The 144,179-nt window shown below is 39.6% G+C and overlaps 1 protein-coding gene and 1 long non-coding RNA gene across 3 annotated transcripts; one reads left to right on the forward strand and one right to left on the reverse strand.

Moving 5' to 3' along the window:
* Positions 1 to 46,193: 46,193 nt before the first annotated feature.
* On the reverse strand, positions 46,194 to 96,321 carry LOC133568401 (uncharacterized). The gene is made up of 4 exons (XR_009809597.1): positions 96,284 to 96,321; positions 88,004 to 88,091; positions 76,699 to 76,795; positions 46,194 to 46,535 (listed from the first exon to the last, which is right to left on the reverse strand). It is a non-coding gene; the product is annotated as an uncharacterized LOC133568401 (long non-coding RNA).
* On the forward strand, positions 96,096 to 113,342 carry LOC133568399 (aquaporin-4-like). 2 transcript variants are annotated; one of them, XM_061920290.1, is made up of 7 exons: positions 96,096 to 96,312; positions 98,366 to 98,433; positions 100,253 to 100,418; positions 103,692 to 104,085; positions 105,836 to 106,000; positions 107,755 to 107,835; positions 109,474 to 113,342. In XM_061920290.1, exons 3-7 carry the CDS (start codon positions 100,321 to 100,323, stop codon positions 109,714 to 109,716), a joined length of 981 nt encoding a protein of 326 aa, XP_061776274.1. In that variant the 5' UTR covers positions 96,096 to 96,312; positions 98,366 to 98,433; positions 100,253 to 100,320; the 3' UTR covers positions 109,717 to 113,342. The 2 variants fall into 2 exon arrangements, with proteins under 2 accessions (XP_061776274.1, XP_061776275.1); XM_061920291.1 differs by having other exon boundaries at positions 100,299 to 100,418.
* The last annotated feature ends 30,837 nt before the right edge of the window (positions 113,343 to 144,179 follow it).

The following is a 144,179-nucleotide window of genomic DNA, read 5'->3' on the forward strand; positions in this document are numbered from 1 at the left end:
ATGCCTCACTATCTCTACTCACAATATGTCAAAACACACTCCAACTTCAAAAGCACCATTCATGCAAATGGGAGGTAATTACACAAAAATTATAACCTGTCTGAGAGGGAGGCTCCAAATGAGTGTGACTGGGATGGAAACAAGTGCTCTTCATACAATCAACACATTCATCTGTGTACAGCACACTTAACCCAGTACTTTGTATCTGATACCGCGCCTCATTGTGGAGCTGGGATGAAGTAAAAGGATGGGCATTTCCATAATCTGACATGAACACTGCCTTTGACCTTGTGTTACTTAATACCCAGCACGACTCAACACTTGAAAGAAGTCTTATCTCCGTTTTGATGAAGTTCAGAGAAGGGGAAGCGGATTCATCCCTTTCCCTTGTGGAGATACCGAAGGTTAACATCTACTCACTCAATATTTTATGTATGTTTCTTCATTTGATGTCAATGATAGTATCCTTTTTGAACTCAGACTTGTGTTTTACATTTTGTATAGGGTGTGGACTTTCCCACAATGCCCTCTTAGGCCAGTCTTAAACGTTCAATTAAAGACCAATAATAGTTGGGCTGTATGTCAAAAGTTTACATACATTTGTAAAGGACATAATGTCATGGCTGTCTTCAGTTTCCAATACTTTCTACAACTCTTAATTTTTTTGTGATAGAGTGATTGGAGCACATTCGTTGTTGGTAACAAAAACATTCATGAAGTTTTCTTCTTTTATGAATTTGTTATGGGTCTACTGAAAATGTGACCAAATCTGCTGGGTCACAAATATACATACAGCAATGTTAATATTTGGTTACATGTTCTTTGGCGGGCAGCACGGTGGTACAGGGGTTAGTGCGTCTGCCTTACAATACGAAGGTCCTGATTCTGAATCGCACAACGTGAGAATCGCGATTCAAATTCAAATCGATTTTATCCCACACCCCGATTATTTTCTCTAAATGTTCCCCCCTCTGAGTCAAAATAATTGCCCAGGCCTGGGATAGAACCAACCATAGGAATTGCAAGTGTGCTAATTAGAAGTGTAATGGTAAGCAATAATCACAGTCATGCAGCTTTAAGGTCATGGTTTGGTTCATTTTTGTAACCGAAGGGAACATGAAACTGCTTAGCTTGTTGAAAAAACTACGTAAATAAGTTTTAAAATTGTCCAATAAATACTATTTTCCAATAAAAAATATAAATACTGTAAATTCCGGAATATAAGCCTCTAGCTATTCCTATGCTTTGTAACCTGCGGCTTACAAAATGGTGCGGTTAATTTATGGATTTTTCTTCGCTGACGGGTATAATACAAATAGTTTTCAGAAAAGATATGCAAACTGAAATGGTGTTTTATTGTTTGTGCTATGGTGAATGTCGACAGTCTTTCCTGCTGTTTAAAGTTTTGAACCGGAAATACAAGTGTCATTCCCGTCTTCTAATTGTTCATAGGGTTTCTACTTGTATGTATTCTTGATTCATCGTTGTAAGCTTTACAATATATTTTTAAAAATTCTTACGTAATAAACTTTCCTATGTGTGATGTCTGTTGGAATGTTTTTTTCATGCATATTTGTACATGCTATCGCAATGTAAGGAAGCTAACATGTCAATGAGTGCCTGTGTTAGAATTATTAACTTACAAGGGCATTCTGTTTGTAAAGTTGTAGTTTCAAAAATCCCTCAGTAAAGTCACAACAAGTCATTGTAGACTTATTGGTTTAGCTGATTGGAGAGTTGGCTTCCGCAGCTCATGGATCCATGATGATGACTTCTGTTGTTTGATCAGCTGTTTTACTGCTGTGTTACAGGAAATTGGAAATTAAAGTATGCAAATAAACATTTACAAAATCTTTCTGTATAAATAAGAAATTTCACAATGTACATATATGCGGCTTTAAGTCAGGCGCGGCTAATATATGGATTTTTTCCCCCACTTCTAAAATTTAGTGGGTGCGTCTTATATGCCAGTGCATTCAGTGCACTGGCATATAAGAAGTTTTTGTGAGGTAAACAGCTTCAACAAAAAAAGCTTGAACAATCATAATTACGTTTTTATCTGCTTTTTGTCATGCTTTAATTTGCAAGTATAATTGGAGTAACAAGCATTTCCGCCGCTGGTGCTAATTGTCCACAGCCCACAGCCAGATATCAAATCAATCAATCAAAGTTTACTTATATAGCCCAAAAGCACAAGTGTCTCAAAGGGCTGCACGAGCCACAACGATATCGTGTGTCGATATCAGATATCGACACGACCCATTCCCTCCAATCATTGTAACTGAGAACATTGGAGAAGGACAACATCCAACAAATCAGAAACACATACCATTAAAAACATGTCCTTTGTAGCGGACTTGGCCAAGCAGCCTGACAGATTTTGCGCCAAAACAACATCCACACAGCGGACATTAATCCGAGGAAATATTTAGAAGCTGCTGAATGGTCTGCCCATCGTGTTTAGGCTTGTTGTTTTCTCCTGGCTCTACATGCTGTACATGTCAACTTTGGGACAACCTGTCCCCAAAGTAAATGGTAGGGTTGTACAGTATACCGGTACTGGTATGGTATTGCGGTACTAATGAATCAAAAACCGTACTACACTGTTTGAAAAGTACCGGTCCCGGGCATGACATCCTCACATCATCATCAATCAATCAATGATTATTTATACAGCCCTAAATCACTAGTGTCTCAAAGGGCTGCACAAACCACAACACAAACCACAACGACAGCCTCGGTAGAGCCCACATAAGGGCAAGGAAAACTCACACCCAGTGGGACATCGGTGAAAATGATGACTATGAGAAACCTTGGAGAGGACCGCATATGTGGGGCCGCCCTGTCCCCCTCCCTCTAGGGGAACCGAAAGTAATGGATGTCGAGCGGGTCTAACATGATGCTGTGAAAGTTCAATCCATAGTGGATCCAACACAACCGTGAGAGTCCAGTCCAAAGTGGATCCAACACAGCAGAGAGAGTCCCTTCCACCATGGAGTCAGCAGGAAACCACCCCAAGCGGAGGCGGATCAGCAGCGCAGAGATGTCCCAGCGCAGAGATGTCCCAGCCGATACACAGGCGAGCGGTCCATCCTGGGTCCCGACTCTGGACGAGCGGTCCATCCTGGGTCCCTACTCAGGACAGCCAGCACCTCGTCCATGGCCAACGGACCGGACAAAGGAGAAAAAGAAAAGAAACGGCAGATCAACTGGTCTAAAAAGGGAGTCTATTCAAAGGCTAGAGTATACAAATGAGTTTTAAGATGAGACCTAAATGCTTCTACTGAGGTGGCATCTCGAACTGTTACCGGGAGGGTAGTCCAGAGTACTGGAGCCCGAACGGAAAATGCTCAATAGCCCGCTGACTTTTTTTGGGCTCTGGGAATCAGTAATAAGCCGGAGTCTTTTGAAAGCAGATTTCTTGCCGGGAAAAATGGTACAATGCAATCGGCAAGATAGGCTGGAGCTAAACCGTGTAGTATTTTATAGTAGTATCATAACATTGCTGGATTTATGAGCAGAGGAGCATGTTCTGCAGCACGCAGAGAAGCATGTTCGGCAGCACATAATCACAGAGTACTTACAAGCAGACAGTGTAGACAGAAAAGGGAGAATGGACACATTTTGGCCTAAAAATTAATGATAAAAGTGAAGCTATAACACTGAAACGCCATCAGGAAGAGGTGCTTTCAGGGCATGGCTAGCTAGCTAGCAGTGAACATCCATCCGCAGTCAACAGTGTTTTAGGTACTTCTAGATCACTAATCCTCGCCTCCATGGCGACAAATAAAGTAAGTTTCTTACAAGTATCATCCCTGCAGGACGAGGAATATCTAAACATGCATCACTACACACTGTAAGATGATACAATAGCTCACCGGCATCATCGCTAACAAAATCTAGCACGCCTGAATGCCATGAGTGGATTTACACTGTAATAATACCAAGTGCAAAAGTGTATCTTGTCGATACTACTATGATTACATAGATATTTTTTATCGCCAAAAAATTGTATTTCCTTTTAAAAAAAAAATCATATTACGTTTATAAACTCAGGAAATAATTCCCTGGACACATGAGAACTTTGAATATAACCAATGTATGATCCTGTAACTACTTGGTATCGGCTCGATATCTAAATTTGTTGTTCCATATAAAACTAATGTAAGGTATCAAATAACAGAAGAATAAGTGAATATTACATTTTAACAGAAGTGTAGATAGAACATGTCGAAAGGGAAAATAAACAGATATTAACAGTAAATGAACAAGTGGATTAATAATTAATTTTTACAGTTTGTCCTTTATAATTTTGACAAAATAACAGAATGAGAAGTGACAATATGTTACTGCATATGTCAGCAGACTAATTAGGAGCCTTTGTTTGCATACTTACTACTAAAAGACGAGTTGTCTATAGCAGAGGTCACCAACCTTTTTGAAACCAAGAGCTACTTTTTGGGTACTGATTAATGCCAAGGGCTACCAGTTTGATACACACTTAAATAAATGCCACAAATAGCCAATTTGCTCAACTTAACTTTAATATATATACAGTATACAGTATATATATATATATATATATATATATATATATATATTTATATACAGTATATATATATATATATATATATATATATATGTATTAGGGCTGGGCAACGATTAAAAATTTTAATCGAAGTTAATCGCACTATTTCTCAGATTAATCGCGATTAACTGCATTGTATACGCAAAGCCCAATAATGAATTCAAAAGTAGTGTAAGTGCACCTTTATTGGAATATTCTCCCACATGAACAAAAGCGCCAAAACATTTGTTGTGCAAACACAATTTAAATTAGTCCTTGTTAAACAGTAGCAGTTAAATAGCATATTTTATGAAAATCAACTCAAAAAATGTAAATACAAACATTTGAGCTTATTGCCACTGCCAGGGTATTTAAGTTATCCTGTTTGCTATGGAAAATAAATATAATCTACATACAACTCTCTGAGCCACAATCATAACATCTGAACAGGCGATTTCTGAGGTAACAGCTGAATTTTTTTTTTATCAGGGATCTTATGTTTAAAAAACCTATATTATAGGTAGTGGGCTGTTTTAGGGAATTTTTGATCAATCTATCTGTAGTAGCAATATTAATAATGTTGTGTTTATTCTGCGTAGTGCACTTAAAATAATTAAGACCATATCTAGGAATTGATATGATGGGAATTTTCCGATTGTTTGCCTGGTGCTTTGATAAATTGAACGCATCATATACATGGTACTATATTGTGATGTTATGAGCCAGGGAAAAAAAGAACTACCCTACCCAGCATGCAACAGGAGTGACGAGCATGCGCAGTAGCCCGGTAAAGGTTATGTGTCACCATGTATCACAACATCTTGTATGTTGTGATATGCACGTTCTGAAAGCAAACGTTAAGAACTCAGCCAACACTCCTCGTCTGCATTATTGATAAATAGACAGACAACATATATACTCCGCTACTTCACAGGCCGCTGGATGTAGCCGGCAAAGCATTCCCATGCTAGCTGGCCGGTCTAGCAAGCACGCGTCATTCAGTCCAAAACGGCCCGATCTATCCACATTCAGAATTGTCTGGCGGTTGTAAGTGATCCCGGAGAGACCACGCTGTAAGCCAGCCATGAAATTTGCAGAATTGTCCGGTATTTTTGCCAAATGTTCCATCTTTACCAAGAGCTCCTCGACGCCGAAGCACGGCCGGGCGACACCATCTTGTTAAGAAAAGGCGTTAAAAAAATAAAAGCATGTAAACAACATACGCAAATTCGCGTTAAAATAATTGTCGGCGTTTATAGATTGATGAATTAACTTGTAATTAACGCATTAATTTGCCCACCCCTAATATATATATATATATATATATATATATATGTATATATATATATGTATATATATTTATATATATATATACATATATATATATATATATATATATATATATATATATATATATATATATATACATATATATTGGGTATCTCTGTCTGTCATTCTGTCGTACATATTTTTTCCTTTTACAGGACGTTTTTTGTTGAGAATAAATGATAAGAAAGAAACACTTAATTGAACGGTTAAAAGAGGAGAAAACACGAAAAAAAAAACATTTTATTTTGAAACATAGTTTATCCTCAATTTCGACTCTTTAAAATTAAAAATTCAACCGAAAGAAAGAAGAGAACAACTAGCTGATTTGAATATTTTTGAAAAAATTAAAAAAAGAATTTCTGGAACATCATTAGTATTTTTTCCTGATTAAGATTAATTTTAGAATTTTGATGACATGTTTTAAAAAGGTTAAAATCCAATCTACACTTTGTTAGAATATGTAACAAATTGGACCAAGCTATAGTTCTAACAAAGACTTCATTATTTCTTCTAGATTTTCCAGAACCTAAATTTTAAAAGAAATTCAAAAGACTTTGAAATAAAATTTAAATTTGATTCTACAGATTTTGTAGATTTGCCAGAATTTTTTTATTTTTTATTTTAATCACAATAAGTTTGAAGCAATATTTCACAAATATTCTTCATCGAAAAAACAGAAGCTAAAATGAAGAATTAAATCCAAATGTATTTATTATTCTTTACAACAAAAAAAAATATTTGAACATTGATTTAAATTGTCAGGAAAGAAGAGGAAGGAATATAAAAGGTAAACAGGTATATGTGTTTAAAAATCCTACAATCATTTTTAAGGTTGGATTATTTCTCCAAAAATGTTTTTCTGAAAGTTATAGGAAGCAAAGTAAAAAAAAATAAATGAATTTATTTAAACAAGTGAAGACAATGTTTTTAAAATATGTTCTTGGATTTTCAAATTCTATTGAGTTTTACCTCTCTTAGAATTAAAAATGTTGAGCAAAGCGAGACCAGCTTGCTGGTAAATAAATCAAATTTAAAAAATAGCGGCAGCTCACTGGTAAGTGCTGCTATTTGAGCTATTTTTAGAACAGGCCAGCGGGCTACTCATCTGGTCCTTACGGGCTACCTGGTGACCACGGGCACCGCGTTGGTGACCCCTGGTCTATAGTATGTTCACTATTTTATTTAAGGACAAAATTGTTCTTCGATTGCAATAAAAACATATGTTTAATGTACTGTAATATTTTTTGTTAAAATAAAGCCAATAATGCCATTTTATTTAGAAAAGCATCAAAAGGTATCAAAAAGTATGGAAATACATTTTGGTACCAGTACCAAAATGTTGTACAATATTATTACATATTACAAGGTTTTTGATTGTTCACATACTTCACTAGTAATATGAATTGTTCCCAAGGAGACTTTAAGTATGTTCAAACTCTGGCTTCTCCTTGGCACTGTTTGCTATCAACGACTCAAGCTATGGCTGCACAGGGTTTGTTTACGAAGCAGATACACTTTGTCTCTCACACAGTGTACCATGTAGGAACTCATTACGCCTGTGTACTGTACAAATACATCTGACTTTAAACGCATGTGCCATTCACCCCTTGTTATCTGTTTGTCCTTGGAATACATAACAAAGATTACTTTCAGAAGCAGCTCGAGCATAAAGCATTCAACCATGTGGCTCTAGCCAAGCATGGGGCCAATTATAACAGTGCAGGGTGTTTTCAAAACATCATTGTTTTCTTGGTATCTGGTGTTGAACATATCTCAACTGCAGTTTGAACTGTGAACCTGACATTTGAGGGAGAATCACCTCTGAACCTGATCTAGAACCTTAAGCAGTTGCATTTGGAAGCCCTGGGAAAAAGAACCACCAAACCTGCTTGTTATACATACTTCGATTATTCATTTGAAGTAATAGTTATGCTGATGAATTATTAATCAATCCATAATGGGGGATATATTGATTTAAATAGTGAACCAAATTATCAGAATTCTCCAGATCATCTTTATGTATTTTTTTTTTTAAGCAGGGAAACACTTGTGCTGATTACGTATTAGACACTCTTGAACAGAAATCATTTTGAGAAAATCACACATCCTCCATGCGGCAGACCAGAAATCAGCAGTCGCTGATAAGGACAAACAGTGTTCCACTTTATTGCATCACGTTATGATAAGCTTCATTAGTCTGAAGCTCAAAAATGTTCACAATGTTTTAATGACCACTTAAAAAAATCAAGACATTCCTTTCCAACCTCACCATATTTCATTCCTTCCATAACATTGTTAAAATAAAAGTCAGAGTTCTGGCTTTTTTAGTTAAAAACTAAACACGTTTTAACGTTAATGAAGGGTAACTGAATAACTAATTACTCTCATTTCTTAGCTATGTACTTTTATTCACTTTTGCCTTTATGAATTTCCATACTGGTATGTCATCCATCCATCCATTTTTTCTACTGCTTGTCCCTTCTGGGGTCAGATGTGTGATAATCAAGCTCGGATTCGGTGTCATATTTTACTTTTTACTATTCATACACCAACGGTGTGGCGCAGTGGGAGAGTTGCCGTGCACAACCCGAGGGTCCCTGGTTCAAATCCCACCTAGTACCAACCTCGTCACGTCCGTTGTGTCCTGAGTAAGACACTTCACCCTTGCTCCTGGTGGGTGCTGGTTGGCGCCTTGCATGGCAGCTCCCTCCCTCCATCAGTGTGTGAATGTGTGTGTGAATGGGTAAATGTGGAAGTAGTGTCAAAGCGCTTTGAGTACCTTGAAGGTAGAAAAGCGCTATACAAGTACAACCCATTTATCATTTATCATTTATAACCAAAAACCACCATCACTATTTAGTTCTCCAAAAATATAGTGTGTTAAATGTTGCCGACATTCAAAGATTTGCATCAATGTGAATGGCCCATCGAATCCTAAATAACACTGCACTAGCGCCACTTAAGCACTTTGTCCAGTTTACATCTGCTGTGACAACTAGAAACACACGAGCCTCCACCAGGGGGCAGTGTAGCGTACCCAGATGTAAAAACTTTTTTGTACAATCAGCCTTTTCATATAAAGCGATAAAGGAATGGAACGACCTCACAATAAACTTGAAAAGTCAAACAGATTATTTTTCATTCACTGTTGAACTTAAAAAAGTGGCTTATGAGCAATCAAAGTTGCTTACACGATCACTGAGGTGGGCACTCTCTTTGACAAACATGTCATGTATTATAATTATGCATTAGAACATTTTGTTGTAAACTGTGAGGTGTGTCTGTTAAAGTCATGGTTGTTTTTACAAATGATGACAGATGTGAACAAGAGCATGTATTGTCTGTGTTATGATGTAAAGGAGAGGTGTGGTTGTATTTTACAAACCCTGTTTCTGTATGATTTGGGAAATTGTTTTAGATGTAAATATAAACGGAATACAATGATTTGCAAATCATTTTCAATCCATATTCAGTTGAATATGCTACTTAGACAACATATTCGATGTTCAATCTGATAAACCTTTTTTTTTTTTTGCAAATAATCATTAACTTTAAAATTTGATGCCAGCAACACGTGACAAAGAAGTTGTGAAAGGTGGCAATAAATACTGATAAAGTTGAGGAATCCTCATCAAACACTTATATGGAACATCCCACAGGTGTGCAGGCTAATTGAGAACAGGTGGGTGCCATGATTGGGTATAAAAGCAGGTTCCATGAAATGCTAAGTAATTCACAAACAAGGATGGGGCGATTTGTAAGCAAATTGTCGAACAGTTTTAGAACATTTCTCAACGAGGTATTGCAAGGAATTTAGGGATTTTACCATCTACGGTCCGTAAAATCATCAAAAAGTTTAGAGAATCTGGAGAAATCATTGCACGTAAGCGATGATATTACAGACTTTTGATCCCTGAGGCGGTGTATCAAAAACCGACATCAATCTCTAAAGGATATCACAACATGGGCTCAGGAACACTTGAGAAAACCACTGTCATTAAATACAGTTCGTCACTACATCTGTAAGTGCAAGTTAAAGATCTACTATGCAAAGCCAAACCCATTTACCAACAACCCCATGAAACGCCGCTGGCTTCGTTGGGCCCGAGCTCACCTAAAATGGACTGATGCAAAGTGGAAAAGTTTTCTGTGGTCTGACGAGTCCACATTTCAAATTATATTTGGAAACAGAGGACGTGGTGTCCTCCAGAACAAAGAGGAAAATAACCATCCGGATCGTTCTAGACACAAAGTTCAAAAGCCAGCATCTGTGATGGTATGGGGGTGTATTAGGGCCCAAGGCATGGGTAACTTACACATCTGTGAAGGGATCATTAATGCTGAATGGTCCATACAGGTTTTGGAGCAACATATGTTGTCATCCAAGCAACGTTATCATGGACGCCACTGCTTATTTCAACAAGACAATGCCAATCCACTTGTTACAACAGCGTGGCTTCGTGGTAAAAGAGTGCGGGTACTTTCCTGGCCCGCCTGCGGTCCAGACCTGTCTCCCATCAAAAATGTGTGGAGCCTTATGAAGCCTAAAATACAACAGCGGAGACCCCGGACTGTTGAACGACTGAAGCTCTACCTAAAACAAGAATGGGAAATAATTCCACTTTCAAAGCTTTGACAATTAGTTTCCTCAGTTCCCAAACGTTTATTGAGTGTTGTTAAAAAAAAAAAGTGATGTAACACAGTGGTGAACATGCCCTTTCCCAACTACTTTGGCACGTGTTGCAGCCATGATATTCTAAGTTAATTATTATTTGTAAAAAAAAATAAAGTTTATGAGTTTGAACATCAAATATCTTGTCTTTGTAGTGCATTCAATTGAATATGGGTTGAAAAGGATTTGCAAATCATTGTATTCCGTTTGTATTTACATCTTACACAATTTCCCAACTCATATGGAAACGGGGTTTGTATAATTATGTGTCATTGATAGGGCATTCTATGACTTTTCTTAATTTGATTACTTGCTATAGTATAATTTTAATGTTATTATTGTATTGCATGATTTTTGTATTTCTTTAATTTAGGTAACCAAGGACAGCAGATGGAAATGAGCTATTTAGCTATAATCTGGTGCAGAACATATCTGTCTTTGATCTTAATGTCCCTGTGCATTGTCCTTTCAAATAAAGGCTAAACTAAAAACTAAAACTAAATAATGAGGTAATCAGCATGATCTTGACAGGCAAAGGAGTGCGGGCCTAAGAAAGAAGTAATCAAATTAGGTTGCAGATATGTTCATGTTCATTAATATTTCAGGAGTTACTGGACGAAGCCCTCTCCAAGGTCTTTTGATTGCATCATCTTACATTAGTAGCCTACCAACTGCAGCATCGCAGTCTTCACACGGTTCAGTGTTCTTAACCAGACACTTTAGAAACACAGAGTAATATCAGTCCTTTGGAGCTGAAGGCATTTTTGAAAAACTATCAATTAAAAAGAGTAGTGCATTTTAAAACAAACATAAATTGAACCACTATGATGTAACAGCGAAAGGGATGGACCAGATCTGGGCAAATTATGGCCTGGGGTCCGCATGCGGCCTGTTGAGCTTTTCAAACTGGCCCGCCAGACATTCCCAAATATTTTATTTTTTATATCTTTAAGATGGAAACTGTAGCTGCCATTATGATGCGCAGTGATGCTTTCAAATGACCCTAAGTCTTGAACTATACAAAGTATTTCAATGGTTGGAATCTGCGCTTTTGCATGATATAATAGTTACTATGGTAATCTAATTAATTACTATGGTAATCTAATTAGTTACTATGGTAATCTAAGTCACAGCAGCTCAGACATGGCACAAAGCAGTGTGGGTGGGGAGCGTTCCCACAGAGGCCAGCCTGATATACAGGTGTCAGGGACAGACGCGGAAGGAGATTTTTACAACAAAGTTCTAAAGCTTAGTGATATATGTTAGATGGATTATACTTGTATAGCGCTTTTCTACCTTTAAGGTACTCAAAGCACTTTGACACTATTTCCACATTCACACATTCACACACTGATGGCGGGAGGGAGCTGCTATGCAAGGCCCTAACCGCCACCCATCAGGAGCAATGGTGAAGTGTCTTGCTCAAAGACACCACGGACATGACTCGGTTGGTAATAGGAGGGGATCGAACTAGGAACCCTCAAGTTTCTGGCACGGCCTCTCTCCCAACCACGCCACGCCGTTTCCTGATATATCAGATGTATCAAATTGTAGGTGGGGAGATTTTTACACTTTGCTGTGTTTGTTGCATTTTTTTTGGATTGTAAAATATGACGATCAAGAGGGGGTGTGGCGTTCACATGTTGTCAATATTCAGTGTTTTATCGCTCCTAGTTAATATTGTAAATCAATCCATCCATCCATTTCCTACCGCTTATTCCCTTCGGGGTCGCTGGAGCCTATCTCAGCTACAATTGGGCGTGGAATGCAGGGTACACCCTGGACAAGTTGCCACCTCATCGAAGGGCCAACACAGATTGACAGACAACATTCACACTCACATTAACACACTAGGGCCAATTTAGTGTTGCCAATCAACCTATCCCCAGGTGCATGTCTTTGGAGGTGGGAGGAAGCCGGAGTACCCGGAGGGAATCCACGCAGTCACGGGGACAACATGCAAACTCCACACAGGAAGATCCCGAGCCTGGGATTGAACTCAGGACCTTCGTATTGTAAGGCAGACGCATTGACCCCTCTTCCACCGTGCTGCCCTATTTAAATCCCACATTCTTTATTTCATGTAAATTCTGGGTGTCTCATTCAGTAAAAAAAAATAAAAATCAAAAAATCCATTTGTAAACCCTAGCATGTAAATAGACCCCCCCCCCCCCCCTTTTTTTTGTCCTGTCCAGCTTCTCAGGAAATATCATATAGTTGATGTAGATGCCCATATCGGCTGTTCAGGTTTACTTTACAAAAGAGAAGTGTAAGATACTTCTCTTGTTGTCTTATTTGAATGTGACTTTATTAAATGTATTTATATTATCATTTGGTGCAGCCGGGCCGGAGGGGATAGAAAAAGGAAAAAAAGGAAGACAGAGGGGGAAAATGTGGGGATAAGTGGGGGATTAGACAGAGAGACAAAAACAACAACAGCAAATACAACAATAACAACAACAACAATAGAATAACACCAGCACATACATAATATGTACAAATATGATCGTAAAAGTTATAGCAAATAAGCAGTTAGTGAAATAAATAATATAGTAATGACAATGAGCATTTTTACACTAAAACTGGAGCAATACAAATACCAATAGAAAAAGCGCTATTGATCAAGAACAAAACCAATAGTTTACCTCTATTATCAACAATAAAGTTGTTCAAATGCAACGATACGTATACATAATGATAGCTAGAAAGATAATAAAAAAATAAATAAATAAATGAAAAAAATAAAAAATAAAAAAAGAAGGAATACCGAAAGATGAAAGGGAAGAGAGAGAGGCAACCTATATTAATCTTGTAGATTGTTATAGTAACAATGGTTTAAGCTCTGTCAATATGCCTTGTGTTACCCAGTTTACCCTAGGGCAAAAGCGTTGATATATGTTTGATGAAACATGATTATGTGCATGAGTGTATGTAAGTATATGTACTTGTATATGAACACAATGTGTATATGAATGTTTGTACAGTAAATGTATACGTACAGTATATGTATGTTTGTTTGTACAGTGAATGTATATGTACAGTATATGTATGTTTGTACCGTGAATGTGCGCGTGGATGGACGGACTTGGAGTATGTAGGTATGTAATGTATTTGTGTATGTATGTGGGAGCGTAGGTACCAATGTATGGACGTTTGAATGTATGAGTAACGGTGTGTGTTGTGTTAGTATATATGTGTGTTTGTATGTACAATATATTTCAATCAATCAATCAATCAATGTTTACTTATATAGCCCTAAATCACTAGTGTCTCAAAGGGCTGCACAAACCACCACGACATCCTCGGTAGGCCCACATAAGGGCAAGGAAAACTCACACCCAGTGGGACATCGGTGACAATAATGACCCAGTGGGACGTCGGTGACAATGATGACTATGAGAACCTTAGAGAGGAGGAAAGCATATTTGACCCCTAGTGTGCGTGGGAGCCAGAGTGCGGACCCAGCCGCCCAGAGAGCCCAGCCCAGAGAGCCCAACCCAAACAGCAGGTGTGCCGCCCAGGGAACCAGGGACCACCCGCCCCACACAGCCAGGCCGGCCAGCGGCGGGAACCCCAGAGCCCGGCCCATCGGGCCGCCCGGAAGAGCCGGCAGCAGGCCGCAGACAGACGCGCCCGGCAGAGGACAGGGCACGAGAGAAGCAGCGGACGGCCAGACCCCAACCCAGCGAGAGAGAACCCCCCACACGGGCAGAAAGACGGGACGCCCCGCCCGGAGGAACCCAGAGACTCTCCGCAGCCGGACGGGAAGACCGCCCCCGCCCCACCAGCACCCGGGCCCCCCCGACCCCACCCCCACCCCCGGAGAGCACGGTGCGGCCCACACCAGGCCACCCCACCCGAGCCGGCCGCCACAGGACCACCCAGCGCAGGGCCGCGGGGACCAACCACCCCACCCGCAGGGACCCCAACGATGGAGATGGAACAACCAGCAACCGGCCTGTCGAAGTCCCCCCCTGAGGGAGGGGAGAAAAGAGAAAAAAAAAATTAAAATAAAACAAAACGAAACAAACAAAAAAAAAAATTATAATAATAATAATTTAAATTATATATATATATATACATACATATATATATACACTTACATACATATATATATATATATATACATATACATACACACACATATACATACAAATACACACATACATAGACATACATACATACACATATACACACATAAATACACACACATATACATATATGTATATATACACATACATACACACATACACACACACATACATACATATGCATACATACACATATATACATACACATACATACACACATATACACATATATATACATACATGCACACATACACATATATACATACATACATACACACATATACACATATATATACATACATGCACACATACACATATATACATACATACATACATACATACATATACACACATACCTCCGCATACATATATACACCAAAAAAAAAAATTAAATAAGATCAGACAGGCTGACACACAACAACACTACCCCAGCAGCTGGCCGACTCGCAGCAACTCGGAATACCCTGCTGCACCAGGCTACCACAATGGATGAGGGGACTAGACCCAGCCGGCCCCAACCAAGAAGGATACCTGGAAGGGATGGACGGCGGGACCCAGGGGCCCCAGACATGCAGCCCGGACATGCAGTCGCCTGAAGCGCCGACCCCGATTGACCAGCATGCCCAGAGCATATCCCCAGAAATATACATACACATATATACATATATATACATACACATGTACATACACACACACATACATATACAACTACATACATCTGCATATATACATACACACACGCGTGTGTATGTATGTATTCATACATTCAGATACCGGCATACATTTTATATAGCTATATATATATATATATATATATATATATATATATATATATATATAGCTATATATATATATATATATATATATATATATATATATATATATATATATGTACATTTATATATATATATATATATATATATATATATATGTATATATATAGCTATATATATACATACACATATACATATATACACACATACACATTCATACACACAGATACACACATAGGGTTCGGTCCTTGGCCCTGAACTCTTCAGCATCTACATGCTGCCGCTAGGTGACATCATACGCAAATACGGTATTAGCTTTCACTGTTATGCTGATGACACCCAACTCTACATGCCCCTAAAGCTGACCAACACGCCGGATTGTAGTCAGCTGGAGGCGTGTCTTAATGAAATTAAACAATGGATGTCCGCTAACTTTTTGCAACTCAACGCCAAAAAAACGGAAATGCTGATTATCGGTCCTGCTAGACACCGAACTCTATTTAATAATACAACTCTAACATTTGACAACCAAACAATTAAACAAGGCGACACGGTAAAGAATCTGGGTATTATCTTCGACCCAACTCTCTCCTTTGAGGCACACATTAAAAGCGTTACTAAAACGGCCTTCTTTCATCTCCGTAACATCGCTAAAATTCGCTCCATTCTGTCCACTAAAGATGCTGAGATCATTATCCATGCGTTTGTTACGTCTCGCCTCGACTACTGTAACGTATTATTTTCGGGTCTCCCCATGTCTAGCATTAAAAGATTACAGTTGGTACAAAATGCGGCTGCTAGACTTTTGACAAGAACAAGAAAGTTTGATCACATTACGCCTGTACTGGCTCACCTGCACTGGCTTCCTGTGCACTTAAGATGTGACTTTAAGGTTTTACTACTTACGTATAAAATACTACACGGTCTAGCTCCAGCCTATCTTGCCGATTGTATTGCACCATATGTCCCGGCAAGAAATCTGCGTTCAAAGGACTCCGGCTTATTAGTGATTCCCAAAGCCCAAAAAAAGTCTGCGGGCTATAGAGCATTTTCCGTTCGGGCTCCAGTACTCTGGAATACCCTCCCGGTAACAGTTCGCGATGCCACCTCAGTAGAAGCATTTAAGTCTCACCTTAAAACTCATTTGTATACTCTAGCCTTTAAATAGACTCCCTTTTTAGACCAGTTGATCTGCCGTTTCTTTTCTTTTTCTTCTATGTCCCACTCTCCTGTGTGGAGGGGGTCCGCTCCGATCCGGTGGCCATGTACTGCTCGCCTGTGTATCGGCTGGGGACATCTCTGCGCTGCTGGTCCGCCTACGCTTGGGATGGTTTCCTGCTGGCTCCGCTGTGAACGGGACTCTCGCTGCTGTGTCTTGGATCCTCTTTGGACTGGACTCTCGCGACTGTGTTGTATCCATTGTGGATTGAACTTTCACAGTATCATGTTAGATCCGCTCGACATCCATTGCTTTCCTCCTCTCTAAGGTTCTCATAGTCATCATTGTCACTGACGTCCCACTGGGTCATTATTGTCACCGATGTCCCACTGGGTGTGAGTTTTCCTTGCCCTTATGTGGGCCTACCGAGGATGTCGTGGTGGTTTGTGCAGCCCTTTGAGACACTAGTGATTTAGGGCTATATAAGTAAACATTGATTGATTGATTGATTGATATACATACACTTATATATGCACAAACATACACACATACATACACGTGTATACATACATAAAAACATAAATATTAACATACATAAATATATACATACATATACACGCATACACATACATACATATGTATACATACCCACACATGCACATACGCACATACATATACACATCTATGAGCACACACATACTTGTAACCATACATGCACACCAATATACTGACATACACACATTTGCATCCATCCATACACACATACACACGCACACACGCACAAAGATCTATACGACAACAAATTCATACACATGTCGGAGGGACAGCAATGAAGTCCAGGCATCCACTGTCCACTGAGAACTAGCCAAACCCCCAAGCCCCACAGGTCCGGCCGCGTACCCACGCCACCCAGGGACAACCCCCCACAAACCCGGCACAGACAACGGTGTGAAACCGCGCGCGCAAGGGCGGTGCAGCAGGGCGCAAGGGCACCCCAGGCCCAAACCCGACAATCAAATCAACACGACAATAAACAAGTATGAAGCCAGCTGGTCCGTCAGCCCCGACAACCACCACGAGTGCCCGCTACCACTAGTCACAACATCAGCCACCCCCCTGCACCGGACCCAGCAGCCTTTTAGACCAGTTGATCTACCATCTCTTTTCTGTACAAACCCTGTTTCCATATGAGTTGGGAAATTGTGTTGGATGTAAATATCAACGGAATACAATGATTTGCAAATCCTTTTCAACCCATATTCAGTTGAATATGCTACAAAGACAACATATTTGATGTTCAAACTGAAAAAAAATTTTTTTTGCAAATAATCAATAACTTTAGAATTTGATGCCAGCAACACGTGACAAAGAAGTTGGGAAAGGTGGCAATAAATACTGATAAATTTGAGAAATGCTCATCAAACACTTATTTGGAACATACCACAGGTGTGCAGGCTAATTGGGAACAGTTGGGTACCATGATTGGGTATAAAAGCAGCTTCCATGAAACGCTAAGTAATTCACAAACAAGGATGGGGCGAGGTTCACCAATGTGTAAGCAAATTGTCAGACAGTTTTAGAACAACATTTCTTAATGAGCTATTGCAAGGAATTTAAGGATTTTACCATCTACGGTCCGTAAAATCATCAAAAGGTTCAAAGAATCTGGAGAAATCACTGCACGTAAGCGATGATATTACGGACCTTTGATCCGTCAGGCGGTACTGCATCAAAAACCAACCTCAGTGTGTAAAGGATATCAGGAACACTTCATAAAACCACTGTAAGTAACTACAGTTGGTTGCTACATCTGTAAGTGCAAGTTATAACTCTGCTATGCAAAGCAAAACCCATTTATCAAGAACACCAAGGAACGTCGCTAGCTTCGCTGGGCCCGAGCTCATCTAAGATGGACTGATGCAAAGTGGAAAAGTGTTCTGTGGTCTGACGAGTCCACATTTCAAATTATGTTTGTAAACTGTGGACGTGGTGTCTTCCGGAACAAAGAGCAAAATAACCATCCGGATTGTTATCAGCGCAAAGTTCAAAAGCCAGCATCTGTGATGGTATGGGGGTGTATTAGTGCCCAATGCATGGGTAACTTGCACATCTGTGAAGGCACCATTAATGATAAATGATCCATACAGGTTTTGGAGCAACATATGTTGTCATCCAAGCAACATTATCATGGACGCCCCTGCTTATTTCAGCAAGACAATGCCAAGCCACGTGTTACAACAGCGTGGCTTCATAAAAAAAGAGTGCGGGTACTTTCCTGGCCCGCCTGCAGTCCAGACCTGTCCCCCATCGTAAATGTGTGGCGTATTAGGAAGCGTAAAACACGACAGCGGAGACCCCGGAGTGTTGAACGACTAAAGCTCTACATAAAAAAAGAATGAGAAAGAATTCCACTTTCAAAGCGTCAACAATTAGTTTCCTCAGTTCCCAAACGTTTATTGAGTGTTGTTAAAAGAAAAGGTGATGTAACACAGTGGTAAACATGCCCTTTCCCAACTACTTTGGCCCATGTTGCAGCCATGAAATTCTTAGTTAAATATTATTTGCAAAACAAATAAAGTTTTTGAGTTTGAACATCAACTATCTTCTCTTTGTAGTGCATTCAACTGAATATGGGTTGAAAATGATTTGCAAATCATTGTATTTATCAGTTTGAACATCAAATATGTTGTCTTTGAAGCATATTCAACTGAATATGGGTTGAAAATGATTTGCAAATCATTGTATTCCGTTTATATTTACATCTAACACAATTTCCCATCTCATATGGAAACGGGGTTTGTATTAGTGTTCCTAAAAATTGACTTACTGCCCCCCAGACACATTTTTTTCTCTAAATTTGGTCCCCGAATCAAAATAATTGCCCAGGCCTGGGCTAGACAGCGTTGATGGTAAAGTAATGCAGAGCCCAGCGTCAAAAGTAGCATCACATAGCTTATCCTCTTGTGCATAGTTTAGACTGCGCTGAGCCATGATAGCAGCTGTGATCTTTATGCAGAACTGCTGTCACTGTTGGGAACTCCTGTGGCACAAACCGATGTTTGTCTGGAACATCCCACAGATATAGCGAGACACTTTATGGCAGGGGAACAAATGCCTTGGGAAATGTGTTTTTTTACGACAGAGAAAATCGTGGCAAGGTCTAAAATGGCAGCTTCCAGCGCCAAAGTTACAGGATGTGTGTAAAGAGGCCCCATTTGTCTAAGGTAAGCACAGAACTACATATTTTTTACGACACAAACTGCTGATTAAACATGTTCAACCATGTCAACAAGGCCTTTGAGAAGGTGACTTATGTACTGCAATGTGTTGTCTAAGTACCTTATTACTGTATTTTCTGGACCATAGGGCGCACCGGATTATAAGGCACATTAAAGGAATCATATTATGATTAGTTTCTAAATTTAAAACATACCATGGTGGTGGTCTACATAACATGTAATGGTGGTTCTTTGGTCAAAATGTTGCATGGATTATGTTTTACTGACAAACTTTCACGTCGCTTTCTGACAGTCGCTTCAGGATGCTGTTTTGTGGGCGGTCTTATTTACGTTGCTCACCTTCTACAATGTCTTCTCCCCGTCATCTTTGTTGTAGCGGTGTAGCGTGCAAGGACGGGAGTGGAAGAAGTGTCAAAAGGTGGAGCTAACTGTTTTAATGACATTCAGACTTTACTTCAATTAATAACGGAGCAGCATCTCCTCATCCGTGGCTCACTAGTCCAACAACGTCGGAAATGTGTCCCGTGAAAACAACATCCGACCACAACTCTCTTAATGACAAAAATTCCATGGATGAATTATGTAAACTCACTACATTGGTAGTTTTTAGCGTTTCCATAGCGAGATATAAGTTAGAACTTTATGTTACTTTATATTAGAAATGGCAACAGCAGATGATGAATGTCCCATAACAAGAAGATAGAGAAAAAGAAGAAGCTTATCGATTACGGTGTTGGCACTGACTACAGTGGCAGACGTGCACAAATTTTCAGGACTTATGCAGATCTCAAATACACATCAGCAGGTACCAGAAGGTAAGAAACGTTGCTTTTGCATAATATTGTGAAACAAAACGCCAGATAATATGTCTGCTAATGACTGCCATTTTGCAATCCTTTTACACACACACCATGGATTATAATAACCTGAGGGTTGCAGGTTCGCTTCCAACCTATGGACATCAAAGTCGCTGCCGTTGTGTCCTTGGGCAGGACACTTCACCCTTTGCCCCCGGTGCCGCTCACACCGGTGAAGGAATGATGACTGAATGATTGGTGGTGGTCGGAGGGGCCGTAGGCGCAAACTGGCAGCCACTCTTCCGTCAGTCTACCCCAGGGCAGCTGTGGCTACAGATGTAGCTTACCACCACCAGGTGTGAATGAATGATGGGTTCCCACTTCTCTGTGAGTGCTTTGAGTATATAACAATAGAAAAGCGCGATATAAATCTAATCCATTATTATTATTATTATTATTATCATAATACTTGTACCGTATTTCCTTGAATAGCCGCCGGGGCGCTAATTAATTTAAAACCTCATCTCCCTCCTGCGCTTATTCAAAGCATGCGGTTAAAGTAGGCGCTAATAATTTCAAAACCTCTTCTCACCCCTGCGCTTACCAATGGCATGCAGTAAAAAACTGAGTGTGATTAAAAAAAAATAATAATAAAATAAAAATTCTGCGTCTGCGGCCCGGTGGTTGGGGACCACTGCTCTACAGCATGTCATTGTGCTCACTTTTACACAATGCTGTCTGCGTGCCGGCCGGACGTATGCATTTCGCTGCTACTTATGAGAGATTGCAATGCATACTTGGTCAACAGCCATACCTTTTACACTGATGTTTGTGATGTGGACGGCTTTGGGGCTCTTACTAGTGTGCGCCACACTCTGTGAACCCTCACCAAGCACATTTCTGGAGAGCATTGGCTCTGTGGCACATTCTAAACGCAGCATAGGGATTACCCATAATGCCGTGTATCCGTGATGCTGGCTATTATACACGTGTCCCCAACCCCGACCACCTCAACCAACGCACGGAGGGGAGTGGGAGAAGGGGGCAGGGTTTGGTGCCAGCGGGTTATTAGACGGTGTAGCTGGGAGTCGTGGATGCATTGCATTGTGGGTAGGTGTTGTGTTGCGTTTGTAGTGTGTTGCAGGGCGTATGTTCTCCAGAAGTGTTTTTGTCATCGTTTAATGTGGGTTTACAAAGTGTGGCGCGTGTTGGTGTGAGTGTTGAAGTTGTTTTGTATCGCAACCATTAGAGTGATCTGTGTGGCTGTGGAACAAGACCCCTGGTTTACACACTTTAAAAACTAAAACTCCTCCATCATCTTGAGATGACAGCAGGAGAAGGGTCACTCCTAAAGTCACAAATTTAAGTAAGTAAGCGTGCGCTCATCAATATGGGGAGTGAGTATTGCCCGGCCGCAATTCAAGGTAAGCGCTTATTACATGCCCGGCGGCTAATCAAGGAAACACGGTAACTCCGACTATGGTGACTGTAATGGGCAGACAAGCCATCAAGCGGTGCGGCTTCAAAGTCATTGTGGAGAGACGCACCAGACGAGCCGACAGCGAGCTGAGAGGAGCAGCGGTCCTGACGAAGATGGAGGCCAGGAGGCGGGGCATTCAGCAGAAGTAGTACAAGGAACCACCTGAGAAGACTGACCATGAGCGAGACGAACGAGGCCCACACCAGACGCAACCAACGGGCACCGAAAGGTGTACCGCGACAACAAGCAGGAAGAGCCCGCGGACTGAAAAGTGGCACGACAGAAAGGCAAGAAGAGATGATGAGTATTGAAACAATAAATCAGAATCAAACCTGCTATGAGGCGTCTTGTGTCAAGTGTCAGAGCAAACCACGCACGGATGGCTGGAAGTCCGTCACAGTCATACTAAAAGATTTTGACAGATTTTTGAGTACCGTGTGTAATGTTCTGGAACATTTAAAGTTTTGGTGTTGTTTACTGGCGTCATATTGTAGTCTACACGTATCTCTTACGTGTGACTACCATCTCTTGGTCACATTTATCATTACACTATGTACCAAATAAAATTGCTTTGAGGTCGGAAAGCACAACCAGAATTATTCCGTACTTAAGGCGCACTGTCGATTTTTGAGAAAATGAAAGGATTTTAAGTGCGCCTTATAGTCCGAAAAATATGGTACATATATAACAGATCATTTAATATTTTTTTAAGTTTATAATTTAATGCAGGGATCCACAAACTACGGCCCGCGGGATGGATACGGCCCACCAGCGTCCAAAATTCGGCCCGCGGGAAGTCACAAGTTAAAAAAAATAAATCATTTAATTTTATTTTTTATTTTTTTTTTTTTTTAAATCTGTCCTTTCCAATCCATTTTTCTCTTGTCACTCTCGGGGTCTCCTAGGCAAATCATATTGTCAAAAAATGCATTTTCTCATCGACAATGTGACATCATTAGCCGCAAGTGCGCGATCTTTCAGTCAATTAGTGCGCGAGAAATATATACATACATACATACATATATTATTGTAGCCACATGGTGTTTAACGTTTTGAAGACTAGTGTATGCATGTTGATAAATAAATACATTATATACATATATATATATATATATATATATATATATATATATATATATATATACATATATATACACATATATATATATATACTGTATATACAATGCGGCCCCCCGAGTCAAAAAGTTTGGGGACCCCTGATTTATTGCCTCAAGTGAGTAAACACTACATAGACATAAAAGTGATATGGGTGTATCCTTTTGGTCTTTAGTTGTTGGTCAACTTGGTTTGAGTCTAGAAACGTACCAGTTTTGTCGAGTGATTTAACGCAATGCCTACCAAGCATTTTTTCTGTAGTGTTGTTTTTTTAGGACGCTCGCAGGCATTCTCAGCGGCTAATTTGGTTGACATTTCAGCACAGGTGTCTGTGGGTGAGCAGCGTAAGAGGATGGAGCAGAATCAGTTGATTGCCGTAGTGAGAGAAGAGAAAAAAGATGGCAGAGCATGTGACGGCCTGATTGATTGATATTCTGCAGTCGGAGCTTGTGGAGTGACAGCACAAAGACAGGTTGGTATTTAGAAAGCTGCAGGTCGAGGACTGTAAGCACCACCACGATGAGTGGCTTAAAGTCTTGCATTGAGATTGTTGCTCTAACATGAAATTTGTTTTGTTATCAGAATCCCAAGTTAGGTTGTTGGGGAGGGTATTCAGAAAACCACCATGAAATTGGGGCTTTCTTGTACAGTCGTACTTCAATTTACAACCTAAATTGGTTCTATGCTGGAGCTCTTAACAAATCGACCTTTTCCATTGAAATTTGTGCATGCACCCCCAAAACAGCACAATTTTAACATGCTTTATGAAAAGAAAAAAACTTTAAGATAAGAAATATTGTATGAAAAACAATACAAAAGAATGTACTACTCATGTCTACAGTAGTTTTATGAAGTAATGTAACAATAATGTACAGCATTCATTAGGGGTGTAATGGTACACAAAAATTTCGGTTCGGTACATACCTCAGTTTAGAGGTCACGGTTCGGTTCAACAAAATACACATTTTTTGGTTATTTATGTACCAAATTTCTAAACAATGGCTTTATCCTTTTAACATTGGGAACACTATAATAATTCTGCCCACGTTAATCCACAATAAACTGCTTCAAATTGTTGCTCAGATTAAATACAATGACAAAACTTTTCTTCTATATATCAAAAGTGCAACATTAAACAGTTTCAAGTCAATTCATCATGTTTAATTTATTACAGCATTTGGGAAGCCTTATTTTTTATTATGTAAATGTGATATTTTTGTCAACATGTGATAGCAGGGACCATGCAATTCAAAACTAGACTGCTACATTACTAATGATTCATGTAACTATTGCTGAAAAAATAGTACAATAGCAATAGGAGAGAATCGAGAGACTATAACAGAAAGACAGGGCTTTGCTGCCCCTAACACAAATGCGCGCGCACACACACACACACACACACACACACACACACACACACATACACACACACACACACACACACACAGAGCAAAATGAGCTAACGTTACGCTAAAAGCTAATTAGCTTTCACCTTAAGCCAGGACTGCGAGCGAGCTGAGCTGCAGTGTAAGTTTCTAGAAGGTCAACGGGCTCATAGTGATGTACTAGTAGTTGACTGGGAGGTGTTTTTTTTATAATTTGGGGAGAGAACCCTGCCGTATGCTCACCTGCTAAACACCTATCTGCTCGACGCTGAAGCATTTACTACATGCGCTCTGAATAAGAACTGCTGATTGGCTGTTACCGCTCTGAATATGCACTGCTAATTGGCTGTTATTGCTTTGTATGTAACCAATCAGATGGTTGTGTGGGTGGGACAATGCTGGGTGCTGAGACAGAGGCAGAAGAAGCAAAGCAGCTTGTTAAGACTTTAGCTTAGAAACTCGTTCTGTACACCCCCGTGCCGAACCGAAACCCCCGTACGAAATGGTTCAATACAAATACATGTACCGTTACACCCCTAGCATGTATGAGTGAAATGAGTTTAATTCGGTCATATAATCAATCATTTTGTGTGATCAATTTAACAGAGCAGATTATACATATTCACAATTATACACATACACAAAAAGTAATAGGCTGAAGCCACGGCTTATATTTGCCTATCCTATAAATTCACTGAAAATTCAAATTAGATTTCCTGGAACATCAACGTTCCAAAAATCAATGGGTAGAAAGTAATCATTTCTATATTTTATTTTCCATTAGTTTCCATTATTTGTTCTTACTTTACATATTTCAAAAATCACTAGCCCCGTAAATTATAGTTTTCTCCTCTTAATTTAAATAACCTAAGAATACAAGCTGGGAGGCCATTGTTCTTTACTTGAAACACAATTTATATTGTTTTTAAAAACACTATCTAAAAATGTTAACACATTACAACTTATGAATAATGGGTTGTTAGGTTCATAGTAGCACGCTTTGTGTATTATTCTATTACCAAGGAGAGTGGACTTCTACGGGATCTCCTTCCTGTTGATTCCCGGTCAAACGCTATAATCAGCTTTTCCATACTTTCATGGATAAATGTCCACCAATTAGATATTATTTTAATATTCTTGGCTCGGATCATACTCATTCTGCTTCAGTATGGTGCAGGCTCGCAATGATACGCAGAAATTGGTTTCGCAAGTTGGCAACACTTTCTCAGCCCTGTCCTTCCCACATAATTTTTCTTTTTTTGAACACACTTAATTATAGTACATCACACACTTTCATATAATTTCTCTTCACATCATGTCCGAAAAGGAGTAAGAAGAAGGAATACTTATTTAATCCAACCCCCTTTCCCATTTCAGAGCGTTTACAAATACATTATGTATGTTCATTTGTTTCTAACTGCAAGCATAACAATTAGCTGAGAGAGAGAAAGCTCTTGTCTCAAAATATTCTTAAATCAGGACACTCTAAAATTGAGGTACCACCATACTTGTGTTGTAGTAATCACTTCAATTGTAAAGTCTTAAGTCTTATCCTCTTTTTCAGTTATTTCTGTACCTGAAGATAAAACTTTCTAAATCAGCTTGAACCACTGTGTAACTTCTGCAGACCATTAAATGACCATTTGTCAGGTGCACAACTGTTCTCCAAAATGAATTGTCCAGAAGTTGGACATGTTTATTGGAGTATGACAAAGGACGTTTTTCCATCAAAGTAAAGAACCTTTAAAAAAAGTACTTGTAAAAATGAGCAAAACTTTTTCTCCAATAAAACAAGCCTTTCAAACACCTGTCATTTCTGTTTTGTCATGAATTAACACATTTTCACATAGCGCCAATTGTATCTTCTCAGCTGAACAGAGAATTAAATAACAGGGTACCTCAATACCAAATAAATTAACTAGGCTTTGGTTATCATTTGCTAATTCTCCCAAAAGACCAGACAAAAACAAGTACTCTAAAGACAGGACTCGTTAAAGTCAAAAGCTTAAAGTGCTAATGATTGTCTCACACACACAATAGGTGTGGTGAAATTATTCTTTGCATATGACCCATCCCCACAGGGGAGCAGTGAGCAGCAGCGGTGGCCGCGCCTGGGAATCATTTGGTGATTTAACCCCCAATTCCAACCCTTGATACTGAGTGCCAAGCAGGGAGGTAATGGGTCCCATTTTTATAGTCATTGGTATGACTCGCTCTAACCACAAGGCCACTGAGTTAAGCAGTAAGTGGTCATTAAAGTTGACCTTTCAAGCAATACAGGTTGACCATTTTAGAAAATATAAACTGACAAAAGGAGAATGCGACACACAAAAAGGAAAACAAAGAATCTCAAGCAGCCTTTGTGAGTGTAATTTGGAAAATGCGGCGATAAAGCAGTAGCTACCTTTTTACACGGACACTTTAGTTCTAATATTACAGCGGTCGAATATTGCAGAGAAAGCTTTCATAAACTATCTCATAGGTAATTTTCCAGAATAAATCTAATTATGACAGTTGTCTGAAAGAGAAACTGCAATTCAAACACTGTAAACGTGTACCTAACATCAAATAAGACCCTAATAACCATAATCAGATTATCATCTGTAACTTGATTTTAGCCACAAATTGCAGAAACATGAGCACTTTGGCTAACTCTTGTGACTTAGTTTGCCAACTCAACAATCAGATCAAGGACTGGGTGGATGGTCAGATAGATAGGTACAGCCTAAACAAACAGAAAGTAGTAAAAACTGGTTCTCAGCTTTTTGCCAACCCAGGAAAAAGTACAGCAAAGTAAGATTAAAAAGAAGCATAGGAGGATTTGACTTTCTAACTAAGGGCTTAAAGCACATATTATCAGAAGAAGAAGGAAGCAGATAGGGAGCTTGCCATGTTATAAAAAAAAAAAGGACCTGCAGGGCAATAAAGAATCCCACAATCCCATCACCACAACGATCACATTTTGTAGTTTTTGGAAAAGGAACTTCAATGAGGACATTGAACAGAAGCTTGGGGAAGAGATTAGTTACCGAAAAACACCTATTAACTCTGATTGACACCACAAATTCCAAGACCCATCTGTGATTTACTCTGTAATTAAGAAAGAAAATGGTTCGCGCTTGGAAATGTCATTTGGGAGCCTCTAAAGTGTCTTACTGGGATTTGTTTGCTAACAATTTAAGTCTGCATACGACATTAAATGGGCTTTATCTAAATGTCACTGCGTCATTGAGGATTGCCAACTGTATTGATCCCAAAATCTTACTGTTTCTTCAAGGTCCTTCATTTATCCTCAGCAACCCTTAAAGCCTCCACATCTCTACCACCCACAGCTTAGTCCCAATCTTTGCAGCCTCTTCCATTTTTCTGTATTTAGGGGGGCTTCATTTCCTTCCTTAATGCTTTCTAACCCTGCCACAGTCTCCAGGCAACTCAAAGGCTGTCGAGCTTGTTAAAGTCCATATCCCCTGAAGGGTTCCCTTTTTTTCCCTCTACTCTTTCTGAACCCCCGTGTTTCTGGTGAAGATCAAGTCATATCAGCCCGCTGAGCACCGGGAGAATAATTAGAGCGGTATTAGTATTATGAGCCCTCTTCAAATTGCCTATTTGTGGTTCTCATTAACAATTTAGGAATTTCCTCGATTGCTATGATATGGAGCTAGGTACGATTTAATAAGCTTTGCTTTTTCTACTCCTTTATCGGATATGTCTAAATGTGTAGATGTGAATATACTGTACTCCAAAATAAATAAAACCGACCAACCAATTACTGTATTTTCCGGACCATAGGGTGCACCGGAATACAAGACACATTGCCGATGAGCCTTCTTTTATACAAAAGGTGCACCGGATTATAAGGTACATTAAAGGGGTCATATTATGATTTTTATTCTAAATGTAAAACACTTCCTTGTGGTCTACATAGCATGTAATAGTGTTTTTTGGTCAAAATATTGCAAATATTATGTTTTACAGACTATCTTCTTCTGACAGTCACTTAAAGATGTGCCGTTTTTTTTAATAATCTCTTATTTACATAGCACACCTACGGCAGCGTCTTCTTCCCGTCATCTTTGTTGTAGCGGTGTAGCATGCAAGGACGGAAGTGGAAGTGTCAAAAGATGGAGCTAACTGTTTTAAAGAATTTCAGACTTTACTTCAATCAAGAACGGAGCTGCATCTTCTCATCCTTGGCTCACCAGTGCAACAACGCCGATAATATGTCCTGTGAAAAACCGTCCGACCGGAACTCTCTAATAACTAAAGTTGAATTATGTAAACTCACTACACTGGTAGTTTTTAGCGCTTCCATAGCGAGGTATAAGTTAAAACTTTACATTACTTTATACAAACCCCGTTTCCATATGAGTTTGGAAATTGTGTTAGATGTAGATATAAACGGAATACAATGATTTGCAAATAATTTTCAACCCATATTCAGTTGAATAAGCTACAAGGACAACATATTCGATGTTCAAACTGATAAACATATATTTTTTAAAAATAATCATTAACTTTAGAATTTGATGCCAACAACACGTGACAAAGACGTTGGGAAAGGTGGCAATAAATACTGATAAAGTTGAGGAACGCTCATCAAACACTTATTTGGAACATCCCACAGGTGCGCAGGCTAATTGGGAACAGGTGGGTGCCATGATTGGGTATAAAAGCAGCTTCCGCTAAATGCTCAGTCATTCAGAAGCAAGTATTGGGAAAACAGTAACCACTTTGTGAACAAATGCATGAGCAAATAGTCAAACAGTTTAAAAACAACATTTCTCAGCGGGCTATTGCAAGAAATTTAGGAATTTCACAATCTACGGTCCGTAATACCATCAAAAGGTTCAGAGGATCTGGAGAAATCACTGCACGTAAGCGATGATATAACAGACCTTTGATCCCTTAGGCGGTACTGCATCAAAAACCGAAGGATATCACCACATGGGCTCAGGGACACTTCAGAAAACCACTGTCAGTAACTACAGTTTGTCGTTACATCTGTAAGTGCAAGTTAAAACTACTATGCAAAGCCAAAGCCATTTATCAACGACACCCAGAAACGCCGCCCACTTCGCTGGGCCTGAGCTCAGCTAAGATGGACTGATGCAAAGTGGAAAAGTGTCCTGTGGTCTAACGAGTCCACATTTCAAATTGATTTTTGGAAACGGTGAACGTCGTGTCCTCCGGACCAAAGAGGAAAACAACCATCAGGACTGTTCTAGGTGCAAAGTTGAAACGCCAGCATCTGTGATGGTATGGGGGTGCATTAGTACCCAAGGCATGGGTAACTTACACATCTGTGAAGGCACCATTAATGCTAAAAGATACATACAGGTTTTGGAGCAACATATGTTGCCATCCAAGCAACGTTATCATGGACGCCCCTGCTTATTTCAGCAAGACAATGCCAAGTCACTTGTTACAACAGCGTAGCTTCATAGTAAAAAAGTGCGGGTACTAGACTGGCTTGCCTGCAGTCCAGACCTGTCTCCCATGGAAAATGTGTGGCGCATTATAATAAATAAATGCTAAATGGGTTGTACTTGTATAGCGCTTTTCTACCTTCAAGGTACTCCAAGCGCTTTGACACTACTTCACCATTTACCCATTCACACACACACTCACACACTGATGGAGGGAGCTGCCATGTAAGGCGCTAACCAGCTCCCATAAGGAGCAAGGGTGTCTTGCTCAGGACACAACAGACGTGACGAGGTTGGTACTAGGTGGGGATTAAACCAGGGAACCTCGGGTAGCGCACGGCCACTCTCCCAGTGCGCCACGCTGTCCGAATTATGAAGCCTAAAATACCACATCGGAGATCCCTGACTGTTGAACCACTTAAGCTGTACATAAAACCAGAATGGAAAGAATTCCACCTGAAGAGCTTCAAAAATGTGTCTCCTTAGTTCCCAAAGGTTTATTGAGTGTTGTTAACACAGTGGTGAACATGTCCTTTCCCAACTACTTTGGCACGTGTTGCAGCCATGAAATTGTAAGTTAATTATTATTTGCAAAAAAAAATAAATAAAGTTTATGAGTTTGAACATCAAATATCTTGTCTTTGTAGTGCATTCAATTGAATATGGGTTGTAAAGGATTTGCAAGTGATTGTATTCCGTTTTTATTTACAACCAACACAATTTCCCAACTCATATAGAAACGGGTTTTGTATTAGAATTGGCAACAGCAGAGGATAAATGTCCCATAACAAGAATATAGTGAAAAAGAAGAAACTTATCGAGTATAGCATCGCCACAGACTACGTGCACAAATTTTCAGGACTTATGCAGGTCTCAAATACACATCAGAAAGTACCAGAAGATATGAATAGATGGTTTTGCATAATATTGTGAAACAAAACACCAGATAATATGTCAGCTAATGGGTGCCATTTTGCGGTCCTTATACACACACCATAGTAATACTTGTATCTGACTACGCTAGCAGTAATGGGCCGACAATCCATCAAGCGGTGCAGCTTCAAAGTCATACTAAAACATTGACAGATTTTTGAGTGCTGTGTGCAACGTTCTTTTGTCACGTGTGGGTCGCATCTTACTGCGGGGTCGTTCTCCCGGGATGCAGCGGGACAACTCCGGACCAAAGCATGAGGTATGATATGGTTTATTCCTCCTAAATCATCCAACTTACAAAATGCAGGCAAACAACAAAGGCAAGCGTGCCTAAAACACGGGAAGCTAAGGCAAAAACTTAGCGCAGGAAACATAGAAGCTAACACTTAGCATGAACTAGAGACAAGACAAAACTCACGCAAAAGGTGCATGTAGCAAACAATGACGCCAGGCCGACTGACTGGCAAAGGCAAGCCTAAATAATGCATCTGATTAGTGCTCGGGAAGCAGGTGAACGGGTGAACACTAATCAGAGATAGGTGGAAATAATAAGTAACCATGGTAACAAACAAGGGTGTACAAAAACAGGAACTAAAGGAGTCTAAAACTAACAGAACATAACAAATACATGATCCAGACCACTGATCATGACATTTATATTCTGAATGGAACATTTAAAGTTTTGGTGATGTTTACTGTCAGTCTACACGTATTTCTTTTGTATGACTGCCATCTACTGGTCACACTTATGATTACAACATGTATCAAATAAAATTGCTTTGAAGTCGGTAAGCACAACCAGAATTATTCTGTACATTAGGCGCACAAGGTTAAAAGGTGCACTGTTAAATTGAGAAAATGAAAGGATTTTAAGTGCGCCTTAGTCTTTATTTGCCTGTAAAATGCCAACTGACACCGAAAGCCCCACACATCGCAGTCTAAAGTTTAAAAAGTTATTTATCCATATCCAACAACTTAATTGAAAAACATTGCTTTACATAAACTTGGGCTAGTGGCCTGGAATGGGTGAGATTATTGTTTTCTTACGAGCGGTTCTATCTGTGCTGGAAATCATACTTTTTTAACCCAACCATCCATCCAGGTTCTTCCACTTATCCGAGGTTGGGTCGCGGGGGCAGCAGTCTAAGCAGAGGGAAGCCAAGACTTTCCTCTCCCCAGCCACTTTGTCGAGGCATTCCCAGGCCAGCCGGGAGACATAGTGTTCCCAACAAGTCCTGGGTCTTTCCTGTGGCCTCCTACCGGTCGGACGTGACCTGAACACCTCTCTAGGGAGGCGTTCGGGTGGCATCCCGACCAGATGCAAGAACCACCTCTGGATGTGGAGGAGCAGCGGCTTTATTTTGAGCTCCTCCCAAATGACAGAGCTTCTCAACCTATCTCTGAGGGAGAGCCCCGCCACCCGGTGGAGGAAACTAATTTCGGCCGCATGTACCCGTGGTCTTGCCCTTTCGGTTATAACACAAAGCTCATGACCATAGGTGAGGATGGGAACGTAGATCGATCGGTAAATTGAGAGCTTTGCCCTCCGGCTCTGCTCCTTTACCACATCGGATCGATACAGCGTCCGCATTACTGAAGACGCCGCACCGATCCGCCTGTCGATCTCACATCCACTCTTCCCTCACTCGTGAACAAGACTCTGAGGTGCTTGAACTCCTCCACTTTAGGGCAGGGTCTCCTTTCCTAACCCTGAAATGGCACTCCACCCTTTTCCGGGCGAGAACCATGGACTCGGACTTGGAGGTGCTGGTTCTCATCCTAGTCGCGTGACACTCGGCTCCTCTCTGAGCTGCCACCTTATCGTGGTAGAGGAGTTTGCGTGTCCCAATGATCCTAGGAGCTATGTTTTTCGTGGACTTCCATGCCCCCTTGAAGGGTCTCCCAAGACAAACAGGTCCTAGGTGAGGGTTCTATGGAATTACAAAAACCAAGACTCCGATTCCTCTCGCCTAATAGGGGTGATGGAAGGATGGTCAGCGCCTGAGAACTGCGGCCTACCACCATGACCCGCACTCCCTTCCCTCTGTTGCTAAATATCTGGAGATGTATGTTGTAGTATGTATATGTGTTTTGCTATGGAGTTTTTTTCCCCACTCCAGACTGGGCCCCCAAAGGAGTACAGTCTAGATTGTATTTTTTTTTCACATCCTTCCCCAGGGTTTTACTTGTTTCCCATCTTTCATGGTGCGCCTTGTGGTGACCTATCAGTGTTCCTGTTCTGTAACCCTGTAAACAGTTTGTTTGTCTAATCTTTAACGGGTTTGTGCTAAAAACAAAGTTTTGTTGAACTTGTGCAATGACAAGACCAACCTACATACCTACCTACCTAAGAAAAAGATTCAAAGATTTTTATTGTCTGTGTATTCTTACAACAACATTTTGGTGGCAACTATTCCGAACAGGACAGTACAGTACAATTGAGACAGTACACAATAAATAATATAAAGGGGAACTGCACTTTTTGGGGAATTTTGCCTATATTAAATAAATGCAAGCAATGGAGCCTACAGGAGTCGATCCACACTGCCTATAAAAACCCTTCAAAAAACATCCAAACACCTACATTAAGGTTTTCTATAAATGCTGTAAGTATATATGCAATGTAGTAACAGGCACATTTATAACATATTTAATATTTACGTTAGGTCAGGAAAAAACACAGAGGCTGTATCATCCCTACAAGCCTATTTCGCAGGTTTCCAAGCTCGTCATGGGATTTTTATAAATAAAAATAAAGGGAATAAAAATCCCCTGACGAGCAGGGAAACCTACGAAACAGGCTTGTAGGGATGATATAGCCAATGTGTTTATTCCTAACCTAACGCACTGTATAACGGATAAACCACAGAATCCTTGACTATATTTAATACTTACGCATTTTGCCCATTTTTTAAGCATAAGCTAGAACATTTGTTCACTTCCTGTCTGTCTCATTTTGTTAACACAATTCACATCAATGAGTAAACAACAGATCTCTTAATATTTAGGTCAGTTATGGTTTCCAATTGAAATGAATATCTTATTTTCCAAAAAGTTCAAGATGCTTATCAATATTATTCATCATTATACTTTTTTTTCAAAAACTTGTAGTTTGAACAAGTTCTTAAAGTAGATTGCATTAGTACATTGTTTGACTTCCTTGCTTTAACCCAGTGGTTCTCAACCTTTTTTCAATGATCTTATGACACACGCTCAGTCTTCCCTGCCTTCATCTGCGGGAGCACTCGGCGGCTCCACTCTGAGTGCGTCCACACGCGCCACACCCAGACACGCCCCCTCGCGCGCAGCGCGGACCGCTCACACACACAGCTGGAGACGATCACCAATCAAGACACCTGGCAGTGATTACGGACGACAGGATAAAGATTCCCGCCGCTGAACCCTCGTCGTTGGAACGTTGCTATTGCTTGCAGTAAGCCTCACGTATCTGACTCTCACCAGCGATTTATTCCTGTGCTCGTTTTCCTCCTGCCTTGTTTGTGATCTCCTTCGTCTCTCCTTCCTTCCACAGCCCCTGTCTCCATTTCCTGCTGCCATCCTCTCTGGAACCCTGATTTGCTCTCCTGGATCCCTGACTCATTACCTGGACTTTGGACGCTCTCTCCTGCCCCACGACCACGCTCGGACACCGGATTGCTTTTGCCTTCTCCCTCTGATTTTGGACGCCACCATCCAACACGCACGACAACATTGTTTACGGTATTTCCATATGTTAATTCCAGCACATAGTTCACTCAAACACATAGTAGCATACACATCCCACGTAATCATGAATTACTCAATAAATATTGAGTTGGACTTCCACTGTTGTGCCGTCTCCTTCCACCCGTCTTCGCCTTAACAGATGTACCCCCTGTGAACATTGTTTTAATTCAAGTACCCTCTAATCAGAACATAGCATTTTTGGTTGAAAAAAAGAGATAAAGAAGTAAAATACAGCACCATGTCATCAGTTTCTGATTTATTAAATTGTATAACAGTGCAAAATATTGCTCATTTGTAGTGGTCTTTCTTAAACTATATGGGAAAAAAAGTTATAAAAATTACTAAAAGCTTGTTGAAAAATAAACAAATGATTCAATTGTAAAAAGGATTTCTACATATAGAAGTAATCAACTTAAAGTGCCCTCTTTGGGGATTGTAATAGCGATCAATCTGGATTTATGAACTTAATTCTAAACATTTCTTCACAAAAAGAAATCTTTAATATCAATATTTATGGAACATGTCCACAAAAAATCTAGTTATCAACACTTAATATTTGTTGCATTTCTTTTCACAGTTTATGAACTTACATTCTTATTTTGTTGCAGTATTATTCAATAAATGTATTTTATAAGAGACTTTTGAATTGTTGCTATTTTTAGAATCCATCCATCCATTTCCTACCGCTTATTCCCTTTTTGGGGTCGCGGGGGGGGGGGGGGCTGGCGCCTATCTCAGCTACAATCGGGCGGAAGGCGGGGTACACCCTGGACAAGTCGCTACCTCATCGCAGGGCCAACACAGATAGACAACATTCACACTCACATTCACACACTAGGGCCAATTTAGTGTTGCCAATCAACCTATCCCCAGGTGCATGTCTTTGGAAGTGGGAGGAAGCCGGAGTACCCGGAGGGAACCCACGCGTTCACGGGGAGAACATGCAAACTCCACACAGAAAGATCCCGAGCCTGGATTTGAACCCAGGACTGCAGGAACTTCGTATTGTGAGGCAGACGCACTAACCCCTTCACGGTGGCATTGTATTTGTCACATACTGGACAAAAATCACTCCATATTCTATATTGCTTACTATTGTTAACATATTTGTTTTATGGAATGGGTTAAAGCAGTGGTTCTCAAATGGGGGTACTTGAAGGTATGCCAAGGGGTACGTGAGATTTTTCAAAAATATTCTAAAAATACGATGCAAAAATAGCAATTGAAGGATGATGTAATGGATTTTGTAAAACATTACTTGTATTTGGTATATGTGTGTATATTATACAATTTTCTTTTGAAGATTGACAGTTATTGTACAATTAATTGTAATTTTTTTGCTAATTATTCTGTATAACTGTATGACTGTGCTATGGTATCTTAAAGCTAGGGTGCCTAAGTCTTATTATTTAACTAAAACAAATCTAATTGGTGTCATACAGTATATCCTAACAGTAATCATTTCTGAAAAATATTGCCCGCATGCATGCTAAATGTGCCTTATAATTAACTATTTCAATAAATAACACCCCAGAAGACAAATTAATTTGTCTTTCTGGCAGTCAATCCCTCCATATTCAACCACAATACTTTTAGAGAAAGGAGGGGTAAGCAGAGCTTACAAAGGCGCTTCGTCATTGGCTGACACAACATACAGTGAAGCGCGTGCACGGTGTGAACTCGTTTTCAGTAAATTATGGTTGCCGAACATTCACCTGGAAAGATCGGAGTACCTGCGCTTGCCTTTAGAGTACGTACTGCTAAAAACATAAGAAGAAATCAGAGGAAGAAAAGAAAGACGCTGTATGTCTAAAAATTAGGGGTGGGCAAATTAATGCGTTAATTACGAGTTAACTCATCAATCTATTAACGCCGACAATTATTTTATCGCGCATTTGCGTATGTTTACATGCTTTTATTTTGTTAACGCCTTTTCTTATAAAGATGGCGGCGCCCGGACGGGCTTCGGCGTGGAGGGGCTGTTGGTAAAGATGGAACATTTGGCAAAAATACCGGACAATTCTGCAAATTTCATGGCTGTCTTACAGCGTGGTCACTCCGGGATCACTTACGACCGCCAGACAATTCTGGATGTGGATAGATTGGGCCGTTTTGGACTGAATGACGCGTGCTTGCTAGACCGGCTAGCTAGCATGGGAATACTTTGCCGGCTACATCCAGCGGCCTGTGAAGCAGCGGAGTATATGTGTTGTCTGTCTATTTATGAATAATGCAGACGAGGAGTGTTAGCTGAGTTCTTAACGTTTGCTTTCAGAGCGTGCATATCACAACATACAAGATGCCGTCATGGCGACACAACCTATACCGGGCTACCACGCATGCTCGTCACTCCTGTTGCATGCTGGGTAGGGTAGTTCTTTTTTTCACTGGCTCATAACATCACAATATAGTACCAGGTATATGATGCGTTCAGTTTATCAAAGCACCAAGCAAACAATCGGAAAATTCCCATCATATCAATTCCTAGATATGGTCATGATTGTTTTAAGTGCACTACGCATAATAAACACAACATTATTAATATTGATACTACGGATAATTTAATCAAAAATTCCCTAAAACAGCCCACTACCTATAATATAGGTTTTTTAAACATAAGATCCCTGATAAAAATTTTTTTACTGCTGTTACCTCAGAAATTGCCTGTTCGGATGTTATGATTGTGGTTCAGAGATTTGTATGTAGATTATATTTATTTTCCATAACAAACAGGATAACTTAAATACCCTGGCAGTGGCAATAAGCTTAAATGTTTGTATTTACATTTTTTGAGTTGATTTTCATAAAATATGCTATTTAACTGCTACTGTTTAACAAGTACTAATTTGAATTGTGTTTGCACAACAAATGTTTTGGCGCTTTTGTTCATGTGGGAGAATATTCCAATAAAGGTGTACTGCACACTACTTTTGAATTCATTATTGGGCTTTGCGTATACAATGCAGTTAATCGCGATTAATCAGAGAAATAGTGCGATTAACTTCGATTAAAATTTTTAATCGTTGCCCAGCCCTACTAAAAATGCAAACAAAGAAGAGCCAAGACGTACTGGTCTGGCATATTCAAGATTTGGCATTGCGGGCCAGTCTTGGACTAAGTTGGACCCGCAAGTGGCTGTTTTCCTTCTTGATAGGTAATCTAATATTCTACGTTCCTATATTTGTCTGTATCCTTTTGCGCGGAAACGTGTGTTACCAATAGTCTGCAACAAAATACAAACTAGGGGATCCTTTGATGCAACTTTACACTGTCAACAACCTGTGCGTGTGCACCTACACCCCTCGTGCGTGATTTTGTGCACTTCCAAAGAGGAGGAGTCAGGGAGAGACGATCAGCCAGGTGCGCAGAGTGGGAGTGGCGGGATTTAAAGTTTCAATTCTGCCTGGTGACACAAGATTCAAGTACCACAGGTTTTAATTCATATCTCAGGAAAAACAGGAACAGCTATAAATAATAAACCAACTAAAAACTCAGCCCCGGATAGCATGAGCAAAACACTTAATTGATGTACAGTACTGTAGAACCTATAATTTCATACAGTAATCAAATGGTTAGTAGTTTTGCTGTAATTTAGCTTCATTTAGTTGTAGTTTGTGTTTTTACACTTGTATGACATTTAAAAACAAACAGTCACCGTATTTTTCAGATCATGGGACGCACCGGATAATAAGGTGCACTGCCGATGTTTTACCTACATGGCTCACTTTCGACAGTGTCTTCTACCCCTCATCTCTGTTGTAGCGGTATAGCGTGCAAGGATGGGAGTGGAAAAAGTGTCAAAAGACTTTAAATGACATTAAGACTTTACTTAAATGGGGCGGTATAGCTCGGTTGGTAGAGCGGCTGTGCCAACAACTTGAGGGTTGCAGGTTCGATCCCCGCTTCCACCATCCTAGTCACTGCCATTGTGTCTTTGGGCAAGACACTTTACCCACCTGCTCCCAGTGCCACCCCTACTGGTTTAAATGTAGAAAAAATTTGATATTGGGTTTCACTATGTAACGCGCTTTGAGTCACTAGAGAAAAAGCGCTATAGAAATATAATTCTCTTCACTTCACTAAATCAATAACGGAGCAGCATTTTCTCATCCATGGCTCAATGCAACTTCAATGCTGGAAATGTGTCCCGTGCAAAAACGTCTGACCGGAACCCTCTAAAAACTAAAGTTACACATCAGTAGGTACCAGAAAGTAAGAAAAGTTTGTTTTGCATATCATTGTGAAACAAAACGGCAGGTAATATGTCTGCTAATAAATGCCAGTTTGCAGTCCTTATACACACACCATAATACTCGTATGTTTAATGCGCCGACAATCCATCAAGCGGTGTGGCTTCATAGTTTACCTAAGTCATACTAAAAACATCGAGAGATTTTTGACTGCCATGTAATGTTCTATATAATCTCAATGAAACATTTAAAGTTTACTGGCATCATTTTGCAGTCTACATGTTTCTCATATGTATGACTGCCATCTATTGGTCACACTTATTACACCGTGTACCAAATAAAATTGCTTTGAGGTCGGTAAGCACAACCAAAATTATGATGTATATTAGGCGCACTGGGTTATGAGGCGCACTGTTGATTTTTGAGGTAATGAAAGGATTTTAAGGGCGCCTTATAGTCGGAAAAATACGGTACTTAAAACCAGTTTTTGTAATAACGTTGCTATATAATAACGGCGTTACTTTTTACTAGAAAAAAGTAATTGAATTACTTTTAGGTCCCTTACAACACTGTTGGCGATAGCTGGATGTAACGTGGCACGCGACTTATGCCGTGGTTTTATGTCAACAAGATAGCGTCACAAGTGCAGCCAAGTTCAATGCAGAAAGCCGCAAGCAGCTCCACTCTAAAATGAACTTGATATCAAAAAGGAAGAGGCACCATCACACTGACACAGCAGAAAACAACATACGCACACGTACACGATGGGAATATTGAAGAACAAATCAATGATTGAAGTGACAAACATGCCATCCAAAATATACCCCGTTTGCTGACAAGATGACAGCCATTGAAGCACATGCAATCTCTTCACTGAGCAGAGGTAACAATACGGTGAAAGATGAAAAAAAAAGCTGGCGTAGAAGACTGCTATCTGCTAAAGCTAACAACACAAGCTCTTTTGAAACCCTTGATGACGTCACAACTCACGAGGCAACAGGCCCCGCCTCTTAAAAAGCATCTCTCAAATGCATGATATTAAAATTGAAGGATATTTCCCCAGTAATTGATTACATTTGTTAAAGAGTTTTTCCGTTAGTAATTCAATTACTTTTTTTTATTAAAATTACCAGTAACTATAATTAACTACTTTTTTAAAGTAATTTTCGGAACACTGCTTAAAACATTACTATTAAACTTCATGTGGTCACTTTATGATTTTTTCCCACATTTTAAACACTTCCTTGTGGTCTACATAACATGTAATAAAAGGGACAATTGGTAAAAAATGGATGGATGGTTCTTTGGTCAAACTTTTGCATATGTTTCAAAGATTATTTTCAAGACTTTCTGACCAGCCCTTCGGAATACGCCCTTTTGTAGGCGGTCTTGTTTACGTGCCTCCACTTCGACTGCATTTTCCAACCGCCAGCCATGTTGTAGTTTTTAGCGCTTTCATAGTGAGTCTACTAACATATCAGTTAGGACTAAACGCGACTTCATATTAGAAACGGCAACCTCGGAGGATGCATGTGCATGTGCGAGCCAGTATGCCACAATGGTCGACTGGTGCAAAGCACTTTGGATAAATTTCTGCCATATATGGACTGGGAAAAACATAAATAATAGAGCAAATTCCTAACGGCTCGTTTGTAAGAAGTAGAGATTTACGGTATTAGTATAGTATCGGGGTACTAACAAATCAAAAACAGTACTATAAGGTTTGAAAAGTACAGGTTCGCCATATTTTTTATAGGCATGACGGCGCTTCATTACTGGTTTTACGAGCAGGGGAGCATTTTCGGCAGCGCAAAATCACGGAGTATTTACAAGCAGACACAGAGTGCAGACAGAAATGGGAGAACGAACACATTTTGGCCTAAAAACTAAAGATAAAAGTGAAGCTTTGTTGTTTTCTCGGTCCAAATAGCTCTTGCTGCTGGAGGCTCCCATTATAAAAAATGTGAGGACGTGAGGAGTTGCAAAAGTTGCAAACTTTATCGTCGATGTTCTCTACTAAATCCTTTCAGCAAAAATATGGCAATATCGCGAAATGATCAAGTATGACACATAGAATGGACCTGCTATCCCCGTTTGGATAAGAAAATCTAATTTCAGTAGGCCTTTAATGTACCCAAACATTTTTTGTTAAAATAAAGCCAATAATGTAATCTAAATACATACATTTGGTACAGGTACCAATATATATATATATATATATATATATATATATATATATATATATATATATATATATATATATAGACAACCCTCGTAAGAAGTATGAAAGAAGGCAAGCTTGTTCTATAAATCTCCCCGCCATGCCTCTGTAATTTTATTTCAAATTTATGGTACTTATGCAGATACACAAAAACAGCCCCTCGAAATCCCAAAAGAGACAAGTGGTAGAAATTTGATGCATCAGGTGCCAATAGATAAGAAAAGTTGGTTTTGCATAATAGGTCTCCTTTAACGTATATGAAAATATTTTACTACTAACAAGATAAATCACAAGATCGCATGACTGGCAGTGCAGGCAAGAAGATAAATGCATGCATAGAATGTTCCAGGGGCGATGGTGTGCATCTGCTTCTCAGATACTGATCTGTAGTTCCCTTTATAAGACATCAAGACAAAGGCAATTGAGTGAAGCTGTCAAATTTCAAGAAGATCTATAAAGACGGAGAGCAAGAAGACGTATTTCTAATCCCAAATGACTTAAAAGAGGAAGTAATCTGTGTCCTTTTGTGCCCCTCCAGCTCCGTGTGTCGCCACCGCCAGATATTATATTAGCAGCTTTGGTAATAACGCAGAAGAAGATCACCATCACTTATCTTCCTCTGTGATCAATAATAAGGGTTTTTTGGGGGGTTATTTCTTGGCAAAACAAAGAAAAAGCTGCACAATACGAGGATCGGCAGATATGCAAGTGATGCAAAACACACAAGGGGCTGGCAGGATGATTGCATACGCGGCAATATCATTATAGCGATAAGAAGCAATCACCGTGGCAACATTGTCGAGGGACAGTTGGCGTGCACATTTGGTGACAGCCTTTACAAGTGCAATTTCGTGTGATTACCTCCTATTCATGTGCACATAAAAAAAAAAAAACTTCCTCTGCCTGGCGCTGCATGAAGGACCCTCTGGTTAACCTCGATAGGTACTGCTGTTTTTTGCATGATACCATTTCCATGAGCACTTGTGGTAACGGTGTGGCTATGTATGTGTGTAGTGTGCATATGTATGTATATATTTATCATTTAAAAGTTTAGAAATGACCATTTATGCTATGGCTATACTGTAAGCATCGTATAGTCTGCAATGTTTTCTTATGAAAAGCAATACAAATTGTATGTGTAGACCGGGGGTCAACAACCCACGGCTCTCCAGCCACATGCGGCTCTTTAACGCCGCCCTAGTGGCTCTCTGTAGCATTTTTCAAAGAAGGATTGAAAATGGAAAAAGTTTGGGGGGAAATACTTTTTTTGGTTTCGTATGCTTTTTGTTTGAGGACAAACATGACACAAACCTTCCCAATTGTTAGAGAGCCCACTGTTTAATATGTTTGTGTGTATGCTTCACTGATGAGAGTATTTGATGAACATCTGGTTTGTCCTAGGGCTGGGCGATATATCGATACAGTGGGGCAAAAAAGTATTTAGTCAGCCCCCGATTGTGCAAGTTCTCCCACTTAAAATGATTACGGAGGTCTGTAGTTTTCATCATTAGTACACTTCAACTGTGAGAGACAGAATGTGGAAAAAAAATCCAGGAATTCACATTGTAGGAATTTAAAAGAATTTATTTGTGAAATACGGTGGAAAATAAGTATTTCGTCAACCATTCAAAGCTCTCACTGATGGAAGGAGGTTTGGCTCAAAATCTCACGATACATGGCCCCATTCATTCTTTCCATAACACGGATCAATAGTCATGTCCCCTTAGGAGAAAAACAGCCCCAAAGCATGATGTTTCCACCCCATGCATCACAGTAGGTGTGGTGTTCTTGGGATGCAACTCAGTATTCTTCCTCCAAACACGACAAGCTGAGTTTATACCAAAATGGATACATGGATGATACAGCAGAGGATTGGGAGAATTTCATGTGGTCAGATGAAACCAAAATAGAACTTTTTGGTATAAACTCAACTCGTCATGCTTCACCTACTGTGAAGCATGGGGGTGGAAACATCATGCTTTGGGGCTGTTTTTCTGCTAAGGGGACAGGACGATTGATCCGTGTTAAGGAAAGAATGAATAAGGCCATGTATCGTGAGATTTTGAGCCAAAACCTCCTTCCATCAGTGAGAGCTTTGAATGGTTGACCAAATACTTACTTTCCACCATAATTTACAAATTAATTATTCAAAAGTCCTACAATGTGAATTCCTGGATTTTTTTTTTACATCCTGTCTCTCACAGTTGAAGTGCACCTTTGATGAAAATTGCAGACCTCTGTCATCATTTTAAGAGGGAGAACTTGCACAATCGGTGGCTGACTAAAAACTTTTTTGCCCCACTGTATATACGATATATCACGGGTTTGTCTCTGTGCGATATAGAAAATGACTATATCGTAATATTCGAGTATACGTTTTCATACAGTTGCTTTTAGCTGCGGGCGTACACTTCAGGGTCTTCTCACTCTTGCCTGTCTTTCCTTCTCACAGACAAGCAGGCGCACATTCTTACATACGTCTCAACCTGTCACGTCATACGTCACATATGTGTCCGCCCTCACAGAGTAGAGAGGTAGCAGACTGGGCTACGTTAGCTGCTAACGTAGCCGTACGAGAGATTGAAGGTGCGGATCTGGTAACAAACGAAGGAAGACTTAATTCCCAATAAAAACAGCAGGCTTTCCATCGTCTGGCGGTGGTTCGGCTTCAAGTGGAATATGTCGAACAGACAACCGTAATATGTCAAGTGTGGGGGGGAAAAGCGTTGCTATAAAAAGTAGCATTACTGCTAATATGTAGCACCATTTGAAAAGTCACTCGCTAGAGAATGAAGAGAATTTCATAATCGTAGTAACATACCACATAGTGAAGGACGAATACTATTTGATTTCCTGTTATGCAGCTCATTTTTATTTGACACTTAAATGTTCACCACTGTGTTACATCACCTTTTCTTTTAACAACACTCAATAAACATTTGGGAACTAAGGAAACTAATTGTTGAAGCTTTTAAAGTGGAATTCTTTCCCATTCTTGTTTTATGTAGAGCTTCAGTCGTTCAACAGTCCGGGGTCTCTGCTGTCGTATTTTACGCTTCATAATGCACCACACATTTTCGATGGGAGACAGGTCTGGACTGCAGGCGGGCCAGGAAAGTACCTGAACTCTTTTTTTACGAAGCCCCGCTGTTTTAACATTTGTCTTGCTGAAATAAGCCGGTGCGTCCATGATAATGTTGCTTGGATGACAACATATGTTGCTCCAAAACCTGTATGGACCTTTCAGCATTAATGGTGCCTTCACAGATGTGTAAGTTACCCATGCCTTTGGCACTAATACACCCCCATAACATCAGAGATGCTGGCTTTTGAACTTTGCGCCTATAACAATCTGAATGGTTATTTTCCTCTTTGTTCTAGAGGACACCACGTCCTCTGTTTCCAAATATAATTTGAAATGTGGACTTGTTAGACCACAGAACACCTTTCCAATTTGCATCAGTCCATCTTAGGTGAGCTCGGGCCCAGCATAGCGGGCGGCGTTTCAGGATATTGTTGATAAATGGGTTTGGCTTTGCAAAGTAGAGTTTAAACTTGCACTTACAGCGACCAAATGTAGTTACTGACAGTGGTTTTATGAAGTGTTCCTGAGCCCATGTGGTGATATCCTTTACACACGGATGTCGGTTTTTGATGCAGTACCGCCTGAGGGATCAAAAGTCTGTAAAATCATCGCTTACGTGCAGTGATTTTTCCAGATTCTCTTAACTTTTTGATGATTTTACGGACCGTAGATGGTAAAATCCCTAAATTCCGTGCAATAGCACATTGAGAAAAGTTCTAAAACTGTTGGACAATTTGCTTCCAAATCCTTGTTTGTGAATTACTTAGCATTTCATGGAAGCTGTTTTTATACCCAATCATGGCAGCCACCTGTTCCCAATTAGTCTGCACACCTGTGGGATGTTCCACATAAGTGAATGATGAGCATCCCTCAACTTTATCAGTATTTATTGCCACCTTTCCCAACTTCTTTGTCACGTGTTGCTGGCATCAAATTCTAAAGCTAAGGATTTTTTGCAAAAAAAAAAAAAATGTTTATCAGTTTGAACATCAAATATGTTGTCTTTGTAGCATATTCAACTAAATATGGGTTGAAAATTATTTGCAAATCATTGTATTCGTTTATATTTACATCTAACACAATTTCCCAACTCATATGGAAATGGGGTTTGTAGTTGTGATTTCCCTTTCTGCATGAAAGTGTAAAAGTAGCAAATATGAATGCAGTATGAAGAAGAATGTTTTAATGTATACACATAGAATCATCATACTGCTGTGATTATATGTATCAAGTGTTCACTCAAGGCCAAGGCAAAATATCATAATATATATTGTATATATATATATTGTATATGTATATGGGCGATATTGCCTTTTTATAGTATCGCGATATTTTTAGGCCATATCGCGATACTATAAAAAGGCAATATCGCCCAGCCCTAGTTTGCCCCACTAAATTCGGCAGTTCTTGAACTCACCATAGTGTGGACTGTGACGCAATAGTTTGTTTACATCTAAAATCTTCCACTCTTGTCTTATTTTGTCCACCCAACGTTTTATACTGTGCGTGAACGCACAAAGGTGACCCGTGTTGGTGTTATTGCCTTGTGTTAGTTAATCAATGCTAACATGCTATTTAGGCTAGTTGAATGTAAATGTTGCACCATTATGCCTCGTTTGTAGGTATATTTGAGCTCATTTAATTTCCTTTACTTATGTCCTCCGTGTATTTAATTTAGTTTTGCATGTCTCATGACACATTATCTGTATGTAATATTGGCTGCATTTCAGATAGTTGTTTGTGTGCCATGTTGTTCCAGACCACAGCAAACATTACCCAGCTTGCCAAAGATTGCAATACATCTATTAAAAGAAGACAGCCTGACATTTCCTTTAACTTGGACACACACATCTATACTTTTGGCCATTGAAAGCCAGTAATTTCCAGGAGTTATCTCATCTTCTGGGTAGCCTCTGATTTACTAAAGGTTTCTAATGTTATAAAAATGTGTAGAATAAATATAACATTTCAACATTTCTGTAAAAAAAATTTACTTCAGCCTGCGACATAGTCCTTTTGATAGTAAGGTATTATAGCTAATATAGACACTTACATCATGTGTTGCCTTCATTATAAGACTTATATATGGCTTTTCATTTGTTGCGACTCCAGACAGATTAGTTTTTTGTTCTAATATGGCTCTTTCATTGTTTTGGGTTGCCGACACCTGGTGTAGACCTAACAAAAGGACAAAATATGTTATCTGTCCTACCGTATAATGGTAGTGGTCTCTTATCTGGCAGATAGTCAGCGGATCCAGGTTTAAGTCTCTAGTTGAACCTCTTTGTTTGTACTTGACATGTTCTCGTCAAGCTTGCTGGGGGTTTTTCTGAGTCCTCTGGCTTCCTTCAACAAACAAATAAGCAAGCATGAGGCACGTTAGCCTGATTGGAAGACTCTTAATTATCCACAGGTGTAAAAGTGAATGAAAAGGTCTTTGACTATTAGTGTCCAGCTTCCATCCAAGAAAAGCCAAAAAGGAACAGTTGTGTCAAACTACACAACATATTTTATTAATTGTAGTGTAAATAATCAGTGTCTTAATAACAAACTATATACACAACATGTATAATAATGGACAACATGCATATTTGAAGTCTGTTACATTATTTTTGCATCAAAATATTTTTATTTCTCATAGAATGTAACTTTTCTCATGTTTTGTTTAGGACAAGTTTCTACTTGTGTTTATTTTTGTATTGGAGATTTTTGGCAGTTACATTATTAGGAATAGGGATATCCTGATCCGATATTGATATCGGATATCTGTTCGATATCAGAAAAAACAAAACAAGTATACAGTATATCGGATTATATTATTTTGCATCATGCACAATCTCTGATATATTGTAAGTGTGTTCTGATACAAGCAGTCCTACAGAGTGTTTACTTGTGTGCAAAGATGGACAGCCAGTTAACAAAAACATGTCTTCCAATAAGCACGCAAGGTTGGTCTTTGCAGTTTAATGAATTTATAAAACGTAAAATGGTAGGCTAAAGGCTACACAACAGCTAAGCACACAACAGCACAAAAACTAGGCATACATAGCAGTGTTTTGGAAATTACTAATAAAACGTAATTTATTATAGTTACTCGTTACTTTACCAAAAAAGTAATTGAATTATTAACGTACAACATAATGGTGAGTAAGGCAACACCATTTTGGGAAGACAGATCTTCTATTTCATTGGACAAAACTCAGGATGTCCACTCTGCGACACAACAGTTTATATTGTTGTAGTTTTTTTACATTTGAAAAAATGCTGTGAAATATGAAGGGACGAATCAGAAACAAAACAAAACATTTTTCTAATAATCAATTAGAATTGTAATCGTCGATGCGTTATACCGGAGATCGTACTGTTTAGAAATCCTTATTTTTTATCCTTTTGTTTTCGAAAGAACACAGTAAATTGTAGAGCTAATTGATTTTTGTTTCATAGAAAATATTTGCAATGATGATAGTTCCGTTGCATTGGAAAACTGTATTAAACAAAGCAGCACAATTTGTCAGAACACCGGTAACCAATCAGGGGTCGGAATCCGCCCCCTGACTTTGATGGCTGAGTGTGACAGGTAGTTTGACAGTTTTGACGGATTATTGAATCATTAAATAATTATACAATTATTTAATGACACAAGGAGGTTTTGTCTCAAAATCTCACGATACATGGCCCCATTCATTCTTTCCTTAACACGGATCAATCGTCCTGTCCCCTTAGCAGAAAAACAGCCCCAAAGCATGATGTTTCCACCCCCATGCTTCACAGTAGGTGTGGTGTTCTTGGGATGTAACTCAGTATTCTTCTCCCTCCAAACACGACGAGTAGAGTTTATACCACAAAGTTATATTTTGGTTTCATCTGACCACATGACATTCTCCCAATCCTCTGCTGTATCATCCATGTATCCATTTTGGTATAAACTGAACTCGTCGTTTTTGGAGGAAGAAGAATACTGAGTTGCATCCCAAGAACACCATACCTACTGTGAAGCATTGGGGTGGAAACATCATGCTTTGGGGCTGTTTTTTCTGCAAAGGGGACAGGACGATGGATCCGTGTTAAGGAAAGAATGAATGGGGCCATGTATCCTGAGATTTTGAGCCAAAACCTCCTTCCATCAGTGAGAGCTTTGAATGGTTGACCAAATACTTATTTTCCACCATAATTTACAAATAAATTCTTTAAAATTCCAACAATGTGAATTCCTGGATTTTTTTTTTCTCATTCTGTCTCTCACAGTTGAAGTGTACCTACGATGAAAATTACAGACCTCTGTCATCATTTTAAGTGGGAGAACTTGCACAATCGGTGGCTGACTAAATACTTTCTTGCCCCACTGTGTGTGTGTATATATATATATGTATATATATATATATATATATATATATATATATATATATATATATATATATATATATATATATATATCCATCCATCCATCCATCTTCTACCGCTTATTCCCTTTGGGGTCGCGGGGGGCGCCGGTACCTATCTCAGCTACAATTGGGCGGAAGGCGGAGTACACCCTGGACAAGTCGCCACCTTATCACAGGGCCAATACAGATAGACAACATTCACACTCACATTCACACACTAGGGCCAATTTAGTGTTGCCAATCAACCTTTCCCTAGGTGCATGTCTTTGGAAGAGGGAGGAAGCCGGAGTACCCGGAGGGAACCCACGCATTCATGGGGAGGACACGCAAACTCCCCACAGAAAGATCCCGAGCCCGGGATTTTACCCCAGATTACCCAGGACCTTTGTATTGTGAGGCAGACGCACTAACTGTGAAGCCCTTACCTTTACTACTATCACTATATTTTATTTTAAGTAAAAAAAACATCACCTCGAAAGTGGACATTTTGACCCAAACCAGTATGCTAATAGTAATGCTAACTTCCCTCGGAGAACAATCCACTGTTAGGAGCTGCGATACGTTTACAGAACCTCGGTAAAGGGGAGTGTCCGATGAGATGTATTTATGGGGTGTGTAAACATAACAAAGGTAGACTATTTGATTTTTACCGGATTGATCATCAAATTCTATGGCCCGACAATATTTATTGCCAGGCCTCCTGATCTGATTTGGCATCGAACAGCTGTCCGTCCTGCACCTTTCAAAACAAGAGCGGTGTCCCCTCCCACTTACACTCTGCTGTGGCCCAGTCCGTCATGTAACGCGGGGACGCTTGACAGCTGTTTGTTGATGCGGTGCCACAGCTTATTTCCTGTCTGTCTGTTTGTTTTGATGTCAGCGTTCAGGCGAGATCACTTTGGGTGAGTCGGGGGGAGGAGGGCGCCTGGGTTTTTTTTTTCGCGTCCTGACAAAAAGAAACAGACACCACATAGGAGCTGGTCTTTTCTTCTTAATGTCAGCCACATTGAAGATGACCGCCAGGGTTTTATTTCCTTGAATGTTATAAAACTGGCTGCAGGCTGGTCACAATGAATAAACCAGATGTTAACCGAAACCCATTTATTTCCATGTATACACTAGGCTTGTGCGAAATAGACCACATACAATAACTCAATCAACTTTAAATACTATCGTCATGCATGTTGGTGACATGTAACTAGCGAGCCAGTGGCTATACTCTAATCCTCGCCTCCATGGCATCAAATTAACTCTTTCTTACTGAATACAAAACCCAAAACCAGTGAAGTTGGCACGTTAAGTAAATCATACATAAAACAGAATACAATGATTAGCAAACCTATATTCAATTCAATGCACTGCAAAGACAAGATATTTAATAGTCGAACTGGAAAGCGTATTTTTTTTTGCAAATATTAACTCATTTGGAATTTGATGCCTGCAGCATGTTTCAAAAAAGCTGGCACAAGTGGCAAAAAAAATGAAAATGTTGAGGGATGCTTGTCAAACACTTATTTGGAACATCCCACAGGTGAACATGCAAATTGGGTATTAAAGCAGCTTCCATAAAATGTTTAGTCATTCACAAACAAGGATGGGGCGAGGGTCACCACTTTGTGAACGAATGCGTGATCAAATTGGCCAACAGTTTAAGAATACATTTCTCAACTGGGTATTGCAAGGAATTTAAGAATTGTAGCTGAGATAGGCGCCAGGGCCCCCCGCGACCCCAAAAGGGTATAAGCGGTAGAAAATGGATGGATGGACCATCTACAATCCATAATATCATCAAATGGTTCAGAGAATCTGGAGAAATCACTGCATGTAAGCAATGATATTACGGACTTTTGATCCCTCAGAGGGTACTGCATCAAAGAGCGACATCAGTGTGTAAAGGATATCACCACAAGGGCTCAAGAACACTTCAAAAAACCACTGTCAGTAACTACAGTTTTTCGCTACATCTGTATGTGCAATTTAAAAGTCTACTATTCAAAAAACGCTGTATGAATATACTTCACAATATAGGATCCTGTAACTACTTGGTATTGGATTGATACCCAAATTTGTAGTAACAGCCAAAACGTATGTAAAGTATCAAACAACAGAAAAAGAAGTGATCATTACATTTTAACAGAAGTGTAGATAGAACATGTTGAAACAGAAAATAAGCAGATATTAACAGTAAGAGTGGATTAATAATCAATTTATACAGCTTGTCCTTTATAATTTTGACAATACAATAGAATGGGAAATGACACAATATGTTACTGCAGCTAAATTAGGAGCCTTTGTTTGTTTACTTACTACTAAGTTGTCTAGTATGCCAATTCTATTCTATGTTGACCTATTATCTAAAGCCCAAATTGTTCTTTGATTGCTATTAGAAATGTATGTTTAATGTAGATGTTCTGTTAAAATAAATCCAATGATGATTTTTTTTGTAGGCCGCTTTTATTTTGAAAAGTATAAAAAGTATTGAAATACATTTTGGTACTGCTACCAAAATACTGGTATTGGACATAAGAGCCAAGAGTTGTTTTTGCTTTTGCATAGTCATTTTGCTTTATTGACTTTATTATATAGTATGTAATAAAAGGAAATAAGATCATTCAATTGTTAATACCGTATTTTCCGAACTATAGGGCGCACTTAAAATCATTTTTTTTCTCCTCAAAATCAACCATGTGCCTTATAACCCGGCACGCCTAATGTAAGGAATACGTTTGTTTGAGCTTACCCACCCCAAAGCTATTTTATTCAGTACATGGTGTAATGATAAGTGTGACCATTAGATAGCAGTCAAGCATAAGAGATATGCTGGGTCTCAAGTAAACAACACCAACATTTTATATGTTCCATTGAAAATATAGAATATTACACACGGCTCTCAAAAATCTATTTAAATGTTTTAGTATGACTTTGGTAAGCTATGAAGCCGCACCGCTTGATGGATTGTACTGTGCTTTAACATCCGAGTATTATTATGGTGTGTGTATAAGGTAAGACATATTATCTGGCGTTTTGTTTCGCAATATTATACAAAAGCAATTTTTTTTACTTTCTTCTACCTGCTGATCTGTATTTGGGATGTGCATAAGTCCTGAAAACTTGCACATCCGCGTCTGTAGTCCGTGCGGACACCGTAGTTGATAAGCATTTTCTTTTTCTCCATCTTCCTGTTATAGGACATTCTTCCTCCGCTGTTGCCATTTGTTACATAAAGTAATGTAAAGTTCTTACTTACAGTATATCCATCAGTAAACTCACAATGAAAGCACTGAAACATACCGGTGTATTGAGTTTACATAATTCACCCAAGGAACTTTAGTTATTAGAGAGTTCCGGTTGGACGTTTTTTCACGGGACACATTTACAGCGTTGTTGTTTCCAGATGAGAAGATGCTGCTCTGTTATTGATTTAAGTAAAGTCTGAATGTCATTAAAACAGTTAGCTCCATCTTTTGACATTTCTTCCACTCACGTCCTTGCACGCTACACTGATACAACAAAGATGACGGGGAAAAGACACTGTGGAAGGTGAGCCACGTAAATAAGACCGCCCACAAAACGGCGCATCCTGAAGCAACTTGAAGATGGTCTGTAAAACAATCTATGCAACATCTTGACCAAAGAACCACCATCAAATAATATGTAGACCACAAGGGAAAAAAATAAATAATAATAATATGGCCCCATTAATGCGCCTTTAATAGACCTTATTAGACCCGTCCATCGAATGTGCGCCTTACAATCCAGAAAATACAGTACTTGGTATTGGATCGATATCCAAATTTGTAGTATCACATAAAAATAATGTAAAGAAGCAAGTAATATAATTTTGGTAAGTTTGGGGTCTTAAAGGTTTTTATTTTTACTCACCTGTTTTAGTCTGTCCAATAATTCCCGTTCAATTTGAGAATTGACAACATCAATTTGGTCCCGCTGAACGCATTGTCTTATCATATAAAAAAACCCAGTAAGACTCACGTTTGTCTGTTTATGAATATTACTATGACTATTATGCTGAGTGAAGGCGTATTGCCACTTTGCCAAATGACACAATCATCAATCTTAGTTATGAATAAGTCTTCTGTGTTATGTGTTGACAACCTGATTTCCTGAACAGTACCATATGAATTACTCCCCATATTGACAGGCCACGACATTAAAAAAAAAAAAAAAATAGTGGGGGGAAATGAATCTGTTATAAATTCCTTACAGCTTCTTGACGAAGCACTCGGTAGAATTAAAAGGAACGTCCCCTGTCATCGCCAATAAGCACTGCCAGTCCATCTTACACGTCGGGCACGCAGCACATCAATCATTTTGACTGACGTCCTCAGCATTTAGAAGAATATTCAATGCGTGGAAAAGGTTGGAATTTTAAAGGCATTGTTGTTGCCTGCCTCTCTAATGTCATGTTGTTTTGCATATGTCACCTGCAGAGGGGAAAATTGCATTGAGTGACAACAACTTTAAGTAGTTTGTTTGATGTGCCTGTCTACAATCTGCATGCAACAAATAACCTTTACGTAATACGTCTATTTTATATACCATTTTGAAGTAGAGTGATTTCATAGTAAAAAAAAAAAAAAAATTCACATTGTCATTATTGGGTATTGTGTGGAATTTTGAGGATAACAATGGATTTATTCCATTTTGGAATAAAGCTGCAACATAACAAAAACATGGAAAAAGTGACTACTTTCTGGATAGTGTACTGTCCGTCAGTGCGATGAGTGAAGAGACTCCGACTTGTGTGCTCGCTAGCATATTTTACTCCAAACTACAAAACCCAAAACCAGTGAAGTTGGCACGTTGTGTAAATTCTAAATAAAAACAGAATACAATGATTTGAAATGCCTTTTCAACATATTTCAATTGAATATACTGCAAAGACAATATACTTAATGTCAAACTGGTAAACTTTTGTTATTTTTTGTAAAAAGTAGCTCATTTGGAATTTGATGCCTGGCACAAGTGGCAAAAAAAGATTGAGGAAAGTTGATGAATGCTCATTCAAAAACTTATCTGGAAAATCCACAGGTAAACAGGCTCACTGGGTACAGTGGGTGCCATGATTAGGTATTAAAGCAGCTTCCATGAAATGCTCAGTCATTCACCAACAAGGATGGGGCGAGGGTCTCCACTTTGTGAACAAATACATAGGAAAATTGTCCAACAGTTTATGAATGACACTTCTCAACGAGCTATTGCAAGCAATTTAGAGATTTCACCTTCTACGGTGCGTAATATCATCAAAAGTTTAAGAGAATCTGGAGAAATCACTGCACATAAGCGATGATATTACGGACCTTCGATCGCTCAGGTGGTACCGCATCAAAAACCGACATCAGTGTGTAAAGGAAATCACCACATGGGCTCAGGAACAGTTCTGAAAACCACTGTCAGTAATTACAGTTTGTTGCTACATCTATAAGTGCAAGTTAAAACTTTACTATGCAAAGCCCAATCCGCTTATCACCAAAACCAAGAAACGCTGCCGGCTTTGGTGGGCCTGAGCTCATCTAAGATGGACTGATGCAAAGTGGAATAGTGTTCTGTGGTCTGACGAGCCCACATTTCAAATTGTTTTTGTAAACTGTGGACCTCGTGACCTCCAGAACCAAGAGGAAAAAAAAAACATCCGGACTGTTATAGGCGCAAAGTTCAAAAGCCAGCATCTGTGATGGTATGGGCGTGTATTAGTGTCTAAGGCATGTGTAACTTACACATCTGTGAAGGCATCATTAATGCTGAAAGGTACGGACAGGTTTTGGAGCAACATATGTTGTCGTCCCTGCTTATTTCAGCAAGACAATGCCAAGCCATGTGTTACAACAGCATGGCTTCATAGTAAAAGAGTGCGGGTACTAGTCTGGCCTGCCTGTAGTCCAGACGGGTTTCCCATTGAAAATGTGTGGCGCATTATGAAGTGTAAAATACCACGAAGGCGACCCCGGACTGTTGAACAACTTAAGCTGTACATCAAGCAAAAATGGGAAATAGTTCCACCTGAGAAGCTTCAAAAATGTGTCTCCACAGTTCCCAAATGTTTACCAAGCGTTGTTAAAAGGAAAGGCCAAGCAACACAGTGGTAAAAATGCACCTGCAAACTTTTTTGCAATGTGTTGCTGCCAATAAATTCTAAGTTAATCATTATTTGCAAAAATAAATAAAGTTTCTTAGTTCGAACATTAAATATCTTGTCTTTGCAGTCCATTCAATTGAATATAAGTTGAAAAGGATTTGCAAATTATTGTATTCTGTTTTTATTTACCATTTACACAACATGACAACTTCACTGGTCTGGGTTTTGCACATGATAAAAGGCAATATGATGGATTGGTTGTTATGCTGCAGAGCAAGTGTACCTAATGAAGTGTTCTCAGCATTATTAGGGGCTTTATATGCAAAATTTACAATCAGGCGTGTATCCTCTCCCTGACTTCTCCATCCGCTACACTTTGAAAATGTGCATTTCCCAGCGCGCGGGAGAAAAGGACAAAGACGATAAAACACACACCTTAAAGATCATTATCACCCTTGATCACCCCCTGGGAGGTGAGGGGAGCAGTGGGCAGCAGCGGTGCCGCGCCGGGGAATCATTTTTGGTGATTTAACCCCCAATTCCAACCCTTACTGCTGAGTGCCAAGCAGAGAGGTGATGGGTCCCATTTTTATAGTCTTTGGTATGACTCAGCCGGGATTTAAACTTACGACCTACCGATCTCAGGGCGGACACTCTACCCACTAGGCCACTGAGTTGGACAGCTTGTAATTCACATTTTTCCTAATGCGAATACCAAGCTACTGAGCAAAAATGGTTGATGATGATTACGCCTTGATAAATAATGTCACAATCGGAGCATAAATATTTTTGTTCTAAATCAGTAAATATTGTAATCAAGCAGCCCAATAGACAACTTCAAATATGAGCATAAAATATCAAATCAGTTACACAAGTAACATTTTAGTCTCTCCACAATCATGCTGTCATCGCATGTCCTTTTTCTGTCAAAAAGCCTTGCAGTCACTTCACATGTGGCCACGTGGGTTGAAAGTGTGGCGTGTATATGCTGCCACGCTAAATACTTTCATCTGTGAATGAGATTGTTTAAGTGCGTTTCATGTCCACTTAAATAAACAAGACTTCACGCTCAAACAAGCTGGTTATGTATGCTAATGGTGCAGGACGCATAAGAAAAACAAGAACCAGGAGAGGTGACTGAAATAATGCAGTACGTGCATTACTATTATTATTATTGATATCATCATGTAGTTGTTGCAGATGAGAGCAGATTAGTGAAATGTAAACATGCAGAGCTCGATCGTTGCCTTTGGCATGCGTGACGAGCAAAGAGCAGCATGATGCACATATTGATTTGTCTGTGAACTGCACACTCAGAGGGAGTATTCAAACAAAAGTTAAAGAAAAATGTGATGGATTATCTTTTCTATATTATTATTTTGTGTATTACTATTATTAGTATGGTCAAATTCCACCATATGTCCAGTGTCACCCACCACTGCTTCTAAGAGTGTAAGCGCGTGACATTAACGAATGTGCAGTTACAATACCATAATTGCAATGTGGTTGGCGGACAAACACAAACTGGACTTTATGAGCATAACTGAAATCACATTTAATGGGACAATGGCGAAAAATGCTCTTTAGGGTTTGCATGGATTGCGGAGAGCCATTATAGACGAAGAGACTTCACTACTGTCCTTCACTCCATCAATTGTGTGCGAAGGTCACATATTTAACTTTTTACGGCATTCCTTCCATTACTTCCCCGGCAAGCTTTCAGTCTCTCAGTACATTGTGTACATTTTATTTATCTCTTATACAGTATTTTAAGGTGAAATATGCAACGTGGTAAAACTAACTTTTGTAAAAATTAAGACAGTTACCGTAATGTCCGGACTATAGGGCTTAAAATCCTTTTTTTTCCCTCAAAACTCGACAGTGCGCCTTATAACCCAGTGCACCTAATGTACGGAATAATTCTGGTTTTGCTTACCGACCTCAAAGCAATTTTATTTGGTACATGCTGAAATTATAAGTGTGACCAGCAGATGTGGCGGTTACACATAAGAGATACGTGTAGACTGCAATACGATGGTAGTATGACTCATGTTGACAAGACCAAAATTTGATATGATCCGTTGAAAATATAAAACATTACACACGGCACATAAAAATCAGATTGCAGCCAAATTCAACCGCACCGCTTGATGAATTGTCGGCACATTAAACATACAAGTATTATTATGGTGTGTGTATAAGGTAAGACATATTATCTGGTGTTTTGTTTCAAAATCTCATGCAAAAACCAACCATTCTTACCTTGTGTTACCAGATCTGTACTTGGGATCTGCATAAATCCTGAAAAATTGTGCACGTCCACCTTTGCAGTCCGTGCCGTTGTTGGTAAGCTTCTTCTTTTTCTCTATCTTCTTGTTATGAGACATTAATCCTCCGCTGTTGCCATTTCTATATAAACTAGTGAAAAGTTCTTATTTATATCTGTCAGTAAACTCGCCATGAAAGCGCTAAAACATACCTGTGTAGTGAGTTTACATTATTCACCCAAGGAACTTTAGTTATTAGAGAGTTCCGGTCGGAAGATTTTTCACAGGACACATTTCCGGTGTTGTTTTTGGATGAGGAGATGCTGCTCCGTTATCAGTAGTATTTTAACTTTAACTTTGACTTTATTGATTGAAGTAAAGTCTGAATGTCATTAAAACAGTTAGCTCCATCTTTTGACAATTCTTCCATTCCCGTCCTTGCACGTTACACCGCTACAACAAAGATGGCGGGGAGAAGACACTGCCGAAGGTGAGCGACATAAAATAAGACTGCCCACAAAATGGCGCATCCTGAAGAGACTGTCAGAAAGTGACTTGAAGATGATCTGTAAAACATAATCTATGCAACATTTTGACCACAGAACCACCATCACATGTTATGTAGACCACAAAGAAGTGTTTTACATTTATAAGAAAATAATAATGACTAATTAATGCGCCCTATAATATGGTGCGCCGCCTTATGGTCCGAAAAATACGAAAGAAATATTTGTTCCAGGGTCAAGCTTTGTCAACCATAAACCCTTACTGTAAGTGTGAATGGAATTTTTCCAATGTTTTAAAATGTGACATTGTCTCACTTTTTCACATTCTTAATTGTTGTACAAGTGTTAAAATAAGAGAATATGTGACGATCTGTCACATTCAGAGCTTGTGATGCTTCCTGAGTTTGTGTTTATTTCCTGTCAGCACTATTATTTTGGTTCCACTTCCTGCATGTTCCCTCACCTGTCCCTGATTGGCAGCTTGGCACACCTGGTTTTAGTTGCCAATAAGGCTGCTATTTATGCCTGCCTTGCCCTCCAGTCAGGGCTCAATGATTTTTTCCTTGGTGAAATGTTTTGTTCATGACATGTGTTGCTGTTTGCTTCACTGCACATCCTGTGTTTATAATTAAAGGACACTTTATAAGAAAATAAAGCAACAAACATTTTTTTTAAAAGTTAAAACCATGTTTAATTGTTTTTTTTAATTGCTTTATTTATTTATTTTATTGCTTTATTTTGTTACGATACTGTATTGAGCCTTTGATTTATTTTGGACAATTTTCCATTTTGTCTATTATTTGTGCACTTTCATTTTTGAAGTTGTTTTTTATTCATTATGTCAATTGATTGACCACAGCTGTGACTATTTAAGTGCAGCACTCCCCGTTGAAAATTGCACACGGATGAAGACATTCTCGAAACCGGTCTGTTTTTGGTAGCGCCTGCAGTGTTTGTATTAAAATTATTAGAAGGACACGAGTGTTGCTGGCCTTGCTTTGTCTTCAAGTCACAACTACCGCAGCCATGCCAGCCCGTGACATATTCACTGTAAAAACAACAAGACACTAATGTTAACTTTGGTTGAAAAGCTACGCCATGCGATGTTGACAGGGGGGCCGATATTTACCTTTTTTTTTTACTGCTTGTTACTGCAGCTGCATTCCACACAAAAAGTCTGTACGTGAATTCATGCAACCAAAAAATCCACGAGGGTGCATGTCTCACCAGGACATAGGCGAGCTGACACAAACGAGTTGTCTATGCACAGTTTGAAGCCACTTCTAAGATACTAATCCTTACCACCACGGAAGAAAATAAACTAAGGTTATTCCAAGTAGCATTATCACTGGAGGCATAGCGAGAAAGGAATGGTTGAACACGCTACACATGTTCTAGGGTTGATAACGATAAAGTGATGCGACTGGATACCTGGTTCGAGAATTGGCTGGTTCGGCTAGGCCGGTTACAACCGGTTCAGCTGTTAGTAAATAATTCTTTAAAACAAAACAAAAGTCACGGCTTCCCGCCAAATAATAAGGTTATTATTTGGTAACGTCAACAACCCGGACTGTCTCCCTGCTGTGCCATCTGTCAATTTTGTAACATCCCAAGTCATGGCGGCTCAGACGGATTCCTAGTTTGTCTTTATTTGACAAAATGCAACGTTCTCGTACAACTGGCTCAATCTCCGTGTCACGCTCTCTTTTCCGGCAAAATTCAAAACCAGGAGGCCCCGCCCCCAAGCCAAGCCATTGGTTAGAACCCGTAGGCGTCTATGACGACACTGACTTGACTTGACTCATGGAAAATAAATATGTTTGACACGTGTTAGCCTTGGCAGCACGGTGGAAGAGGGGTTAGTGCATGTGCCTCACAATACGAAGGTCCTGAGTTGTCCTGGGTTCAATCCCAGGCTCGGGATCTTTCTGTGTGGAGTTTGCATGTTCTCCCCGTGAATGCGTGGGTTCCCTCCGGGTACTCCGGCTTCCTCCCACTTCCAAAGACATGCACCTGGGGATAGAATGATTGGCAACACTAAATTGACCCTAGTGTGTGAATGTGAGTGTGAATGTTGTCTGTCTTGTGTTAGCCCTGTGATGAGGTGGCAACTTTTCCAGGGTGTAAGCCGCCTTCCGCCTGAATGCAGCTGAGATAGGCTCCAGCGACCCCCCGCAGCCCTGAATGGCAGAAGCGGTAGACAATGGATGGATGGATGGATGGGTTAGCCTTTTTACTTTATTCTAACATCTTTGGGGATGTATTGTGTTTTAAAAACAAGAAAATACTGGAAGCATGTCACATTTATAAAATGTGCTGCTTTATATTTGAAGATAAATACTTCTAAGGCTGTTCTCATTCAGAAAGCTTTAAGGACAAAACCAAAATGATTTACAAAACTCAAAACCAGTGAAGTTGGCACGTTGTGTAAATGGTAAATAAAAACAGAATACAATGACTTGCAAATCCTTTTAAACTTATATTCAATTGAATAGACTGCAAATACAAAATACATAACGTTCGAAACTGTTATTTTGTGCAAATATTAGCTCATTTGGAATTTGATTCCTGCAACATGTTTCAAAAAAGCTGACACCAGTGGCAAAAAAGACTTGAGAAAGTTGAAGAATGCTCATCAAACACTTATTTGGAACATCCCACAGGTGAACAGGCTAATTGGGAACAGGTGGGTGCCACGATTGGGTATAAAATCAGCTTCCATGAAATGCTCAGTCATTCACCAACAAGGATTGGGCGAGGGTCACCACTTTGTGAACAAATGCGTGATTAAATTGTCCAACAGTTTAAAAGAGCTATTGCAAGGAATTTAGGGATTTCACCATCTACGGTCCGTGATATCATCAAAAGGTTCAACTTTTTTTGCAATGTGTTGCTGTCATTAAACTCTCATTACCCCCTGGCAAGTCCTCTTACTCCCCCCTGTAATGAACCGGGTCCAATGTTTGTTTGACAATATTCCCGGCCCCACTCCGAGTGGGTCCTAAGCTCCAGCCTGCGACGGAGATCGGTTAACCACTTTGGAGAGGGGGATTCAAGTCCATGCTTCAGGTTCAGCAGACGAACACAGGTTCAACCTTGGAGAATTGCATAATGATCTTTCATGGCCCGGCTCCCGGGAATGAGCCGGCACCGACGCTCCTAAGTTGTGTTCCCTTAAGGTCCGGCTCTCATGAGTGAGCCGGCACCGAAGCGAGAAAGTAAACCCACCACATTTCACTGTTGCTGGAGACCCTCCAGGTTATGCCACTACCAATTTGTAGTGTGAATTGCTTAAAAATAATAAAGATTATTTTCACAGAGGTTAAGGACATGGTCAAGCCCTCCCTCTGTGTGGCTTCCCCTTTTTTATAAGCCAGGCAGTAGTTAAGACTTATAGCTAGGGTTTCACCTGTCCGTCACTCCCAACAGGCGTAACCTGAGTCCACTTGTCAGTAGCCAGGCTCACACTCGTCAGGGTCCCGTGACAGGAATCCCCTAGGTTGCTGTGTGCGCGTCGCAGGAGAGTTCCCCGGTCCGCCTCCCACCGTATGTGTAACGCGGGTCTGCTGATTGCAGTCGCGCCCGCTCATACTAAAGGCTCGTAACCAGGCCCTGCCTCTGCAGTGGGCACACGCCGGTTTTGCCTACTCGTCACCCTCTCACGCGTAACACGGGTCTGCCTATTGGCAGTCGTGCGCGCACATGTTCGGGTCCGTAATAGGCATCACCATGTTCGCTGTGAGCACTTCGCAAGCGAGGCTTACCAGTCCGACATCCACCGTATGCGTATCGCAGATCCACTAGGATGGTTGCGCCCGCGCCTACTATGGACTCGTAACAGGGGTCGCCCCACATGCAGTGGGCTCACGCCGGGATTACCTGTCCGCCTCCCAACACGCGTACACGCGAGCCCATTGCTGTGCCCAACATGCACCCGCCAGGGCTCGTAACAGGGTTTCCCAGGTTCCTTGGATAGCTTTGTAACGTGCGTTAAATTCACTGCCCATTAAGGGTAGTGGTATTTCACTTGCGACGCCCTGGGGCCGGAGCCCAACACGGGGCCTCCCACTTATTCTACACCCCTCATGTCTCTTCACAGTTGCAGACTAGAGTCAAGCTCAACAGGGTCTTCTTTCCCCGCTGATTCTGCCAAGCCCGTTCCCTTGGCTGTGGTTTCGCTAGATAGTGGGTAGGGACAGTGCGAATCTCATTCATCCATTCATGCGCGTCACTAATTAGATGACGAGGCATTTGGCTACCTTAAGAGAGTCATAGTTACTCCCGCCGTTTACCCGCGCTTCAATGAATTTCTTCACTTTGACATTCAGAGCACTGGGCAGAAATCACATCGAGTCAACACCCGTCGCGGGCCATCGCGATGCTTTGTTTTAATTAAACAGTCGGATTCCCCTGGTCCGCACCAGTTCTAAGTCAGCTGCTAGGCGCCAGCCGAGGCCACCCGGCGGGACGCCTCGCCGGGGTCCGGGGCCCCATGGCCCGAGAGGGCCCCACCGGGAGCCGTAGCTGAGGTGATCCGCGAGAAGGGCCCAACGCACGTCCAGGGTCACCACCGCACCCGCCGCACAGACACCCCACCTCGCCCGCCTTCCCCGCGGCCGGCGACACGCGCCCGGCACCGGCGGTACGGCCCCCCCCTTCAAAAAAATAAGTTTCTTAGTACAAACATTAAAAATCTTGTCTTGGCAGTATTTTCAATTAAATATAAGTTGAAAAGGATTGGCAAATAATGTATTTTGTTGTTATTTACGAATTAAACAACGTGCCAACTTCACTGGTTTTGGGTTTTGTAAATGAGAGCCAATGGTAGTAAATTTATTGTGCACGAGCCATTTTGTTTGAAAAATTGTATGTGGCATTTAATACCACAAATTTAGATCATCATCTGATTTACAACAATACGGTACTAGCAAATTATACATTTAGTAAGATAAAAACTTCATATAAATGTGTTATTGTATTTACTTCTGAGCATTTTTCATCATCAATCAATGTTTATTTATATAGCCCTAAATCACAAATGTATCAAAGGACTACGACTACAACATCCTCGGAAGAACCCACATCATCAGCTGTGTTCCTGTCTCTCATAATGATGTTGAATGATAGGCAAAATTTCAAAATAAGTGCAGTTGCACTTTAAAACCCAACAACGTCAATGTTATTCTCAAAGTTAAGCAGTTAAATTCTGTGCAGCACTGTAGTTTTCCTAGACTACCTAATTAACCATGTTTTCAACCATGTGATGAGTTAAAGTACAGTAATTGGGCCAGCTCATTGTAAAGTAGTCGGTGTCGCCTAAATGAGACACATTGTGACATCAAGTTCAGCCTAATTAATGGCTTGGCGACACTGTACAGTACCATAGGCCACGTCATGATCAATTTCCAAAAGTTCAGGGTTGGCTGTGGAGCGATGGTAGTAGAGTTTTGTTCTGTACATTCTCCATATTAAGTTAAAGTTGAAGTACCAACGATTGTCACTGAGTTATTGTGCAGAAATATGGGGAAATAACTACAAAAGTACACTTCATTCATTAACCGTGTTAAAAAAAAGATCAGTGAGAATAATACATAAGGTTGGATATAGAGAACATACAAACCCTTTGTTCATTGAATCGAAAATACTGATATTCTAATACATTGTGAATTTTTAAACAGCCAAAATTATGCACAAAGCAAACTATAACCTGCTACCCAAGAATGTACAACAATTCTTCTCAACAAAAGAGAAATATAATCTTAAAGAAATAATTTTAAACATTTGTACGCACATACAACACTTAAGACCGTCAGTATATCAGTATGTGGAATTAAATTACGGAATGGATTAAGCAAAGAAATCAAACAATGTACTAATATGATCCACTTCAAGAAACTCTTCAAACTTAAAGTTTACAAAGTACAAAGAAGAAGAACAATGATAAACATTCTGAATTTATTTGATCCATCCATTTTCTAGAGAATCTTACTTATCTCACCATGTGAAATAAAACTTACTTCACTAAATATTATTTATTTCTAATATTATCACTTGTAAATGGGTTGTACTTGTATAGCGCTTTTCTACCTTTTTTTTTTAAGGAACTCAAAGCGCTTTGACACTATTTCCACATTCACCCATTCATACACACATTCCACACTGATGGCGGGAGCTGCCATGCAAGGTGCTTGGGGAGTTTATTGTGAATAAATTGAGAACAGGAAGTGAACAAAAGTTGTAGAAACTGCTATGTAAAGAAAAGGGTTAGGATTAAATAAACTCTGCTTCTTCCTACTCCTTTTCGAACATGTTGAATAGCGGAACTGGAAATTGTGATGCATCATGTTGTATGTTGTATTTGATGAGCATTCCTCAATTTTATCAGTATTTGTTGCCACCTTTCCCGACTTCTTTGTCCCGTGTTGCTGGCATCAAATTCTATAGTTAATGATTATTTGCACACAAAAAAAAATGTTTATCAGTTTGAACATGTGGAATACCATCTCCGGGTTGGGGAGGAGACCCTCTCCCAAGTGAAGGAGTTCAAGTACATAGGAGTCTTGTTCACGAGTGAGGGAAGAGTGGATCGTGACCGAAAGGACAAGATCAGGGGTACAAGCGGCCGAAATGAGTTTCCTCCGCCGTGTGGCGGGGCTCTCCCTTAGAGATAGCGTGAGAAGCTCTGCCATCCAGGAGGAGCTTAGATTACAGCCGCTGCTCCTCCACATTGAGAGAAGCCAGATGAGGTGGTTCGGGCATCTGGTCAGGATGCCACCCAAACACCTCCCTAGGGAGGTGTTTGGGCACGTCCAACCGGTAGGAGGCCACGGGGAAGACCCAGGACACGTTGGGTCTATGTCTCCCGGCTGGCCTGGGAACGCCTCGGGATCCCCGGGGAAGAGCTGGACGAAGTGGCTGGGGAGAGGAAAGTCTGCGCTTCCCTGCTTAGGCTGCTGCCCCCGCAACCCGGCCTCGGATAAGCGGAAGAAGATGGATAGATGGATGGATGGATGGATGGATGAACATCAAATAAATTGTCTTTGTAGCATATTTAACTGAATACGGGTTGAAAATGATTTGCAAATCATTGTATTCCATTTATAGTTACATCCAACACAATTTCCCAACTCATATGGAAACGGGGTTTGTATGTGTGACGTATCATGTTGTATTCATGCATCCATCCATTTTCTACCGCTTATCCCTTTTGGGGTCGTGGGGGGTCCTGGAGCCTATCGCAGCTGCATTTACACACTAGGACCATTTAGTGTTGCCCATCAACCTATCCCCAGGTGCATGTCTTTTGAGACACCCAAAATGTACATGAAAATAAAGAATGTGGGATTTACAATATTAAAGGCCTACTGCAACCCACTACTACCGACCACGCAGTCTGATAGTTTATAAATCAATGATGAAATATTAACATCGCAACACATGCCAATACGGCCTTTTTAGTTCCCGCGGAGTTTCTTGTTGAAAACGTCGCGGAATGATGATGCTTGCGCGTGAAGTCACGGACTGTCAGGAAATATTAGCGCAGCACTATTTACGGCTAAAAGTCGTCTCTTTTCATCGCACAATTAAACAGTATTCTGGACATCTGTGTTGCTGAATTTTTTGCAATTTGTTCAATTAATAATGGAGAATTCAAAATAGAAAAATGGATTTGGGAAGCTTTAGCCTTTAGCCACACAAACACACGGTGATTCCTTGTTTAAAATTCCTGCAGGTGAAGCTTTACTATGGATCAGAGCGGTCAAGCGAACATGGTTCCCGACCACTTGTCAACCGGCAGGTTTCAGTGAGAAAATTGTGGTAAAAAGTCGCCTCTTACCGGAGATCTGTGGAGTTTGCGCCGTCCTTGTATCTGCCGTCGACTTCCCTCAGACACTGGCCTCAAGAAACCCATGGACACACCCCTCCGACTATCAGGTACTATTTAATCTCACTAAAACACTAGCAACACAATAGAAAGATAAGGGATTTCCCAGAATTATCCTAGTAAATGTGTCTAAAAACATCTGAATCCGTCCCAATGCAATCGCCTTTTTTTTTTTTACTTTATTTATTTATTTTTTCTAGTCTTTCGCTATCAATATCAGCATCCACAAATCTTTCATCCTCGTTCAAATTAATGGGGAAATTGTCGTTTTCTCTGTCCGAATAGCTCTTGCTGCTGGAGGCTCCCAATATAAACAATGTGAAGATGTGAGGAGCCCTCACCCTTGTGACGTCGCCGTCTGCGACTTCCGGTAAAGGCAAGGCTTTTTTTATCAGCACCAAAAGTTGCAAACTTTATCGTCGATGTTCTCTACGAAATCCTTTCAGCAAAAATATGGCAATATTGCGAAATGATCAAGTATGACACATAGAATGGACCTGCTATCCCCGTTTAAATAAGAAAATGTCATTTCAGTAGGCCTTTAACTATGAGCGATAAAATGCTGAATATTGACAACATATGAATGTCACCCCCGCCCTCTTGATCGACATATTTTACAATCAAGCAAAACGCAACAAAAATGCATATTCCTAAGACAAACTCAACTCATATTAAAGTACAAAAGTTTGGTGGCTTTTTCTTGCCAAGTGTTGATGTAATCACTGGCATTTGTTTTGACTTTGCATCTTGTTCTATGTTTAGAAACGAGAGCGTTGCCATAATGTGTTGCCATGTGGGAAGAGCCACAAAAGCCGGGGGCGACCATCCGAGTCGGTCAAAGTCCCGACACGCGTCCGCCCTTCACATGCAGCCACGACACATACGCACAAGCCTACAGTGCTTTTTTAGCCGCTGACTTTCATTGCAAACGACTCTTCTCTCAATGTTTGCTGGCTAAATAACTGCTGGATTCTCCCCAGAAATGGGAAGTTGTGTGTGTGCCTTTTTTTTTTGTATAAAAAGGTAATTAAAGATGTGAGCTATACCCTTATCGTTCTCCGTGTGTGTGTTTTTTTTGCCAGAGAGGCAGGTTGTAGCCTGTATATTTGACTCTCCATACAGTAGCTTGTGTCTATGGTGCATGAAGAGCAGGATTTACTCCTCCAGGAATCGGCCTTTGGCAGGCTCGCTAATGGGATATGGTCCACAGCTCCACCTGTTCCAATGAATTTCTCCCTTTTGGAGCAGCTCCGTGCGGCCCGGTAATGGGGGAGGCAATGGTTTGAGAGACAGTGATGATCACCGTCGGTTTCACGGGTGTTTTTTTTTTCCAGCGGAATCGCTCATGTTCTTCTTGCCGGGGGTGGAAGTGAGGGAAAGCCACAAAGGGCATTTAGGACAAAATAGAAAATCCCTGAAGGGCCTTTACGCATGTTCAAGTAATGTTTCCAGCAAGAGCCACGGTTCAGCTCGGATTTAAGACAGTATTTATTCCATCTTTATATTCGTGGCTCATTTAATATAATGGTGATGTATTAAAACATCATCAAACATGAATGATGCCCATTTTTTTTCCAATCGGGTGCCATTTAATATTTTATTGTAACTACAGTATGTATATATATATATATATATATATATATATACACACACACACACACACACACACACACACACACACACACACACACACACACACACAGTACAGGCCGAAAGTTTGGACACACCTCTTCATTCAATGCATTTTCCTTATTTTCATGACTTTTTACATTGTCGATTGTCATTAAAGGCATCAAAACTATGAATGAACACATGTGGAGTTATGTACTTAACAAAAAAAGCTGAAATAACTGAAAACATGTTTTATATTCTAGTTTCTTCAAAATAGCGACCCTTTGCTTTGATTAGTGCTTTGCCCACTCTTGGCATTCTCTCGATGAGTTTCAAGCACACCTGTAAAGTAAAAAACATTTCAGGTGACTACCTCTTGAAGCTCATGCTGTACAAAATCTACATATATACATACATATATATATATATACACATACATACATACATACATACTTATATATATACATATACATATACATACATACATATACATATATATATATATATATATATATATATATATATATATAAGGGCTGGGCAATGTTGGCTTTTATTAATATCGCGATATTTTTATGCCACATTGCGATATACGATATATATTACGATATTTTGCCTTGGCCTTGAATGAACACTTGATGCATATAATCACAGCAGTATGATGATTCTATGTGTCTACATTAAAACATTCTTGTTCATACTGCATTCACATATCCTACGTTTAAACTTTCATGCAGAGAGGGAAATCACAACGAAGTCAATTGACCAAAAGTGTATTCATTAAATACTCTTCATTCTCTCACGGGTGACTTTTTAAATGAAAGAACAAATTAATAGTGTTGCTACCTTTTTGTAGTAAACCTTCTGCTGCATACTTTGCATTGATTAATTGATATTTGTATTAGTAGATTGCACAGTACAGTACATATTCCGTACAATTGACCACTAAATGGTAACATAGAATACGTTTTTCAACTTGTTTAAGTCGGGGTCCACGTTAATCAATTCATGGTACAAAAATATATATTATCAGCATAATACAGTCATCACACAGGTTAATCATCAGAGTATATACATTGAACAGCATATTGCTGTTGTCTGCTGAATATCTTCCCACTTGGAGCCAAACCACCGCCAGATGATGGATTCCCTGCTCCTTATGTTGGGCATTTATTGTTCTTCCTCCATTTGTGATAAGTTTCGCACCATCTCTCTCTCTCTGATCGGCGAGAGCTATGACGCTAGACTCGCGAGAGTATGTTACGTATGTAAGAAGGCGGGCTTGTTTTCCGTCTCTGTGAGAATGAGAGACGAGGAAGAGTGAGAAATGCCTGTTGTGTAATGCCTGCAGCTAAAAGCAACTCAACCTTCCTCAGCTAACGTTAGCCATGCTAACGTTAGCTCTCGGCGAGAGCGTGTGACGCTACATGCGCGACAGTCTGTGACGTATGTAGGAAGGCGGGCTTATTTTACGTCTTTGTGAGAAGGACAGACGAGAAGAAGTGAGACACGCCAGTAATGTAATGCACGCAGCTAAAACCAACTGTGGGGGAACATATAATCGAATATTACGCTATCGCTCAAAATACATCACATGAACATAGACAAGACCTTTTGGAGGAAATTTCTGTGGTCACAATACCCCTGCAATATGTTTGGACAACAAAATGTGAGGCCTTTAATCCCAGAAACACCATCCTACCGTCAAACATGGTGGTGGTAGTATTATGCTCTGCGCCTGTTTTGCTGTCAATGGAACTGGTGCTTTACAGAGAGTAAATGAGACAATGAAAAAGGAGGATCACCTCCAAATTCTTCAGGACAATCTAAAATCATCAGCCCGGAGATTGGGTCTTGGGCGTAGTTGGATGTTCCAATAGGACAATGACCCCAAACACACGTCAAAAGTGGTAAAGGAATGGCTATACTAGGCTAGAATTAAAGTTTTAAAATGACCTTCCCAAAGTCCTGACTTAAACCCCAATGAGAACATGTGGACAATGCTGAAGAAACGAGTCCATGTCAGAAAACCAACAAACTTAGCTGAACTGCACCAATTTTGTCAAGAGGAATGGTCAAAAATTTAACCACAAGTTTGCCAGAAGCTTGTGGATGGCTACCAAAAGTGCCTTATTGCAGTGAAACTTGCGAAGGGACATGTAACCAAATATTAACATTGCTGTATGTATACTTTTGCCCCAGCTGATTTGGTCAGTTGCCTTCAGGATGCGCCGTTTTGTGGGCGGTCTTATTTACGTGGCTCACCTTTGGCAGCGTCTTGTCCCCGTCGTCTTTGTTGTAGTGGTGTAGTGTGCAAGGACGGGAGTGGAAGAAGCGTCAAAAGATGGAGTTAACCATTTTAATGACATTCAGACTTTACTTCAATCAACAACGGAGCAGCATTTCCTCATCCATTGCTCACTTGTGCAACATCAACGTCGGAAAGGACCCCGTTAAAAAACATCTGACCAGAACCCTCTAGGAACTAAAGATCCTTGGGTAAATTATGTAAACCCATTACAGTTTTTACCGCTTTGATAGCTAGTCTACTGACAGATATATGTAAGAACTTTACGCTCCTCTATATTAGAAATGACAACAGCGGAAGATGAATGCCACATAAGAAGGTAGAGAAAAGGTGTCAACACTGACTACAATGGTGGAAGTGCGCACATTTTCAGGACTTATGCACATCCCAAAAACACATCAGCAGGTACCAGAAGGTAAGAAAAGTTGATTTTACATAATATTGCGAAGCAAAACGCGAGATAATATGTCTGCTAATAGGTGCCAGCATTTTGAGGTCCTATACACACAACATAATAATACTCGTATGTTGAAGCACAGTACAATCCATCAATCGGTGCGACTTCTTAAAGGCCTACTGAAACCCACTACTACCCACTACGCAGTCTGATAGTTTGTATATCAATGATATATAAACTATCAATACGGCCTTTTTAGTTTACTGAATTACAATTTAAAATTTCCCGGGAGTTTCGTCTTGAAAACGTCATGTAATGATGACGTGTATGCAAGTCGTCACGGGTTTTTAGGAAGTATGAGCCCTGCGCACACACACAGCTAAAAGTCGTCTGCTTTAACCGCATAATTACACAGTATTTTGGAGATCTGTGTTGCTGAATCTTTTGCAATTTGTTCATTTAATATTGGAGAAGTCAAAGTAGAAAGACGGAGTTGGAAAGCTTTAGCCTTTAGCCACACAAACACACGGTGATTCCTTGTTTAAAATTCCTGGAGGTGAAACTTTACTATGGATCAGAGCGCGGTCAAGCGAACATGAATCACGACGGAAAGTCAACCAGCAGGTTTCGGTGAGAAAATTGTGGTTAAAAAGTCGCTTCTCACCGGAAAAAAGCTGTGCTTGTGCCGTCCATAGCTGCCGTCGACTCCCCTTAGACATTGGCGTCAAGACACCCGTGGAGACACACCTCCGACTATCAGGTACTGTTAAACTCTCTAAAACACTGTGTAATTATGTTAAACTCACTAAAACACTAGCAACACAATAGAAAGATAAGGGATTTCCCAGAATTATCATAGTAAATGTGTCTAAAAACATTGGAATCCGTCCCAATAGAATCGTGTTTTTTTTTTAACTTTTTTTATTTTTTTTTTTTTTCTAGTCCGTCGCTATCAATATCCTCAAACCCGAATCTTTCATGCTCACTCAAATTAATGGGGAAATTGTCGTTTTCTCGGTCCGAATAGCACTTTTTGTTGGAGGCTCCCATTAAAATCAATGTGAATATGTGAGGATCCATCAACATGTGACGTCATCGTCTGCGACTTCCGGTAGAGGCAGGGCTTTTCTCTTAGCGCCGAAAGTTGCGAACTTTATTGTGGATGTTCTCTACTAAATCCTTTCAGCAAAAATATGGCAATAACGCGAAATGATCAGGTATGACACATAGAATGGACCTGCTATCCCCGTTTAGATAAAAAAAAATCTCATTTCAGTAAGCCTTTAACTTACCGAAATCGTACTAAAAACATTTTGACAGATTTTTGAGCACAGTGTGTAATGTTCTATACTTTCAATGGAACATTTAAAGTTGTGGTGTTGTTTACTCGCGTCATATCGCAGTCTACGCATATCTCTTATGTGTGACTGCCATCTAATGGTCACACCAATCATTACACCATGTTCGAAATAAAATAGGTGTGAGGTCAGTAAGCTCAACCAGAATTATTTCGTACATTAGGCGTACTGTCGAATTTTGTAAAAATTTAAGGATTTTAAGTGTGCCTTATAGTGAAATATGGTACATGAAGACATGCACACATGCATATCCATCAATTATGCAAATGACACAATGGTGTCTTATAAACATCCCGCCCTCGCTGCAGTCCTGTGGGAGACACTGTCCTGGTGTACATTTGTGAGTGCATGCTTGTTGGCTAATAGAGGTGTTTAGTCACAGATCTCTGTGACAGGTGGCCCTGCCGGCCTCCAGTGTGTGCTCAGTGCAAGTGCTCTCCTGGGTGAGGAGCTGTCGCATCCACTTACACCAGGGAACCCTTCGTCCTTTTCTTTAACCGCAACTTACTTGGCCCTGATTTCACAACAAAAAAAAAAGTCTGCCGCTTTTTTTTCCCGCTTCATTTGATGTTCCCAAGTCAACCTTCTCTTTCTCTACCTCTGACAAACACAATCACCGCGCTTGTAAAGCACATCGGGGAGTCTGCCGCAGCAAAGTTTTTGAAAAATAATAAGACCCAGATTGGCGTCTTTATGCTGGAAGGCATTTTGTCCGACCACACACACACACACACACATGCACACACACACACACGCACACACGCACGCACGCACGCACGCATGCGCGCGCGCGCACACACACCCACACGCGCACAAGCACACACGCACACACATTCTTGTATTTGTTACCTTCTTGAGACCTCCGGAAAATGCTAACCTCTTTAGGACCACCCTTTCTAGATATATAAAGATTTGTATTTACAACATTATATATACAAACTATGCAAATACAACATAGGTTGTTGTGAAAAAGTTGTTCGAATTTCACAAGAAAAACTTAATTTTGGCAGTGAGTCATAATTTTTACTCAACACAAGTCAACATTTTACAAGAAAAACTGAACATTTGTGCAATATTATGATAAAGGTTGGAATTTTACTAAACAGTTGCATTTTAACAAGAAAAGTTTAAAATGTTGGCAACTTTATGTAAAGAGTCGCAAATATACTCGACAAATGTCACAATTATATAAGAAAACTCAAACATTTTTGAAATATTATAATAATAATCATAATTTTACTAAAAGAAATTCCTGTTTTATAAGAACAACAAAAATGGGCAATATTGTGATAAAAGTCAAATTGTTATATGCATTAAAAAGTAATGATTTTACATAAAAAAGTTATTGTTTTATGAGAAAATATTGCAATGTTACAGAAAAAGAATGAATATGAGGAATTGTCCCCTTCTTTATAAGGAAAAAGTCAACACATTGTGAGAAAAAGACTACTTTTAATTAAGCTTAAACATTTTTGTTCGTAATTGTTTATTAATCTTCATTATTTATTTCAAGTTATTCATATTTATTTTCTTTTTTTAATTAATTTTGGCCAAAGGAGCGTATGTCAATTTCTTACATAGTTGTTATTACATATGTTGGCCAGAAGGGTCGCAATACACATTTTTACACACACTGGTTATTTCATATGTTGACCAGAGGGGGAGCACTTTTAAAACCGACACACAGTCAATTTGAAAAATCCCTCCTTTTCGGGACCACCCTAATTTTGGTAGATTTCCCCACCAAGGGTGTAAATGATACATTCTCTATTGGAAGCAATGTTTTTCCGTATTGGGATCATGATTTATGTCCGAACTTGTTCACATCTCCTCATATGGGAAATACTTTTCTTTGTTGATGTCTCAAGAAGGGCAGAAATACAAGAACACACACACACACACACACACACACACACACACACACACACACACACACAATACAATGCAGCGTGTGTCCATATTTGTGAGGACCTCACGGAGCTTTTTTGTGTCATTGTCTGTGCTGCAAGTGCTGTCTCAGCAGAGCACGCTTTGTGTGTGACAATTGAACCGTGTGTGTGTGTGTGTGTGTGTGTGTGTGTGTGTGTGTGTGTGTGTGTGCGTGCGTGTGTGTAGGTGGGGAGAAAATGTCATTTTTGTTCTGCATCAACAACATGTCACTGAGAGGGAAACTATTCCTCCATTGCACGCGCTCCAAAACACTTACTGTAGGCTATCAATTATGCAGTTTGAAATCAGACATGATGGTGGAAACAAGAGGAGTCAGACAGTTGTTGCAGCTGCATTTGGCATGGCATGATTTAAAGCAACAATAAGTTGTCGATGGACCGTAGGAGCGGCAAAATCATGCCGAAGGCAGAGGCACTGGAAAGGAGGATGGCATCGTTGCCGTTGCCATGGCAACCCCGCATCACCTGCTTGAGCGCAGTAACGAGCAGCCTCAACGCTTGGTTCGGTGTTAAAATGCAGACCACTTCTCACTCGCATTAAAGGACCCTTTTTCATGCAAATTTGACTTTTTATTGACGTTCTTACAGCAATTATGTAGAACTGTGTCCCCTGATGCCTCCGTGTGTGTGTCACTTTAAAAAAAAAAACGATACAGCTGCTGTGTCGTTTGACTGCGAAACTTCCAACTGTGATTTATCAAGAAGTGTTTTTGTCGCTAACGACTCGTACTACAAACCCCAAAACCAGTGAAATTGGCACGTTGTGTAAATGGTAAATAAAAACAGAATATAATACAAACCCCGTTTCCATATGAGTTGGGAAATTGTGTTACATGTAAGTATAAACGGAATACAAAGATTTGCAAATCATTTTCAACCCATATTTGATGTTCAAACTGATCAACTTTTTTTTTCTGCAAATAATCATTAACTTTAGAATTTGATGCCAGCAACACGTGACAAAGAAGTTGGGAAAGGTGGCAATAAATACTGATAAAGTTGAGGAATGCTCATAGAACACTTATTTGGAACATCCCACAGGTGTGCAGGCTAATTGGGAACAGGTGGGTGCCATGATTGGGTCTAAAAACAGCTTCCCAAAAAATGCTCAGTCTTTCACAAGAAAGGATGGGGCGAGGTACACCCCTTTGTCCACAACTGCGTGGGCAAATAGTCAAACAGTTTAAAAACAACGTTTCTCAAAGTGCAATTGCAAGAAATTTAGGGATTTCAACATCTACGGTCCATAATATCATCAAAAGGTTCAGAGAATCTGGAGAAATCACTCCACGTAAGCGGCCGGAAACCAACATTGAATGACCATGACCTTCTGTATCAAAAACCGACATCAATCTCTAAAGGATATCACCACATGGGCTCAGGAACACTTCAGAAAACCACTGTCACTAAATACAGTTTGTCGCTACATCTGTAAGTGCAAGTTAAAGCTCTACTATGCAAAGAGAAAGCCAATTATCAACAACATCCAGAAACGCCGCCGGCTTCTCTGGGCCTGAGATCATCTAAGAAGGACTGATGCAAAGTGGAAAAGTGTTCTGTGGTCCGACGAGTCCACATTTCAAATTGTTTTTGTAAATATTCGACATTGTGTCATCCGGAGCAAAGTGGAAGCGAACCATCCAGACTGTTATCGACGCAAAGTTCGAAAGCCAGCATCTCTGATGGTATGGGGGTGCATTAGTGCCCAAGGCATGGGTAACTCACACATCTGGGAACGCACCATTAATCATGAAAGGTACATACAGGTTTTGGAACAACATATGCTGCCATCTAAGCGCCGTCTTTTTCATGGACGCCCCTGCTTATTTCAGCAAGACAATGCCAAGCCACATTCAGCACGTGTTACAACAGCATGTCTTGGTTAAAAAAAGAGTGTTGGTACTTTCCTGGCCCGCCTGCAGTCCAGACCTGTCTCCCATCGAAAATGTGTGGCGCAATATGAAGCGTAAAATAAGACATCAGAGACCTCGGACTGTTGAACGACTGAAGCTCCACATAAAGCAAGAATGGTAAAGAATTATACTTTCAAAGCTTCAACAATTAGTTTCCTCAGTTCCCAAACGTTTATTGAGTGTTGTTAAAAGAAAATGTGATGTAACACAGTGGTGAACAAGCCCTTTCCCAACTACTTTGGCACGTGTTGCAGCCATGAAATTCTAAGTTAATTATTATTTACAAAAAAAAATCCAAAAGTTTATGAGTTTGAACACCAAATATCTTGTCTTTGTAGTGCATTCAATTGAATATGGGTTGAAAAGGATTTGCAAATCATTGTAATCATTTATATTTACATCCAACACAATTCCCCAACTCATATGGAAACGGGGTTTGTAATTTGCAAATCCTCTTCAACCTATATTCAATTGAATAGACAGCATGGACAAGATACTTTACATTTGAACATGTGAACTTTATTATTTTAGCAAATATTGGTTCATCTGGAATTTGATGCCTGCAACATGTTTCAAAAAATCTGGCACAAGTGGCAAAAAAGACTGACAAAGTTGAGGAAAGCTTATCTAACACTTATTTGGCACATCCCACAGGTGAACAGGCTAATTGGGAACAGGTGGGTGCCATGATTGGGTATAAAAGCAGCTTCCATGAAATGCTCAGTCATTCACTAACAAGGATGGGACGAGGGTCACCACTTTGTGAACAAATGTGTGAACAAATTGTCAAACAGTTTAAAAACAACATTTCTCAGCCAGTTATTGCGAGAAATTTAGGGATTTCACCATTTACGGTCCATAATATCATCAAAAAGGTTCATTGAAAAAGCGACAGTGTGTAAAGGATATCACCACATGGGCTCAGGAACACTTCAGAAAACCACTGTCAGTAACTACAGTTTGTCGCTACATCAGTGAGTACAAGTTAAAACTATACTATGCTACGCGAAAGCCATTAATCAACAACACCCAGAAACTCCGCCGGCTTCGCTGGGCCCAAGCTCGTCTGAGATGGACTGATGCAAAGTGGAAACGTGTTCTTTGGTCTGACGAGTCCACATTTCAAATGGTTTCTGGAAACTGTGGACGTCGTGTCCTCCGGACCAAAGAGGAAAATAACCATCTGGACTGTTATAGGCGCAAAGTTGAAAAGCCAGCATCTGTGATTAATGTTGAAAAGTACAAACAGGTTTTGGAGCAATGTATGTTGACATCCAAGAAAAGTATTTTTCATGGACGCCCCTGCTTATTTCAGCAAGACAACACCAAGTCACGTGTTACAACAGTGTGGCTTTATAGTAAAATAGTGTGGGTACTAGACTGGCCTGCCTGTAGTCCAGACCTGTCTCCCATTGAACATGTGTGGCGCATTATAAAGCCTAAAATACCACAACAGAGACCCCAGACTGTTGAACAACTTAAGCTGTACACCAAGCAAGAATGGGAAAGAATTCCTTCCACCTGAAAAGCTTAAAAAATTGGTCTCCTCAGTTCCCAAACGTTTACTGAGTGTTGTTATAAGGAAAAAGTAAATGTAAAAAAAAGGGTATAAAGATCTCATGTGATGAAAAAGAGGCAGCATTTTTTTGTTCTTATAACTAATCATACCGGTACTTAAAACTTGTAACCAAAAATTACAAAATTGTGTCTTCAAATATGAAAAAGGTTTTTTGTTTTTTTAGTCATCCTTGGTACACTTCTCAGACACCAGTGATTTAGGCCATCACACTTCCAGCCTACTATAATGTGGATATAATTGTTGAAAAAGAACATTATGGTACCTTTAAATGTCTCCATGATTGCACCTGATGACTCTGTCCCTTGCAAGCATTGTTTCTGTGCAGTGCAGGTTTGGACTCCATGCACTAAGCCTTCATCCTGTGAATGGAGAGATAACGCTGATTGAAATATGCTCAGTTTTAGAAAGCTGGCAGGGAATTTCATGCTGTGGCATTACATGGAAGCGTGACGTGACTGCATGAATACAAAAACCCACTAGCGCCATCAGTTGGTTTGTAACGCCTCAGTCGGATTGTTTTCAAAGCACTTTGGCGCCATCTTGAGGGCTTTTAGGGAAATCGCAGTTTTTTTGTGAGATTCTTGTAGTTTATAAATAATGGAAAAAATATATATCACTGCATGATACATAATTATAAGGATTTATTCATATTTCGGGCATCACTTTTGACAACTTTCCACGTGCATGGAGATCATTTTATGGACCAGTACTGAAATTTGATCTGCAGCCAGTTTAGCTGCTTTAAAATATTGCCAATCTTGCATGTCTATTCTGGACAATGAACGTGTAGCCCTTTATTGGGTAATGAACCGTGTGTGCATACTTATCTGGACTGATCATTTGATTTCTCACAGCCAATCAAAAAAAGTAAAAAAAAAATATATATCAATAAGGGAAATTAAAGAAGAAAAAGTATGTTTTACTAGCACTGTACATAAAAATGCAGTACAATGTTCAGTTCAGTTTCAGTTTATTTGGAACATGCATGCAATACACTGTAGTGCATCACACAATTACAGTTGTTTCATTACAGCACGTCCAAAAAGGAGTAGGAAGAAGCAGAGCTTATTTAATTCTACCCCTTTTCATACCATAGCAATTTTATTCAATTTCATTGCTCTCTGTTACAGAACAGTGAACAAATAAATAAGTGAACAAATAAATAATAAATATGCCATGGTGAGCAAACACATATTATATACATAAATAATATTTGTCTCAACAAAAAAAAAGAAAAGGGTTCAAGATGTTCATCATAATTATTGTTCTGTGTACTTTGTGAACACTTTTATATTGAGCAGTCTCTTAAACTCAATCATATTGATACGCTAGATACAATAGATACAATAGATACGCTATTGTACAGTGGATGTCAGGTGTAGATCCACCCATGCCATTTGTTTACATTCAGGCGCGCTAACTTTTGTTAGGTTAATAAATCAATATCAGGTTGAAAAATCATGCCTTAGGTATGCTGCTGTTGAGCATTGCGTCATTCATTTTTTATGTGACTTCAGTGGCATATTTGTTTTAAAATATCAAATTCTTAATTGTACATCTTCTTGGCCGTTGAACACGAGATGTTCCATTCTTTTAGTCTTTTTAAGTCACCAAGCAGCTATAAAATTATAAAAGGTTATGTCTGGAACGAAAATTTCTGACACGGACAGAGGGTTCTCGCTCTTTGCAGCACCATTGGCAGTTTGCATGGACAATCCAGATGTTCATGCAAATGTTCCAAAACGATGGCCACAGAACAGTTCCAGTTTTGCTAAGTCACATCGTGAGTGCTAAATAATTATTTTTGCATCTCCTCCCAGTATTTTGGGGATTCTGATAATCAACAAAAATTTCAAATTACAAACACCGTTTCCATATGAGTTGGGAAATTGTGTTAGATATAAATATAAACGGAATACAATGATTTGCAAATCCTTTTCAACCCATATTCAGTTGAATGCACTACAAAGACAAGATATTTGATGTTCAAACTCATAATTTTTTTATTTTTATTTTGCAAATAATAATTAACTTAGAATTTCATGACTGCAACATGTGCCAAAGTAGTTGGGAAAGGGCATGTTCACCACTGTGTTACATCACCTTTTATTTTAATAACACTCAATAAACATTTGGGAACTGAGGAAACTAATTGTTGAAGCTTTGAAAGTGGAATTCTTTCCTATTCTAGTTTTATGTAGAGCTTCAGTCGTTCAACAGTCCAGGGTCTCCGCTGTCGTATTTTACGCTTCATAATGTGCCATACATTTTCGATGGGAGACGGGTCTGGACTGCAGGCGGGCCAGGAAAGTACCAACACTCTTTTTTACGAAGCCACGCTGTTGTAACACGTGCTGAATGTGGCTTGGCATTGCCTTGCTGAAATAAGCAGGGGCATCCATGAAAAAGACAGCGATTAGATGGCAGCATATGTTGTTCCAAAACCTGTATGTACCTTTCAGCATTGATGGTGCCTTCACAAATGTGTAAGTTACCCATGCCTTGGGCACTAATGCACCCCCATACCATCACAGATGCTGGCTTTTGAACTTTGCGTAGATAACAGTCTGGATGGTTCGCTTTCCCTTTGGTCCGGATGACACGTTGTCGAATATTTTCAAAAACAATTTGAAATGTGGACTCGTCAGACCACAGAACACTTTTCCACTTTGCATCAGTGCATCTTAGATGATTTCGGGCCCAGAGAAGCCGGCGACGTTTCAGGATGTTGTTGATAAATGGCTTTTGCTTTGCATAATAGAGCTTTAACTTGCATTTACAGATGTAGCGACGAACTGTAATTAGTGACAGTAGTTTTCTGAAGTGTTCCTGAGCCCATGTGGTGATATCCTATAGAGATTGATGTCGGTTTTTGATACATTGCCGTCTGAGGGCCGAAGGTCACGGTCAATCAATGTTGGTTTCCGGCCATGCCGCTTACGCGGAATGATTTCTCCAGACTCTCTGAACCTTTTGATGATATTATGGACCGTAGATGTTGATAATCCCTAAATTTCTTGCAATTGCACTTTGGGAAACATTGTTGTTAAACTGTTTGACTATTTGCCCACACAGTTGTGGACAAAGGGGTGTACCTTGCCCCATCCTTTCTTGTGAAAGACTGAGCATTTTTTGGGAAGCTGTTTTTATACCCAGTCATGGCACCCACCTGTTCCCAATTAGCCTGCACACCTGTGGGATGTTTCAAATAAGTGTTTGATGAGCATTCCTCAACTTGATCAATATTTAGTGCCACTTTTCCCAACTTCTTTGTCACGTGTTGCTGGCATCAAATTCTAAATGTTAATGATTATTTGCACACAAAAAAAGTGTATCAGTTTGAACATCAAATATATTGTCATTGTAGCATATTCAACTGAATATTGGTTGAAAAGGATTTGCAAATCATTGTATTCCGTTTATATTTACATCTAACACAATTTCCCAACTCATATGGAAACGGGGTTTGTATTTGTACCATGAATTGATTAACAAGTTGAAAAAACGTATTTAGGTGTCACCATTTAGTGGTTAATTGTACGGAAAATGTACTGAACTGTGCAATCTACTCATAAAAGTTTCAATCAATCAAAAGCATTCTGTATATTCCGGACTATAGTGCGCACCGGATTATAAGGCACATTAAAAGGGATCATATATGTATACTTTTTTCTAAAGGGAAAACACTTCCTTGTGGTCTACATAACATGTAATGTTGGTTCTTTGGTCAAAATGTTGCATAGATTATGTTTTACAGATCATCTTCAAGCCGCTTTCTGACAGTCGCTTCTAATGTTATTAGAGAATAATGTAAACTCACTCCACCAGTTTATTTCAGCGCTTTCATGGCGAGTTAACTGACAGATATAAGTAAAGCCTTTACACTACTTTACATTAGAAATGGCAACAGCAGAGGATGAAGGTCCCATAACAAGAAGATAGAGAAGTAGAAGAAGCTATCAACTACGGAGTTGTTACCGACTACAAAGGCGGATGCACAAATTTTCAGGACTCATGTAGATCTCAAATAAAGATCAGCAGGTCCCAGAAGGGAAGAAATGCGAAACAAAAATACAGATAATGTCTTACCTTTTACACACACCATAATAATACTTGTATGTGGAACCACAGTACAATCCAGAGCAGTGCGGCTTCATAACTTACCAAAGTCGTACTAAAACATTTTGATAGATTCTTGAGAACCATGTGTAATGTTCTATATTTTCAATGGAACATATACACTTTTGGTGTTCTTGAGTCATATTGCAGTCTACACATACAGTATATCTTATGTGTGGCTGCCATCATATTGCATTCTACATGTATCTCTTATGTGTGACTGCCATCACATTGCAGTCTACACGCATTTCTTATGTGTGACTGCCATCTACTAGTCACACTTATCATTTCACCATGTACCAAATAAACAAACAAATAGCTTCGAGGTCGGTAAGCACAACCAAAATGATCTCGTAAATTAGGTGCACCGGGTTATAAGGCGCACTGTCGGGTAGTGAGAAAATGAAAGCATTTTAAATGCGACCGTAGTCCCAAAAATACAGTATATTTTGCATATTAATGAAGACACATGGTGAATGGATTACGCAAGATGTTTTGCTCATTTAAAGGTGTTCTGATGTGGTTTCATTTCTATTAAAAAAACAAAAAAACATTCAACTCAAAAGGAACGCTGTGGAACAGAACACCTTAAATGAGCTACTTTTCTGAACAAAAGCCAGTTTTTCTCCACGTAACTATTGTCCTCATGTTGATTCTCGTCGACATCGACTTGGCTTTGCTCGGGGAGTTGAGGCTGATGCTTCGCAGCATCTGCAGTGGGCTCCTCTGGGTTGCCGCCTGACATCTTGTCTTCATAAAGGCTTGGTAATAAGATTCTGTCTACACGTGTCAAGACACTGTTGTTTTTTTTTGTCTAGCTCGTTGTGGTTTTTCTATAGCGAAGCTTGACAAGTACAGCGGCAAACAAAAAGCACTAACACTCACACTCCCATTTTACTGTTGGAAGATATGTCGGGGGGGTGTTAATGTATCAAACACGGTGTTCTTTGGAATAAAGGATGAAAAAAGATGCAATGTTGACTCACGTCTTCCAGCAAGTGTCAGCTATTTAGTAATCACAACTTCCTAATCTCTTTGACCTCCCATTGAAGGTAACACAATTCAACACTGACCAGACACACATAAAATGTATCTATTTATAGTCAACTTTTTCAAGGAGATGTTGAGAAATTTCTGTTTTACTGGAAGTGATGTTGCACGGACGCTGTCTCGTGGTAAGCCTAAGAGTCACTTAAAGCAGGCCTGGGAAAATTATTTTTCCTCGGGGGGTCAAATTTAGACAAAAAAATGAGCCTGTACGCCGGTATGTCTATTTTCAGGAACATTAATACAAGACAATAATGTCTGACAGAATGCTAAAAATTTTATGACAGACTGCCTTAACAAACAGAATGGAATTTGACATTTTTTTAATGAATGAGACACCCAGAATGTACATGAAAATAAAGAATGTGGGATTTACAATATTAACTGTGAATGATAAAACACTGAATATTGACAACTAATACACGTCACATACCCTCTTGATTGACATATTTTACAATCAAGCAAAACACAACAAAAATGCAACAAACAAGAAGGGTAAAAAAAATAATAATAACCTACAATCTGATATATGTGGTATATCACTAAGCTTTACAACTTTGTTGTAAAAATCTCCTTCTGTGCCTGGAAGGAGATTTAAGGCTAATATTTTGTGGAAACGCTCCCCACCCACACTGCTTGGTGCCTCGTCTGAGTTGCTGTGACTTTGACTACCATAGTAACTAATTAGATTACCATAGTAACTAGTATATGATACAAAAACGCATATTCCAACCATTGAAATACTTTGTATAGTTCAAGACTTACGGTCATTTGAAAACATCACTGCACATCATAATGGCAGCTATAGTTTCCAAATTAAAGATCTAAGAAAAACTATTTGGGACTGTCTGGCGGGCCAGATTGAAAAGTAGGGGTGTGGGAAAAAAACGATTCGAATACGAATTGCGATTCACATGTTGTGCGATTCAGAATCGATTCTCGTTTTTAGAAAAATCAATTTTTATTTTTTTTTAGCAATCCAACAAAACAATACACAGCAATACCATAAAAATGCAATCCAATTCCAAAACCAAACCTGACCCAGCAACAGAGCAATTGAAAGGAGACACAAACACGACACAGAACAAACCAAAAGTAGTGAAACAAAAATGAATATTATCAACAACAGTATCAATATTAGTTATAATTTCAGCATAGCAGTGATTAAAAATCCCTCATTGACATCATCATTAGACATTTATAAAAACAAAAAAAAGAACAATAGTGTCACAGTGGCTTACACTTGCATCACATCTCATAAGCTTGACAACACACTGTATCCAATGTTTTCACAAAGATAAAATAAATCATATTTTTGGTTCATTTAATAGTTAAAACACATTTAAATTATTCCAATCAGTTCATAAACATTGTACTTTACAATTATAAAAGCTTGTTTTTTAAAATCTACTACTCTGCTGGCATGTCAGCAGACTGGGGTAGATCCTGCTGAAATCCTATGTATTGAATGAATACAGAATCGTTTGAAATCGGAAAAATATCGTTTTTAAATCAAGAATTCCGTTGAATCAAAAAAATCGATACATAATCGAATCGTGAACCCAAGAATCGATATTGAATCGAATCGTGGGACACCCAAAGATTTGCAGCCCTAACGGGTAACCTGTGGCCGTCGGGCCTTAATTAGCCCAAGTCTGAGTTAAAGTACAGTTTTTTTAGTTTCCTATATTCAAACACAGTGTTACTGTTCAAACTGTGTGCAATGTTAAAATGCCAAAAATATTAAACATGCTTGTGAAATAAAACCTGTTGTCTGTTTTTAAAAATAATTAAGCCTATGCCACTGTATTTTAATGGTGGTACTTAGAGAGCCAAGTTTTTCTGAGGGGGTACTTTCCGAAAAAAGTATAAGAACCACTGCAGTAGAACATCCAAAGTTGTACGCCCCAAGACTTGCTTGATTTAGAGTTTAAAGTACCAGTGGGGTGGAAAAACAAGTTGCCTCTTTATTGAAGCTATTATCAAATATATCAAATTTTTAAGACCAAAAATCTTTATTAGTAAAGAGATATGATCAAAATACTATCAATCTCACAGGAGATTACCAAGTCATTTTAAGAAATATAATGAGCAGGCCAGTCTCGTGATCTGTGACATAGGGGAAACCACAGATCCCTTCCTCACCAACAACAGTGCAAATCATACAGACTTTGCGAGAGCCAACACTTACTTTGGGAAAAATTATGATCCAAAAAATTATATTTTATTGAGCCTGAATAAAAGGAGGGTGAGCTAAAAGATTTAGAAGCCGTGTGCTGAATAGATTGAGTTTTAGTGAAACACTAAGGGCCTGATTTACTAAGATCCAAATACCAATGTAAGAAAATGCACAAAAAAAAGACATGTTTTTCTTGTAGGAGGTATAGTATATTAATGTATTTCCAACATTGAATAACAAACAACATTTTAAAAAATCGCTCTCTTATCCATCCATCCATCCATTTTTCTACCGCGTGTCACTTTTGGAGTCGCACAGCTGGCTGGAGCCTATCCCAGCTGTACTCGGACAGAAGGCAGGACACACCGAAACAAGTGAAGTGAAGTGAAGTGAATTGTATTTATGTTGCGCTTTTTCTCTAGTGACTAAAAGCGCTTTACATAGTTTGAAACCCAATATCAATTTTTTTAATTTTACATTTAAACCAGTGTGGGTGGGCACTGGGAGCAGGTGGGTAAAGTGTCTTGCCCAAGGACACAACGGCAGTGACTAAGATGGCGGAAGCGGGGATCCAACCTGCGACCCTCAAGTTGCTGGCACGGCCGCTTTACCAATCGAGCTATACCGCCCACCTCATCGCAGGGCCAACACACCAAAACACATTAATTGAATTAATTTTATTCTGCCACATAAATCATCATGCTGCAATAAAATCATAAAATGAAATTGCTGAATAGACAAAAGGTCAAAAAATTGTACAAATGTCTGTTTTAGTATTGATGACTTACAATAGCATTCTTTTTGTATTGTTTTGTATTGAAAGACGTCACAGTGGAGTTATTGAGTGTGTTTAGCTGATTGGAGAGCTGGCTTCCACAGCTAGTGGGTCCATCATGATGACTTCTGTTTCGATTGATCAGCCAATTTACTGCCGTGTGAAAGGCACCGTTTGAAAACAATTAAAGTATGTAAATTAATATTTGCAAAATCTTTCATACTGATATATCTGCGGCTTATAGTTCCATGCGGCTTATATATGAAAACATACGTATTTATTATAAAATTTGGCTGGTGCAGCTTAAATGTTATTTTTAGCCTGGAAAATATGGTACTTATAAAACCTCCCTACAGTAAATTACAGCAGAACACCTGTTTTTTTTTCTGTTTAAGTTAATTGTAGTTGGCTTTTTTCACTACACTGTGATAGTTAAGAATGTTAAAATGTTCTTAAAACATCACCTGTACTGTTAATAAAAGTCCAGTTTGAAATAATTGACTATTTTTTACATCATTTCCCATGAAAATTAAGGACAACCACAGTATGCCTGAATAAACAAAGATGGTAATGATTAGGATTTTGAGCAAAATATACAAGGCTGCTTCCTAATGATGTTAATATCATGTTTGGTCAACAGTCCAAATTAAATTTCTACAACTTCAAGAATTCCAGATGCTTTGAATTCCACATGAAAGTGTTTTTCCAGTGCAGCCAACCACTATTAAACCAAACAATTTGTTCCCCCGGTGAGAGGAAAGTCACTGACAGATCACTTAAAGATGTTCAGTTGCTGTGAAAGTGAGATATTTACGATCTTCACTCAAAGGGCGGCAGATTGCGACCTGTTTTTTTTGTACATCCCTCAGTGGAAATGTAAACCTGTCAAACAACATAAATGGGCCTGATCTTGTAAGCATGTTCTAAAACACGTGCAAACTTGATAGCGCACTCAAAGCTGATCTACTAAGTGTACTGAGGATTGAGTTAAGTGAGCAAAATTGCTCACAATCCATTTTCCAGGTTGTCTTAATGCGTATGCAGAATATATGCTGATTATTAGAATGCCCACAAAGGAAATGGAAATATACAAAACCGAAAACCAGTGAAGTTGGCACGTTGTGTAAATGGTAAATAAAAACAGAATACAATGATTTGCAAATCCTTTTCATCTTATATTCAACTGAATACACTGCAAAGACAAGATACTTAACGTTGAAACTGGAAAACGTTGTTATTTTTCGCAATATTAGCTCTTTGGAATTTGACGCCTGCAACATGTTTCAAAAAAGCTGGCATAAGTGGATAAAAAGACAGAGAAAGTTGAGGAATGCTCATCAAAGTGAACTGAATCGCGGATCACATCATGGAAAAGCGAAATGTGACAATTGGATGTGAGAGCAGCCAGCATGGACAAGTAGAACAGACAAGCTGTTGTAATATCTGCTCGCTTGGAAAAACAAAAATCCTTATCTACGATTTGACTCCCTCAAATGGCCTTGACACTGAAAAACAAAAGCAGGCTGTTCTGTAAACATCCCCCGAGGACACATCAATGATGGACGCTTTTGACCTCCCTCCCTCCTCAACAACACCTTGGAGTCGAACTTTGCTCGCATTGCATGCAGAACGGCTGAAGGCCTATAGACACAACATCACTACACCCAAGACAATGGACATATACACAAACACACACTCCACTCCACGCCTTTACCACAGCTTGATTCCCCGTCGGGGTGATGGACGGCTGAGTAGCGCTTTTTAGCGGCCCCCGGCCTCCATGGCTCCAACAGTGCCCCCTGCTCCCCCTCTGTTGCAAGTTGTTGGGATTATATGCAACATGTCTATGTGTGCTGTGGCAAATTAGCTTTTTGTCCCTTACACTCAGTCTGCACCCCCCCCCCCCCCCGAGTGTCCAACCTTTGACTGATATTTTTTTAATCTTCACCCCTTCCCCAATATCACCTTTACCCCACCTTTTTTAAGGAGCGCTGGAAGTGGCTGATCCGTTGGCGGTCCTGTTCTTGTTTCCCTGTAATGTATATCTGCTCTTAGTGGGACTGTGCCGAAAATGTAATTTCAGTTCTTATATGTCTTGTACATGTTAAGAATGGACAATAAACAGCATTTTGAATCTTGAATCTTGAAACACTTATTTGGAACAACCCACAGGTGAACAGGCTAATTGGGAACAGGTGGGTGCCATGACTGGGTATAAAAGCAGTTTCCATGAAATGCTCAGTCATTCACAAACAAGGATGGGGCGAGGGTCACCACTTTGTGAACAAATGCATGAGCAAATTGTCCAACAGTTTAAGAACAACGTTTCTCAACCAGCTATTGCAAGGAAATTTGGGATTTCACCATCTACGGTCCGTAATATCATCAAAAGGTTCAGAGAATCTGGAGCAATCACTGTACGTAACATTTAATGCCCACGACCTTCGATCCATCAGGTGGTACTGCATCAAAAAGCGACATCAGTTTGTAAAGGATATCACCATATGGGCTTGGTAACACTTCAGAAAACCAATGTTAGTAATTTCAGAAAACCACTGTCAGTAACTACAGTTTGCCACTACATCTGTAAGTGCAAGTTAAAACTCTACTATACAAAGCGAAAGTCATTTATCAGCAACACCCAGAAATGCCGCCAGCTTCGCTGGGCCCGAGCTCATCTAAAATGGACTGAAGCAAATTGGAAAAGTGTTCTGTGGTCTGACGAGTCCATATTTCAAATTGTTTTTGGAAACTGTGGATGTCGTGTCCTCTGGACCAAAGAGGAAAAGAACGATCCGGACTGGCGCAAAGTTTAAAGCAGAACATTAAATATCTTGTGTCTGCAGTGGATTCAACTGAATATAAGTTGAAAAGGATTTGCAAAACACTTCAAAGTTGGAGCATGACGCCAAAGATGTGGAGGGAAATGAGCGTCTCGCTGGTGACAGCTAATAGTAAACGCAAAATCGTCATTTAAAAAAAGGCAATTTGCACCACTTTTGCACTATCCATTGTGCAGGCAGTCTTAGTAGATCACCTGCAACGCTCCCAGTAATAGCGGTTACAATGTTTTACTTTGAATAAAAAAAATATTTTGTGCTTTTTTAGTTGGGATATTAGTAGATATGAATGCTTGTATTGCTTTTCTTGTTCTGAGAGCTTGTGAGCGATTTCTACATCTTTGCCACAGAGCCGTCAAATCTTTTTGAGATTAACATCATAGGATATTTAGAGATTAACATAACAGGACATGACACAAGTGAGGGACATCAGGTTGTGATGAATAATCTTGCAGGTGATCTGTTTGAACAATACTGAGAATATTGTGTTTTCTCAGTTCAAAATATGGATGTAAAATCCTATATTTATCTCAATAACATCAGAAATTGTCTTTTTTTTGTTGCTCGTCGTCTCTCAACATGATCGAATGTGAGTAATGAAGCTTACATGGAATGTGATCTCTCCCCTTCAGCGGAACAAGATTTGGGATTTTGTCAAGTTGTTTTTTTCCAGCGAAGCTATCATCTGAAGGTCTCTGAAAGGAAACACAGCACATAACAAAAGCACCATTTAGAAAATATATTTCACAAAGTGGTCAGACCTCACATTCCACGTGTGATAAAATAGCAACATGCATTGGATTATTTAGGTAATATTACAAAGCATATTCTATAAGACTAACAACAAAATAAAAGAACTGGCATTTTAAAGTACATGCAGAGATGAATTCAGGAGGATGCCGACAAAATAATCAAATAGGGCGACTGCCAATGTTTTATCACCGCACACTAATGAGGCAACTTGAAGGTTACCATATTTTCTGGCCCATAGGGCGCACCAGATTATAAGGCGCACACTGCCAATGAGCAGGTCTATTCAGGTCTATTTTCATACAAAAGGCGTACCGGATTATAGGGTGCATTAAAGGGGGCGTAGTATTATGATTTTTTTTCTAAATGTAAAACACTTCCTTGTGGTCTACATCAGTGGTTCTCAAATGGGGGTACGTGAGATTTTTTTTAAATAGTCTTAAAATAGCAACAATTCAAAAATCCCTTATAAATATATTTATGGAATAAAACTTGAAAACTGTGAAAAGAAATGCAACAATCCAACAATATTCAGTGTTGACAGCTAGATTTTTTGTGGACATGTTCCATAAATATTGATGTTAAAGATTTCTTTTTTTGTGAAGAAATTTTTAGAATTAAGTTCATGAATCCAGATGGATCTCTATTATATAAGTAGATGATTACTTCTGTGTAGAAATCTTTATTTATAATTAAATCACTTGTTTATTTTTTAACAAGTTTTTAGTTATTTTTATATATTTTTTCCAAATAGTTCAAGAAAGACCACTACAAATGAGCAATATTTTGCACTGTTATACGATTTAATAAATCAGAAACTGATGACATAGTGCTGTATTTTACTTCTTTAACTCTTTTTTTCAACCAAAAATGCTTTGCTCTGATTATCAATCAATCAATCAATCAATGTTTACTTATATAGCCCTAAATCACTAGTGTCTCAAAGGGCTGCACAAACCACCACGACATCCTCGGTAGGCCCACATAAGGGCAAGGAAAACTCACACCCAGTGGGACATCGGTGACAATAATGACCCAGTGGGACGTCGGTGACAATGATGACTATGAGAACCTTAGAGAGGAGGAAAGCAATGGATGTCGAGCGGGTCTAGCATGATACTGTGAAAGTTCAATCCACAATGGATCCAACACAGTCGCGAGAGTCCAGTCCAAAGCGGATCCAACACAGCAGCGAGAGTCCCGTTCACAGCGGAGCCAGCAGGAAACCATCCCAAGCGGAGGCGGATCAGCATCGCAGAGATGTCCCCAACCGATACACAGGCAAGCAGTACATTGCCACCGGATCGGACCGGACCCCCTCCACAAGGGAGAGTGGGACATAGAAGAAAAAGAAAAGAAACGGCAGATCAACTGGTCTAAAAAGGGAGTCTATTTAAAGGCTAGAGTATACAAATGAGTTTTAAGGTGAGACTTAAATGCTTCTACTGAGGTGGCATCTCGAACTGTTACCGGGAGGGCATTCCAGAGTACTGGAGCCCGAACGGAAAACGCTCTATAGCCCGCAGACTTTTTTTGGGCTTTGGGAATCACTAACAAGCCGGAGTCCTTTGAACGCAGATTTCTTGCCGGGACATATGGTACAATACAATCGGCAAGATAGGATGGAGTTAGACCGTGTAGTATTTTATACGTAAGTAGTAAAACCTTAAAGTCACATCTTAAGTGCACAGGAAGCCAGTGCAGGTGAGCCAGTACAGGCGTAATGTGATCAAACTTTCTTGTTCTTGTCAAAAGTCTAGCAGGGGGTACTTGAATTAAAGAAATGTTCACAGGGACTTCCTTGTGGTCTACATCAGTGTTCCCCATCCTTTTTGTATCCGTGGACCGGTCAACGCTTAATAATTTGTCCCGCGGCCCGGGGGGGGTGTCCTTTTTTTTTCTTTTTTGGTTTTTTCTTCTTTGTCATGAAAAAGGGACGTTTTTGTCATGAAAAGGGGAGTTTTGTGTGGTTGGTGCACTATTTGTAAGTGTATATTGTGTTTTTCATGTTGATTTAGTAGTAAAAAATTCTTCTGCGGCCCGGTGGTTGGGGACCACCGGTCTACATAACATGTAATGGTGGTTTTTTGGACAAAATGTTGCATAGATTATGTCTTACAGATCATCTTTAAGTCGCTTTCTGACCTTCGCTCCAAGATGCGCTTTTTATGGCCGGTGTTATTTACGTGGTTCACCTTGTGTGACTGCCATTTACCGGCCACACTTATCATTACACCATGTACCAAATAAAATAGCTTCAAGGTCGGTTAGCACAACCAAAATTATTCCGTACATTAGGCGCCCCGGGTTATAAGGCACATCGTCAAGTTTTGAGAAAATGAGGATTTTAAGTGCGTCTTATAGTCCGAAAAATTCGGTATTTCATTTTGTAGACCCCACACCCATCACTCGGAGGTTAACTGAATAGAGGCGTCAACAGGAGCACTTACGGTAGTTTGACATTCTGGCTAAATCAGCCTCGCTCAGTATAAACATATTACAATAACTATTTCAAATTACTACAATTTCTGAGTTTATGTGGTTATCAATGATTTTTTTGTTTTGTTTTCTCATAAAATTGCTGAATTTAAAAAAAACAACTTTTAACATTGTCATTAATGGCTATTGCTTGTAGAATTGTGACGACAACATTGAATTTGCTTCATTTTGGAATTAGGCTGTAACATAACAAAATGTAGAAAAAGTGGAAGCACTGCTTGTTGTTAACTAGTAGTTAATAAAAATGTATTCCTTGTAGTTTATTTATCCTTAAGTGTATGTCTCATGATGTACAAGTAACTTGATAAGGTAAGCAACAAATACAAAAAAAATGGATATAATGTAATGGTGCCTCTGCATCCACAATAATTAACATATAAGGAACCTCTCTGATTGTCTTATATACATTTATCATGAATTATTATCATTTATTTATTATTTTTTTCTTTCTCCAAACAAGTGACCTCATTAAAAAAAAAACAGCTCTCTTAATTAAACACAAACTGTGCTGTATAAACAAACATTAAGCGACTAAATTGCACTTGAAACACATGCAAATTTTGCAGAATTCCGGCAAAATATGAATAATTAGTCAAAACAGCGCCTTCCCCCTTACGCCGCGCCTGCAGCTTCCACTGGCAATACTGCGCTCGTAATGATTTATGTGGTTTGTTAATGTTTACGTTGGCACATTTACATATCAATGTAAAAACTATGCCTGGTGGCCATGTTTGCCTTTGTTATTGCAACTGTGTGACTGTTCATATGGTACAAGTTGTACAAGAATGGTGTCACATGTAAAAAGATTATTACTTCTCTATTGTTTAATGCGGTGTGCGCCCAACTTCCTTGTTGTTGAACCTCACCTTCACTTGCTTCTCAACCTTGTTGGTGCTTTATGAGGAGTAAAATGATGAGGCTGGCTGAAGGGAGTGTGACGGATTTTAGGACAAATATTAACACATAAGGGCTAAAGTCATGTTCAGGAGTGGGAGTGGAAGAAGTGTCAAAAGATGGAGCTAACTGTTTTAATGACATTCAGACTTTTTTTTCAATTAATAATGGAGCAGCATTTTCTCATCCGAGACTCACTAGTGCAACAACGCCAGAAATGTGTTTCGTGAAAAACCGTCCGACTGGAACTCTCTAATAACTAATGTTCCTTGGGTGAATAATGTACAAACCCCGATTCCATATGAGTTGGGAAATTGTGTTAGATGTAAATTTAAACGGAATACAATGAATTGCAAATCATTTTCAACCCATATTCAGTTGAATGCACTACATAGTCAACATATTTGATGTTCAAACTGATCAACTTTTTTTTTTTTGCAAATAATCATTAACCCTAAAATTTGATGCCAGCAACACGTGACAAAGAAGTTGGAAAAGGTGGCAATAAATACTGATAAAGTTGAGGAATGCTCATCAAACACTTATATGGAACATCCCACAGGTGTGCAGGCTAATTGGGAACAGGTGGGTGCCATGTTTGGGTATAAAAGCAGCTTCCATGAAATGCTAAGTATTTCACAAACAAGGATGGGGGTCAGGGTCACCACTTTGTAAGCAAATTGAAGTGAAGTGAATTATCTTTTATATAGCGCTTTTTCCCTAGTGACTCAAAGCGCTTTACATAGTGAAACCCAATATCTAAGTTACATATAAACCAGTGTGGGTGACACTGGGAGCAGGTGGGGAAAGTGTCTTGCCCAAGGACACAACAGCAAGAAGCGGGGATCGAACCTGCAACCCTCAAGTTGCTGGCGAGGCCGCTCTACCAACCGAGCTATACCACCCCATTGGCGAACAGTTTTAGAACAACATTTCTCAACGAGCTATTGCAAGGAATTTAGGGATTTTACCATCTACGGTCCGTAAAATCTTCAAAAAGTTCAGAGAATCTGGAGAAATCACTGCACGTAAGCAATGACATTACGGACTTTTGATCCCTCAGGCGGTACTGCATCAAAAACCAACATCAGTGTGTAAAGGATATCACCACATGGGCTCAAGAACACTTCATAAAAACACTGTCAGTAACTACAGTTGGTCGCTACATCTGTAAGTGCAAGTTAAAACTTTACTATGCAAAGCCAAACCCATTTATCAATAATAATCCTGAAACGCCGCCGGCTTGGCTGGGCCCGAGCTCACCTAAGATGGACTGATGCAAAGTGGAAAGGTGTTCTGTGGTCTGACGAGTCCACATTTCAAATTATATTTGGAAACAGAGGATGTGGTGTCCTCCAGAACAAAGAGGAAAATAACCATTCGGATTGTTATAGGCGCAAAGTTCAAAAGCCAGCATCAGTGATTGTATGGGGGTGTATTAATGCCCAAGGCATGGGTAACTTACACATCTGTGAAGGCACTATTAATGCTGAAAGGTCCATACAGGTTTTGGAACAACATATGTTGTCATCCAAGCAAAGTTATCATGCTTATTTCAGCAAGACAAATGTTACAACAGCGTGGCTTCGTAAAAAAAGAGTGCGGGTACTTTCCTGGCCCGCCTGCAGTCCAGACCTGTCTCCCATGAAAAATGTGTGGCGCATTATAAAGCATAAAATACGAGAGCAGAGACCCCGAACTGTTGAACAACTGAAGCTCAACATAAAACAAGAACGGAAAATAATTCCACTTTCAAAGCTTCAACAATTAGTTTCCTCAGTTCCCAAACGTTAATTGAGTGTTGTTAAAAGAAAAGGTGATGTAACACAGTGGTGAACATGTCCTTTCCCAACTACTTTGGCACGTGTAGCAGCCGTGAAATTCTAAGTTAATTATTATTTGCAAAAAAAATAAAGGTTATGAGTTTAAACATCAAATATCTTATTTTTGTTGTGCATTCAACTGAATATGGGTTGAAAAGGATTCACAAATCATTGTATTTCGTTTATATTTACATCCAACACAATTTTCCAACTCATATGTAAACGGGGTTTGTAAACTCACTACACCGGTATGTTTTAGCACTTTCATGGTGAGTTTACTGACAGATATAAGAACTTTACACTGCTTTGTATTAGAAATGGCCACAGTGGAGGATGAATGTCCCATAACAAGATAGAGGAAAAGAAGAAGCTTATGGACCACGACATCGCCACATACTACAAAGGCGGACTCACACAAATTTTCCAGAATTATGCAGATCCCAAATACAAATCAGTAGGTACCAGAAGGTAAGAACATTCGTTTTTGCATAATATTGCGAAACAAAACACCAGATATGTTGTTCCCTGTATACACACACCATAATAATACTCGTATATTACAGCAGAGTACAACCCATCAAGCGGTGCGGCTTCATCGCTTACCAAAGTCGTACTAAGACATTGTGATAAGATTTTTGATAACCGTGTGGAATGTTCTATATTTTCAAAGAAACATATAACTTGTTGGTGTTGTTTACTTGAGTCATATTGCAGTCCAAACATATGTTATGTGTGACTGCCATCTACTGGTCACAAAGATCTCTTATGTGTGACTGCCATCACATAACAGTCTATGCGTATCTCTTTTGTGTGAGTGCAGTCTACTGGTCACACTTATCATTTCACCATGTAACAAATAAAATAGCTTTGAGGTCGGTAAGCACAAACAAAATTACTCGTACATTAGGGCTGTCGAATTTTGAGAAAATTAAAGGACTTTAAGTGCGCCTTATTGTCTGAAAAATAAGTACTCCAGCCTGAAACATACTGCTCATGTGAAATGTTATTTTGATTTTGTTAACCCTTTAAAAGTCATGTATTAGCTCTACTTACCTAATAATCACCTCCATTACGGTCATTAAACTGCATTTATCAGCATCATAAGGATATTTAGTATCAATATCAAATAAGTGTTATCACTGGAGTATGAGGCTCAACATGAGATCAAGCCCGGAGCAGGCATGCTAATAGCTTTAACACAGCCACAATTGCTTGAAATAAAAAAAGAACGACACAATATCCGTGTAGAGGTTAAAATCTGCTGGTGTTATTGTCAACATTGACTGTATGCTTTTGGAATACAAGTCCGAAAGAGATGATACTGTATTATCTGCTCACAGATGCAATCTGGTGGTTGTTTGAGATAGTCCCACTCCTTAATGCTTCACACTCACATGCAGGATTCCTACAGGAATAAGGCAAAAATAAAACTTTACCTAATATATGTTAAGGTCTGTGCTTTGAAAACCAAACGTAAGAAAGCCATATTTGTGCATCACCCTGCCAAGTAGAGTGTTACTCAAAGTAAAGTTCAAGGCCACTTTTCAGCTCTGTTTACTGTACAAACATTTTTTTAGAGCTTTCACCAGTTCAAATTTAGCTTTTAAATGCTAAATAAAATACAAACCACTATGTTATAAATGCAAGGTTTTATTGACTTAATGTGGCAATGATATTAAGAAAATATAAAAAAGCATCCATCCATCTTGTTTTAGATAGTGATGAGGGTCGCGGTTGGCTAGGAAGCAGTAAGAAAGCAACTAAAATCCATATCGCGTTCAATTTTGCATTTATTACAACGAGAAAGCAATTATTTAGATCAATTTAAACTTTTAGTAGATAACTACCTGTAAATTAGAAGCAATTTTGTTTTTTGTTCGCGATGTAAAATTGCAAAAAGGCATACCGTGTTTCCTTGAATTGCCGCAGGGCATATAGTATGCGCCTGCCTTGAACTACTGCCGGGTCAAACTCGCTTCGCAAAATAATTAGCGCATGCTTAGTATTATCGCCTGGTCAAACTCGTGACGTCACGAGTGACGCTTCCACTGTCATCATTTTCAAAATGGAGGAGGCTGATTCAAATACCGGTAATTTGAAATCGCATAAAGGGAAGAAGATTAAGAGCTTTTGAGTAGGATTAAAGGTCCAAGCTCTCATCACACTCAAATTTTTACTGCATACATTTGGTAAGTGCCGGAGTGAGAAGAGGTTTTAAAATAATTAGCGCATGCTTACTTTTACCGCATGACTCTGGTAAGCGCAGGAGTGAGAAGAGGTTTTAAATTAATTAGCGCCCCCCCCCACCCAGCAATTCAAGGAAATACAGTAATTTAATATGGTGACTAAAACGAATTTGAAACCCTTAACAAAAACTATACACTCAACGTGGCTTTTATTGTATTGTCTGTGTGATGCGTTCAGGTTACCTGGAAATTCAGAGAAGCAGAGTGTGACACTGGAGTCATCCAAATTAAGATACTTAGCAACGTAAAAGAAAAAAAATACTTTTTGAATTTCAAATCAATCCGTCTCTTTTTAGAGCACAAGACGAGGTTTCAGAGTCCATTCAAACAATGTATCTGTCCCAGGACGTATGAAAGAGTATGCGATGTGTGGGAATAAGGAGCATCTCCTGACGAATGTAAACACACCCACGTCTATGTTAAAAACGCCATAAAAAGCAAAGACGTTGACGTGACGTTGTTAAGCACAAACGGCTCGACGAGACGGTGGTCGTTGTCACCGACACAGGGATGCTAACGTGACCACACACGTTTCCCGTGTGGCCCTTTCAGCACTTTTAAGCTAGCGTGTTATAATTATTAGTGTTCACTCTTGAAAAGTAATGATATTGATTAATGTTGGGAATCAAAAGGCTTTTCAGGAGAGGTTTATACATAAAAAAGCATCAATTTCACCTGCAGGTGGGCTTCGAGGAGTGTCGTGAGTATGTTAGATTTAATGGCACTACGAAATTTAACGACGCTGACACACAGTATATTCAATTACACAGTATAGGCACACAAAAAACATATATTTAGTCTGTAAGTTATTTAGTAAAGAAAAAAACTTAAATATGTACTTTTAGACTTTTCCTCAACTTTTTTTGAGTCTGTGAGTCGCCGTTTTAAGGGAGAATATGTAACTTCCAACTTTTCAGTAGCCCCGGAACGCACCATAAAGCAGCAGGTTGGAATGACACAAGCAACGGTATTACCTCATCCGTAAACAAAAGCATCGCCGGAAATGTGTCCCGAGAAAAAACGTCTGACCGTAACTCTCTAAAAACTAAATTTTCCTTGGGTGAATTATGTAAACTCATTACACTGGTATGTTTTAGCGCTTTCATGGTGAGTTTACTGACATAATATGAGTAAGAACTTTACACTACTTTATTTTAGAATTGGCAACAGCAGAGGATGAACGTCCCATAACAAGAAGATAGAGAAAAATAAGCTTTTATCGTCTATGGCTTCGGTACGGACTACAAAGGCGGGTGCGTGCAAAATATCAGAACTTATGCAGATCCCAAATACAGATCAGCGGGTACCAGAAGGTAAGAAAAGTTGCTTTTGCCTGATATTGCAAAACAAAACCACAGAAAATATGTCTTACCTTATACACACACCATAAAAATACTCATATGTATAATGCGCCAACAATCCATCAAGCGGTCATTTTGATAGATTTTTGAGCGCCGTGTGGAATGTTCTATATCATGGGTGTCAAACTCATGATATAGAATAATTTGTAATTTAATTTGGCCCTTGAGGCAATATGAATTTAGCATTAGAGCTGGTCCATCGGTGTTATACAGCATCGGTGCCGCTGTAACACCGCATTCACCGCTAATACTCATACTTGCCAACCCTCCTAATTTTCCCGGTAGACTCCCGAAGTTCAGTGACCCTCCCGAAAATCTCCCGGGACAACCATTCTCCCGAATTTCTACCGATTTCCACCTAGACAACTATATTGGGGGCGTGCATTTAAGGCACTGCCTTTAGCATTCTCTACAACCTGTCGTCACGTACGCTTTTCCTCCATACTAACAGTGTGTCACATAATATTTGTGGCTTTTACACACACACACACACACACGCACAAGTGAATGCAAGGCATACTTTGTAAACAGCCATACAGGTCACACGGAGGGTGGCCGTATAAACAACTTTAGCAATGTTACAAATATGCGCCACACTGTGAACCCTCACCTAACAAGAATGACAAAAAAATTGCGGGTGAACATCCGCATCGTAACACAACAGAACAAATACCCAGAACCCTTTGCAGCACTAACTCTTCAGGGAAACTTCCAGCAAACTGACCAATAATTAACGTTTTATTCATGCATTTTCTCTTGCTACTTCAAGGCTTGAATGTTTGGTTCATTCATTATTGTTATTTTATTTTCAAATGTATCAGCCTGTGGAAAAAAATTGATATTTACCTCAGAAGATTGCAAATAGAAAAAAAGGCATACATTTTTTATTAAAATTTTATTTGATATGCCATTGATATTTTTTTTAATTATTATTATTATTGTTTGAAACTGGATTTTGCATGTCACTAAAGTTATATAAGCCTTGCTTGTTCAATATTTAATGCAAAACTTGTTTGGATCCCTATTAAAAGGTTAATTTGTTCAACATTGGCCCGCGGCTTTGTTCAGTTTAAAATTTTGGCCCACTCTGTATTTGAGTTTGACACTCCTGTTCTATATTATATTTTTGGAACATATCAAATGTTGGTGTTGTTTTACTTGAGTCATATTGCCATCATATTGCAGTCTACACGTATCTTATGTTTGACTGCCATCTACTGGTCACACCTATCATTACATCATGTACCAAATAAAATTGACAAAGTAACCATTAGATACAAACACATATTGTTAAAAGATTCACTTTAACCCCCCCCTCCCCAAATGGAGTCTACTCATGAATGTACTTTATCAATTCTCTCTAAATACATAATTCTTGTATCTGTTGTTGTTGCAGATGTTGTAGTACAAGAAGTTGGCGTCCCCTTTCAATTTGACCCCAAAACGATTATCACCCACAAAACGGTATGTGAACAGTCTTTATGCAGCATTTTTTTTAATAATGATTTTTAATATAGATGCTATATGCCTTGCAATGTACCAGCCAGAACAATACAGGTGCACAATTACAAAAATAGCAACGCTAATTTGCATTTGTTTACAACTACATGTCATTCTGATCATAATGTTCAGTTCAGTTCAGTTTCAGTTCACTTGGAACATGCATACGATACAATGTGATGCATCACACAATTTTAGTTGTTTCATTACAACACGTCCGAAAAGGACTAGGAAGAAGCAGAGTTTATTTAATAACTCTTTTTATACCATACCAATTGTATCCAATTTCCTTGTTCTCTGTAACAGAACATCCATCCATCCATTTCTACCGCTTATTCCCTGGGGTCACGGGGGGCGCTGGTGCCTATCTCAGCTACAATCGGGCGGAAGGCAGCGTACACCCTGGACAAGTCGCGACCTCATCGCAGGGCCAACACAGATAGACAGACAACATTCATACTCACATTCACATACTAGGACCAATTTAGTGTTGCCAATCAACCTATCCCCAGGTGCATGTCTTTGGAGGTGGGAGGAGGCCGGAGTACCCGGAGTGAACCCCCGTAGTCACGGGGAGAACCTGCAAACTCCACACAGAAAGATCCCGAGTGCTGGATCGAAGCAGACGCACTAACTCTGCCAGAACAAACAAATAACTACATAATATACCATAGTAAACATACCAATATTAAATACATAAATCTTTGTCTCAATAAAAAAATTAAAAAAGGAAAAAAAATGGTTCAAGATGTTCATGTAATGTGGCTAAATTAGGTAATCAGAATATAAAAAAAACAGCTCTGTGTTACTCAAAGCACTGTATGTTCAGTATATGTTGTATGGCTTTTAATGCAAAACGACAACATAATCATTTCCATTAGTTTACTGTCATCTTCCATCCATCCATCCATCTTCTTCCGCTTATCGGAGGTCAGGTCGCGAGGGCAGCAGCCTAAGCAGGGAAGCCCAGACTTTCCTCTCCCCAGCCACTTCGTCCAGCTCTTCCCGAGGGATCCCGAGGCGTTCCCAGGCCAGCCGGGAGACAGTCTTCCCAACGTGTCCAGGGTCTTCCCCGTGGCCTCCTACTGGTTGGAAGTGCCTCAAACGCCTCCCTAGGGAGGCGTTTGAGTGGCATCCTGACCAGATGCCCGAACCACCTCATCTGGCTCCTCTCGATGTGGAGGAGCAGCGGCTTTACGTTGAGCTCCTCCCGAATGGCAGAGCTTCTCCCCCTATCTCTAAGGGAGAGCCCCGCCACCCCGCGGAGGAAACTCATTTCGGCCGCTTGTACCCGTGATCTTGTTTTTTCGGTCACAACCCAAAGCTCATGACCATAGGTGAGGATGGGAACGTAGATCGACCGGTAAATTGAGAGATTTGCCTCCTGGCTCAGCTTCTTCACCACAACGGATCGGTACAGTGTCCGCATTACTGAAGACGCCACACCGATCCGCCTGTAGATCTCACGACCCACTCTTCCCTCACTCGTGACTCCTAGGTGCTTGAACTACTCCACATGGGGCAGGGTCTCCTCCCCAAACCGGCAGCAGCCGAAGGCAGGGCACTTGGCGGTCTGATCCTCGGCTACATAAGCTACTGTCATCTTAATTGGTGATAATGTGGAAACAATTCCAGTGTGATGTAAAGATACTTTTTTGTGGCTGTTTTTCTATAATAGGGTTATAAGTGATTATAATGACACTGTGCATAGTTTACTTTTTATTTATGTTGTGCTTGCATCAAATCTTGACTCCAGATACTGAGATTGTTCTTTGAATCACAGTGTGGTCACACTTTGTGCCGCCCCTTGACCCCTCCCTACGGTGCAGGCATTAAAACTCCCGAGTCTTGATGTCGGCTCTGCAGTCCCAGGGCACAGTGCGCAGCTCCAACGACAGAGCGGCGATTGGCTCCTCTTCCGCTTACTCGAAGCCTGCCGCTGCATCCTCGTAAGTACTCTTCCTCCGCTTTTGTTTTCAAATTCCAGCGCTGCCAACTGACGGGTGGCAAAAACAAAGACATCGACTCACGGAGTGGCAGTGTAACAAGTTTTAGGTCCTGAAGGCCAGAGGGGGGAGACTTTCACCAAAATTACAAGATTCAAACCCACACAAAATATCTGGGTGTGATTTTTGACTCTGAGCTGACTTCTATCCCGAGTAGGGTTGTCTCGATACCAATATGTTGGTACCGGTACTAAAATGTATCCTGATACTTTTCTAAATAAAGGGGACTACAAAAATGGTAATATTGGCTTTATTTTAAACAAAAAATATTACAGTACATTAAACATATGTTTCTTATTGTAATTTTTTCCTTAAATAAAGTAGAACATACTAGACAACTTTTCTTTTGGTATTAAGTAAGCAAACAAAGGCTCCTAATTAGTCTGCTGACATATGCAGTAGCATATGTCATTTATCATTCTATTATTTTGTCAAAATTATAAAAGATCAACTGTAAAAACTGATTATTAATCCACTTGTTCATTTACTGTTAATAACTGCTTATTTTCCGTTTTAACATGTTCTATCTACACTTTTGTTAAAATATAATAAACACTTATTGTTCTTTTGTTTGATACTTTACATTAATTTTGGATGATACCACAAATTTAGCTATCGATCCGATACTATATCCTCATACATTGGTCATAATTAAGTTCTCATGTGTCCAGGGGCGTGTTTCCTGAGTTTATACAAATAATATGAATTTAAAAAAGACGTGCCGATAAAAAATATTGATTCAATCATGGTAGTATCGACTAGATACGCTCGTGTACTTGGTATCATTACAGTGGATGTCAGGTGTAGATCCACTCATAGCGTTTGTTTACATTGTGACGCCGGTGAGCTATTGTATCCTCCTACGGTGTGTCGTGAAGCATGTTTAGCTATTCCTCGTCCTGCAGGGATGATACTTGTAAGAAACTTACTTTGTCGCCATGGAGGCGAGGATTAGTGAGTTAGAAGAAGCTAAAACCCTGCCGATTGCGGATAGATATTAGCCACTAACTAGGTAGCCATGTTTTAAAGCACCTCTTCCTGAGGGCGTTTTAGTGTTATAACTTCACCTTTACCTTTAGTATTTAAGTCAGAATGCGTCCAATCTCCCTTTACTGTCTACACACTGTGTCTGCTTGTAAGTACTCCGTGATTGTGCGCTGCCAAACATGCTCCTCTGCTCGTTAACCAGCAATGACATGACGTGACGACTATGCGCCGTCATGCCTGTAGAAAACATGGTAAACCAGTATTTTTCAAATAGAGTATTGTACCGTTTTTGATTCATTAGTACTACTATACTAGTACCGGTATACCGTACAACCCTAATCCTTAGTATTAGGAATAATACAAAAAAGATTTTCATCATCTTAAGAACATAGCTAGAGTCCACGCGTTTCTCTTTCAGGCCAACACGAAGGTACTAATTTTTGGACTATTGTAATTGTAACGTAGCCCTGCTCTGGTCTTCCAAAAAATTATATTAGAAATCTGCAATTATTACAAAATTCAGCTGCACGCACATTACACCAATTTTAAAATCACTGCACTGGCTCCCTTTCCACCTAAGGGTTTATTTTAAAGTTATATTTTTATTTTTTAAATGTCTTGCACCTTATGTATCTGAAATGCTTCTACTGTATTAACCCTCGCGGATCCTTAGATCCTCTGGGACCAAACTTTTATTTTTACCAAATACTACAACAAAGACGCACGTTGAGGCAGCATTTAGCCACTCTGGCCCCCACCTGTGGAAGAGCCTCAGGCTGCAGAGACCATTGAAAAAAAAATAAAGGTTAAACGCACCTTTTAAATTAGGCTTTTTTACTGATCATGTTAAACTCTTTTTTTATATTGTATTTATTGCTGTTATTACTATTATCTCAATTTTATGTTTTATCAATTTATTAATGTGTGTATACAGTACAGTCACAAAATGTGGACACATTCTCATTTAATGCGTTTTCTTTATTTTCATGACTATTTACATTGTGTGGATGAACACGTGGAGTTATGTACTTAACAAAAAAAGGCAAAATAACTGAACATGTTTTATATTCTACTTTCTTCAAAATAGCCACCCTTTGCTCGGATTACTGCTTTGCACACTCTTGGCATTCTCTCGATGAGCTTCAAGCACACCTGTGAAAACCATTTCAGGTGACTACCTCTTGAAGCTCATCGAAAGAATGCCAAGAATGTGCGAAAAAGTTATCAGGGCAAAGGGTGGCTATTTTAAAGAAACTAGAATATAAAATATGTTTTCAATTATTTCACCTCCATATGAAGGCCTCAAAACATCATTAATTGTAGTTATTCTCCAGTGTGGAATCAATCATCAGTGCCATGCCATAATTTGTTTATGTCAATAGTGCTGTGTGTCTCTGTGTGTATGTATGTGTATGTTTGCATATCTTTTCTTTCTTTCTGTAAAGCCCTTTGTGTTGCCACTTGCCTGTGCATGAAAAGTGAAATATGAATAAAGTTTGATTCAACGAGAGAGTCATCGTCTTAAATCTTACATCCCAAGAAGAGGTTTAGATCAGTGGTTCTTAACCTTGTTAAAAGGTACCGAACCCCACTGGTTCGGTAACTCCATTTGCGCATTCACCGAACCGTTTTTTGTGGAAAATGTTTTTTTTGTCTTTTTTCAAATTCAAGAAAAAGTCATGTTTTTTTACTGGTGCACAAAATGAACCGTGCATGAAAAACACCTTGTTCAAAGAACAAAACCAACACAGTGCATGAACTCACAACAAATTACACACCTTACACACATTACAATAAATTGATTAACGTGGACCCCAACTTAAACAAGTTGAAAAACTTATACGTGTGTTACCATTTAGTGGTCAATTGTACGGATTATGTACTGTACTGTGTAAACTGTACTGTTTCATATAAAGTATTCTCTTCCTTTGCAATCTGCTTGTAAAAGTTTCAATCAATCAATCACAAAACTTGCAAATCAGATGGAAAATTAGAGGAAATATTGTTTGGGGGTACCATAATGCGCTGATAGGGAGAAGTTTTTATTTACACGATAAGTCGGATGTGTCTTTACCTCCGTGGCGGAGACTCTGCCAAACCCCTGAAGCCGACTCACCGAACGATCGAACCCAGGTTAAGAACCACTGGTTTAGATGTAGCAGCTGACATGATTCAACATTCAGTGCACTCCCAACAGATACCGAAGTATAAATTGTCTTTCTCTCCCAGGAACAAAATGCTGGGATTCGAAGGAATCGGGACCATGAACTTCTGGAGGGCCGTGATCTGGGAATTCGTTGCCACACTTTTATTTGTGCTCTTCGGCGTTGGCTCCACCATGAACTGGTTTCCAGCTGGGATGTCTAATCCGCCGCCGGCTGACCTTGTCCTTATTTCGCTGTGCTTCGGCTTGGCCATCGCCACCATGGTGCAGTGCTTTGGCCACATTAGTGGTGGACACATCAACCCCACCGTCACCTTGGCAATGCTGGTCACCAGAAAGATCAGCTTGGTGAAAGGGCTACTGTACATGGTGGCCCAGTTCGTGGGAGGCATAGCGGGAGCGGCTCTCATCTTCTTCGTCACACCTGCTGCCAACAGGGGGGCATTAGGCGTCTGCACGGTGAGGACTCAACGTATTTACCTCACAAGTATCACAAACAGCGGTAGTTTGTGTTCTAGTTTCCCAAAGGAAATGCTAGAGAAATTAAACTTGTTCATACTTTAAAGTAGTATGTTTACAGCTGTAAAATCAGGATAGAGCAGACCTGGGCAAATTAAAGTGCAGCCCGTTAAACTTTTCAATCTGGCCCGCCGGACATTCCCAAATTTTTTTTAGATCTTTAAGATAGAAACTGTAGCTGCCTTTATGATGTGCAGTGATGTTTTCAAATGACTAAGTCTATAGAAAGTATTTCAGTGATTGGAATCCACCATAGTAACTAATTAGATTGCCATAGTAACTAGTATATCATTCAAAAGCGCAATCTAATTAGTTACTATGGTAATCTAAGTCACAGCAGCTCAAACGAGGCACCAAGCAGTGTGGATGGGGAGCATTTCTACAGAGTGTTTCCATAGCGGCCAGCCTGAAATGTGGGTGTCGGGGACAGACGGGGAAGGAGATTTTGACCACAAAGTTCTGAAGCTTAGTGATATAGCTGATGTATCAGATTGTAGGTGGGATTATTTGTACCCTTTGCATTCATATTTCACAGTTTGTTGCATCTTTGTTGCGTTTTGCTTGATTGTAAAATGTGTCGATTGAGAGGGGATGTGACGTTCATATGTGGTCAATATTAATGTGTTTTATCGTTCATACTAAATATTATAAAACCCACACTTTATTTCATGTACATTCTGGTGTCTCATTCAGTAAAACATTTTTAGCATTCAATCAGACATTATTTTGAAGTTTTGTATTAGTGTTCCTAAAAATAGATATGCCAGCCCCGAGACACATTTTTGCTCTAAATTTGGACCCCCAAGGCAAAATAATTGCCCAGGCCTGGCATAGAGCAACTGTTCTCAGGGCATTTAATCTATCGTAAAAAGATGGAAAAGCCTCTCATCCAAGCAGGCTTTTTCAGTTAGATTGGTCGGATCTAGTAAATGATGCATCACTAGATCTGACCAATCTAAGTCTTTGACAGGGGAGTTTAACTAGTTTTTCCTGAGGGCCACATCGCAGTTGTAGATGGCCTCAGAGGCCCGCTTGTAACCGTGAATTATTTTATGGATATAAGTGTATGAGGATTCATATCAAGGTATTATACAATAGCCTATGCATTGGATCATATATATATATATATATATATATATATCTTTATAGATTTTGCTGTAAAAGATTTTTATATGACAAAATCCTAGCTACTGAGCTGCCGGTTGTTCACTGTATATTACACACACACACACACAGTTACTTTACATGCAGTCGGCTTTCACCAATGACAGCCTTAATGAAAAAAGACTACATGGCAGCTTTGTGTTATTAGTGTCAATATTGTAACATTTTCATGTTACATTTCACCTGTTTGCTCTTTTAATCAAATTTTTTTCAGTATTAGTATTTTTAGAATGTGTCGCGGGCCGCTTTAGAAAATATCTTCGGGACACAAATGTGTCCCCCGGCCGCACTTTGGACGACACTGCTGTAGCCGATGTATAACATCTACCAGCTTTGTCACCTCATCAGTGAGGAGTGAAAATATTTCAGTAACATTCTGCAGCTCTTGTGACTTCCATGCCCAAAAAGTAACACTATGGATAAAACTGCTGCACAATGACTACTCTATAGAACAGGAAATGGTGTGTTTCAGCTTTTGCTTGTGTGTTTCAGATTTGTTTTTTAATAACCTCTTGTGTTTGCCAAGGTGCACAAAGGCCTGACTACAGGACATGGCGTACTGGTCGAGCTGATTTTAACCTTTCAACTAGTCTTCACCATCTTTGCTACTTGTGACTCCAAACGGACGGACCTTGGGGGATCTGCTAGCTTGGCCATCGGTATATCTATAACCATCGGGCACTTGATGGGGGTGAGTATCGATTCTAACTTATCCTGAACTAAGCCTTCTGTTGACTGAACTACACCTAGTAGTGGTGCATGACTTCGATTTACAAACTTAATTCCTTCTTGAACAGGATACGTAAATAGAAACATTTGAATAGTGAATTGATGTTTTCCGTAAGAAACAATGTAAAACCTGAATAATGGGTTCCAGCCTCGACAAAAACCCATATTTTAGTAGAAGTTTGAACACAATAAAAAGTGCTATGTATTACTGTATATCAGACAAACATAACAAGGTGGTGGTGGATCAACCTTCTTCTATCCATCCATCCATCCATTTTCTACCCCTTATTCCCTTTCGGGGTGTCGGGGGGCGCTGGCGCCTATCTCAGCTACAATCGGGCGGAAGGCAGGGTACACCCTGGACAAGTCGCCACCTCATCGCAGGGCCAACACAGATAGACAGACAACATTCACACACTAGGGCCAATTTAGTGTTGCCAATCAACCTATCCCAAAACCAAAACAACAGCAAGCTGAACCGTCCTAATTTGCAGCCACCCAAAACTCCATTTAGCACACTTTGCAGAAAATGATCCGGACAGGTTGGTAGGACAGCTGACTGATGGGGGGCCACGACCCAGAGGGCACATGAATTAGAGAAAGTGATGGATCTTGTTTAATTAAGTGCCTTGGCGGACTGCGTGTCAGTTTTGGACTTTTGCAAAGATATCCTGAGATGTATGCAAACATTGGGAGGGATGTCCTCATTTATCAAATATATATCGGATCTTTCAGCTTAATCCTCTTAGGTAATCCAGAACCAAACAATGTGAGCAGTTTAAAGATTCAAAATCACAATAATTTCCCCCACTTTGGACCCTGCGGCTAATTTGCGGATTTTATCCGGGCTCAAGGGCTTAATGCTGACAACACTTTTAGCCTTGTTACATCAGACCAATAAAACTGCCAAACTGGTGTCTAGTTACCAATGAAATTGTTTACATTAAATCAGACGCACTCACACAATCCTTCAGTCAGCCATGTAGCACATATGGACTCACCCTCATCATGAAGAAGCGAAAAAATGCACACAATGCAGCACTTAGCTATCAAAAAAAAGTAGTTTTCATACATGAAACTTAGAGAAGAATGAATCAATGACAGAACAATAAAGAGTGTGAACAATTGTGATTGGCTGGTAACTTGCCCAAAGTCAGCTGGGATAGGGTCTGAGTTCTTAATAAGGATGAGCGGTATACAAAATGGATGCATTTTCATGACAAGGATGGTGATGAAGATAGCATTTAATGATGTTTCGGGTAGGCCACTAAATGCCGTGTACATGCACTGTCTTTTGTTACTTTTAAAAATGAACACAAGCGCCTGTGTAAATATTTCATGTTTCAGTGTGCGGCCGATATACGTACAAAAATCAATTAAAAAAAATAATATTTAAATATGTAAATGCTCTCTACTACAGTATTTGAAAGTTTTCCTATTTCGCTAGAAAACAACCTTAGGTCCGGTACTAACTCGCCAAAGTGCGATACTGTGTGCTCCTGGCTGACTGATTCACACCCACATGCACTGCTTTATTGGAGGTTAGCATCGCATGGCAACCAACCTCTGGGGGCTTGCTGTACCCTGCAGAGCACAGGGAAATAGATGATACCATCCACTGAATTACTCCAGTCATTTCCCCTCTAACTTTGGCAGCTAGTTAAATAGGATCATCATGCATATGCGTGTTCTATCATTCCATGTATTTTCTTGCAGATTCCTTACACAGGAGCCAACATGAACCCTGCTCGTTCTTTTGGTCCAGCACTGGTCATGCTTAAATTCGAGGACCATTGGGTAAGTGTTCTTGATTTGGCCGCAACTGTGCTGTGCTTTTGTGTATTTGGCTCCCCGTCTAAATACTTTAGGGCAGTAGTTCTCCAATTTTCACCAGGTACCACGTCAGAAAACACTTGGCCCCCCACGTATCACCACAATGACCAACATTAAAATACAGTAGCATAGTAGGCCGAAATATTCAATAAAACAAGGCAGATGTTTTATTTACAAGTGTATTAAATGTTTGGCCATTGTAACATTACACACAGTTTGAACAGTAAATATTTAATAAAAGTGATTATTTGCCGTACCACTCACTAGAGCCCCACAGTGGAGGATCACTGCTTTAGGGTGTGGAGACGAATTGTTACTTGCTTTTTTGTGGAATGCAATATGGCAAGGACACTGATTTGGGAGTGTAACGTTTCTAAGCTCAAAGATTTCCAAACCTTTTCAGCTTATGACATCAAAATGCTTCCTTACGAATGAAAACCCAACACTAAGGACATACTGTACATGTGAACTGATAATAAAGAACATAAGACATTCTATCACAACAAACCTTTATGAACATACTTGATTGATGACGGCCATATTCACCGGGATATCACTTTTCCCCTATAAAAACAATCTGAAAAAATATATGCATGTTTTATATTTGAGGTCAAGAGATCTTTATATGCAAAACTAATATAAGCAGGTGTTTTACTCCCATAAAGAGGGTGTGTTCAAGAAATCCATACATGCAAATCCCATATAAGAAGGTATTTTTTACCGTGAAGAAGTATAAAAATAGAAAGGTGTAAAAATATGTTCTAAAATAAATCCGTAATGATGTTATCTTTAGTTTATTTATTTCTTTTTGAGCAACATCTTTTGTTTTTATAGTCACCATGTGCGCTGATTTCCTGTACCTACCTTTGATTAGTGGTCAGGACGCTCACCTGCTCCTAATCACTAATCAAAGAGCTTTCTATACCTGCCTCACAGTTTACTCAGTCTAACAGTTTTGTTCGGCTTAAGTTACTCTCTGGTTTTTGTATTTCTTAATTCCCATGCAATAGACTTTCCGCACTTTGCTAAGCTAAAGCTAGCCTCAAATACCTAGTATTTTCACAGCTCTAAGCCGGTTAAATTTTCGTCTTTTGTCTTGAGAATAAATCAGCATCTTACCTGCACGCTGCTTCTCGACGTCCGTCTGCATCTTGGGAAAACGACTCCTGCAACCGTGCGACCCAAATGCAACATGGGGCTCAATGTTTTTTGAAATTTTATGGTAGGGTCTTGATCTTTGCAATGTAACGTCCAAACAAAGACACAGGACACGTTTTCTCCAAGCGAGACAGAGATAGTCTTCCTGTCACTCACACATACCGGTAATCCAGACACAAAAAAGTGGTTCAAAACTTAGGCAAGTTGGCGAACAACGGAAAAGGTAATTTTAGAATAATGTTAAACAACGAGTCAATAAAAAACTGATACCTAAATATGATTTGTTGGTAAGATTGTCTTGTCTGATATGGTTGTCCCATATTGGGGTTATAATACTAAATCCTCCACAACTCTGGCCCCTTGGCAAACCTTGGTTAAAACCAAAAATGAAAGCCTCTTCCAGAGTATTGACTTTGTGTATTTGTGATTATTGTTCTACATCAGGTGTACTGGGTAGGACCCATCCTGGGTGCCCTCCTTGCTGCCATCCTCTATCAGTACCTGTTCTGCCCGGAGCGTGACTTCAAACCCAGCCCGAGCCAGGTCATTCCAAAGGATCAGGCCGGCAACTACAGGGAGGTGGACAAGGACGAACACGGCATCAAGCCGGGCTCCGTGCAGACAGGCTCTGTGCAGCCTGTCAAGAAGAAGAAGAGAACTGAAAGAAAAGACCCATCCAACGTATGATAATCTTGAGTTTTTTGGCGTCCCGTTGACTCCCCACATTCCTTTATTAGGACCGTTCATCTTTGAAGCGTTAATCGTAAAGTCCTAAAGAACTGAACACTTAGATGAAGGCTTGCAGTACATTAAAGAGTGTAAGTTCAAGCAGTTTAATCATCACCAAGAATGAAGAAGAACATTTGGCCTTGTTATTTTCGGATTAGTGTCACCTTTAGTCCGTTTGAGGACTTCTCCAAGAGATAAGAATGTTAACGTGCAACCGACTGCTGCGTTTGTCAGTCGTCACTCTTTTCCATCCATCCATTTTCTACCGCTTATCCCTTTCGGCCTCGCGGGGGCCGCTGGAGCCTATCTCATTACAGCTAATTTATTCCAGGCCTGCCTGTGTTAGACATTTTTCACTAAGTAGGATTATTAGTCATAAAATATTTTCAGCATAAAAAAAAACTACCGTATTTTTCGGACTATAAGGGGCATTTAAAATCCTTTCATTTTCTCAAAACTCGACAGTGCACCTTATAACCCGGTGCGCCTAATGTGTGGAATAATTTTGGTTGTGGGGTGGCATGGCGTAGTGGGTAGAGCGGCCGTACCAGAAACCTGAGGGTTACAGGTTTGCTTCCCACCTATTGACATCCAAATCGCTGCCATTGTGTCCTTGGGCAGGACACTTCACCCTTGGCCCCGGTGCCGCTCACACTTCCGTCGGTCTACCCCAGGGCAGCTGTGTTACAGATCAGGGGTCGGGAACCCTTTTGGCTGAGAGCCCTGAAAGCCAAATATTTGAAAATGTATTCCCGTGAGAGCCATATTATATTCTTTAACACTGATTACAACTAAATGCGTGCATTTTTTAGTAAGACCAACATTTTTAGAGTATAACAAGTCTCTTGTTCTTTTTGACAATATTGTTCTGAAGCTAACCAATAATAAATAAAATACTTCTTACCATGAATGCGACTTCTAGAAAACGGATGGATGGATTAAAATGCATGAGAAAGTTTTATATTTTGAATGTTATTTTTAACACTGTGAATGCAGCTGAGATAGGCTCCAGCACCCCCCATGACCCGAACGGGACAAGCGGTAGAAAATGGATGGATGGATGTATTATTCGTTACTTATCGTTTTAAGCAATGTCAGCTAAGATTTAACCGAGAGCCAGATGCAATCATCAAGAGAGCCACAGGTACCCTACCCCGGCTACAGAACCACCACCAGGTGTGAATGAATGATGGGTTCCCACTTCTCTGTGAGCGCTTTGAGTATCTAACAATAGAAAAGCGCGATATAAAATCTAATCCACTATTATTGTTGTGCTTACTGACTTATTTTATTTGGTACATGGTGAAAAAGTGTGACCATTACATGGCAGTCACACATAAGAGATACGTGTAGACTGCAGTATGACTCCGGTAAACGCCAACATTATATATGTTCCATTGAAAATATACAACATTACACACGGCGCTCAAAAATGCATCACAATGTTTTAGTACGACTTTGGTATGCTATGAAGCCACACCGCTTGATTTATTGTACTGTGCTTCAACATACAAGTATAATATAGTGTGTGTATAAGGTAAGACATTATCTGCCATCATTATGCAAAAGCAACTTTACTTACCTTCTGGTACCTGCTGATCTGTATTTGGGATCTGCATAAGTCCTGAAAGTTTGCGCGAGTCCGCCTTTGTAATCTGTGATGACACCGTAGTCAATAAGCTTCTTTTTTTCTATCTTGTTATGGGACATTCATCCTCCGCTGTTGCCATTTCTAATATAAAGTAGTGTTTAAAGTTCTTATTTCTTTCAGTAAACTCGCCATGAAAGCGCTAAAACTACTGGTGTAGTGAGTTTACATTATTCACCCAGGGAACTTTAGTTATTAGAATTGTTGGTCGGACGCATTTCTGGATAGTGAGCCATGAGGAAATGGTGCTCTGTTATTGAAGTAAAGTCTGACTACAGTTAGCTCCATCTTTTGACACTTCTTCCACTCCCGTCCTTGCACGCTACACCGCTACAACAAAGATGACGGGGAGAAGACACTGCCAAAGGTGAGCCACGTAAATAAGACCGCCCACAAAACAGCGCATCCTGAAGCAACTGGCAGAAAGCGGCTTGAAGATGATCTGTAAAATATAATCTATGCAACCTTTTGACCAAAGAACCACCATTACATGTTATGTAGACCACAAGGGAGTCTTTGACATTTAGAAAAAAAAAAGATGACTGCTTTAATGCGCCCTATAATCCAGTACGCCTTTTGTATGAAGGAAGACCTGACCTGACCCGCTAAACGGCAGTGCGCTATGGTCCGGAAAATACGGTATATGTTCCGTTAACATATTTGGAGCCCTCTAGTTAGCGCTGACACCATCTCTCAAATTGTCCTTCCGACCATTCTCTGTGTTTGCATTCGGAGCTGGGAATGACATCACCTTTCCATTTCCGATGTCGAAAATGAAGATGGCCATATCCACGAAAGTCAATTTTGCGCTTGCTTTGTTTGATTATAAAGAAGTCATGGGAAAATATGCACCCCTCCAGTAACCTTCCAACACTGGAGAAGACGCTACTGCGAGCGATGTAATAAATGTAGTGTGAACTACAGTGATGTTACCAGTATATAGATGTGAAACAATACATTGTATATAAATGTTTTACAGCGACAAGAACTAATCAGAAGTGCTAACACCGGATGTTGTACAAATGTATATCATTAACACCCAGAGCAGCCATTTTGAAAATGAGCTCAGGCTACTTTCAGAGTCGGGAATACAACATGGAGGGGCGTTCCCCGGAAAATTCTGATGACATCAGAAATTCCGACTTTCCAGTCCAAATAGAACCCACCAAAAGGTTCACCAATGTCATGTGGAGCTAAAGCTGACAAAGGGTGAAGTGTGTATCCACTTAGCATTAGTGAAGCCCGCTTCCACAATGGTGCCAACACAAACCATTAAATAAGCCTCCGCTGACTAATTTCAGTATTAAAAGTGGTATTGTTCAAGCGATGTTTTGTATGCAATGCTCTTTTTAAACTTTAGTCGAAAAGTTAACACGCCGAAACAGAAGCCCAATTATCTATGCTAGCCAGTAGCAACAACAACAACAACAACACAGGACTTCCTTATAGCGAGCTATCCCGGGTTGGACCGCTCTTCTACGCATGAGATAGTGATGTCTCTGCGTTGTCGACTTGTCCACATGCAAGAAGTTCCCCCCATGACCCTATGCTGGCTTCTCAATGGACTGGACTCACATTATTATGAATGTAAAAATGCAATAACTACCCACTCGACATCATTGCAGCTGGTCACCCAGAAGGGGGGTCCCCACATATGTGGCCCCTTCCCAAGTTTTCTTTTTCCCAGCTTGGGTTTTTGGAGTTTTTCCTTTCCCGGATGCCCTTTGAGACACTTGTGATTAAGGGCTATACAAATAAATTGTGCATGGTTGATTATGCACCGGTGACGGTGTAAGGTTGCATACATGAAGCCCCGGAATTATGAGTATTGACAAGCAAATTGTTTTTTGCATGTTCTGTGTTTTGTATTGCTGCAATAATTATGAAAATTTGTTGTAGATTTTCAAATGTTTTAATGTTTAATTACTTGTTATCATTTAATGTATATAAATAAAGTATTTAAATTACTCGTTTGGAGCTTTGGGTCATGACCGAAAGGACAAGATCACGGGTACAAGAGGCCAAAATTAGTTTCCTCCGCTGGGTGGCGGGTCTCTCCCTTAGAGATAGGGTGAGAAGCTCTGCCATCTGGGAGGAACTCAAAGTAAAGCCGCTGCTCCTTCACATCGAGAGGAGCCAGATGAGGTGGTTCGGGCATCTGGTCAGGATGCCCCCCGAACGCCTCCCTAGGGAGGTGTTTAGAGCACGTCCAACCGGTAGGAGGCCACGGGGAAGACCCAGGACACGTTGGGAAGACTGTCTCCCGGCTGGCCTGGGAACGCCTCGGGATCCCCCGGGAAGAGCTAGACGAAGTGGCTGGGGAAGGGGAAGTCTGGGTTTCCCTGCTTAGGCTGCTGCCCCCACGGCCTGACCTCGGATAAGCGGAAGAAGATGGATGGATGGATGAATTACTCGTTTGTTCAAATTATAGGCCACAAAATTCCATCCATCCATCCATCCATTTTTTACCGCTTATTCCCTTTGAGATCGCGGGGGGTGCTGGTGCCTATCTCAGCTACAATCGGGCGGAAGGCGGGATACACCCTGGACAAGTCGCCACCTCATCACAGGGACAACGGATAGACAGACAACATTCACACACTAGGGCCAATTTAGTGTTGCCAATCAACCTATCCCCAAGTGCATGTCTTTGGAAGTGGGAGGAAGCTGAAGTACCTGGAGGGAACCTACGCATCACAGGGAGGACATGCAAACTCCACAAAGAAAGATCCCGAACCCCGGATTGAACGCCACAAAATTCCATAAAAACAAAAATGATGTTTGTTTTTTTGCAATAATTTGCTAACAAAAATCAGAACATGCCCTTTCTATTTTTTAAGTACTGACAGCGTGTTGGTACTTGTATTGGTGTACAAATCGATAGCCATCCCGACACATTAAGTGGCATGACTGATACGTCTCCCCTTTTGGGAATGTGGAGACATAGTGCATCAAAAAGTTGTTCTGCCAAAAGTTGGTGATATGCCAATAATGAGAAGGATTGGCCATGAAGATAAATTAGCGCCAAGATTTTAGCATAAGCTGGAAGGGAGTCATGGCCACAAAATATTTGGAATATGCTTTAAAAAAAAAAAAAAAAATAGCAATGTAAAGTCGCAATATCTGAAGACTACTGTTAAAATTAGTTTTAGGCGTGTTTACATTAAAGCGTTTACAATTACATTAAAGTAATATTTTAAAATGCAGGTAGGTTCAGATCTCAACATGTGCCAAAAGGTGTGTGTGATATATATATACACACACACACACACACACACACACACACAGTACAGACCAAAAGTTGGACACCTCATTCACAACACAACTGATGATCCCAACCCCATTGATAAAACAAGAAATTCCACTAATCAACCCTGATAAGACACACCTTCATTTGGGATTAGAATTACGTGTTCTCGCTCTCCATCTTTAAAGATCTTTTTGAAATTTGACAGCTTCACTCAGGAAGGAAACTACAGATCAGTATCTGGGAAGCAGATGCACACAGTCTCCCCTGGAACATTCTATGCATGCATATACTGTATCTTCTTAGCTTGCACTGCCAGTCATGCGATTTATCTTGTTAGTATTAAAATATTTAAATACACAGTAAAGGCCAAATGTTTGGAAGAAACCTCATTCAATGCATTTTCTTTATGTTCATGACACATTGTAGATTGTCACTGAAGGCATCAAAACTTGACACCTGTGAAGAATAGAAATAGAATTAGAATCAGCTTTATTGTCATTACGCAGGGTAACAAGATTGAGACCATTCGATACAGTGCGATGTGTCCATGCAACAAAACAATGTATAAATATGTAAAAATATAAAAAATATAGAAGTGCAAAGAAAGGTATGGAAGAGAACAGTGTACACTCTATACTCTGTACAATATACACTATGTATGGGGCGGTATGGCGTAGTGGGTAGAGCGGCCGTGCCAGAAACCTGAGGGTTGCAGGTTCGCTTCCCACCTATGGACATCAAAGTCGCTGCCGTTGTGTCCTTGGGCAGGACACTTCACCCTTTGCCCCCGGTGCCGCTCACACCGGTGAATGAATGAATGATGAATGAATGATTGGTGGTGGTCGGAGGGGCCGTAGGTGCAAACTGGCAGCCACGCTTCCGTCAGTCTACCCCAGGACAGCTGTGGCTACTGATGTAGCTTACCACCACCAGGTGTGAATGAATGATGGGTTTCCACTTCTCTGTGAGCGCTTTGAGTATATAACAATAGAAAAGCGCGATATAAATCTAATCCATTATTATTATTATGTACACTGTGCAAATGTAACTCTATACACTCTGTACACAAGTCAAAACCATTTTAGGTGACTACCTCTTGAAGCTCATGGAGAGAATGCCAAGAGTGTGCAAAGGGTGGCTATTTTGAAGAAACTAGAATATAAAACTTGTTTTCAGTAATTTCACCTTTTTTTTTGTTAAGTACATGACTCCACGTGTTCATTCAGTTTTGATTCCTTCAGTGACAACCTACAAATAGTCATGGAAATAAAGAAAATGCATTGAACGACGTGTGTCCAAACATTTGGCCTGTAATGTAATGTAATATATATATATATATATATATATATATATATATATATATATATATATATATATATTACATTACATTACAGGCCAATATATATATATATTGGCCCTGCGATGAGGTGGCGACTTGTCCAGGGTGTACCCTGCCTTCCGCCCGATTGTAGCTGAGATAGGCGCCAGCGCCCCCCGCGAAACCTAAAGGGAATAAGCGGTAGAAAATGGATGGTTGGATATATATATATATATATATATATATATATATATATATATATATATATATATATATATATATATATATATATATATATATGCCCACACAACATATATTATACTCTGTTGAATTACCTTGCAAAACCATTTTGTCAAACATTTAGTGTGATGCATTATCATTTCCGAGAGCCACAGTAGACGCAACATTTCAATGCATCACACATGTGGTTAAGATGCAGCTGGTTGTAATTATACATTTGACCAGCAGTTGAAGTCTTCTGCCGAAGCATGCGTTGAAGCTTCGAGAAATTCTCGAACCAAAATGGCTCCAAGTGGATCGATGCCTCATGAGGCTTCATCTGACCATCACTAATTGACATTTATAGATGTGGAGATGATGACAACATGCAGGCAATATTTACCCCTAAAACAAAGTAAGAAGCTGTCCCACAGAGAAGCGCACATGAAGGTTTGAACACAAATGAAGTGAATTACATTTATATGGCGCTTTTTTCTATTGATTCTGAGTGCTTTTACATAGTGAAACCCAATATCTAAGTTACATTTAAACCAGTGTGGCTGGCACCGGGAGCAGGTGGGTAAAGTGTCTTACCTAAAGACATAACGGCAGTGAGCTGATGGCGGAAGTGGGAATCACACCAGGAACCCTCATACTGCTGGCACGGCCACTCTACCAACTGAGCTCCACCGCCCCCGACAACAATGCCCTTCAGAAACCGTTTGCAATGATCCAGCCCGAGCTGACTGGCGAGTCTGGCAAATAAGGAAACTTGATTGGGATTGGCAGCAGGTGAGTGTCCATAAGCAGGGGCGTCCATCAGTGGTATAACTTGACAGTGGCGAGGCAGGCGAAGTGCACAGCGAGTGGAGGAAATAAGGACGAAGAAGCACTGATGTTAACTCCACCACAGTTATCAAAACTAAAGGCCCGCCACATCTTTTGGAGAGTTGTTTATTCAGGACAACAATCTGATTTACAGATTTTAAATGTGGAAGATTATAGCATAAATGCTAATTCACATCTTAATGTGTTCCACCTGGAAATTATATGCATCAATAATGCACTTTTTTTTTTTTTACAAAAAACATGCACTGGCTTGCATCCATCCATCCATTTTTTACCGCTTATTCCCTTTGGGATCGCGGGGGGCGCTGGTGCCTATCTCAGCTACAGTCAGGCGGAAGGCGGGGTACACCCTGGACAAGTCACTGGGACAACACAGATAGACAGACAACATTCACGCTCACATTCACACAGTAGGGCCAATTTAGTGTTGCCAATCAACCTATCCCCAGGTGCATGTCTTTGGAAGTGGGAGGAAGCCGGAGTACCCGGAGGGAATCCACGCATTCACGCAGAGGACATGCAAACTCCACACAGAAAGATCCCGAGCCCGGGATTGAACCCAGGACTACTCATGACCTTCGTATTGTGAGGCAGACGCACTAACCCCTCTTCCACCGTGAAGCCCACTACCTTGCAATTGCATATATTTTAAACTTATATTACTAATATTTTCTGATAATATACCAAATATTTTCAAACATTACACCTTTAAAAAAATAAATAAAACTAAATAATTAATTATCATCTTGACCAGGGGTGACAAACAGCTGGCCCATAGGCCGGAGCTGGCCCACGAAGTGGTTTAATCAGCAAGCAAAATGAGTCTGCTTTTTTTTTTTTTTTTTTAAGAAAGAAACTGCTGTTCTAAATGTGCCCACTTGATGTCGCAATAGCCATTCTGTTACGCAAGCAAACAGTGTATGCCCGGGCCAAGCAAGTACGCCGAGCAAAAAGGTACACAGTAAAGCATGGCTGAGGCTCTTGAATAGTTAGCACAGGATGTACACGTGGAAATGATAAATGAGGTATTTGATACCTAAAATCGTTTTCTTGTATTTCTTATTTTATTCTATACTAAATAGGGCTTACATTTTTCAACTTTGCATATACACTGAGACAAAGTCGAAGTTCATTGTGTTGTGTTTTTTTTTTTTTTTTTTTCCTCAGAAATTTTAACTAACTTGACGGGTTTTGTCAAGAGAATTGTTTGTGATTTGTACATTTTCGAAATGTGCTTGTTCTATTTTTGGCTAAAGTAAAAAAAAGAAAAAGAAAACAATCTGAAGTTGTCTTTATTTTTAAGTTATTATGCCATGATTTTAACAGTCTGGCCCACTTTGGAATAGATTGTACTCCATGCAGCCCCTGAGCTGAAATGAGTTTGACACCCCTGATCTAGACCTATGATTTCAAATTGTGTACTGTAAAAACATTGAGATATTACGACAACAAAAATATTTTAAAAATGCCAGCTTATTACCATTAAATTTATGCTTTTTTTTTTTTACAGCATATTACTGTAAATCAGGGGTGTCAAACGTGCGGCCGGAGGGCCATGTCAGGCCCGCGAACAGGTTGTCGGGCCCACTAGATGAGTTTGCTAAGTATAAAAATTAACCTGAAATTTTCGAATGAAAGAAACTGCTGTTCTAAATGTGTCCACTGGATGTCGCAATAGCAATTCTTTGTATCCTTGTAGATGATGCTGCATATGTACAAAATAAACCAAATGATGTGAGTACATCAGTGAGGAAAATGATCAAACTACATATACAACATACAGTATTTTGATTTTGATATTTTCTTATCTTGATAGATTAGAAATTACCACCAGTGATGACTGATGAACATTATCACATAATTTATTCAGAGAATATAAACGACAAATAAAAGGTAGAATACCATTAACCACAACATGTAAGTGTAACAAAATTCAACAATATTATGATTTGTACAATTTCAGAATGTGCCTGTTCTATTTTTAAACAAAGAAAACAGTCTTTATTTTTCAGTTATCGTGCCGTGATACCAGTCCGGCCCACTTGGGAGTAGATTTTTCTTCATGTGGCCCCCGATCTAAAATGAGTTTGACACCACTGGAAAAACAGTAGCACAGTTTTTAAGTAAACATTCCAGCAACTGAGCTGCCAGTATATTACCATAAAATGTATGGTACCGTTTTTTTTCCCATTTCCTTCATGTAATTTTTTGAACATTGCAAAAAAACTACAACCATAGATTTAATGGCTAAAAAAAACTGTCATTGAGCTGACAGTTTTTTCTTACCATAAAAAAAGGTAGTGTTTTTCTATCTACACATATAGAATGTAAACACTAGTGCAAGTTTTACTGTATTTTTTTTATTTTTACTATATAAACCAGATATATTTTTTTACAGTCCACCTATAAAAATAATCAAATGCCTAGACAATTGTAATAATATAGTGAAGCATATTATTGTATATCCATCCATTTTCTGCCGCTTATTCCCGTTCGGGGTCTATTCATATATCAATCACAAACGGCCCTCTGAGGGCAGCCATGACTGCGATGTGGCCCTCAATGAAAATGAGTTTGTCACCCGAGAACTAAAATCATAAACACAAGAACTCAATACCCAAAGTCCGACCTGCTCTGGCAGGTCATGACAATACTCTTGCTTACATCCACTTGTATGTTAGAATGTGAAATAATGTTGTTATTATTGTTGTTGTCTCTCTGTCTTATCCTCCTCTTGTTCCTACAATTTCTCCCTCTGTCTTCCTTTGTTTCCTCTTTCTATCCCAACCTGCTCCGGTCCGGCTCCACCAAATAATAATATAAATCAATTTAATAAATTAAAATACAACTAAGGCAACAAGAGAAGTATCCAACACTTCTCTTTTGTAAAGTAAATCAGAACAGCTGATATGGGCATCGACATCAACTCTATGATTTGCCTGAGTAGCTGGACAGGAAAAAATACAAATAAAAAAAATAAAACATTTAAAAAAAGAGGGCTTCACGGTGGAAGAGGGGTTAGTGTGTCTGCCTCACAATCCGAAGGTCCTGCAGTCCTGGGTTAAATCCCAGGCTCGGGAGCTTTCTGTGTGGAGTTTGCATGTTCTCCCCGTGAATGCGTGGGTTCCCTCCGGGTACTCCGGCTTCCTCCCACCTCCAAAGACATGCACCTGGGGATAGGTTGATTGGCAACACTAAATTGGCCCTAGTGTGTGAATGTGAGTGTGAATGTTGTCTGTCTATCTGTGTTGGCCCTGCGATGAGGCGGCGACTTGTCCAGGGCGTACTCCGCCTTCTGCCCGATTGTAGCTGAGATAGGTGCCAGCGCCCCCCGCGACCCCAAAAGGGAATAAGCGGTAGAAAATGGATGGATGGATTGATTAAAAAAAAGAATATGAAATTAACATACTCATTCATGTATATTCTCTTCCCATTAAATTGCTAAAAAAAAATTAAATTAGTAAAATATTGTAATCAAATCATTTTAAATGTAATTTTTTACAATACATTTTAAATTGCATTAAAATATTTGATTTCAAATATTGTAAATGTCATTAAATATAAAAATAAATAGTTAACATATTTGACGTAAAAATCATTTAAATGTAATTATTTAAAATGAAATAAAATTGATTTTTTTTTTTAATATTTCAAATATTATTTGAAATGTGCCATCTCTGGGTTGGGGAGGAGACCCTGCCCCAAGTGGAGGAGTTCAAGTACCTCAGAGTCTTGTTCACAAGTGAAGGAAGAGTGGATCGTGAGATTGACAGGCGGATCGGTGCGGCGTCTTCAGTAATGCGAATGCTGTACCGATCCGTTGTGGTGAAGAAGGAGCTAAACTGGAAGGCAAAGCTCTCAATTTACCGGTCGATCTACGTTCCCATCCTCACCTATGGTCATGAGCTTTGGGTCACGACCGAATGGATAAGATCACGGGTACAAGCGTCCGGGTGGCGGGGCTCTCCCTTAGAGATAGGGTGAGAAGCTCTGCCATCCGGGAGGAGCTCAAAGTAAAGCCAGATGAGGTGGTTCGGGCATCTGGTCAGGATGCCACCCGTAAGCTTACCGAGGGATGTGTTTCGAGCATGTCCAACTGGAAGGAGGCCACGGGGAAGACCAAGGACACGTTGGGAAGACTATGTCTCCCAGCTGGCCTGGGAATGCCTCGGGATCCGCCGGCAGGAGCTAGACAAAGTGGCTGGGGAGAGGGAAGTGTGGGCTTCCCTGCTTAGGCTGCTGCCCCCGCAACCCGACCTTGGATAAGCGGAAAAAGGATGGATGGATTATTCAAAATAACATTTTAAATTTTAAGACTAAAAAATCAGTCTAACTGTGCTTTTTGTGGTGGGTTACAGATTTGGCTTCCTGTGCACTTAAGATGTGACTTTAAAGTTTTACTACTTACGTATAAAACACAACACGGTCTAGCTCCATCCTATCTTGTCGATTGTATTGTACCATATGTCCCGGCAAGAAATCTGCGTTCAAAGGACTCCGGCATATTAGTGATTCCCAGAGCCCAAAAAAAGTATGTGGGCTGTAGAGCGTTTTTTATTCGGGCTCCAGTACTCTGGAATGCCCTCCCGGTAACAGTTAGAGACGCTACCTCAGTAGAAACATTTAAGTCCCATCTTAAAACGTATTTGTATACTCTAGCCCAGGGGCGCTCACACTTTTTCTGCAGGTGAGCTACTTTTCAATTGACCAAGTCGAGGAGATCTACCTCATTCCTATTTATAATTTATATTTATTTATTTATGAAAGAGACATTTTTGTTAACAAGTTAATGGTGTTTAATGATAATACAAGCATGTTTAACACACATAGATTCCTTTCTTTCATGAAGACAAGAATATAAGTTGGTGTATTTGATTCTGATGACTTGCATTGATTGGAATTAGACAGTGGTGCTGATAACGTCCGCATTTTCAAATGGAGGAAAAAAAAAGTCCTCCTTTCTGTCCAATACCACATGAAAGTGGTTGGATTTGGCATCTCATTTGTCCAACTTGCATACTCGTTTTTAAACACTTTGTTATGAGAGTAGCATATGTGTGTGGCCCTTTAATGTCTGGCAGCAGGTGAGTGACGTCAGTGAGTGTGCGGGTGGGCAAGCAAGTGAAAAAGTGGTCGCTGAGGGCGGGGGAAAAATACATTGGCATCAAACTCCGTAGCTTGCTAGCTTGTGCACGCTAGCTTTCTGAGACTCCTATTTTGTTAGCACAGGCAGGATGAAACAGGTCTTTTATGGTGAAGACAGGAACTGTGCAGTCGGTCTTTAGAGTTTTGACAGTAGGTACGGAGTTTCTAGAAATAAAATGTGTTTCTCTGCGTCCGCCCTGTTAGTGATTTTTTTCTCAAATATGAGCTCGCAGCAGCCAGCGTCATCTCACAAGATCCTCGGGTGCCGAGAATGTCAAACAACTGACGAAAGTGAAGTCTTGGTATGATTGATGATTGCTCATTTTTATGTATATTTTTTAATGCCTGGCTTGAGATCGACTGACACACCCTCCGAGATCGACCAGTCGATCGCGATCGACGTAATGCCCACCCCTGCTCTAGCCTTTAAATAAACCCCCTCTTTTAGACCAGTTGATCTGCAGTTTTTTTTCTTTTTTTCTCCTTTGTCCCCCCCTCCCTTGTGGAGGGGGTCCGGTCCGGTGCCCACATATGTGGTCCTCTCCAAGGTTTCTCATAGTCATCATGGTCGACGTCCCACTGGGGTGAGTTTTTCCTTGCTCTTATGTGGGCCCTACCGAGGATGTCGTTATGGTTTGTGCAGCCCTTTGAGGCACTTGTGATTTAGGGCTATATAAATAAACATTGACTGATTGATTGATTTATGATATTAATGCATGCACATTTGCATAAATAGGTCATTACCTACCATGAATTGCTTAACGTGGACCCCGACTTAAACAAGTTGAAAAACGTATTCGGGTGTTACCATTTAGTGGTCAATTGTACGGAATATGTACTGAACTGTGCAATCTACTAATAAAAGTATCAATCAATCAATCAAATTATAAAAATGTATGTATGTAACAACAATAATAAATAATATAATTTAATAATAAACGCAATTTAAAAATGTTTTCATTAAACTAAGAATTCGGTGTGACAAGAAAAAAACAGACTCATTGTGAGGCAATCTATAAATAATGATAAACTTTAACTACCGGTAGTCCAAGAATTGATTAAGTTCATAAACTTATTTGGGTGTTACCATTTAGTGGTCATTTGTACGGAATACATACTGTACAATCTACTAATAAAAGTTTCAATCAATCAAGTCAACAGGAAAATAATTTAGATCTGCTCAGGTTGCCGCCATCTTCATTTCCTCCAGAATAGCGGTGTAAGTCTCCGGTTGTACTCCGTGACAACAGCATCATCTAGTGGCCATCATGACCTCCTACACAGTCAGAAGGCTGCACTTTAGGCTTCGTCCAGACGGGGGCAGCCGCAAGCCTGGTCTTCAATTGCTAACTCGTACAGTAACACTACTAGTACACTCATGTATTAATTAATAAATAGATAGATAATAGGCAGCCATGCTTCACTTTACTCTAACTCTGAATTACTTTTTTCCCCCCCAAATATTAGAAAAGTTCATAGAATCCAAAAACAATGGCTAATCTCCCGCTAAACCCAAGTCTACAAATACATTGCTGAATGCACTTTTTGGGGGGACGAACGATGAAGAATTCGACTCATATTGTTTTTAAGATGTTGGTTGCACACATTTTTATTAATATTAATTATATTAATAATAATATTAATATTTTGTTGAAAAATTGAAGCAGGAGTAGCAAGTAAAAATACTTGATTCAAATTAGATGTGAATGCATTAGCTATCTACTATTGTTTACTTGCTTGTTTGTATTAATCATTCATTTATATCTAATTAAGAAACAGCAATATAGGAAACTTCCCAGGCAGTGTCCAGAAAACAATATTTCACAGTGACATTGCTGGATTTTTTTATTTATTTTGACAGTAGACATTTGAAATGTTAAAGGCAAACTAATGAATGAAGATGTACAAATAATCCACATGTATTATTTATGAATTAAATAGAATGAATGAGCTTTATAAAGAGAATGTGCTAATATTAACTGCACCGGACTATAAGGCAGAGATATATACGTTTCGAAATGACTAATTTACGCAGAAAATGTTTATTTAAATACATTAATTTTTTCCAAATGGTGCCTGTAACATGGCAGTACACACAATAGTAACCAAACAATGTAAGATTTCACACAATATAACCCAAACAATGTACAAACGCCAAAACCAGTGAAGTTGGCACATTGTGTAAAATATAAATAAACCCAGAATACAATGATTTGCAAAAATTGTTCAACCTATATTCAATTGAATAGACTGCAAAGAAAAGATACTTAACCTTCGAACTGAAAAACGTCGTTATTTTTTGAAAATATTAGCTTATTTGAAACTGTATGCCTCAAACATGTTTCAAAAAAGCTGGCACAAATGGCAAAAAAGACCGGAGAGTTGAGGAATGCTCATCAAACACGTAGTTGGAAAATCCCACAGGTGAACAGGCTAATTGGGAACAGGTGGGTATACAAGCAGCTTGCATGAAATGCTCAGTCATTCACCAACAAGGATGGGGTGAGGGTCACCACTTTGTGAACAAATGCGTCAGCAAATTGTCTAACAGTTTAAGAACAACATTCCTCAACGAGCTATTGCAAGGAATTTAGGGATTTCACCATCTACACTCCGTAATATCATCAAAAGGTTCAAAGAATCTGGAGGAATCACTCCAGGTAAGTGGCAGTGCCCATGACCTATGATCCCTCGGGCAGTAATGCATCAAAAAGCGACATCAGTGTGTAAAGGATATCACCACATGGGCTCAGGAACACTTCAGAAAACCACTGTCAGTAACTACATCTGTAAGTGCAAGTTCTATCCATCCATTTCCTACAGTGTTTTCCCTTTGGGGTCGCTGGTGCCTATCTCAGCTACAATCGGGCAGAAGGCGGGGTACACCCTGGACAAGTCGCCACCTCATTGCAGCGCCAACACAGATAGACAGACAACATTCACACTCACATTCACACAATAGGGCCAATTTAGTGTTGCCAGTCAACCTATCCCCAGGTGCATGTCTTTGGACGTGGGAGGAAGCCGGAGGACCCGGGGAGGACATGCAAACCCCACACAGAAAGATAGCGAGCCCGGGATTGAACCCGGACTACTCAGGACCTTCGTATTGTGAGGCAGACGCACTAACCCCTCTTGCACCGTGAAGCAAGTTAAAACTCTAATATGCAAAGAAAAAGCCATGTATCAACAACACCCAGAAATTACACCGGCTTCGCTGGGCCCGAGCTCATCTACGATGGACGGATGCAAAGTGGAAAAGTGTTCTGTGGTCTTTTCAAATGTAAAATTATTTTTGGAAACGATGTCGTGTCCTCCAGACCAAAGAAGAAAATGATCAGCCAGACTGTTATAGGCGCAAAGTTCAAAAGCCAGCATCTGTGATGGTATGGGGCTGTATTAGTGCCCAAGGCATGCGTAACTTACACATCTGTGAAGGCACCATCAATGCTGAAAGGTACATACAGGTTTTGGGGCAACATATGCTGCTATCCAGGCATTGTTATCATGGACACCCCTGCTTATTTCAGCAAGACAATGCCAAACCACGTGTTACAACAGCGTGGCTTCGTGGTAAAAGAGTGCGGGTACTTTCCTGGCCCGCCTGCAGTCCAGACCTGTCTCCCATTGAAAATGTGTGGTGCATTATGAAACCTAAAATACCACAACAGAGACCCCGAACTGTTTAACAACTTAATCTATACATCAAGCAAGAATGGGAAAGAATTCCACCTGAAAAGCTTCAAAAATTGGTCTCCTCAGTTCCCCAATGTTTAGTGAGTGTTATTAAAAGGAAAGGCCATGTAACACAGTGGTAAAAATGCCCTGTGACAACGGTTTTGCAATGTGTTGCTGCCATTAAATTCTAAGTTAGCGATTATTTGCAAACAAAAAATGAAGTTTCTCAGTTCGAACATTAAATATCTTGTCTTTGCAGTCTATTCAATTGGATATACGTTGAAAAGGATTTGCAAGTCATTGTATTCTGTTTTTGTTTTTTTTACCATTTACACTATGTGCCAACTCACTGGTTTGGGTTTTGCACATGTTAAAAGGCAATATGATGGATTGGTTGTTATGCTGCAGAGCAAGTGTACCTAATGAAGTGTTCTCAGCATTATTAGGGGCTTTATATGCAAAGTTTACGAACAGGCGTGTATCCTCTCCCTGACTTCTCCCTCCGCTACACTTTGAAAATGTGCATTTCCCAGCGCGCGGGAGAAAAGGGCAAAGACGATAAAACACACACCTTAAAGATCATTAGCAATTAATATTTGGGGATTGGTGGAGGAAAAACTGCGCTAAACACTTGCTCAATAATTCATACTATAAACAAGAAAGTCTCCCACTTCCTTAATAATTTAGACGTAAGCTAATGTTGATTTATTCAGGAAGGTCTGTGCCACCAGCGCCGCCCGCAGTGTCCACATTCGAATTAAAGTAGGACAGTAGCAGGCGAGTCTGTAATAACATTTGTATAATTTTATTATTGCTCTGGGCTCAGTTCATTTCCTCCTCCAGTAGCTGCGTGAAATTGTTTGATTCTGCAAAGTGCCTTGAGTGAGCGGCTCTGGGCTTGGAGGGCGGGGGCGCGGGAACAGGAAGGCGTGTGACACTGATGCTGTCACACACACACACAGAATTTTTACCTCCTAGAGACCTCCAAATAAGGCCTACCTCTGTAAGACCACCCTTTCTAGATATATAAAGATTTGTATTTACAATATTAATATATACATACTATACAAATATGAAAAAACCTTGTGAAAAATGATTCGCGATTTCACAAGAAAAAGGTCACAACTTCACAAGAAAAACTTGGAATTTTGTAATAAAGGTCATAAATTTACTCAACGTAAGTCAACATTTTACAAATCAAACTGAACATGTGTGCAATATTATGATAAGGGTCGGAATTTTACTCAGTAACAGTTACGATTTTACAAGGAAAAGCTGACCATTTTGGCAATTTTATGATAGTTGTAATTTTAACTCACAAAAGTCATGATTTGATAAGAAGAATTAAATTTTTGAGGCAATATTGTAATAATAATCAGAATTTTACTTGGCAAAAATCATGACAAAAGTCATAATTTTACTCCAAAAATGTCAGTTTAAAAAAAAAAAAAAGGCAATATTGTGATGAAAGTCCAAATTTTATATGACAAAGGTCACCATTTTGCATTGAAAAGTAATAATTTTACATAAAAAGTTACTTTTATGAGAAAATATTGCACTATTAAGAAACAGAAAGAATATGAGAAATTGTTCACAATTTCACAAGGAAAAGGTCACAACTTCACAAGAAAAACTTGGAATTTTGGCAGTATTGTAATAAAGGTGGTAAATTTACTCAACACAAGTCAACATTTTACAAATCAAACTGAGCATGTGTGCAATATTATGATAAAGGTTGGAATTTTACTCAATAACAGTTGCAAATACAAGGAAAAGCTGAACATTTTGGGAATTTTATGATAGTCGTAATTTTACCTGACAAAAGTCACAATTTGGTAAGAAAAGTAATTTTTTTGGGGCAATATTGTAATAATAATAATCAGAATTTTACTTGGCAAAAATTATGACAAAGGTCATCATTTTACTCCAAAAATGTCAGTTTAAAAAAAAAATGTCAATATTGTGATGAAAGTCAGAATTTTATATGACAAATATCACCATTTTGCATTGAAAAGTAATTTTACAAAAAAAAGTAATAATTTTATGAAAAAATATTGCACTATTAGAGAAACAGAAAGAATATGAGAAATTGTTCCCAATTTCAAAAGGAAAAGGTCACAACTTCACAAGAAAAACTTGGAATTTTGGCACTATTGTGATAAAGTTCGTAAATGTGATTCCTAAAGCCCCAAAAAAGTCTGAGGGCTATAGAGCGTTTTCCTGTCGGGTTCCAATCCTCTGGAATGCCCTCACGGGCAAAATTATGACAAAAGTCATAATTTTACTCAAAAAATGTCACTTTTAAAAATAAAAAAAAAAGCGGCAATATTGTGATGAAAGTCTGAATTTTATATGACAAATGTCACCATTTTTCATGGAAAATTAATAATTTTACTTTAAAAAAAGTAATAATTGTATTAGAAAATATTGCACTATTAGAGAAACAGAAAGAATATGAGAAATTGTTCCCAATTTCACAAGGAAAAGGTCCCAACTTCACAAGAAAAACTTTGAATTTTGGCAGTGTTCTAATAAAGGTCGTAAATTTACTCAACACAAGTCAATATTTTACAGGTGAAACTGAACATGTGTGCAATATTATGATAAAAGTTGGAATTTTACAAGGAAAAGCTTAACATTTTGGCAATTTAAGGATAAGAGTGGTAATTTTACCTAACAAAAGTCACAATGTTTTAAGAAAAAAATATTTTTGGGCAATATTGTAGAAAGAAATCGAAATCTTACTTCGCAAAATTGTGACAAAAGTCATAATTTTACTCCAAAAATGTCCCCGTTTAAGAAAAAAAAAAGATGTCAATATTGTGATGAAAGTCTGAATTTTAAATGACAAATGTCATCATTTTGCATATAAAAAGTAATAATTTGACATAAAGTAATAATTTTATGAGAAAATATTCCACTATTACAGAAACAGAGAATATGAGAAATTGTTCCCAATTTTAATAGAAAAAAGTCGACACATTGTGAGAGTTTTTTTTTTCTGTTGTCGGTAATTAGTTTTTAATCTTCATTATTTACTTCAAGTTATTACAGTATGTCTCTATATACAGTATATATTCATTTCATTTTTTAAATACATTTTGGCCAAAGGGTCAATTTCTTACACACACTTGTTATTTAATATGTTGACCAGAGAGGGAGCACTTTTAAAACCGACACACAATTTGAAAAATCCCTCCTTTTTGGGACCACCCAAATTTTGATAGATTTCGCCACCAAGGGTGCAAATGAGACATTTTCTATTAGGTGCAATGGTTTTCCATATTGGGACCGTAGGGTGTCCTAACTTCTTCACTGCTCTTCACATGCAAAGTTATTTTCTTTGTTGACATCTCAAGAAGGGTAAAAATACAAGAACACACACACACACAAAGATAAATAACTTGTGTTATTGCTGGCTTTGTAACATTGAACCGCTTAATAATTCACACTGTGTTGAGAATGTGATTGATATTCTCACTCACCATGTCACTTATGATGAATATTTGACTGAATGCAAGCAGGACGTGGAATAAGTCATTCATTACATCATCGCACACATTTTTCTTTATGTCTCCGCACAGGCATGAATATAAATAAAATGTGATAGATTTCTTTGTTGGGGCGTGTCTTTTTTGGTGTGGTTATTTAGTTTTTTGCCATGCCACCACATACATAATGGTAAAGAAGAGCGCTGTGATGATAACCATAGAAGCGACAAGCAAACTTACTGCGACAGAGCAAAGACTCTCAATGCTCAGTACAATATAAACGATGCAATTAAATGACTATAAAAATAAGTATTTTACACGACATAACACACTCTGGATTACGTCTCTGACTAATGTCCGTTCGCTGTCATAAAGAGGCTTTTTAACCATATTTATGAAATATAAACCATCTCTGACGTGTTTTTGTACTTGGTCCAAAAAAACAGAAGAGTTCTCCTGTCATAAATGCATTTTCTGACTAGTGTTTTTGCAGCTGATCTGCAAAAAACACAGAGTGCTACTGTCATAAATACATAAGTTGACTAGTGTTTTGTCGTTGGTGCTCAAAAACAGCAGAGTGCTCCTGTCATAAATACATTTTCTGACTAGTGCTTTTGTCATTGGTGCTCAAAACCAGCAGAGTACTCCTGTCATAAATACATTTTCTGACTAGTGTTTTTGCAATTGGTTTACAAAAACCGCAGAGTGCTCCTGTTATAAATGCATTTTCTGACTAGTGTTTTTGTCGTTGGTGCTCAAAAACCGCAGTGCACCTGTCATAAATACATTTTCTTACTAGTACTTTTGTAGTTGGTCCGCAAAAACAGCAGAGTGCTCCTGTCATAAATACATTTTCTGACAAGTGTTTTTTTCGTTGGTGCTCAAAAACAGCAGAGTACTCTTGTCATAACTACATTTTCTGACTAGTGTTTTTGCAGTTGGTTTACAAAAACAGCAGTGTTCCTGTCATAAATACATTGCCTGACTCGTGTTTGTGTCGTTGCTCAAAAACAGCAGAGTGCTCCTATTATAAATGCATTTTCTGACTAGTGTTTTTGTCGTTAGTGCACAAAAACAGCAGAGTACCCCTTACACAAATAGATTTTCTGGCTAGTGTTTTTGTCGTTGGTGCTCAAGAACAGCAGAGTACTCCTGTCATAAATACATTTTCTGGCTAGTGCTTTTGTCTTTGGTGCTCATAAACAGCGGAGTACTCCTGTCATAAATACATAAGTTGACTAGTGTTTTTTTCGTTGGTGCTCAAAAACAGCAGGATGCTCCTGTAATAAATACATTTTCTGACTAATGTTTTTGCAGTTGATCCGCAAAAAACACAGAGTGCTACTGTCACAAATACATAAGTTGACTAGTCGTTTGTCATTGGTGCTCAAAAACAGCAGAGTGCTCCTGTCATAAATACATTTTCTGACAAGTGCTTTTGTCCTTGGTGCTCAAAAACAGCAGAGTGCACCTGTCATAAATACATTTTCTGACTAGTGTTTTTGCAGTTTGTTTACAAAAACAGCAGAGTATTCCTGTCATAAATACATTGTCTGACTCGTGTTTGTGTCGTTGTTGCTCAAAAACAGCAGAGTGCTCCTATCATAAATGCATTTTCTGACTAGTGTTTTTGTCATTAGTGCACAAAAACAGCAGAGTACTCCTCACGCAGATAGATTTTCTGGATAATGTTTTTGTCGTTGGTGGTCAAAAACAGTAGAGTACTCCTGTCATAAATGCATTTTCTGACTAGTGTTTTTGCAGTTGGTTTACAAAAACAGCAGAGTCCTCATGTCAGAAATACATTGTCTGACTCATGTTTGTGTCGTTGTTGCTCAAAAACAGCAGAGTGCTCCTATCATAAATGCATTTTCTGACTAGTGTTTTTGTCGTTAGTGCACAAAAACAGCAGAGTACTCCTTACACAAATAGATTTTCTGGCTAGTGTTTTTGTTGGTGCTCAAAAACAGCAGAGTACTCCTGTCATAAATACATTTTCTGGCTAGTGTTTTTGTCTTTGGTGCTCAAAAACAGCAGAGTACTCCTGTCATAAATACAGAAGTTGACTAGTGTTTTTTTCATTTGTGCTCAAAAACAGTAGAATGCTCCTGTCATAAATACATTTTCTGACTAGTGTTTTTGTCGTTGGTGCTCAAAAACAGCAGAGTACTACTGTCATAAATACATTTTCTGACTAGTGTTTTTGTCGTTGGTGCTCAAAAACAGCAGAGTACTCCTGTCATAAATACATTTTCTGACTAGTGTTTTTGCAGTTGATCTGCAAAAACCGCAGAGTGCTACTGTCATAAATACATAAGTTGACTAGTGTTTTTTTGTTGGTGCTCAAAAACAGCAGAGTACTCTTGTCATAAATACATATTCTTTTTAGTGTTTTTGTTGTTGGTGCTCAAAAACAGCAGAGTGCTCCTGTCATAAATACATTTTCTGACTAGTGTTTTAGCAGTTGGTGCACAAAAACAGAGTGGTCTTTAAGAACCGCTCTTCTTACCCTACGTAAATAGGGAATGGTCTAGAAAATGTGCCTTATATATAGCCCATCTCACAAACTTCTGGTTGGCTTACCGCGGTCAGCAGTATCATCTTTCTTGCAGTCGAAAACAGAAACGTAAACACTTCTTTGGAACTAGGACCATTGGAACCACATTCATCCATGGCATTAGAGAAGTCTCATGGCTACTAAGGACAGGAAAAGACCAGAACAACGTACAGTGGACATGAGTCGCAGTGCAAGGCAGCTGGAAGAGATATATAGAGAACAAAATCTCCCAATATACACAGACTTCATAGATTTGTCTGGGGCTTTCGACATTGGGGATCGTGAGGCACTGTGGGCTATACTCTCTCTATATATGCGGATGCGCTGCTAAATTCATTTCATCATTGGACTATTAAGTGATGGCATTAAGGTCTTTGTACTGAATGGAACCAATTCTCAAAGGGATGCATTACCACTAGAGTCAAACAAGGATGTGTACTTGCACCTAACTTGCGCTCCAACTTCATTTCTTTGATCCTCCATCCAGCCAAAGACAAGCTACCTGGTAGCATCAGTATTGTCAATAGAGAGAACGGGAAGTGGTTTGGCTTTAGCAGGCCAAAAACATCAATTAAGACTTCTACAAGAGCTCTTATGGAACTCCAGTATGGAGATGACAACGTGGAAGACCTTCATATCACCTTGAATGTTTTCACTGAAGTCTATAAAGCCCTTGGCCTCGAGCTAAACATCAAGAAGACCAAATTAATGTTCAAGCCGTCCCCCAAAGCTTCTGAATTTGAACCTCATCTCGATCAATCCTTCCATTTTTTTTTTTTCTACTTGTTTCTCTCCTGGTTACGGGGGGGCTGGAGTCTACCCCACCTGGACTCGGGCAGAAGGCAGGGTATGCCCTGAACAATTCACTCATTTAGATTCACAATTTAAAATAAACAACGCAGTTTTGGGAAATGTACAGCACTTACCATACCTTGGAAGCCACCTCTCAGCGAATGCCGATGTTGACGCAAAAATTAAGGATCATCTCAGCTGTGGCTTTGGACGTCTCAGAAAATGAGTATTCGGGGGATACCAAGATTCTTGTGGATAAAGCCATCATTATCCCGACCCTGTCGTATGCAAGTGAGACATGGACCACCTGAAAACCATCAACGCTGTCTAAGCAAGATGTTAGGCATCAGTTGACTAGACAAACGAACAAACATCAGCATCTTAGTGCAAGCCAACTTTTGACATTTGAGACAATTGTGCAAAGTCAGCTGTGTTGGATAGGGCATTGAATCGCATGCCTACTTACCCCCTGCCCAAGCAACTTTCTTATTCCCAGTTACATCTTGGTAAACAGACAGAGGGAGGCCAACACAACTGACATAAAGACAACTTGAAGTGTAATTTCAAGGGATGCAGCACTTAGTAATAACGGTGTTGTATAACCGCGTTATCTTTGTCAGTATCGCGTAGTGTAATTAATTACTGTTACCATCGAAATTCAAAGGTAGCATTCTCAAACTGCTAGAGCCGGCACTTTTTTTCGCACATTGAAATTAAAGGCAAGAATGTTTATGTAACATGCACACTATTGTCCAGGGTGGAAAAGCCTTAATCCACGTCTGCCTTAAGCATCTCAAATCACACCTCACATCAAAACTAGCCAACTTGACACTTGTTGCCGCTGCGAACCCAACCCCAGGCTCCAATGCTGTTTATTTTCTTAATCAGATTTATCACATTTTGGGATTTGGATTAATCATGATTAATTACTGGTGATCACTTGCTTGTATTGTTGAAATTAGTTTAAGAAAATACGACAATATATATATATATATATATATATATATATATACACACACAAGTACAATTTTAGCGTCAGAATGTCATTCAGGACCATTTTGAAATGTTTTCCTTGAATGCATGTCGTTTATTTGGAAACAGTTTTATCTTATATGGTATACAGGTGAAGAAAATTGCACTCTTTTAAAAGGCCAAATGTTTATGTTGTGTCTTTTTACCTAAGTTTACATTTTTGTTACCGTATTGGGTTTTGTACTTTCAATATTTAATGTTGGCACTTTACTGAATATTTATTTTCCATACATTTTCATTCCCATGTATATCCTATGGCACACCGCATTCTAGTGAGTTCAGATTAATTCCAAATGTTCTAAAATACTCTATATCAGAGGCCTCAAACTCAATTTACCTGGGGGCCACTGGATGCAGAAACTGTGTGAGGCTGGGCTGCAAGAAAAGATTTCTTAAAAAATCTAAAATGGACTTTTTAATGAATTCACCTTCTATGAATGGCTTTCCCGCCCTAGCAACATACTTGCCAACCCTCACCATTTTTCCGGGAGACTCCTAAATTTCATTGCACCTCCCGACAATCTACCGTTGCAACCATTTTCCCGAATTTGTCCCAATTTTCACCTGGCCGACATTATTAAGGGCTGCCATGACTGCACTGCCTTTTACGTCCTCTACAGTGGTTCTCAACCTTTTTTCAGTAATGTACCCCCTGTGAATATTTTTTTAATTCAAGTACCCCCTAATCAGAGCAAAGCATTTTTGGTTGGAAAAAAGTGATAAAGAAGTAAAATACAGCACTATGTCATCAGTTTCTGATTTATTAAATTGTATAACAGTGCAAAATATTGCTCATTTGTAGTGGTCTTTCTTGAACTATTTGGAAAAAAAGATATACAAATAACTAAAAAACTTCAATTATAAGATTTCTACACATAGAAGTAATCATCAACTTAAAGTGCCCTCTTTGAGGATTGTAATAGAGATCCATCCGGATTCATCAACTTCATTCTAAACATTTCTTTACAAAAAAATTAATATTTAACATCAATTTTGATGGAACATTTCCATAAAAAGTCTAGCCGTCAACACTGAGTGATGGATAGTTGTATTTTTTCATGTGTGAGACTTGTGCAGAACAACGTAGGTGGCTGCAAGATGTACTTACTCAACAGCCATACAGGTCACACTGAGGGTGGCTGTATAAACAACTTAACACTGTTACAAATATGCGCCACACTTTGAACCCACACCAAACAAGAATGCCTAACACATATTGGGAGAACATCCGCACCCTAACACAACAGAACAAGTGCCCAGAGTGCCTTGCAACCCTAACTCTCCCGGGCTACAATATATGCCACCTCAACCGACGCAAGTAGGGAGGGTGGGGGCAGGGGGTATATTGAAGCCCGCAAGAGTTAGGGCTGCATGGGATTCTGGGTATTTTTTTTCTGTTGTGTTTATGTTGTATTACGGTGCGGATCTTCTCCCAAAATGTGTTTGTCATTCTTGTTTGGTGTGGGTTCACAGTCTGGCACATACAGTATTTGTAACAGTGTTAGTGTTTTATACGGCCACCCTCAGTGTCACCTGTGTAGCTGTTGATCAAATAAGTCTTTCAATAGCACACGTGCATACAACACAGTCAGATGCAACATATGATTGGGCCTGCACGCTGTTTGTACAGGATGTAGAGGGCACTAAAGGCAGTACCATTAGGGCACCCCCTGAGTATTGTTGATTAGGTAAATATCGACAGGGTTTGAGAGAATAGGTGCCCTGAATTCAGGGGAGTCCTGGGAAAATTGGGAAATTTGGGAATGTTGGCAAGTATAACGCTGTCAAGCACCGTTCATATTAAACTTGCGGGCCGCACCAACATTAGATTGTCATATTAAAGTGCGGGCCGCAAAATGACATCTCGCGGGCCGCAATTGGCCCGCCTGTTTGAGACCACTGCTCTATATAGTGTTTTTACGTTTTAATCAGTTGATACACACATATTTGATGCTAAAGATGTTATCGACCGTAACAGTGTATAAAATAATGAAAAATAGCGCCCCAAGTTGCGTTTCCATAACCCCTAGAAATGCACGAAATCTAAATATGGCAATAAGAAACTGGTAATATTTTTGAAAAACCTCTCAAATATCGTTAAAACATTGAGGTGGTTCTTGAGACGTTTCTATATTGAATTTTTTTTTTACAAAAAAAGCATGATGGAAACACTCCTGATTGCATTTAAAGGGCCCATGCAGGGCAACCAGGGCAGACGGGTTCACTTGCCGGGTGCCTTCCCCGCATTAGAGGCCGACCTGCAGGCTGGGAGAGACCCGCAGTAGAGGTCTTTGTCATCTATTGACATCACAGAGCAGTGACTGCAACATTGTCCTCAAAGTTAAGCAGGTAATGATATTTTGCTCATGATGCAAAACACCCTTTAATGCAAACCTGGGCAAAATACGGCCAGCAGGCCACATGCGGCCCGTTATGTATGTCAATCCGGCCCGCCGTATGTTCTACATCATTTTTTTAGACCTTTAACATCAATACTGTCGCCGCCATTATGATGTGCTGTGCCGTTTTTAAATGGCCGTAAGTCTTGAACTATAGAAACTATTTCAGTGGCTGAAATCTGCGCTTGAGTGCTATCCAAGTTCCATCCATCCATTTTACTACCGCTTATTCCCTTTTGGGGTTGCGGGGGGCGCTGGCGCCTATCTCAGCTACAATCGGGCGGAAGGCAGCGTACACCCTGGACAAGTCGCCACCTCATCGCAGGGCCAATATCCAAGTTATTACGGTAATTTACATAACAGCAGCTCAGACCAGGAATAATCCAGTGGGCCGGCCCGAAACGTGTGTGCCAAAAACAGATGCAGAATTTTATGTGATAATATATCATATTTTAGGTGTTTATTACACTTTGCCTTCATATTTTGCTGTTTGTTACATTTTTGTTGTGTTTTGCTTGATTGTAAAAGATACACAACTATCGAGGAGCTGGTCTGAGAAGTAAAAGAGGAACGATGTTCATATGTTGTTAATATTCAGTGTTTTATTGTTCATAGTTAATATTGGAAATCCCACTTTATTTTAATGTACATTTTGATTGTCCCATTTAGAAAAAAATGTAAGATGCCATTCTGGTTTTTTTTTTTAGATGGTCTGTCATAACGTTTTTAGAACTCTATCGGACATTGTGACTTTTGGTATTAGTGTTCCTAAAAAAAGGGACCCAAACACACATACTGTACAGCAGATTTTTACAACTAAATGTGTGCATATAATTTATAAACACATACATATTGGCCCACCGGCCGCATTTTTTTCTCTCATTGTGGCCCCCCGAGTCAAAATATTTGCTCAGCTCTGCTTTAATGGAAACACATAAAAAGAAAATTTTAAAATAACGCTTTTATTTTGCGAAAAAATGCAATGGAAAGGCAGCTACTGTTACTTTGCTGAATAACTAATTATTCTAACAATGAGGTGGTTAACTGAGTTACTAACTCATTTACTTTTTGGAAGAAGTCATTGGTCACGGTAACTAATGACTCTTCTAAAAGGTAAGATGACCAACATTGGCATTGATGTGAGCAACTGGAAACATCTAGCCACTGATTGCACAGCCTGGAGGTGTAACTGTTTGCTGTTACTGTCAGTTGCTCTAGAACAGTGGTGTCAAACCTACGGCCCACATTAGGCCCGCAAACCGGTTTTATCCGACCCGCGTGATGAGTTTACCAAGTATTAAAATGAGCTGCTTTTTTTTTTTTTTTATCAAATAAACTGCTGTTCTAAATGTGTCCACTGGATGTCACAATAGCAATTCTGATTGGACAAGCAAGATGTACAAAGTAAAGCGTGGCCGCAGCTTCTCCCCCTTGAAAAATGTAACTTAAAACCTGAACCCAATTAAACTTAAAACCTTCTGTTTTATGTCTTCTGCTTCAAAAACATTGTTATTTGGCACCTTACTTTCCCATGATGTCTTTGTCAAAAACGAGAAAAAACTTTTTTACCTCCGTTTCTTACTGTTTGTTGAGTTAACACTGGATTGATACGTGGACATGAGAAAGGAGGTATTTAATACCTAGAGTTTACATGTGTTTTTTGTTCAATCCCAGAAAAACTGTGACTTAAAGGCGTACTGAAACCCACTACTATCCACCACGCAGTCTGATAGTTTATATATCAATGATGAAATATCAACATTGCAACACATGCCAATACGGCCTTTTTAGTTTACTAAATTGCAATTTTAAAATTCACGCAAATTATCCTGCTGAAAATGTTGCGGTATGATGACGTGTGAGTGTGGCGTCACGGGTTGTAGCGGACATTTTGATCCAGCACAGATCCCCGCTATAAATCGTCTGCTTTAATCGCATAATTACACAGTGTTCTGGACATCTGTGTTGCTGAATTTTTTGCAATTTGTTCAATTAACAATGGAGACGTCAAGGAAGAAAGATGTAGTTGGGAAGCGGTGTATTGCTGCTGCCTTTAGCAACTCAAACACAGCCGGTGTTTCCTCGCTTACATTCCCGAAAAATGACGGTGAAGCTTTACTATGGAACAGAGCGGTCAAGCAAACATGGTTCCCTACCCCATGTCAACCGACGGAAGCTCTCCGCTCATGTCTACGGTAAGAGCCGACCGTAGACATGAGCGGAGAGCTTGCGTCGTTCCTTCTGCAGCTGCGGACTCTCTTGCCTCTTCCCACCGGCCGCCCCTGACCGTCGGATGCTTAGACCGTGGAAGAGGGGAAAAAAAAAAATCTCAGCCCGGCTGCCTCTCCTCGTCGAGAAACGTTGCTTCCCTCGGAGAGGCAGGCAGTCACCACACCCGTGGCCACACCCCTCCGACTTTCAGGTATGACCATATAATCTCACTAAAACACTAGTGACACAATAAGCAGATAAGGGATTTTCCAGAATGATCCTAGTAAATGTGTCTAATGACATCTGAATCGCTCCCACTGCCCTCGTCTTTTTTTTTTCCTAGTTCTTTACTCTCACATTTGTCATCCACAAATATTTCATCCTCGCTTGCATTAATAGGGAAATAGTCGCTTTCTCGATCGGAATCGCTCTTGCTGCTGGTGGCCATGATTGTAAACAATGTGAGGAGCTCTACAACTAGTGACGTCACGCGCACATCGTCTGCTACTTCCGGTACAGGCAAGGCTTTTTTATTAGCGACCAAAAGTTGCAAACGTTATCGTCGATGTTCTCTACTAAATCCTTTCAGCAAAAATATGGCAATATTGCGAAATGACCAAGTATGACATAGAATGGACCTGCTATCCCCGTTTAAATAAGAACATCTCATTTCAGTAGGCCTTTAAAGTTTAATCCTGGCTTTGTAGATACACTGAGACAAAGTCAAAGCTCGTGTTTTTGAAGCTGCACCAATTTCCTCAAAATTTTAAACAAACTTGAAGTGTTTTGTACAGAGTATTATTTGTGATTTGAATAAGTTTTCGTAATGTACTTGTTCTATTTTTGCCCAAAGTAAAAGAAAGAAAACCACCTGGAGTTGTCTTTATTTTTAAGTTATCATGCCATGATTTTACCATTACGGCCCACTTGGGACTATATTTTCCTCCATGTAGCCCCTGAGCTAAAATTAGTTTGGCACCCCTGCTCTAGAAAGGACACCATCGGAAAAAGAGAGGAAAGAAGGCAGAGCTTCCATCAGGAATTACTGAATGCCAAGTCTGCCAAAGGACTTGCAAATCGAGGACTGGCCTCTTCACCCAGGAGTGCACATATAAGGTAGCAATCCTACTCGACTCGAGTGATGCCAGGTGGCGATGACTTAATTCGTTTTTTCTAGGTGGCCCTTAAAAGTAGCAAGGTGCTCCTGTCATATTGATCTTGAACTAGTAATATTGCAGCAGGTCCTCAAAAACAGCAGGGTGCTCCCTCCCTTATTGTATGATCTCTGATGAGCATTTTTGCGGTAAGTTTTCAAAAATCGCTAGCAGAATGCTTTATCCTACAGAGGATACCGTATTTTTCGGAGTATAAGGCGCAAAAAAGCTATTTTTCTCAAAACTCGACAGTGTGCCTTATACCCAGTGCGTTTAAAGTATGGAATAATTCTGGTTTTGCTCAATGACCTCAAAGCAATTTTATTTGGTACATGGCGTAATGATAAGTGTGACCAATAGATGGCAGTCACACAAGAGATACGTGGTGACTGCACTATGACGGCAATATGACTCAAATAAACACCAACATTTTATATGTTCCATTGAAAATATAGAACATTACACATAGTTGTCAAAAATATAGCAAAATGTTTTAGTACAACTTTGGTAAGCTATAAATCTGTACAGTTTAATGGATCGTCCGTGCACTAATTATACAAGTATTATTATGGTGTGTATAAGGTAAGACAGATCTGGCGTTTTGTTTCGCAATACTATACAAAATCAACTTTTCTTACCTTCTGGTACCTGCTGATCTGTATTTGGGATCTGCATAAATCCTGAAAAAATACGCATGTCCGCCTTTGTAGTCTGTGGCGACACCGTAGTCGATAAGCTTCTTCTAGGCAGTATAGCTCGGTTGGTACAGCGGCCGTGCCAGCAACTTGAGGGTTGCAGGTTCAATCCCCGCTTCTGCCATCCTAGTCACTGCTGTTGTGTCCTTGGGCAAGACACTTTACCCACCTGCTCCCAGTGCCACCCACACTGGTTTAAAAATGTAACTTAGATATTGGGTTTCACTATGTAAAGCGCTTTGAGTCACTAGAGAAAAGCGCCATATAGATATAATTCACTTCACTTCTTTTTCTGTATCTTATTGTTACAGGACATTCATCCTCCGCTGTTGCCATTTCTAGTATAAAGTAGTGTAAAATTCTTACTTATATCTGTCAGTAAACTCATTCATGCACTGAAACATACTGGTGTAGTGAGTTTACATAATTCATCCAAGGAACTTTAGTTATTAGAGAGTTAGACGGTTTTTCACGGGACACATTTCTGGCCTTGTTTCCGAATGAGGAGATGCTGCTCCGTTATTGATTGAAGTAAGGTCTGAATGTCATTAAGACAGTTAGCTCCATCTTTTGACACTTCTTCCACTCCCGCCCTTGCACGCTACACCGCTACAACAAAGATGACGGGGTAAGACGCTGTCGAAGGTGAGCCACGTAAATAAGACCGCCCACAAAACAGCGCGTCCTGAAGAGACTGTCAGAGAGCGACATGAAGATGATCTGTAAAATATATTCTTTGCATCATTTTGACCAAAGAACCACCATTACAAGTTATGTAGACCACAAGGAAGTGTTTTACATTTAGAAAATAATTATAATAATATGACCCCTATAATGCGCTGAAAAATGATCGAAAATAGACCATTCATCGGCAGTGCACCTTATAATCCGATGCGCCCTATGGTCCAGAAAATACGGTACTTTACTTTTTTGCAGCGGGTGTGCTCGTGAAGGAACGTTACCGTCTCCTGCTTTGGATTCCCTGATATGATTGTAGAAAATGGCGATTAGCACACATACACCTGAGACCCTGTTGTTTTTGACACAGGAAGGCAGGGGCTTCAAGTCGGGATTGGTTTCCTCAGGGTTTTCACCGTCCCACCCCGCCTCCGACTCCTTTATGCAGAGCAGCACAAAGTGCACTTTGATGAAAGACATTTGTTTGACTTAAGTGCTGCCTCCATATCATGTCTAAATCTCCGAGGCCTCTCGCTGGCCCGATAGCAATGGGGCCTAATGAGAGGATGTATGTGCAAGTGGTCTGCTTGAGCTGCTGGGCTCCATTTGGGTTTTTCGGTCTGCTTGCCTTATTAGGGAAACCTTTATTATTGTTGCCCTCTAGTGGGAGGCATATAATAGGATTACATTTTATTGGAGCCTCACAGCGTAACCCAAGCAGGCCTCCTCCTCATTGTCTCGCTTCCCCTCACTTTTGCATGAGAAACTACCGTTTGGGACATTCGGTGTAAAAATAAGTTAACCTCTTATTAATATATCAAAACACAGGTGTCAAACTCGAGGCCCTGGGGGCCAAATCAGGCCCTCCACATTTCTTTATGTGGCCTGCAAAAGTCTGGAAATACATTCCCCAAAATCATTGTGTAATTCTTAAATAAAAACAGAACACAATGATTTACAAATCTTTTTCAACTTATATTCAATTAAATACACAGTAAAGACAAGATATTTAATGTTTGAACTGAGAAACTTAATTATTGTTTTGCAAATAATCATTAACTTAGAATTTAATGGCAGCAACACAATAGCAAAAAAGTTGGCACAGGGGCATTTTTACCACTGTGTTACATGGCCTTTCTTTTTAACAACACTCAAAAAACCTTTGGGAACTGAGGAGACCAATTTTTGAAGCTTTTCAGGTGGATTTTTTTTTCCCATTCTTGCTTGATGTACAGCTTAATTAGTTCCAAAGTCTGGGGTCTTTGTTGTGGTATTTAAGGCTTCATAATGCGCCACACATTTTCAATGGGAGACAGGTCTGGACTTCAGGCAGGCCAATCTAGTACCCACACTCTTTTACTATGAAGCCACGCTGTTGTAACACGTGGCTTGGCATTGTTTTGCTGAAATAAGCAGGGGCGTCCATGATAACGTTGCTTGAATGACAACATACGTTGCTCCAAAACCTGTATGTATCTTTCAGCATTAATGGTGCCTTCACAGATGTGTAAGTTACCCATGCCTCGGGCACTAACACTTCACTGGTTTTAGGTTTTGTAATATGCGTTAATAAAATGCGTAATCTTTCCTTACTAAATATATTTGTTCTTTCCCTTTCGACACTGAAAATCATGTACTGTATGAAATCATATATCTTTTAAAATTCAATATCATCAAAATATTATTTCATGTATTCAAAACATGCTTTTTGTTAAAATACTGTACCTCAATATCTGCTTGATTTATGTTTTCAAAACAAATTATCAAATTGTAGACTGTAAAATTGACAATAGATTTTACGGTTAAATTCCGCCGACTTAAGTTTTTTACCTTAAAATTACCTTTTGTGCTGTATTATACCATATACATATAAATGATCTTTGACTATAATTTTTGAAATTGGCTCTATAAAACAGCACGGCGCCGCATCTTACGAAAGACTTAAATATAGCGTTTTTACAGTTGGTTCTAAAAAACAGCTGAGTGTTCCTGTCTTGACAAATGGACAATTGTTGACTGGTATTCTCACAGTTGGTCCACAAAGACATTTCACTATCATTTTTAAGTTAATACTTAAAAACAGCAGATGCCTACGGTCTAAACATATAGACGATCTTTGACTAGCGTTTTTGCATTTGGCTCTCAAAAACAGCATGCGCTGCATCTTATGAAAGACTTGATTTCAGTGTTTTTGCAGTTGGTTCTCAAAAACTGCATTGTGTTCCTGTCTTGACAAATACACAATATTTGACTAGTATTTTCACAGTTGGTCCACAAAAACAGCAATGTTAACCTATCATACAAAGATATTTGACTATTATTTTTAAGTTAGTCCTCAAAAACAGCAGATGCCTACTGTCCTAACATATAGACGTTCGACTACTTTTTGTAGCTGGTTCTCAAAAACAGCAGAATGTTCCTGTTTTGACAAATAGACAATATTTGACTGGTATTTACACAGTTGGTCCATAGAAACAGCAATGTTATTCTGTCATCATAAGGACATTTCATTATAATTTTTAAGTTAGCCCCCAAAAACAGCAGACGCCTACTGTCTTAAAATATGGCCGATCTTTGATTAGCGTTGTTGCAGTTGGTCTCCAAAAACAGCACTGTGCCGAATGTTATGAAATACTTTTGATTATAGCGTTTTTGCAGTTGGTTATCAAAAACAGCACTGCGCCGCATCTTATGATACACTTTTGATTTTAGCGTTTTTGTAGCAATATTGTCCTGTTCAAAAAAGGTTGTTCAACAGCACAGTACCAGAGTGGTACTCTCTTGATGGATTTCTGACTTGTGTTTTTACAGTTGGTTCTCAAACAACAGCTAAGTTCCCCTACCAAAATAAAAACATTTGACTTGCATTTTTGCAGTGTATTCCGAAAAACAACAGAATGCTCTTTTCACGACATATAGACAATCTCTGAATCAATCCGCTGCAGTGTAAAAAAAAAAAAAAAAGCAAAATTTACACACAAAAAATATACGAGTTCTGCCTGTGCCTGGGAGGTGAGTCGCTTTACATCAAAACTACACACAGCTAACTTTGCCACACTTCCATCAATTTGATGGTGTTATATGACACAGACCATGAATTGATTAATGTGGACCCCGACTTAAACAAGTTGAAAAACTTATTCGGGTGTTACCATTTAGTGGTCAATTGTACGGAATATGTACTGAACTGTGCAATCTACTAATAAAAGTTTAAATCAATCAATCAAGTCAATGAAGCCATACCTCCTTATACATATACATGCATTCATTTATTGCTCTATGGTTTTCATCACACTTAGCAGCTA

The sequence above is a fragment of the Nerophis ophidion genome, linkage group LG14 (assembly GCF_033978795.1).
Source record: "Nerophis ophidion isolate RoL-2023_Sa linkage group LG14, RoL_Noph_v1.0, whole genome shotgun sequence".
Taxonomy (NCBI): domain Eukaryota; kingdom Metazoa; phylum Chordata; class Actinopteri; order Syngnathiformes; family Syngnathidae; genus Nerophis; species Nerophis ophidion.

Bases quoted from the DNA above. Each gene is read 5' to 3' on its own strand.
- LOC133568399 (XM_061920290.1), top strand. From the start codon at position 100,321: ATGTCGGCTCTGCAGTCCCAGGGCACAGTGCGCAGCTCCAACGACAGA. The intron at 100,419-103,691 runs GTAAGTACTCTT...TTTCTCTCCCAG, and splicing joins AAGCCTGCCGCTGCATCCTC to GAACAAAATGCTGGGATTCG. The intron at 107,836-109,473 runs GTAAGTGTTCTT...GTTCTACATCAG, and splicing joins TTAAATTCGAGGACCATTGG to GTGTACTGGGTAGGACCCAT.